Source organism: Paroedura picta, chromosome 5 (genome assembly GCF_049243985.1).
Source record: "Paroedura picta isolate Pp20150507F chromosome 5, Ppicta_v3.0, whole genome shotgun sequence".
NCBI lineage: Eukaryota > Metazoa > Chordata > Lepidosauria > Squamata > Gekkonidae > Paroedura > Paroedura picta.
The window spans coordinates 106,737,942-106,882,120 of NC_135373.1; the positions used below are offsets into that span (position 1 = coordinate 106,737,942).

General features: G+C 43.9%; 2 protein-coding genes across 3 annotated transcripts; one reads left to right on the forward strand and one right to left on the reverse strand.

The window, feature by feature from the left end:
- The first annotated feature begins 2,269 nt into the window (after nucleotides 1-2,269).
- On the forward strand, nucleotides 2,270-39,993 carry NT5DC3 (5'-nucleotidase domain containing 3). Of its 2 annotated transcripts, XM_077339749.1 has the most exons (15): nucleotides 2,270-2,623; nucleotides 15,024-15,208; nucleotides 18,500-18,574; nucleotides 20,030-20,085; nucleotides 22,609-22,699; nucleotides 23,563-23,700; nucleotides 24,739-24,799; nucleotides 26,739-26,841; nucleotides 26,970-27,071; nucleotides 29,348-29,429; nucleotides 30,767-30,853; nucleotides 33,645-33,785; nucleotides 35,112-35,176; nucleotides 36,263-36,477; nucleotides 39,707-39,993. In XM_077339749.1, exons 1-15 carry the CDS (start codon nucleotides 2,407-2,409, stop codon nucleotides 39,739-39,741), a joined length of 1,653 nt encoding a protein of 550 aa, XP_077195864.1. In that variant the 5' UTR covers nucleotides 2,270-2,406; the 3' UTR covers nucleotides 39,742-39,993. The 2 variants fall into 2 exon arrangements, with proteins under 2 accessions (XP_077195864.1, XP_077195863.1); XM_077339748.1 differs by having other exon boundaries at nucleotides 2,271-2,623; nucleotides 36,263-39,993.
- A 1,810-nt stretch (nucleotides 39,994-41,803) lies between these two features.
- On the reverse strand, nucleotides 41,804-104,965 carry STAB2 (stabilin 2). The gene is made up of 44 exons (XM_077339747.1): nucleotides 104,718-104,965; nucleotides 101,417-101,550; nucleotides 100,406-100,524; nucleotides 97,817-97,902; nucleotides 96,545-96,611; nucleotides 93,405-93,601; nucleotides 92,849-92,947; nucleotides 92,424-92,531; nucleotides 88,990-89,121; nucleotides 87,119-87,247; nucleotides 85,567-85,623; nucleotides 84,906-84,995; nucleotides 81,902-82,097; nucleotides 80,411-80,506; nucleotides 79,498-79,543; nucleotides 78,328-78,404; nucleotides 77,116-77,241; nucleotides 76,298-76,371; nucleotides 75,485-75,556; nucleotides 73,644-73,763; nucleotides 72,704-72,751; nucleotides 71,836-71,913; nucleotides 71,590-71,736; nucleotides 70,673-70,813; nucleotides 70,531-70,590; nucleotides 69,937-70,113; nucleotides 66,082-66,174; nucleotides 64,687-64,833; nucleotides 63,754-63,810; nucleotides 62,950-63,076; nucleotides 61,505-61,654; nucleotides 60,525-60,629; nucleotides 59,795-59,902; nucleotides 57,665-57,858; nucleotides 56,112-56,253; nucleotides 55,197-55,330; nucleotides 52,795-52,960; nucleotides 49,216-49,322; nucleotides 48,234-48,353; nucleotides 47,238-47,387; nucleotides 46,321-46,431; nucleotides 45,155-45,283; nucleotides 44,645-44,758; nucleotides 41,804-43,638 (listed from the first exon to the last, which is right to left on the reverse strand). The coding sequence occupies exons 1-44, from the start codon at nucleotides 104,796-104,798 to the stop codon at nucleotides 43,588-43,590; spliced, it is 4,962 nt and encodes a 1,653-aa protein (XP_077195862.1). The 5' UTR covers nucleotides 104,799-104,965; the 3' UTR covers nucleotides 41,804-43,587.
- Between the last annotated feature and the right edge of the window lie 39,214 nt (nucleotides 104,966-144,179).

The following is a 144,179-nucleotide window of genomic DNA, read 5'->3' on the forward strand; positions in this document are numbered from 1 at the left end:
AAAAGCACTGTTCATCATAAGATGCTGAACAAGTGCTTGCAAGAACGGGGGCCCTTATGACACAGGATGTGCTGTATTTAATCCTCGGATCCAAGCAGATATACTCAGCAGCCTGCAAGCTGTTGGCACCTTTCCTGTTTAGAACAGTACATGGCATCAGAGGAGGCCTTTGCAGCAGTGAACGATTGGCTGCATTGTAGGCTAGCGCTTCCCACGGTCTCCAACACTGAATTTCTATAATAGGACAAATACGTGCTGAAGATGGGAATGTCTTGCTCACTCAGGTCAGCGATTTTAATCTTGTCACTAAATCAAGTATGAAAAGGAGGTGAGCCTGAGTAATGGGTAGGTCATGTTACAAAGTATTGTAAGGGAGAGATGCAAGAGGCCGAAGGGAGCGTGTTTCTGAGTGTGTTTCTGGCTGCCACTGAAAGCCCCTCTCTGCCCATGTGAGGTTTGTTGAATGATTTGACAGCAGGACTTTCACACTCCTGCTTATGATTGTTCCAGGCCATGATAGCTTCTGCAAATCTCCACTTCCCAACCCAAGACTGCTGGAGCCTTTGGACGTGGAATCTCCCTTGTGTAGCTTGTCGTCCACGCTGTTCTGCCCTACCACTCACTATTATGTTATACCCTTATCTGCTGTTTAAAAAAGTCCAGTCAATAGAGTGCTGTAGCTTTGGGTCAGATGCCTTGGACTACCTGTGCGTAGTAATTCTAGTTTTCAATTTCTTGTGGAAACATGGTCCATTCCACACACATAGGATAATGCACTTTCAAATGTGTTTTGGCAGTTGGATTTTCTTGTGCAGAACAGGAAAATCTACTTCTAAAGTGCATTGAAAGTGCATTATACTATGGGTGCGGGATTGGTGGCTGATTTTGTTTTGGGGCAAGAGGGAGAACTTTTACAGTAGTTTAAATAGTAACATGGACAGGCTATGTGTTTGAGGTCAACCAGAGTACTGGACTGGTAGGTAGGCTTGCCGGTTCTGGGTTGGGAAATTCTTGAAGATTTTAGGGATGGAGCCTGTAGATTATGGGGTTTCCATGGCTGCCATTTTCTCCAGCAGAACTGATCTCTGTCACTTGGAGACCAGGTACAATACTTGGAGATCTCCAGCCAGCATGTGGAAGCTGGCAAACGTAATCAGTGGTAGAGGGTGTGTCACATACAGGTCCCACATTAAATCCCTGGATCAAGGAGCAGATGAAGCCCTCTGTCCAAGATCCTGGAGAGCACCTGCTTGTCAGAGTGGACAATGCTGACCTTGATGGAACTGTGGTTGTTGGTTCAGTGTAAGGCAGCTTCCTGTGTTCAGTGTGTAGTATGCAGTTTTAACCTAGCATGTTCTGAAATAACACAGGGGGTCTTTAGGAACACTTCAGTGCCTGGGGCAGCAAAGCATTCTGAGCTCCATATGCATGTGTATATATAGTTACTGCAAGCAGGAAACCTTCTGATGGATGGATTCAAATGGGTAGACGTAAGTAATCTGAAGTAGCACAACAAAAATTGAATCCAATAGCACCTTTAAGACCAACAAAGATTTATTCAAGACATGAGCTTTCGAATGCAGGCACTTTGGGGCACCTCAGTGGGAAAGAACCCCTCTTCAAATTGAGGCTCCCCACACACCTGAAAAGTAGCTTTAAGATGTTGGAAGATCCACAATCTTGTGAAGCGTGAAGCCAGGAGGTAGAATCCAGATCTGCTGGAGAAGTACCACGGGGTGTGAGGCATCTGATGCCAGCCTTTGAAGGAGTAGCATGTGTTCAGCCCCCCTACCCCCGCCCCCACCTGACCTACGGAAACATGGGTTTCTTCCAAATGCTTGGCGGAACTAAGGCCTCACGAGCCCCCTCTTTCAAAGGAGACGAGCCCTGCGGTTTTATGCGGCCTGTCTAAATCCACGGGCTCCAGGTGGCCCAGCCCGTCTCGTGAAGGCGACGACAGCGCTCCCACCGGCTGTGGGCTTAGCCGGGCACATCCCGGCCCACCCATTCCAGACGCCTCTCTGCAATTCGACCCAGGATTGCATCAGCCCGACCGCCGCGGGTCTGCGGCTTACCCCAGTTCCACTTTCCCGCCCTTGCACCCATCCATGCATCTCGCCCTCTCCGACCCAGCCCTAGTGCTGCTGCTGCTGCAGTGGACGCGCGACACTGGGCCCTTCGGGGAAGGCGGGGGCGTGGCTCCCGCGCTGGCACGCGCTCGGTCCCGCCCCCTCGGCCCCCCTTCAGAAGGAGCCCGGGCGGGGGCGTGGCTTGAGGAAGTGACTTCAGCCGGTGCAGCAGCGGCAGCAGAAGCAGAGAGCGGGCTCGGCGGCGGCCAAGCGGGCGCTGCTCCTGCTCCGCGGGGATTCCTGGCAGGCGGCTGCGGGAGGCTGCCGGACGCCGGTCATGGCCGTCCCCGCCGCGGGGCGCGTCCTGCTGGAGGCAGCGGGGAAGGCGTGCGCGCGGCGGGCTGCTCCTCCCGCCGCCGGCGGTCTGTGCTCCAGCGGCAGCTTGAGGGCAGGCGCCTATTGCACGCTGGCCCCGCAGCAGCCCTCGGCTCCGCCTCCGGATATGAAGAGCTACCTGTGGACGCGCTACAACGAGGCCAAAAAAGTGACTAAAGGTGAGCGGGTCGAGGCCGGGGGGAGAGGGGTCCCCGCCGCTGGAGCTCCTCGGGCACGGGCGGCAGGGGCGGCAGCCTCCTGGCTTCTTCTCCGTGGCTTTGCACCGGGAGGGAGAAGGCGCCGCTCTTGAGCAAAGTTGGCGCACAAACCCGCTCTTTCATCTGTCATCACCTTGAAGTTGGGGGCCCTTTTACAAGTGCAGGCTGCACCACAGACCGTGCTGATGGGAGTGGGGAATCTGCTCAAATATTCACGTTATAACTTTTAATCAACAGCCTTCAGACATTACCACCTATTGTTTGCCTTGGAAATAGGAGTCTCATTCATTAGAAATTCCTTCCTGCTATTAGTGTGTTTCTTCACATCTAGCATGGCAAAGCTGGTGATGCTATTTGTGATCTTTCGTCAGTCAAAGGCAGTTAGTCCAGGGGCAGACTCCTAGTTCTTGAAAACGCCCTGTAGATGTTTGGGGTGGCCAGCTCTTGGGTGTCAGAATGGAGCACCCGGACCAGGGGTATTAAAACTGCGGTCCTCCAGATGTCCATGGACTATAATTCCCATGAGCCCCTGCCAACATTTGCTGGCAGAGGCTCATGGGAATTGTAGTCCATGGACATCTGGAGGACTGCAGTTTTAATACCCCTGATCCGGACCATTCAAGAGCCTGCTCAGAACCCCAGTGGTGTGCTGGAACAGCATGTCGGACTCATAAGAACATGCATCCCTGTGAGGCTGACTTGTGACCTTGATGAAACCTCTGGAGCCAGATATGTTTGCTATGAGGACATAATGCAGTAATTCCATGCATGCTGCTTGGCACTCTGAAATGGACATGGAGGATGTGCATGTGAAAATACTATTAGATTCTTGTGTTCCGCTGTTCTATGTACCAAGCCCTTTGGCTCCTGTTCTTTAGTGATTCCATGGCAGGATGGAAAATGTGCATCTATGATGGCGTGTCAAAAGCTGAATCTGGCAGTAGACACCAGAATGCTCAGGGCCTCTTATGTCAGTGGTCATGTGAATTTATTTATTTATTATTTGATTTCTATGCCGCCCTTCCATATGGCTCAGGGCAGTTTACATACACCATCCAATGGGTCCAGAAGGTAGTTGGGGGATAAATTAAGTTGTGATGCTTGACAAGCAATATCTTTTCTAGTAGCCAATACTAGATGGTCCAGGCTAGCTCGAGCTCTTCAGATCTTGGAAGTTAGGCGGAAGTGGCCTTGGCCAGTATTTGTGTGGGAGACCTCCAAGGAATACCAATGTCATGACGTGAAGGCAGGCCATGGCAATCTACCTCTGAACGTCTTTTGCCTTGAAAACCATTTGGGGTCACCATTAGTCGACTGTGACTAGCCAGTATTTTCACCTCAGTACCTTAGCAAGTAAAACCAGATTAGAGGAGGAACTGTTTAAAGAAATATAAACTCTGTTTAGAAGTGTGACATAATGTGACAGATGACTTGAGTGGGAGTTAGAAAGTAAAAAATAGTCCTATCAAAGATGGCATATGGAGAATGTTCATCTCATGTGGAAATGGAAGAGGTTGCAAGGCTTTCATGCAACACTTCTTATAAAAAGTTATTGAGAGGACAATGTTGTCAGCAGCCTTAAAGCATATGGCCATATATTATCTTATGCATATAAAAAGGTTACACTTGGAAAGTATGATTATAGCAAAAATGTGAAATATTGGTAAGCTGGGGTGCTGGTACTGATTGTGGGTCTTGCTGTGTACATGTTTGCTGCCAAATGTGTATTCATAGAGTCTGATCCAGTCCTGAAAAGCAGTGTGTTAGAATGTGAACATGATCAATGATTGTCCCGCAGCCCATCACGCCACCACCCCGCCCTCGCCCCCTCCCCACCCCAGTGTTGCTGCTGGCGGCTGGAACGCGCACCAGCCAAACCTAACGCAGTGCGCAGCCCACAGCGGGGTAGGTCCTCCCAGATGGGTCGCCGGTGCGCCAAGTGGCCGGGGGGGGGGCTGCCTCCTGAATGCCTACCCGCCATGCCCACCCGCCTTCTCCACCCCCCAACACGCTGCCGCTTGCCCGCCCACAACCACCCACCCATTGCAACTGCCCCCTGCCCCTACCAAGCCTTCCCCTCGCACCCCTGGCCCCCACCTTTTACTGCACCTCGCCCCCTCCCTTCCTCTCGCCGTTCCCTTGGTCCTCCCTTCCTTCCTATCTCCTTCGTTCCTTCCTTACTCTTCTTCTCTCACTCTTCCTTCATCTCTTTCTCTCTTCCTCCCTTTCTTCCTTTCTATCTTTCTCTCTGGCTCTATTTCTCCCTTCCTTCTACCCCTCCACCCACCCACCTACCTACGCCCGCTGTATTTTGACTACAGCGGGCTTAATATCTAGTTGTAGATATAAAAACGAAAACTGCGCTGCTGAGAACTCATAAACTTGAACACTCTTATATTAGTAGATGCATGAGCAATTATGTATCCCGGATGAATAGTGGCAATTAGTGACTCTGGGTGATCCATGTTGCAAAGGGCTGCAAAAAAGTGGTTGGTTGTATTAGTCATTCCCAAACATTTTTGGGTTGCTGCCCACTTGGCTCCAGGCCAAATCCTTAGTGGCCCCCCATACGAACACAACCCCCCTTTTTCTTGGTATCAGGTCTACTGCAGCCGGAAAAGTCAGACTGCTGTCTCCCTACTGTCCCTCCCCGCGCCAGCCTCCCTCCTTGCAGCTCAACGGACACCGGAAAGGCTCCCCCACCGGCTCCCTCCCCGCGCCAGCCTCCCGCAAAGCCCTGCCGCCAACTCTGCGAGGGGGCCGAACAGCACTGGAAAGGCCTCTCCCTGCGCCAGCTTCCCACTGGGTGGCGTGTCCACGGCAGCCAGAAAGCTGATGTCCTGCAAGATGTAGATGTCCTGCTGCAAGATGTTTTTGTTGGTCAAATCTTAGGAGGAAACTGATTTAAGGTAGCTTAAAATGCAGAAGTCATAAGGACAACATTGCCTGGGTTTGGCCTGGTTTACAACTGGGAGTTGACATAAATTTATTACGGACATAATATTCACCCTGCCATATCAAATCCAAAGTCCATTTAGTAGCCTTTTATGTCGGAACTCCGTACGTGCAAATCTGATGCATTTAACGACATAACAGCAAGATGAGCCAAGTTTAATTGTGGCAAGTTAAGTATGGCAATGTGATGTAATATAAACATACATGGGGGGGGGGGGTGCATATCTGATTTCCATTGAGAAAATTACCAGGAGGAAATCCTGTAGGTAATCCTTGGTTTATTTGGGAAATGAGAATTGGCAAGAATAGTCGTGCATCCAAGCTGGCCTGTGCTGCAGGGAGAAATGGCTACACGATCGCTTGGAGCTTGCTTGTGTTGCTTTCTGATAATGGATACTGTCCGGACTGTGGCTAAGGAAAGCCAGTATGCTTTAAGCTGAGATGTACAGCAAGAAGGGGAAAAGAAAGAAAAGTTACTTCTTGCTAATTTAGAAAGCTGCTTACTGAAGAAAGAAGACAGGAGAAGAATAGATGCTTTCGAATTATGGTGTTGGAGACGAATGCTGCGAATACCATGGACAGCCACAATTACCAACAAGATAGTTTTAGGGAGGAGCAAACCAACTATGTCATTAGAAGGCAAGATATTACAGCTAAAGCTCACTTACTTTGGACACATCATGTGATCCAACGCGCTAGAAAAATCATTAATGCTTGGAATGGTCAGCGGCAAAAGAAAACGTGGTCGCCAAAGGATCCGCTGGCTCGACACGATCAAAGCCGATACAGGGATTGCCATGAACCAACTAAAAGAAGCATTCAGAGACAGGGACACATGGCGAAAACTTTATTTATTTATTCGTATTTTTATACCGCCCTCCCCGAAGGCTCAGAGCGGTTTACATATAACTGAAACTATACATGAAACTTTCCTATAGAATCGCCAAGGGTCGGATATGACTGAATGGATGACATCATCATCATCATCATAAAGGTAAAGGTATCCCCTGTGCAAGCACCGAGTCATGTCTGACCCTTGGGGTGACGCCCTCCAGCGTTTTCATGGCAGACTCAATACAGCGTGGTTTGCCAGTGCCTTCCCCAGTCATTACCGTTTACCCCCCAGCAAGCTGGGTACTCATTTTACCGACCTCGGAAGGATGGAAGGCTGAGTCAACCTTGAGCCGGCTGCTGGGATTGAACTCCCAGCCTCATGGGCAAAGCTTTTAGACGGCTGCCTTACCACTCTGCGCCTCAAGAGGCTCTTTTTATCATCATACTGCTTTCCAATTCACAAGTGGGAAATGATTAGGGCTTCTTTCATACATGCCATTTGCTTCTTAGCTGCTGGTCTACCAGCTGCTTGCAACATCTCCAGACTAACTGAAACAAGAGCTGTTAGGAATTAAAGCATTCATTAATGAGGTGCAAATTAATTCTCTCACTTTGCCTGATTCCAAGGCAACTTCAGAGTATCTGTTTCCTTCTGATTTTCCTTGAATGCACCATACGTGTTGGTTGCTCTGATATAAGGTTTGTGGTTTTTTGTGGGAGGAGGGGTTATTAATCTAGGTCAGCCTTTCTGAATTCTTTTACCATTGAGAAACCCCTAAAACTTTCTACAGGCTTCGAGAAACCCCAGAAGTGGCATGACGTTCAGAATATGGTTGGGAAGCCTAGCTGTATATATGCGCAGCCAGGGCTCCACCCCTTCCCATTTCCTCCAGGCCCATCATTGGCTATTTTGGGAGGGTTTTTTTCTGACATACCATATATAGTCATATAATCTGAAAAGTGTTTGACAAATTTTAAAAATATATAACATTTTAATTAACTCCCACCCATTCAGGAAACCCTTTCAAGAAGCCCCAGGTTTTCATGAAACCCTGGTCGAGGAACCCTGCCTTCCTCTCCCTCCCCCAAAAATCCACCAAGACTCCTGGACCTTTTATGTTATTATTGTTTAATGTTATACAGTTACTTTGTTATTATCAGTCAATAATATTAATGTTATAGGTAAAATGAGTACCCAACTTGCTGGGGGGTAAATGGTAATGACTGGGGAAGGCACTGGCAAACCACCCCGTATTGAGTCTGCCATGAAAACGCTAGAGGGCATCACCCCAAGGGTCAGACATGACTCGGTGCTTGCACAGGGGATACTTTTACCTTTACCTTTAATTAGTTATATGTATTGTTTTATGTATAGTTTCTTCAGGTCCATGTAAACTGCCCTGAACCTTCGGAGAGGGTGGTATATAAATGTGAAAAATAAATCTGTAAACCGCTCCACGGGAGTGGTAAGAATAAAGCTGTAAGGGCTAAGTGGGCGGAGAAAGGGGCGGGGTGAGTTGGGATAAAACCTCGAAAGGGCCAATCAGGGACTGCTCCTTTCCCCACACTGAAGCTGGGGGGAGGCGGGGTGGGGGTGGGGGCTGGCAGGAGGGCTGCAAGGGGGCCAGGAGCAGGAGAGGGCATGCTAGCACCCATTGTATTTTCCTATAGAATGGGCTTTAAATCTAGTAAATAAATAAAATAAAGCCTGATCCAGAGAGCTGAGAGGGAAAGACAGCTTAGTAAAAGGGCCACAATGTGTTCTGTAGCAGGGTGCTGCAGCAGTGGGGGAGGGGGGAAAGCAAACTCTGCACTGCAGATTATTAGGAAAAGGGATTGAAAACAGAGCAGCCAGTATTATAATGCCCATGTGGTATGGAATACTCTGAGCACAGTTCTAGTCACTGTTTCTGCCATTGCTGTTGTACTCTTCTAGGACCCCATACATCCTTGGACAGACTCTGGTGCTATGGGCACTGCAAATCCTTAAACTACTCCTGGATGGCTATATGGAAATGGCCAGGTCAAGTGGAACACAGAAGTTTGGGTCTCAGTCCCCTGAGGAGGGTAGAACATCTGCTTTGCATGCAACAGGTTCAATCTGTAGCATCTCCAGTTAAAAGGATCAGCGGATAACACTAATTTCTCTAAGCACAGAAGGAAGGTTTATTTGGTCAGAAGGGTGAGCTGGGTGGGAAGTCAAATTTTAAGTTGTGATTGTGATGTTTGTGTTTTTTTGTATGTGTTTTATTTTTTTTGTTCAGTGGTGATGTTGTTACTTGTAGATGTTTATAAGCATAATAAAATGTATTAAAAAGGATCAGATGGCAAAATATTGTAATTATCTGAAGCAAGTGGGTAGAATGGACACATGATTAAAAAAAAACCCAATAAAAACCCCTTAGATGCAACTTTTTAAAGGCCTGTGTCATAATGGAAAATTGGTTTAGGGGAGGGATTGCCCAGGCTAGCTTGATCCCATCAGATCGCAGAAGCTGAGCAGTCTTAGTCCTGGTTGATCCTTGGGTGGGAGACTACCAAGGAAGCCCAGAGCCTCTATCAGAAATAGGCAATGGCCAATGACTTCTGTTTGGTCTCGCCTTGAAAACCCTATGAGGTCACTGTAAGCTGGCCATGACTTGACAGCACTTTCCACCACTTTCCAATAAAAAGTGAAAATTGTCACTCTTAAGAGTGGCAGCTTCCATGCTTGAGAGGAATAGGTAATTCTACTTCTAAATGCCTGTGTGCTTGGATGTGCAAAGTATACAACTTGCTTCATTTTCTGAAGAGGGACCCATGCGAGTGAGTCACGCTGTGCGGGTACATCTTACATTGCATTTGGAAAAGAAGTGGCTGTGCTATGTAGGGAAGAATCTATAGCACCTGCAATCGAAAGGCTGCATATTGCCTACCGTTCAGCTTTTTTCCCTTCTTCTGATTCAGTGCTCAAACTGCTGGGTGGGGGAATGCGTTTTAATTTTTTCATACCCGAACATTTTCTTGCCAAAAATGTCACCTAGAGTCACCTTTGCCCCTGTTTGAGGGGAATAAGGGGGAAAGAAAGAAGTCCTTTGAACTTATCCCAGAACTGTAGTTCAGTCCAAAGAGGATAAGCTCAGTGCTGACTAAATTCTCCTGTTTGCAGCAACACACATGCTTAGAGCAAAATGTTTGCGTTTTTCATGGGCATTCTTGGCAGAAACAATAATTCTGAAAGACCCATTTTGCCTGGGACCTGGTAAGCCAATTAAATGTATTAATCCCAGCAAAGGGACAGAGATGCTTGAAGCTTGCAATGCAATCTTAATTTTCACTACTGAAAATAACTGTAGTGACTGACACAAATGAATTCTGGATGGGTAACGGTACTGGTCTAGAATAGCCAAATAAAACCAAATAGCCAAATAAATACAGATACACATATGTATGCACATACATATATGTATGCACATACAGAGTTTATTAACCAATATGTCTTCTTCTCCTTATTAAGATCAACTTTACCTATAAATTGAATATATTTTTGTGAGATAGAAGAATCTTCAAAGCAGACTTTGTACTTGCTACATTTCTTAGCTTGAATATCTTTGCTACAGGATGTTTCTCCAGGCAGCCTTCTGCATTCTGTGTTGATAACCATTTGCTTTGGTCCTAATCTTTCGGGAGCAGTAGAAAATTCCTTCTTGTAAAGCAGTTAGTTGGTTAAGTGCTGACTTAATATTGGAAACTCATTATCCTGGGCTGCAGCTCTTTAATTTGTTTTAAACACTTGTGAATCATTCTAATAATTGCCTTTCCAAGAAGTGCAATAACGTTTTAATTAAACTGTCATTGAAAGGGAAACAGCCTAATGCAGTGCAGCACTGTGAGAAAAACTGCTTCTACCTAGGTTTGGAAATGTGTTTAAGTGGCACTACAATGAGTAGACAAATATATAAATCCTTGTTTTCTCCTGCATAGAGTTTTTCTTGCTGCTTATTCTTGCAGGTGCCATGGAGCAGAACACTTAAGTCAAAAGTAAATTCCAGCTAACTTTTGTTCTGTAACATTAAGGATATCCCAGTGGAGTTTCCTTCTTTGTGGTAGAAAAGCCTGAAGGACTGGAGTAAGGTCAAAACTACAATCCAGGAACATCACTGTCACATAACAACCCGAACAGTAAAGCAATTGTGAAGCTAAACATCGCTGTCATTTAGCATGTTTTGATATGTATTAATTGTATGCAAAAGTGACAACTCTTGGCAGTCATTATCAATCTGCCAGTTATATGGTCTGTTCAAAGCTGTTTTGTAGCCGGAGAAAAAACTGATGCAAATGCTGGAGCTGAAAAAGCTGTGTCAATTAAACCTGTCTTTGTGCCCCTCTCCCTATAAGCTAATTTAGGGAGGCACTCCACCTGGTGGGAAGTGCCATCAGGTCACAGCTGTCCCTGTAGGCTTTGCAAGGCAAGGGACATTCAGCGGTAGTTTGCCATTGCCTGCCTCTATGTCTAATATTCCTTGGAAGTTTCTCAACCAAATACAAGCCAGGGCTCAACCTGCTTTGCTTCTGAAATCTGCCAAGATTAGACTAGCCTGGCCCATCCAGGCCAGGGTGGGACTCCACATAGGTTACATTATACATCGTAAGTTACAAAGTAGTCCAAAGAGATCTCTGCAAACCTGGTGTCCAGCCAGACCTTTTGTCTATAGAGATGTAGAAAGTCGTATAATTTATAGGTAACTTGGGTAGCACAAGTGACTTGTGTTTTGCAGAATGCCTGTGCTGGCAGGGTATGAAGGGGTTAAGAGGTCTAGGCCAGGAGTCTGCACTTGTGTCTAGGAAGGATGCTGAGCTTAATGTATGCTTGAATTCACTGACAAGGTTAGGAACTTGGCTTTTGTAAAAACAATTGGACGTGAAATATGTGGCATAAATATACTTGTGAAAGTCTTTGTGACTGCATAATATCTTTCAAGAGGACTGGCCAAAATGGCATTCTGTTTTATGTTACAAATAATAAGATCATTATATGCAGCCTCTTTTTGCTCCGTAGATGTGATGGATAGATTTCTCCACAGAATCCTAGAGGGTAACATTACTTTAGAAGCTACTTTGAGGTTGGGATAACAAATCATTATATCATTTCCGTGTAGTAATAGATTACTAAGAAGTCTTGTGATAGGAATCCACCCCCAATTCTTCTAGGTTGGCAGCTGGGGAGAGGACATGCTAATGGTGGCTTTGCGGCTGGGACAGGGGTCATATGTGGCTTCAGACCCATTAGTCACTGATTGCTATCATTGGAGGCTAACATCTTGCATTAAAAATGTGTTACTTTTTGCTGTCAATGCACAGCTTATTTATGGTGACTTCATTGCGTTTTCGAGCCAAGAAACATTCAGAAGGTTTTTTCCATTGCCTGCATTTGTATAGGATCAGAGTTGGAAGGGACCTCCAGGGTCATCTAGTCCGACACCCTAGACAGTGCAGGAGCTCCCATCTACCTGTCTACCCACAGTGACCCTGATTTCATGCCCAAGTGATCCCTCCACCAAAAATCTCCAGAATCCAGCCCGGCCTGGAAGAAACTCACCTATCATCCTTAGTGGTCTCCCATCCAAGTAGAAACCAGTCTCTAAGATAGGGATTCCCAACCAGGGGTCTGTGGGAGCTCCAGGGGGAGTCTGTGGCCTTTCCCCTCTTACCTTTATAGACTTGGCCACAAGCTAGGGAACTGGCTGCCTCCACCCAGAGGTGGGGGAGGGAGTTAAAGGAGGGCAAAGGGTGCAAGTGGTGATGCCACTTCTGTCAGTTCCCTCCACCAAAAATCTCCAGAATCCAGCCCGGCCTGGAAGAAACTCACCTACCATCCTTAGTGGTCTCCCATCCAGGTAGAAACCAGTCCCAATCCTGCTTAGATTTTATGAGTTAGGGTTATCCTGGATTATCCAGGTCAGAGTGTAAAAGATTTACAAGCTTTAAAATATAACTTCCAAGAATGCTTGAGCCCCATAGTGGTGGCTGAATTTATTTAGACAGTGGGCTTAAAAAGCTGCCCTAATAGCTCATGCATAGCTTTGATGGTGCTGATAAAGCATATTTCTGAATTGTCTCCTTAAAATGAAAAAAAAAAAACCTGCAATTCTCCCCTTGCTGGAGGTTGAGGCAGCAAAAAAAAAAAAAGGAATGCTTTTACAGCTTAACCTGTCGTAGATACTTAGATTTCCTTCTTATTCCCTGGCTGGCTGCTTGCCATTTGCGTCATTTTGACACAAAGATTTTAAAGAGTGACTAAACTGCTGCTGCCTCAGCTGTCTAAGCAGGATTTTATACATTTTTTTCTGGGTTAACTGTGCTGCTTATAGCTTTAAGATTCCTTGCAGTCTGTTAAGCACTCCATCAAACTCTGTCCTCCATTTGCAGCCACAAGTAGAAACTTTGTTTGTTTCTGGGCCTTTTATCGGCTATTTCAAAACACTCCTTCTTGGTATGTGCTGTTTTTCAGCTGCACGATTCCACTTCGTGTCCCGCTGTTTAAAAAATGCACATCCTCTTTACCCAATGGAATACTAGAGTCCCCCTGCCCCCAATATGTGGCATAAAGAAAAAGAAGAGGGCGCCAGAAATTTTACTAAAAGTTAATCTTATGTCTAGTGGATAATGCTGTCAAATTACAGCTGATTTATGGGTGACCTCGTTAGGTTTTTGAGAGGAGAAATAAACAGGCGACTTTCCCATCCAGGTATATTTCTTCCCTGTGGCTCAATTTCTGACTGGCTTCATCAGCTGAGTTTACTGTAGAACAAAGTTGGAATCCGGTGACACCTTTAAGACCAATAATTTTTATTCAAGATACTAGCTTCAAACCCCTTCCTAAGAATGGGCCTTGAAAGGGTCCACTTAAGGTAGCTTTGGGCTGCAGCTTGCAGCCGGATCAAGTGGGGTGGACGGGGGTTGGCCAGCTCATTAGCAAGGCTGGGACAGAGCTCCTTAGCAGGCAGTCATCAGGCTGGGAGGCCCTTGTTAGCAGAGCCAGCCTAGCAGGTTGGGAGGCCCTCGTTAGTAGGCCCTCCACCATGACCCTTTGCCCAGGGCCCTCTCCTTTTACCTGCTGCTGGCTCCAGGCACTGAAGAGCATCTGAGAGCAAAGAGCCTAGAGTCCAGGGACAGAGGGCGGGAGCTCCAGGGGTAGGGCTGGCTGTACCCTCATTGGCCCTATTCCAACTTGGACAGCTGGACAGGTTCCACCCCCCCAGGCTGTTTCAGAAATATATATAGGATCCATGGATAAGGATAAGCTTTTGTGTGCAAGCCCACTTCTTCATCAGATATAATGAAACAGAAATCCCTCAACCATACATAGGTAGAGAGAGCCCAGAGCATGGCATTAGTCATCAGGAAAGGTGAGCTAGAGTTCAGATGCATAATTAACTGAGAAATTCTAGTTGAGAGGATTGAGACAGTTATCAGAATCATGCAGATGGCCATCAATCAGTATAGAAGTACAAGACTTAACAAAAAGAAGATTGAAAGTATGAGCTGTTCCTACCTTTGAGTAGTTACCTCCCACAGAGCTATTGCAATGTAGTGGACAAAACTGAGGACTTCAAGTGGAGACCAAGGTTGAAATCCCCCTTCTGCTATAGAACTCAGTGGGTATTTGGATCACTCTGTCTCTCTCTGTCTCATGCCAAAAGACTTACCCATTTTATCTTTACAATACCCTGATGAAGGTAGTCCTGGGCTCAGGATTACTATATTTTAAAAGCAAAAAAGAAGACACATTCCCTGACTGACTTCAGACAACTGACCACTATGACAAATCTCATTTTAAGTACCCCTACTACTTTGTTATGTTGTTATGTGCGAAGTCGTGTCCGACCCATCGCGACCCCATGGACAATGATCCTCCAGGCCTTCCTGTCCTCTACCATTCCCTGGAGTCCTACTACTTAAGCTGTGATAATTGCTACTGACTATGAATATTTCTGTCTTTCTAGCCCCAAAGGGTATATCTTGATCTTTTTTTTTGAGAACAGAAAGAGATACAGATCTGGGGAGGATAAATAAACCACCACTAAAACAGCAGATATTTAAAACAAGGGAGACGATGAAAGCTATGCTTGTAGTTCAACACTCATAACCATTATAGCACACGGGCTCACTGTTGTGATGAGAACACAAATGGCAAACAAATTTAAGAGGCAGAAAATAGACTCAATAAATGCTCTGTTAAGGAGCACATCAATTAAGAACTTTATCAATAGGGGGTTCTCTCTTCTGAGGATCTTTCCAGTGATTATTGCGATTGTGCAGCAACCCCCTACTGTTTTACCACCCACCCACTCATTTTTTATATTAAATTAAGTCTAAATGGATGATGCCAATTATATTTCAACCATGCATGCTTAAGTTCCATGGAGGAAGGTAGTATAATCTCTCTGACATTCTCAAACAGGTATCGTTCAGGCGTTAACACAGTAAAATCATCATGTGTCCACAGTTTCTTCTTTCCACGACATCCTATTTTAGAATTAGATAACTCCCATTCTTAGAGCTTGATCTTTTTTTTTTTTTACTTCCACAGAGCTAGTTCCGTCAATAATGAGTAACTTGTTGAATCCGGATGCAATCTTTTCCAACAATGAAATGAGTCTCTCCGACATTGAAATCTACGGTTTTGATTATGACTACACACTGGTCTTCTATTCCAAGCATTTGCACACATTGATCTTCAATGCTGCCCGGGATCTGTTGATCAATGAACATCGGGTAAGACAACGCACAGAAAAGTGCAAATGCCATTCTTAAGTTTTTTAGATCAAATGGTGGACAATATATACCTGCAGCACTCAAATTATTTGACGCCAAGGCAGTGTCACAACTATTATATGGCACACAGTTGGGCCCCCTCTCAAACTTGGCCCCTTTAGAGAGGGTTCAATCTAAATTTTTAAGATCTGCTCTTCAAGTGCCAAAGTGTGTCTCCAATGTTACTCTGAGACTTGAGACAGGTTTCATGAAGATGGAGGCTAGAGTATGGCTGACTGCTTTAAATTACTGGCTTAGATTGTCCTTTTTCCCTTGTGGCCTTGCCCCATTAACAACGGAGGATGGCTATCAATCGTCATGGCACCGAAACATCAGAGCTAAAATCACACTCTTGGGGTTCTCTCCTTAGCTCCTACTAAGTATGGGATATGATCAGGCCAAAGAAGTTGTTAAGCAGAGATTGACCGACATAGAACGCCAACAGGACCTAGCTAATAACCCATCTTTCATTTATTAGTGAACCCAATAGATATTCATATTTCCCTATGGCATATCTTTCCAAGATTGAAATACCTAGTCATAGGAGGGCCTTCAATTTGGCATGTTGTGATGCCTTCCCTTCGGCGGTATTAGAAGGAAGATATAGGAAAATACCCTATACCGAAAGGAAATGCACCTGTGGCTCTGGACATGTAGAAACCATGGAACATGTTCTTTTTCAATGTCGATTCTATAATGAGATTCGAACTAGTCTAATTCTTCCGCTGCTAGGCAGATTCCCAGGGCACTCAGGAGAATTTTACATTTCTCTGCTGCTTGCAGATATAGAAAATAATACAACTTATAGAGTTGCCAAGTTCTGCGCAGCAGCGATCAAAATTCATAATAGAATGGTCTGTTTTAAGTGAACTAGACAGCTGTGTTTATCTACCTTATTCTATTTTCTACTGTTATATTTTAAGATGTTTTAATTCCTGTTTTTAATGGATATTTCTGTATCATCTTATGCTGGTCTATGACCGTAATAAAACATACTACTACTAGGTCTTGCTTGTTTTTTGTGTTCAGAATATGCTTAGAACTGGTTTGCTTTTGTTTATTTTGTGAGAAATGTTAAACAAAATGTATGTATGTACTGCAGAGTGTACTAAAACTACTTTGGAAACATGAGCCTATTCTGCCCTTGAAGCAAGATGTCCTGAATCTAAATAACATGCTACAATTCAGTAATTCCAGGTTAGGGGTCTTGAACTAATAAAACAGCACCAACAATTCAATACCTTTAGGTTGCTAACCTTGATCCACATTAAAACAGGACCAAAAGCGTTACAGCCTCTAAAGCGGTGGTTCCCAACCACCGGTCTGCGGCCCGGAAGGCCCTGGCATCGGGCTGCGGCTCCCTCTCCCCGCCCCTCCCAGTAAGAAACTTCCCAGGCCGCAAGCAAATCGTCCTACTGGATTACCAGTGATGACTTCTTAGTCCCAGTTCCAGTGGAAATGCCACAATAATAAATATAGCATATGTTGAGCCACTTATCAACACTTAACCCCCTGAAGTCAATTGTCTGGTTTAAACATAGAAGCATCTTTTACATAACTTTAATAGATGTGAAATAAAAGCTAGAACTGTGCTGCCCATAGTTCTATGATTACTTCAAGATTGTTTCTCCTTTGTTAAAGTTCGATTCCACTTTTCCAAGTTGCTCAAAGTGGCTTACAATAAAATCAGACCATCTAAAACCAGCCGAGAACCTTTCCAAGTAGAGTAATTAAAACCCGGGTTAGTCCAGATCCCAGTTACAGCTGCTGTTGGTGAAGGAATAGAGCTTTTCACCCCACTTCTTATGTTGTTTTCCTACAACAAAGCCTCGTGGGGGCGGGGGAAAGGATGAAGAGGTAAAACCCCTGTGCTGGCTCCTTTTATCCTAGTTTTCACCTGTGGCCTTGGAGTTTGAAATCGAGGGGGGGGAGACTTTTACAATATTGATGAGACTACATGTAATACCTAGTTTCTTCCAAATCATAGGTTTTTGTATTAGCATTAAATTCAGATTTTCTTTAGGACCAGGTTCTGTTTTAGGAAATTAAATATAGTTTTGGCATTCCCTTAAAAAAAAATTCCTTTCCCCTACTCTGCAGCTTGTCCCATTAATGAAATTGCTACAACGGTATGCAAAATGCAGCTAGTTTGTAGTAGAAAATCTTACTTAGATTGTCATCTGTTCTCAGCCTATAAGGTTTTCTAGCTGAACGAACTGCCATCCAAGTCGCTTTCCTGTACTGCATCTGCTCCAGTGCTGTGCTCCCAAGAGCACCTTTCTGTATCGCTTAAATCTCTCAAATGTGTGTTCTTGTTCTTCTCTGCTGCTTCATGTGAACTTTTTATTCTACCTGGATTGAGTGTAGGATTCAATGCTGTGTGAGAAACAGTTAGCAGTCCAAAGGTCAATGGCTATATATGTGTGTCTATAAATATCCCTGGAGTAAATAGGAAATTAGATCATTGCACATAATCGGGGCTATTAGAGTACTCCAAAATATTGTTGCCAGTGTTTAGTGCCAGGAGTGTTATATTGATAACCAGGGATGGATACAAACTGCCTTACAAGCCAAAATTCAACACTAACTTGGCTTGGTTCAGAGAACAGCAGAACATTTAAGTTTGCTCTACCACCGCAATGCTAGCAATCAAGATGTAATGTCCTTATTAAGAGAATAAAACAAGAGTCAGATTTATATTGGCATCCTTAAAGTCCAATTTCAGTGGAGAATAGCAGGTTGATCTTCAGGTAGATGGGTTTGAACCCTTTACAAAAAGGCATGTTTTTAGAGAAACATTTTCAATTTGCACAGTGGCAAAGCAGACAAAATACCACATGGACCCATTATGCACGGGGGTTTTAGCGCACATTCGGGGTGAAATGGCGGCGACTAAAATCACGGATAACGCACGGAGCCGGCTGCAACCGGCTGCAGCTTCGGTGCATGCCGCCGAAAAAGCCGCGTCAGTGAAACGCGGAAGAAAGCGCAGCTTCCGGGTGAGCGGGGCGCAACCAGACGCGGCGCCCGGATCGGCGCGTGCATAATCGGTTACTCTGGGTTTTGCCGCCGTCGCGCCCCGCCCCGTGTATAACCGGTATGCGTCGCGTCTTCCCCCTCCGCGTTTTCCATTTGACCTGAAATCGCCGTTTCGGCGGCCGTGCATAATGGGCCATGTTGAGGACTAGTGAGCATAGTTATTTGGCATGTATGTCAGTTTTTAAGCTGACTTCTTAATTCTCACCCTGATAGTATCCTGCAGAAATACGGAAATATGATTATGATCCCAACTTCGCAATAAGAGGGCTTCATTATGATGTGCACCGAGTAAGTATAAACAATGTAATGAGGAACTTCTACTGTGAGTAATGCAGTGGCTTTAAAACTTGAGACCTTACTTCTGAACTTAGATCTTTTTCAGGACCCACATTAAGAGGAGCTGTGTCCTACTCACCTCCTCCATAACCTAAAATGAGTTAAGACTGAACAAGTTTATATTTTTCTTGATTTTTAGTATATATAACATTTATGAGCAACGGGCTCAGTATTTCATGGCCATTTTGTACATTATAGATGGCCAAGCCCTGTCAGATCTCAGGAGCTAAGCAGAGTTGGCTGTGGTTAATAATTGGGTGAGAGATCAAGATCACCAAGAAAGTCCAGGGTCACTACATAGTTAGGCAATGGGAGACCACTTCTGTTCATCCTTTGCCTTAAAAACCCCAAGGGGCCGCCATAAATTTGCTTCATGGCACTTTCCACCACCACCACCACCAAGCCCACATGTGCTATAGAGCTACTTCTCCCAGTGTGCCATATCCCTCTTCCTCCTGGGCTCACAATTCTCTTGTGAGATCATTACAAACCACAGTTTGAGAACCACATGTATAATATAGTATCGTTGAGTTTCTCTAATGCTTTATCCTATTATCCTATTATCAGGAGATAGAGTTTTAGTTCTTTGCCCATTATTTGTGAGAAGCTTGGAAAAGATGTAGGACTGTGTTTTTCCAGATTGAAGTGAGATCTACTTTATAATTCCTTTTTGTACTGTTTGATCACTAAAGGTTGAAATACTTCATGGAAATGGGTGTGTGTGTGGGTGAAGTGCCATCAAGTTGGCTCCAATTTATGGTGACCCTATGAATTAATGACCACCGAAACATCCTATTGTTCAGCTCTGCTCAGGTCTTGCGGACTGGGGGCTATGACCTCCTAGAGTTGGCATTAAAAAAGTAGCATTTTCAGAGTCCGAGCATATTGTATCCCCAAAATACTGGTATTCCTGATATCCTCCATCCCAACATCAGTATAATATTGGGATTCGGAAAAATATTCCAGAAGGCTGAATAGGGGCCAAGATACCGTTAAATTTGGCTTCTACTCCAGTCAGCTGTATCAGCAGTCAAAGTAAATGAGAGAATCTGCATTTGACTTAGAAATACTGAAAAAAATAACAATTAGGTGGGGGTTTTGTGTTCAGAAGAACTGAATGTACATGCCTATTCTAGAGTAGCTGCCTTTACTTGATTCCTAAGATCAGATGGAATTTAGTAGTCCTGCTGGTTTTGAAAGACATAATGAATTAGGATTGCTAGTGGCTTTGTAGCATGTACTAGCCAGGATCCTGTAGTTTTCCCACCTGGAAGATGTGCTCCAGTTCTAATGAAAGTAGAGGGGTTTTTTTGAAATACGCCACTAAGTCGTATAATTGATGTAATTTTTCAGAATCTCTTTGAGACCTTAATGTCACCTGAAATGTCTCATTGATCTTTTTTAAAGGCATTATTGATGAAGATCGATGCTTTTCATTATATTCAGCTAGGAACCGTGTACAGGTGAGTCAAGCTATTCCTGCATTTATGCCCAATCTTCCTTGTTGGTGGTAACTCAAAACGTTACCGTGGTTTCAGTGTAGTTACCCTCGGAGGTGCTCTTGTGCTGTACAGTCCTCTGCTGGAGAGAACATCTAAGTGCAGTTAGATGCTTTTATTGGCTGAGCCTCTCAAATCTGTTCTTTGGCTTGTGGACTGAGGAGAGCTGGCTGGCCAAATGGCACTGATTAATATCCTCGCTTCCAGCTGTTAAATTGGACAGGAAGACTGCTAAAAATACTTCACTGTTCAGTTGCTGATCTTCTAAAAAGCTGCATCAGTGCTAGTTTTTACATCTGCTGAGAGTCCCTTTTTTGTGTTACTGTTTGTGTTACTTCTGTAGGAGATAGACATTGTGACTGTATTCAGATTTAGGCAAGGATTTAGCTATATCCCAAAGAAATCATCTGTTCAGTTGTGTCCATCTGTTTTTAAAACTCTTAGTATATAGCTCTTCATTAAATAAGTTGCAACCTATCGGATCCTCTCCTCAAATAAAATGTTCAATACCCAAGACCAGGGGTAGTCAAACTGCGGCCCTCCAGATCTCCATGGACTACAATTCCCATGAGCTCCTGCCAGCAAATGCTGGTAGGGGCTCATGGGAATTGTAGTCCATGGACATCTGGAGGGCCGCAGTTTGACTACCCCTGCCGAAGACCTTCAGATTCCAACTACCCATTATGTCCCTTCTGTCCACACTATGTGCAACATCAAAATCAGGCAAATAACTCGTCTTTCCCTAGGCCAGCCTTTCTTGACCTTTTTACCATTGAGAAACCCCTAACACATTCTTCAGGCTTCGAGAAACCCCAGAAGTGAGATGATCATACAGAATATGGTTGGGAAGTAGAGCTGTGTACATGCCAGTCTGGGGCCACTCCCCTTCCCACCTCCTCCAGGCCCATCACTGGCATTTTGGGAGGGACAGGTGGGTCAAATGTTTAACAGATTTTAAAAATATATTAAAAATTAATGAATTCCCACCCATTTCGGAAACCATTCCAGGGCCATCAAGGAACCCCAGGATGTCATGAAACCCTGCCCTGGGGCCATTCCAGCATAGGAAAGCAGCATGTGTGAAAAGGGAAGCGCACGTCCTCCTCTTCACCTGTGCTGTGATGCCAGCCCAAACTGTGCCCCAGTAGAACCTTGAAAGGCCGTTCCTTGCTGCTGCTCTATAAAAACAAAACTGACATCTTGTCTGGCCTTCTGTCTGTTTTCTTGTCTCTGAAGTCGTGTTTGAAGTAGACTCTTGTGGTGACTCATCCATTCTGGCAAGATGGTTTGTATCAGTGGAAAAATAAAACAGATCTTTAATAGCGCCAATGTGGTACCATAGCTTTGTTGGACTAGGACCTGATAGACCAGAATTGAATTCCTCAGGCAGCCACAAAAGCAACCTGGGTGACACCAGGGGGGCCAGTCATGCACAGCCAGGCTCTTCCCCCCTCACTGTCCTGACAGCATTGTTGTGAAAACGAAGGGTGGTGGTTGGAAGGACTGAGAAGTGTGATATAAATGTAGGTAGGTCTTGCCGCAAAGTGTAATGGCTTCTACTCCTTGTGTCTATCACTTAATTCCAAGAGGAGAAGGGCGAGATGATTTCTGCTGATTAACCCTGCTGTCTTTTTGAATTGCTGGAGTTTGAATTACCTTGTTTTAATGTTCTGTTTTATTTCATTTTGCGGCATAAAAATGTTTTCCATAAATAGATGAACGGCAAAGAGGCAAAGTGGGAGGAATCTGCAGTGGGAAGGGGGGTGGGAATCAGCCCAAATAGTAAATAATACAAAAACAAAAACAAAAGAGAGCAGTTGCGTGGTATAACAGCAACAGGTACATAAGCCCCCAGCTATGCATAAAATATTTCCAAATGTCTTTGAAATTTTTGTAGGGGGAGAGATTCTCCATCTTCATACTGTCACTAACCCTATGAAAAGCCAGGCCGGCAACTTCCTTGCAGCTGAAAGGAAGCAGGAGTGTCAGATTAAATCTTGCCAAGCAGATGCTTGCTAACTTTTCTTCCTCCTCCTGCTAATTGCAGAGCGGCAGCTCTAATCATGACTTTCATTGTGCTTTAGAGTTTATTTTCCTGTACTTGTAAGTCAGACCGCACTCTATTAAGATAGTGAAGGATTGTGGCTTTGCATAGTGTCTCATCTATTTGTTTTCAAAACGGTGATAAAAACAAAGAGGGAAATTGCTCTGTGTTGGGAAACCTTACAGCTGAGGACCTCTAATAATAAAGGATGATTAATTTTCAAGGAAGAAATGCAAATTTAAGAGGTGCAGTCTGTCCTTGGTCGGCAGGGCCTAGTGTTCTTGCACAGTCTCTGACATCAGCTAATGACAGGCATATTCTAAGATGGCCCATTGCTTTATGTACCAGAAGGGCTCTTGTGTAGAATCTCTACATTGTCACGAGAGAGCTACCTAAAATGTTCTGCTTGGCTTTGGCACTGAAGCTGTTATTGGTGTTGCCAGAGGACTGAGTGTCGTCCCAGATGAAGAAGTCATTGCCATGTACGATGGATCCCATGTCCCCTTGGAACAAATGAGTGACTTCTATGGAAAGGTAAAAGTACAAGCTTATATATTTGGATGAAGTAAAGTTTCCATAGGGCAACGTAATTAGGTTTTCTGTGCTTAATTTTCTGCGTCGCTGTGTATTGGGGGCCCCATCTATGTTGAACTTGTGGGAGCTCCTGGAATCCCGAGGAATCATCAGATGCATCCTATGGGGTGGGGGTGGGGAGGTTCTAATGTCTGGAGGTTCTAAACCAGCATCCTCCTGTGTTGGGGGCAGCTGTTTCCAAATGGTACCTGGTCCCAGTGAGGTCTAGGAAAGCCAAAATTAGCTCTCTGCTTTTGGGAATATGCAGCTGGGTACCATGATGTTCAGGGGTGCCAACTCTGAGAAATTTCTGGGGACTTGGGGGTGGAGCTTTGGGGGAGAGTGGAGTTTGGGGGAGAGTGGAGTTTGGGGAAGGAGCTCTGTGATGCTGTTGAATCCTTTCTCCAGATCCGCTCTTTCCTCCAGCCACAGCAGAACTAATCTTTCTTGTATGGTAATGAACTGTAATTCTTGGAGAACTCCAGGCCACTCCTAGAAATTGGCAACCATATGTGGGCATGATATTAGCTATTGCTGTATTCTGACTCCTCTGTCCTGGCTTTGGAAAACCTGTATTCTAGCCATGGTGGCCATCATCATGCAGAGTTTTTAATTCTCCTGGGAGCTGCTCATGCTGCTTGCATACAAGAATCATTCAGATGTGAGTCAGTGCTCAGCATAAAAGGCATTGTTGCCTCAGTTATGAAAACTCAAGTCTTTTTTTTCTTTCGCCTTGTCTACCGACTCAGTGCAAATAGTAAAGCTGTGTTTAAGCCTTCTTGCCTTTTATGGCACATGTCTGAGTTCTGTGTGGTTGTTCACAGAGTTCGCAAGGTAACACCATGAAGCAGTTCATGGATATCTTCTCCTTACCTGAGATGACTCTCCTGTCTTGTGTAAATGAGTATTTCCTGAAGAACAACATAGACTATGAGCCCGTTCATCTCTACAAAGATGTGAAGGTACTGATCCACTTGACCTTCTCTCACTGAATTGTTTTTGCTTGTTTTGGGCTATGTCTCTCAGTTTGCTGACTTAGCGATTTGTTAACCATCCTGTCCCTGCAGTTCTAAATCTATTGCGAAAATAAAGGGGAGGTTTGTGCCTCTATGCATATATAAATGTGATATGTAAAAAAAGCACATGCTAAACATTAAGACCTTACCCTATTTATAGCTGTTCTATAAATTGATATATAGGAGCAATAATTGGAAAGCAAAATAGGTCAGGCATTTTCCTTGCCAGAAAAATCTGGGTGACAAAGTATCTCTGCAGCCTCAAGAACTGGAGATCTGTTTTGCTGAAATGAGCTTGCAAAGTATATGGGAAATGTCTGGTGAAAACAGGCTTATGCTTGTGCACAAATAGTCGACCAGTTTTGACAAGATGCAGTGCAATTGTGACGTCCCCCGGGAAAGTGCTTTTATCTTGCCAGCCTTGTATTTAAACCAAGCCTGAGAAAATTTGCTTCCCAACCTACAGCCATTGACTTTGGTTGGCTGTCATCTTGCCCTGAAGGCGGTGAAGCCATTAGTTAAATTTACTAAGCAGTCCAGAACTCTGATTTTAAAAGGTGATTTCTAATGATTTTATTCATTCAATGTGTTTTATCTTTGTCGTAAGCGGACTTGAGCTCTGTGTGGAAGAAAAGTGGTTATTGATATTTTAAAGAAATAAAGCATGTAGAACTCTTTAACTCAAAGATTGGCTTATAAAAACCCTTGCAGAGAGAACCACAGATTGGAATTAAATCCTATTGGTTGCCCCTCTTTCCCCTTGCTCCTTTCTCTAAACTCTGGAACCATCTTTTCTCACATCTGCCATCTTATGCAGTTTTCGCTGCCTCAGTTCTAGACCACCTAGCAACCAGTCAGAGTACTAGTATAATACGAGCCAAAGGCTGTACCTGGAAGATGTCCCATTCGTTAATGCTGCATGGTGGGCCAGATAGGTTTCAGTATGCCATCCTCACTGACATTTTGCATTCATTTTCCTGCCAGGACTCCATCAGAGATGTCCACATCAAAGGAATAATGTATAGAGCAATTGAAGCAGATATCGGTAAGCCCAACTGGGGGTTTTGTGGAGAGAGGCTTCATTTCCCTCTTGTGCTGAAGGTTTTAGAATTGTGGTTATTGTAAGTGGCATTTTGGGCTTTCTCAAGCATTCATCGCAACAGGGTTGCCAAAACGGTCTCTCCAAATGCACATCGCTTTTAAAGGCCTCCGGATTCTTTCCATGCCAGTTGGAAGTCATGAAGGACACCTTATGGACCAGGATTTTGTGGGGAGGCATGTTCAGTGTGGCAAGAAGTGGTCGCCTTTGGCTAGCATGTGGCAGGAAGTGGTCATCTTTGACTAGGACGTGGCAGGAAGTGGTCATCGTTGACTAGCACGTGGCAGGAAGTGGTCATCTTTGACTAGCATGCGTCCCCAAGGCTTGCAGGTTCATACTTCTGAAGAAATTACACAGTGGGAAGTTGTGCATCCTTCCATGAGGCAGACACGCAGCTGCTGGAAGTGTTTTAGCTATTATTGTATGCCACCTTGAACTACAAGGAAAAGCAGGATATAAATGTCTTAATGAATAAAATAATAATGTAAAGGTCATTGTTTTGGGGCAGGGGTAGTCAAACTGCGGCCCTCCAGATGTCCATGGACTACAATTCCCAGGAGCCCCCTGCCAGCAAACGCTGGCAGGGGGCTCCTGGGAATTGTAGTCCATGGATATCTGGAGGGCCGCAGTTTGACTTACCCCTGTTTTGGGGTGTTGTACTGGCAATGGAGAATGAGAATGCAAAAGCTGCTTGCACATCTTTTTGGTACTGCTTGGATATTTGATGCCAAATCGCACAAATATTTGCCTTGGTTCTTATAGACAGTATGCAATTTTAAGTGATTTGGGGATCATTGTTTGATGTTTTCTCAACAACTGAGACTTCTCCAGTCTTGCTTGAATGTTAGATGCTTTGCCTTATGTTGTGGTTTATATTAGCAAGAAGGAGAGCATAACTGGATACATAACTTCAGTACTTGAGTGGGGATTTAAATTTGGGTCTCCAGAGTCCCAGAAATCAGTACATACCTTTAATTCCCTCATGCTTGTGTAAGCAAGTGTCAGGAGACATTGCTCTTCTTTTTCTTTTAATAACACACATGTGACAAATCTGGAGTTCATCTTGTACACCACATATTAGCACTGTGAGATTCTTGGGGCTTTAGCATTCTGAAGTCTCAGCATGTAAAATGTTCTTTCAAATGTTTAGATGAAAAAGAAATAGTATGCAGTTCAAAATGCTTCAGAAAGTCATGCTATCTCTGGAATCCAGGTTTCCAGTCTGCAATAGTTATAAACTTTTGGCTTCCTTATACAGTTCCTTCTAACATTCTGCAGGCTTTGTTTAGAGTACTGGCCTAGCCCGGAAGCTGATTTCTTAACACCATTTCAAAACTCCAGAAACATTCTTAGGTGCTGAATGCATGCCTCTTCCCTCAAGGCCCTGCATCTAAGAATTAATGCCTAGGAGCAAACCTACCAGAGAATTGTTAAATATGATCCCTTCTGCTTTCAGTAACCTAGGTAACATAAAGTGTGCTGGCTGAAATTCATGCAGCCATTCTGTGCAAGCACAGCTGATATTTGGGCCATGTGTGATTGATTGGCCAGGTGCTGCATTTAGGAAATTTGTCAGTATTCCAACAGGCTTGCGCAGTGCAACCACAGGAGTGCGGCCCTGCATGCAAGAGTCATCTCACCCGATGCGGCCCTTAGTCGTATTTGTAGATGTGCTAAACCCGTGCACGCTCATTGTCCACTTCCGCGTGAATTATTTCTGTGGTAAATCCCCAAGATGGTTTATATTCTGCTGATGCTATTGTAATTCAGATGCTGCAGTCCTAACTGGGAATGTGCTAAGGAAGAGAGCAAAAGATGGTCATCAGATTTGGTCTGTGTAACTTGTTTTTTTCTCCCCACCCCCCCAAACCTTCCTTCCCTCTAGAGAAATACGTTTGTTATGCCGAGCAGACGCGTGCTGTGCTGGCGAAACTGGCAGACCATGGAAAGAAGATGTTCCTCATCACGAACAGTCCTAGCAGCTTTGTGTAGGTGGCTGGCTTTGTACATGAACCAAAAAAGCTTACTCTCAGCGATGACTTATCAAATGTCACTTTTAAAACAAAGGCAGTCTGGTCATATTTGTACTTGTCATATTTTGGACTGATCTTTGCAGGGACAGAGGCATGAAGTTCATAGTCGGGAAAGACTGGCGGGATCTCTTTGATGTGGTCATTGTCCAAGCTGACAAGCCGAACTTCTTCAATGATAAAAGGAGGTGAGTGTCTTCTGCTGTAATGTTGATAAGTTATGGCATCCCCTGCCACCAGAAGGGCCTGTGTGTCTGCCTGTGATGCAGGATCAGGTCTCTCTATCCAGCATGCCGCTGCTGCCTGTCAGTTCAGTAGAATAGGCACAAAACAACATCAAGGCATGGAAGGGACAAGGTCATAGAATCATAGATACCTCCAGGGTCATTTAGTCCATTCCCAGGAACTTGCAACTACCTGCTTACCTACAGCGACCAAATTTCATACCCAGGTGATTCCACCCCCCCCCAAAAAAAAATCTCCAGAATACAGTCTGGCCTGGAGGGAATTCACCTATCATCCCTCAGTGGCATTTAGCAATTCCTTGCGTATGCACGGAAGAGCCACAAGAGAAGGGCCACACTGGCACATCCCTTCCTGCCCACCCACTCACAATCTGCCCTTCATAAAATCAGCATTTCTGTCTATCTTGCCTTTGCTTTAAAACTTCCAAAGGAGAACCCAACACCAGAGGAAGCCTGCTCCACTGAGGAACCACTGTAACTGAAAGGAACTTCTTCAGGATATTTAGCCAAAAATTCTTTTGAATTAATTTCAGCCCATTGGCTTTGGTATTGGGCAACAGCAAACAACTCTGCTCCATCTTTTATACTAGGGGTAGTCAACCGGTGTTCCTCCAGATGTCCATGGACTACAATTCCCATGAGCCCCTGCCAGCATTATAGTCCATGAACATCTGGAGGAACACAGGTTGACTACCCTGTTCTATACGACAGCCCCTTAAGTATGTGAAGATGGTTGTTGTATCACCTCTTAGTTGTCTTCCCTCTAGGCTAAACAAGCCAAGCTCCCTCAACCTTTCCTCATATGACTTATTCTCCAAACCCCTCACTATCTTTGTAGCCCTCCTCTGGACATGCTTCAGTTTTTCTACATATTTCTTCAGTTGTGGTGCCCAAAATTGAACACTGGGCTCCAAGTGAGGTCTAACCAGAGCGGAGTAAAGTGATAACATCACCTCATGATCTGGACACTATACTTCTTTTAATACAGCCCAAAATCCCATTTCCCTTTTTAGTTACTGAGTCACACTGCTGAATTATGTTCAGTGTATGGTCTACTAAGACCCCCAGATCCCTATCACATGTACTCATGCCAAGACAAGTCTCCCCCATCCTATAGTGATTTTTCCTACCTAAATGCAGAACTTTATTTTTTTCACTATTGAAATTCATTTTATTCAATTTAGCCCAGTTTTCTAGCCTGTAAAAACCACCCTGTATCTTGATTCTGTAATTTAGTGTGTTTGCTACCCTCCCAGTTTAGTGTCATCTGCAGATTTAATAAGTACCCCCTCTTGCACCAAGAGCCACTTTGGTGTAGTGATTAGGAGTGCGGACTTGTAATCTGGCCAGCCGGGTTTGATTCCTTGCTCCCCCACATGCGGCCAGCTGGGTGACCTTGGGCTCGCCACAGCACTGATAAAGCTGTTCTGACAGAGCAGTGATATCAGGGCTCTCTCAGTCTCACCCACCTCACAGGGTGTCTGTTGTGGGGAGAGGAATGGGAATATGAATATGTTGAATAACTCAGGGACTAGGACAGATCCTGAGGCATTCCACTCACCACTCCTTTCCAAGATGATGATGATTTACAAGCACCTTTTGTTAAAATATATATATTGTTTCTCCCTGGAGTGTGGTGGAGGTAGGAAATAGCTCGCCCATATGTTGCCTTTTTCTGTTGCAACTCGATTCATTCCTAAAGCTCCATCTGAGGCTGATCAGTTGTCGGATTAAGTTTCTAGCGTACAGTCTGCTGTTTCAAGTGTATCGTCTGCTTTTTCAGCACCTTTAAACAGCTGTCAAAGAGACTTCAAAGAGATTTTAAAATGAGGGTGAATCATTGAACTGGATCATCCCTGCAGAAATGTTTTTTTTAAGCATTGCAGCAAGATTAATTAAAACGATACCAATTAAAATGGTACCTGCTGGTCTGTTCTATCTAGGTATTATATAACTTTTGAAAAAACCACAAAAATCCAGGCAATATATTTCACTGGTCTTAGGAAGCTCTATTTTTTCTTCATGTCACATCTGTTCTGAAACTTTAGCCTATTGTTCATGCATTGCAGAAGTCTGTACCTTTGCAAGCACTATTTTTTTTATTTGGAAGGAGAACTTTGCAGGACTGCTTTCTTGCATGCACCCTTTGATGGCTTCACCTCCTTGGCGATATTGTTGCTGTTGTATGATTGCTGTTCACCTTTTTCTTTCCTTTTAAGACCGTTTCGTAAAGTGAACGAAAGAGGTGTTTTGCTTTGGGATAAAATTAACGAACTGCAAAAAGGACAGATTTACAAACAGGTAGGGTGTGCTCGTGCATATAATCTATGTTGTAGTGACAATCTGAAGCTAGATAAGATATGTTGTTTACTTGCAAAACACTTAGATGCTTGAGGTGGTGCAGACATGTAGTGGCATTTTGGAAGACTTGAATTCCAGTGTTACCATCTATGAAATTACTGCGTAGCCTTGAATCAGACCCTTTCTCTATATGTAGCTCGAGATGTTTGCTGGTGGTGCTAAATTACATGGGAGATGCATTTTACTGCGTGTTTCTTCTCAAAAGGAACCCTTTTCTTAACATGATCAATGGAATGGTTGAATGATTGATAACTCAGTGGCAGAGCATGTATTTGGATAGAAATCCCAGGTTCAGTCCCCGGCACAGCCAGTTAAGGGGCTGGACTAAGAGCAGAGATCTTGGTGAGTTGTCTTTCAGAGCACTGGGCTACATGGGCTAGTGTAGCGATGCTCACTCAATTGGGCTTAGGAGCCACCTCTTCTGCGCATAATTCCCCAATTTGGTGCATTGTTGGCAAGTGGTACCCTCCTTGAAACAGCAGCCACCTAGAGCAGAATTTGCTGGCAGGGGCTCATGGGAATTGTAGTCCATGGACATATGGAGGGCTGCAGTTTGACTACCCCTGACCTAGAGAAACAGGTAAGCTACAAGATTCCCTGAGGTGTGCAGGCCTCATGCTGGGAAATAAATGTGGCTCTTTGGGTTGATAGTAATTGTGAATGTGGCTTTCCCTGAGCCCCACTGGCTTTGTGTACAGCAGTTCATTATGCTTTATACTACCATATTGCAATAATGTACGTTTTATCCTAGAACTGATTTGAGTGATTAATGCAGTACAGCATCCCGACTATTGCTCTAGTTCTGTGGCTAATTCCCCCCCATAATTGTACCCAGATGACTGGTGATTGTGCAGTGGTTTGCCTTTACTGTACCTTTCAGGATTTTTGTTCCAGGGCTTTTTACCTATCTTATTCTCAAGTCTTGAGTCAGAAATCAAAGCCACGTTGCTGAACCACTTTAGGCATTTCAGCAGCAGTGACAACCGGCTCTCTCAAAGCGTAATGAGTTTCAAACTTGAAGAATTATTTCTTGAAAAAGAGAGACGCAAAATGCTTTGAAGAGCTGGCAAACAAATGTTCCATCTGGACATACAGCTGTCGTGAGCGATCAGGGAGTACGTTGCCCAAGTTATAAAACCCTAGTTGGATTTTCTTGGGAGAGAAAAGCAGTTCTTCCCCTCGGGCGTATACACAGCTAGTGTGATAATGGTTCACACTCTGATTATCAGATTTGTCTGTTCATGACTCATACAACATATTTTTTTCTGGTTTTATAGGGGAACTTGTATGAATTTTTGAAACTGACTGGATGGCGAGGTTCCAAGGTCTTGTATTTTGGTGATCACATTTACAGTGATTTAGCAGTAAGTAGCTCATTTGTGCCTGTTGGGTCGTGGGGTGAACTGTAGATTATGAAATCACTTTTAAAAAGCAGCGCAGACAAAAGAACACCCTGTTTCTACCAGAAATATGTGTGGGGGAATCACTAAGGGGATTACTTCTCTGTTCAAAGAAATATAAGCTTCTTTGTCCACCTGCCATGTAGTTTCAAATTTGCTTAGGACATGCACTCCTAGATAAGCTCCTGGCTGAGCATTGTTTAAAGCAGGGATAGTCAAACTGCAGCCCTCCAGATGTCCATGGACTACAAGTCCCATGAGCCCCTGCCAGCGAACTCTGGTAGGGGCTCATGGGAATTGTTGTCCATGGACATCTGGAGAGCCACAGTTTGACTACCCCTGCTTTAAAGGCTAGATTTGGGCAGCCTAAAATCAGGGATGATTGCCGTTCAGGTGGCATTTCCGAGCCTGCTGTCATAAGTATTTATACGGAAGGAGAGCAATCCTCGTCCTAGGACTTCAAATCTCTTGTGCTGTGTGATGGACTTCTGCTGTGAATTGTGTGTTCTCATTACCAGTTACCTGTTTACAGAACTCTTTGGTCTGGGTCTTTTGAGCAAAGCTCCCACTCAATCTTCTAGCAAGGCTCTGATTGTGTTAGCTGCTCCATTAGAGTTCAAGGAAGATCTCCATTGGAATAAATCTCTTGTGTGTACTGCCCCATCCCACCTTAGCTCCTAGACATCCGATCTCCACAGTGGCTGCTGTACCTGCCTTCTCCGCACTCTGGTTCTTTAAATGGGGTTTCACAAGGATGTTTCATTTCACTGCTCAGCCATTCAGCGTGATGAACAGAGCAGCAGCGCTATTATTCAGAAATTGGTGTGGGGTCCTTGTTCTGTATATAAATACCTTGTTTCACCTTTGCTTTTTCACAGCATATTACATCAGCACAGACAAATATTTCAATTTCCAAGCGATATGGCAACCTGCACTGTTGCACAGACTGGATCCATATAATGCAGGTTGCCATACCACATGGAATGGAAGCTAGTATATTTATCTGTGCTGATGTAATATGCTGTGAAAAAGCAAAGTTGAAACAAGGTATTCAGTACCGGAACCTTGTTGCATATTGGAATAAAAGAAGACAACTTTTATAGGCATCCTTAAAAACATTTTGGTTGGTTTTTGCCAGTCATGCCACAGTATCTTTAGTTGCACTGATGTTGCTGTAACCATTTCCTTTGGCTATATATACCTACTTGCTTTCAACTTGGAGATGAGCACTCAAAAACTCTCTGGAACTTAAGAAGCACCTGAAATCTGAATTTGCCCAATGTGGACTTTGTTGTTACCTTACTTAGAAGCCCTGAGAACTTTTCCAGCATGCTGAGTTTTATTTCTGTTTTCTTGTTGCGTTCTGTTTACTGTGGATTACCAAAATTGTTCAGCAAATTGAAGGTAATCCGGACTTGGCCTGCATACAGAGAAAGTGCTAGGAGAATTAAGTGCATTCCAGACTCATTTAAAATAAGAGAACAAAATCTGAGTCCAGTGGCACCTTTAAAACCAAACTCCTCAAAGGTGTCCCTGGACTCCACCTTTGTTTTGTGACTTCAGACCACCACAGCTCCCAGCTCCTTGATATCTAAAGCCACCTTTGGCATTAGGGATTGTTTAGATCTTCCATTTAACTACAACCCCCTTTACTTTCTAATACTGCAGTAAAATAAGTTTATTACAGGAGGCAGAGGGGTTGGATTCCAAGGACCATCTTACACCTTGTGCTAGAGTAACTGCACAAGACCTGTCTGGGTGAAGGCATTCATTCTATAGAGCACAATGCAAGTCCTATGATTTTTTTTTTTTACATTCCAAGGCACTTACTTTCAGGACAGAGAATATTTGGTGGAAAATGTCTAGCTTTGCTGTTTTGTTTTCACATGAAGAAGCAGGAGAACAACTGTTGAATCTATCTGTTCATCAGATGAACTCCTACATTAGCACCCAATACGAACATTTATAAAACTGAGTCTTTTTTCCCTCTGCTTGTGTATCGTATCATTGAGGGTTATAAAATATGATGCTCAGATCTGCAGTACTGATGGTTAATAATGGTAGTTGCTCCCCTTTAAAATGGCTATTCAAGATAGTTCATATGCATCAAACTCCTAGAGAAAATGTTTGTGTAGGGAACCCTGTTCCTACTGGATGTATAGAAAGAGACTTGGTGGATGCAGGTTCTGCAGATATTTTTTACCATTCTTGATCCCCACAATCTTTCCCAATTTATACCCCCTTTTCACTACACAAAGGAGTCTCAAGGCAGTTTACGATCTCCTTCCTTTCCTCTCCCCACAACAGACACCGTATGAGGTAGGTGAGGCTGAGAGAGCCCTGATATTACTGCTCAGTCAGAACAGCACCATCAGGGCTGTGACAAGCTCAAGGTCACCCAGCTGGCTGCATGTGGAGGAGCGGGAAATCGAACTTGGCTCACCAAATTAGAAGCTGCCACCCTTAACCACTACACCATGCATCCCTTTCTAGTCTTTTTTGCTATAAACCTGATTGTCAGTAGGTATTCTGTTCACTCTCTGATCCTTGGGCCTGGTCCTCTGTGGCTCTGGAATCTTTTTTGGAAGTGTATCCCTTCACATAGTTTGCATGCTGGTGTTGGTGAGCCACTTAACTTTAATTGCTTCTAGTAAGTAAATTGCTGAAATGGCCTTTACGGTGAAAGGACAGGAGCAAACACTATCATTTGCCTTAGAAGTAACACTTGTATTTGCAATCCTTGTTGGCCAAATAGGATTTAACGTTAAAGCACGGCTGGCGGACCGGTGCCATCATTCCTGAGTTGCGAACGGAGATCAAGATCATGAACACCCAGCAGTATATCCAGACCATGACCTGGCTGCAAACTCTCACCGGGTTACTGGAACACTTGCAGGTTAGAGTTCTTTTCCCTCTTTGGAAAGATGGTAAGGATCGGCACATTCCACTAGGGCAGGAGTGGGCAAACTGTGGCCCTCCAGATGTCCATAGACTACAATTCCCAATAGCATTCGCTGGCAGGGGCTCATGGGAATTGTAGTCCATGGACACCTGGAAGGCCACAGTTTGCCCACCCCTGCCCTAGGGCTTGAATGGGCTGGTCTCGTGTATGGGTTCAGCATAATGAAAAACAGACAATAGGCAAGGCTAACAAACTATGAGCTAAAACTATGAATCAAGCCTGTCAATGTGGACAATAACATTTTTTTGCACTGAAATAAAACATGTTTGAAATTTCCTGTAGGGTTGTAGCAGTGGAATCAAAAGCACAAAACCATTTTAGCCTATGGTAATCACTAGTAAGGGGCATGAACCAGGGCACAAACCAAATTTCCACACAGAAGTGCTCTAGTTTGTGCCTCCCAACAGGGTTGGAAGCAGTTTCAGCGCACTGAATTGTTTCCCCCCCTCTGAAGGGGTCGGTGTGTGTGTGGGAAAGCAATCCGGCATGCTGAAAAGGTTTGCAACCCTTTCGGCCTGCAACAGGGACTGTGGGCCTGTCAGCTGTCAGGCCAAAAGGGCTGCAAACAATTTCAGCGTGCTGGAGCACTTCATTCCCCCCCCCCTCTCCCGGAGCACCCTGAACTGTGCCAGAATTTTCCACTTCACACCCATCCCTAGTAATCCCCTTTGCTGAGGAGTAAGATTTCAGTTAGTGGCCTGCATTTCTATATCTGGTGATATGTATGTTGTGTGAACCAACACTTGGTCCCATTTTGACATCATGGCAGTCTAGGTTTTCTGCTCATGTGCTGCTTCCCTTTGTGTGAAGTTTCCTTGAAAACTTTCCTGGCTTGGCAAGCCTTTGATTAAACTTACTTGCTGTAGTATTGAAAAGGAGGCGACTTGGGAAAACTAGGGTTCTTCCCTGTTAGCTGGGACTCTAAGTACACAATTAATCCTAGCTTAGAATTTCAGCTAGCAGAGAGGGAACAAGTTCTAGACTGCCCAGGTACCTGCATTTGAACATTGTGGCAAATTGGAGTTTGAAAACTTTTCTGCCTTGGGGAGCGGCCTTCAGTGAGCAGGCCTCTGAGTGGGAAAGAGCATGCATGCATGCGAAGGCTGCAAGCAAATTATGTTTGTGCTCATTGTGAGCAGAGGTATGCTGTGGTGTTGAGTTTGGCCACGGTCACTTTAAGAGAGACTTGAAACAAACAAAAAAAGAACAACCTGTTTTAATTTGAGAGTGGTACTGATGTCTCCGTCGCTTTAATTTCAGGTTCACAGGGATCCTGACTCTCAACTGATCTTGCAAGAGTGGAAAAAGGAAAGGAAGGAAATGAGGTAGGGCTCAAAAATAGGAAACATAGTTTTTTTTGGCAAAGTTGTCTCATAACATAACCCATTGATTATCAGCTTTTTGTAAGTGTGGACTAGAGTTCTACTTGGACCTGTTTCCCACGGCTTCTAATGGCAACTGCCAACATAGAACAGTGGCAGAGGGACTCCCAGATGCGGGTTCCCCCACATTTTCCTGATCCTGGTCCTTTCCTTCCTGAAGGATTTTTTTAAAACCATAGTTATGAGTTCCTGCATTGTGCGGGGGGTTGAACTAGATGACCTTGGAGGTCTCGTCTAACTTTATGATTCTAATTGACATATTAGTATCGTTATATCATTATTTCAGTGTATTTTATTTAAAAAGTTGCTCCTGGTGAAGCCTGGGGTGGCATGGCTGCTGTGGGGAATGGGAGCAGGAGAAATGGGAAAGATGCTGATGAGGGATCTGGGATTTCTTGCGCACACAGCAGCCATCCTGGCTTTGCTGACATCTTTTCCCAAGCATTGCAGAGAAAAGCCACTTGGGAAAGATCCAATAAACCTGGGGGGAACCTGGAAGGTGCTCAGATGCACCAGTTTGGGGGGGAGGGGGTTGGGAACAGCTCCCCTGTAGCTTCATTCTTGGGGCAAATAACCTGGGTGAGGAACTCTAAACCTGGCTTTTTTTGAGAGTGGGACACACTAATTCTCTAGGAGTCACCCACTTTTTTTTTTTTTTTGCAGAAATTAAATCTAAAACATTTTGGTCAAGTTCTGAAATAATGGTTCCAACGGGAAATGGGGTTCTCAGCAAGCTATGTTATTTCAATTGATTTATTTAAAGCATCCACTGATTGCTGTAGGGTTTTTAAAATAAGGGAGGCCAGAAGGTATTTTTCCTGAATAGATTATTCTGAAAAAGCTGTATTCGGGAGTTTAGGCTTTAAAGATCACCTCCAGTTTGACTTTTGGCCCTCCCTCACTGCTTGCAAGTACCTCTTTTGCTTTATAAGTTTAAGCAAACAGGATTGACCATTTCTTAGGGCAGAGGGACAGTTCTTTTTAAACAGCCTTTCTTCCCCCTGTCTTTCTCTCCCTCAACTCCTCCAGAGAATTGACCAGGAACTTCTTCAACTCTCAGTTTGGAAGCTTGTTTAGGACCGACCAGAATCCGACCTACTTCCTAAGACGCTTGTCTCGCTTTGCTGATATTTACATGGCCTCGTTAAGCTGCCTTTTGAACTATGACCAGGATTACACGTTTTTCCCAAGGAGGACTCCTTTGCAGCATGAACTCCCGGCATCGTCAGACAAGCTGTGCACTGGTACATTCAGAATACCTTTTCTGCAAGAGATGGTTCAGCTCAAATAGGGCCAAGTCACTCCTCTCCCCTGTTTTTTAAACCACCCTCTTCCTCATTAGTGGCTCAGTATGTTATATTTATTAGAACACGACTATCTTAAAGCGTCTGTCCCTTCAGTAATAATTGCAACACCTCTGTTCTTGCATATGCTTATGGAGCATACTGTTTCTAGTCGGTCGAGGTGTCCCTTTTTGGGGATGTATGTGAGAGAGGACTTTTTATTGTACTGAGAGGGAAATGGACTCACTTGCTCCTTGGCTGAGTATTGGCTGGATTTGCACACAAATCTGTGTTTAATATCGGCCAGATTTTTGGCTTACAGTGAAGGCACTGCTTTGTGCTTGAGACACGTCTTTCATTCACTACAACTGTAGCTGTTTCCTACCAGCTATGGGAAGAGATGTTAAAATCCCACACGATTTGGAGCCATGAAAAAAACAGAAATCAAAGCATGTCTTATACATACCAAATCTAAATCCCCTCTTTATTTTGTACTTGAAGTGCATGGTAATGTGTTTCCTCTCACAGCAGAGATTTCCACACAGAAGCAGGCTTCTGTGTGCAGTATGTGTTGATGCTTCTCTATATTTAATGCTCACATGTGACCCGGTGTACTGGCCAGGTGTATTTCTTCTGATGTAGACCAGTGGTTCTCAGCCTTCCTAATGCCGCGACCCTTTATGCCAGTGTTCTTTCACAGAAATTAAACTGAAACTGACCAATGGCGTGAAGATCCATTGTTCATGATTGTATATAAATTGGATTTTTTTCCAGGGTTTCTCAGTTCAGTTCTGCCTCTTGTCCCACCATGCTGTGATCTTGCTCTTTTCTGCTGCTCCCAACAGACAAAACGCTCTATCTCGATCTATCCTGTAAGGCTGTTGTGTGGATGGTGCCCCCCGGCCAAGCTGCTTGCCCTGCTGTGACCCCTGTGAAAGGGTCATTTGACCCCCAAAGGGGTCCCGACTCCCAGGTTGAGAACCACTGATGTAGATGGAGAGGTGGCTACTAGTTGTGCAAAAGCCAGATCAAGGCCAACATGTAGGACTTGCATGTAATAAGGATGACTGTTTTGTTTATGAAATGTGACACACTTAGTTTTTATCCTAACGTATGCAAGTATACCCGGTGTTGGAAAATGAATTGCGATCTTCCATAAGCAAAGGTACAGAAACATATTTTTTTAATGCCACTTGGCAGGTTGAAATCCACAGCTCTGAAATATAAATACTCCTTAAATTTGAGAGAAATTATATATGTGCCTTATACATATAACAGAAGAAATGCTTGTTTCGAAGCAGAACAACTCAGCAATACAGTGTACCATTGATAATTAGCTGTACTTTTGCACTGTAGTACTATTAAGAATGTCTGAGAGCCAGTTCGGTGGAATGATTAGTGTCAGTGTAAGCCTAGGGCTGGAGAGATCAGGGTTCAAGTTTTTACTGAGTGATAAAATGCCCAGCCAGTCACATAGGGCAGTTGCAAGGATAAAACGAAGGCAGGGCAAGAAGATGTGCCCTGTTCTGAACTGTTTTATACTGAATCAGGCCCTTGGTCCATCCAGGCAAGTATTGTCTACTCAGGCTGGCAGTAACTCTCCAGGGTCTCAGGCAGAGGTCTCCTGTATCACCTCCAGCCAGATCCTTTTTAACTGGCGATGCTGGGCATTGAACCTGGGACGTTCTGCATGGTTATTATTGTTGGACTTCTTGACCACCTCTGCCCCATTGAGTAGATGAGCTGATGTTCAGCCACTGAACCACAGCACCTCAGTGGTACAGGAGTCCCTGTGTTAAATGTTTTGCTGCTATTGGCCCAGGTCACAGAGAACATGTGAATTGGGTCATAATTCATGATCTTAACTGCTGCAATTATTGAGTTGCACAAGGCTTGCAATTTTATTCTATAGGAAGAAAGACTCACTGAACTGTAAGTTTTGTTGTAGAGGCAATTCCATATGGATCCTTACCACGCACAGAAGTATATTGTGGCCACTGTTATTAAAAGTTACTTAACACCAGGCATGCTGACTTTTCATGCTGACTTTTTAGAAAGAAGTTTCTTTCTTTCTGAAGCAACCAAGTCACAGGACTAGGAACATGGCCTAGTATAGCGATCCCCAACCTGTGGGCCGCGGACCACATGTGTCCTTCGACTAATTGGAGGTGGGCCCCGAAGGACGCCTTCTCCCCCCCCCCCCCCCCCTCGGCCCTTTACAACACATTTCATTGTTGCGGTGTGTCTGTATCTTATTTTGAAGGGATGTTTAAACATTACCATAGTGATCCGAGAGCACTAGGGCAGTGGTTGAGAGTAGAGGAGTAAACTACCCCCCCCACCGGGCCTCAGTAAAAGGCGTTGAGTGGTCCCCGGCGTTGAGTGGTCCCCGGTGATAAAAAGGTTGGGGACCACTGGCCTAGTAGAATGCTACAAGATGCTGCTCTGTTATCACATAACTTAAAACTTCTAAGTACCCTCCAAGCCTGCAACAGGTTCTGTTGGCAACAGAGGATAAGACCTGCAGTAATGTATTTAAACTATGTGTAGAATGATATCAGCTAGATCTCAGGGGAGGGAAAAGTAAGTCAGAGTAGTTCAGCAGTAGAATTGACTACCTAAGGAGGTGGTGAGTTCCCCTCACTGACAGTCTTCAAGCAGTGGCTGGACAGGTGCTTATCCTGTATGCTTTAGGTCTGATCCTGCCCTAACCCGAGGGGGTTGGGTTAGACAGCCTGTATGGCTCCTTTCAATTCTTGTGATTCTACCCCTTTAGATAACCTGCTTCAGAAAAATGGTGGATTTCAACCTTCCACTCTTCCCTTGTTGCACATCTATCCTTCCCTTCCACCAAGAAACATGGGGTGTAGTGTGTATCATTCTTTTCAGAACGACCATAGGTTAGGATAACATTGCTTTTAACAGAGGGATAACTCAAAATCCTAAACCTGTAACATAGGTAACAGTTTCCTTGGATGGGAGAGTGTTTTGGCAGAGATGAATTTAAAACCACTGATTCAAAATCTTTGCAAAAGAGTATCCTTTTCCAAGAAGGGGATCCCAATCCGTATATTTTTTGTGAACTAGCACTATAACATCCCTCACTCTTAGAATTGTTTTGTAACTATTTCATAAGCATTGTTTTCTAAAACCAATCGAAATACAGCAAGAATTCTCACTCTCTTTTTAGGCAACGATTTGATTCCCAAAATGGTGGTCAGGTAAACGTGTTTCTCAAAGTTTGTAAGTATTTTATGTCTATGAGAAATATGAGGTTGCTTGTCTGATATTGCCGAATTAACTCTTTGTGTAATTGAAGAACAGTTGCTGGCATTGACTGTATTGTGTTCGAGATTGTAATTTCTCAAAACGGACTTCTAAGTAGGGCTGATCTGACTTTTCTCACCTTACATAGCTGTAGTCTAGGAGGGAGAGGAACAACAACCCCCTAGAATAAAACCTACCTTTTGTATGGTTTGTAGCTGCTGTGTCCTGTGGTTTGACACCATTTTCTGTGTTGGTTTTATTCCACCATCAATATTCTCACAGTGTTTGCAGTTTTGACTTGATGCTGTGATATCACATCAATGTAACCAATTGAATGGGTCTCTGTTCACACCTAGCTAGGGGCTAATGAAGCACATTTAGACTGAGGGCAAGCACTTTTTGCACTGAGGATAAGAGTTATCACCTAGTAGCCAGCTAGGGATCGTTTTAGCAATTGAGCACTCTGGCTGTGGTTTCCTCCAAAAGGGCACCTTTGCCACTGATAAAAGATTTGTATTAAATTCCTTTTCCCTTCCTCCTCCTCTTCAGTTCAGCCACACTTCTAACGATTTTGATTTGCTGGCCAAGTAGCCTAATGGGGATCATTTAAACAGGCTGTTTGAGCTTGTCTGCCAGTATAGCTGGATGTATTGAGTACTGTATGTACTTGGATATGCATGATTTCCATGGGCTGTTTTTAAATAGTGAGCACTGAAAGTTATTGGCTATGTTCTATCAAAATAGTTATGGTATTTTGTTACCCTTTTTTTAAAAAGTTAGCATTATAAATGTAGGGGTAAAGCTAGACTCAGACCTGAAAGCTAAGATGGGGCTTGATATTGTTTGGAATTCATTTGAATTCCTCCTTATACTAGATCATTTTTTTAGTTCACTTGCCTTTCTCCTCAATGGAGACCCAAAGCGACATGTATCATTCTCCTCCGTTTTTATCCTGACAGTAGTTTTTTCAGGAGACTGTTGGTGTAAGACTTCTTAAAATATCGGATTTGCCAGAAATGTGGGGTCTTGAGCCTGCAAGTACTTTTCAAATTCTGAAACAACATGGTGGGTCCCAGCCACAAAATGGCTACTGCAGGAGGTGGAGCTAGCTACAAAATGGTTGCCCCAGCTTACTTGAATCACACAGTGAGGAGCCTTGTGCTGTGGTGGCAGCTATTGCCAAAGCAATGTTTTTAAGAAAACGCACAGCTGGCGAAAAGTCTTGCTGGCCAAAAGCCCCAACCAACCCCCCCCCCCCAAAAAAAAGCACTTGACAGGGGTTAGAAGAAGTTCTATGGCACTTGTGGGCACAATGTATATTCTGTCCAGTGGTGTTACATGTGTGTTCCTGCTTAGCCACCAGTAATTTTGAACTGCTTTGGAGAAAGGTTCTTCTCCTGCAGAATAAAGCATAACTTTGTCTCCAATTGTATTATTTGGTGCTTATCCTTGCTTTAGTTTTTAGCACACTTTACAGTAAAAATGGGTTTGCATGAGAAGTTGGGTTTGTTTGTTTTTTTGCGCGCGGGGGGGGGGGAGATATCCATGCACAAATAGCAGCAAAAACTAACAAATTTATATTTGTGTTTATGCTCTGATAATGTTTGGACCTTGTAATCAAGTTTTGAACCTGTTAATGTCTGTAATTGCTTTGATATTGTTCTGTAGAGATTCTTGTGTGTATATATATATTTTTGAACACCAAAAATGAGGCAAACAACACACTTCTTGACAAACTAAAGGCTAAAAATACAAATGCATAGGAAGAAGTTTATTGTCAAGCAAAAATAATGCTTTTTTGTATTAAAGTTTTCATGGTATGGAATTAAGTACACAATAAAAATGTCTCATCTATTTAGGCTTAAGTGGTATGGGAGTTATAATACAGGGCGTTCATTGAAACAGGAGAAATACCTGGTCAGTTAAACAAAGTAAGTAGTATTGAGCTCATGACACATGGTTGGCATTCTAAGGGAATTTAATGTATGAGGTTTCTTCTTTTTTGGGGGGGGGGGTTTGCTGTCAAGTCACAACTGACTTATGGTGACCCTCCTGGTGGGGTTTTCAGGATGGTCAGAAGTGGTTTGCCATCACCTGCCTTCACATCATAACTCCTGATTTCTGTGATGGTCTTTCCTCCAAGCACTGACCATGGTTGACCCTGCTTAACTTCTTAACAAGGAAAATGCAGGGTTCAGTACGCTTTCTAAGAGGTGGTGGGGGAATGGGGGTAGCAGCAAAACTACATACTAAGTACTGGTTTGTGCGTTAGTAACACTTTACACCACGTAGCACATAGTGGGAGAGCAGTCTTTGATTGTGACAGAGAACATGTAAGCTGAGTTGGTTCATAGTAAAACCTGGAAACAAAAACCATGTACTATCTTTTGCTATAGTCCATCAATATGGAAGTTGCAGGTTCTCTAAAGTTCTTCATTCGGCCGGATGTTGACAATTTACCCCCCACTCTGTTTTATTTTGCTTTTAAGCCTGCACACTCTGCCCCCTCCCAATATATGTGCTCCAAAGCCTTCCAAGTGGCACAAGAATCATATGACTTCACCCTGGAAAATATAATTTTGAAGAGTTTACTTCCCTGATGTGTTGCCTTTAAGCCAAGTTCAAGCTTTCAAGGAGTCATCTTGGAGGTCCTCATTAATGAGATTATAATATAGAATAAGCTTGCCTTGAAAAACCTTGACAATTGGTCTTCCTCCTGAAGTAGGCAACCATAGCAGTGTGCTGGTACAGGTATATGAGATGAAATGGCAATAACTGGAAGTAAATACCCCAGAATTTACCACTACACAGTTGTGCCAAATGGAGAGTGGTTTCTGTATCTCTGGTGGTAGATGGCAGTAACCAGGAATTACAACTGATCTTCAAGCAATAGCTGCCTAGAAAAAGTGGCGAGTTTGGACTCTATGGCATTATGCCTCATTGGAGTCCCTCTCCCTCCCAAACCCCATCTTCTGACAATTTCCATCCTGGGCCTGGCAACCTTAACTATAAAAATAAGTAATCTGAAATGCCAAAGTCATGAATCTGGGCCTTTTCTGCACACAGTACATAATGCACTTTCAATGCACTTTAGAAGTAGATTTTCCTGTTCTGCACAGGAAAATCCAGCTGCCAAAGCACATTGAAAGTGCATCATCCTATGTGTGTGGAATGGGCCCTGATTTAAGGCAATGGATAAGACCAAAACTCATCCATTAATAGTACAATTTTCCATATTTAATAGTCTGTTTTAAAGTATACTTTTGTAACATATCCAAGATGATACACAAGTGTATATATTTGAATACCTTTCTTGGAAAAGTGTGCAGCAGTTAAAGCAACCTACATATGTCTTAGTGGGGAGAAAAACAAAAATAAAATGAAACAGTCTGGTTCAACTGGCTCTTCCATAGAGACTTCTGTGTATTGCAGCACTTAAACTCAATCCTGCATCCCTATATTGCCCAATCTGTATTGAAGAAGCATTACTATGGATTGTTTAGTTAAAATGCAATTCAAATATAATGGTGATTACTTCTGCACTGTAGAACTCTGTACTCAGTAACCCTTGCCCAACTAATGAGGTAAGAATGAATTGTGGTCCTTAAGAACAGTTTGAACTTGGGGGGAAACAGACACTCTAAAATAAAGTGACAATAAGTTTTTAGGGAAACTAAAACCACCTTGATTCTCCTCAGTTCTGAAATGCTCCTCACTTTGGAGCGGAAATTCCTTTGCACTGCTTTATATTTCACATACAATTCCAGTTCTCACGCACATTATTTTCCATAGTTACTGAAGTCATTAGAACTCTGCAGGGGGTTCATTGGTCACCAACTCACGTACATCAGAATCCTGGAGGGGGGAAAGCCAGAAATAGGAAATAGTCTGTTCATGTTACTGAGATATGAAATGTGAAGCACAAGGTTGAATTGTTTGATAAACAAATGTTAAGTACTCCATCAGAATTCTCTACGTCTTGCTTGTGAGGGGAGTGCTGTCCAGGCTAAGTTAACTTATGGCTTTCAAAGCAAAGAGTCATTTAGAGGTGGTTTGCCATTGCGTACCTTCATGTCACACCCCTGTGATTCCTTGGGGGGGGGGCCTCCCATCCAAATACTAGTTACAACCAACCCTGCTTAGCTCCCAAGAGCACAAGCAAACATAGACAAGTGGGACAGTTTGTAGTGAATGCAATAAGAGAAAGAATAAACCTATCCCAAGGCTACTATTGATGTTACTAAAATTATTAAAGAATAAAATTAAGTACAGGGTTCTTCGTTTAATATCGTGTAGGATCCAACCAGGATCCCATTTTCAAATGGAAATTTTCTTCAGTGGTTGTCCTTTACATGTAAATATCATGAAAATCCAAATTGGGAAAGTCAACCTCGATTTAATAAAGTATATATATCGGCCTTTGGCTCTCCGATATGGGGATGCTAGTAATACCAACTGGGTTATTGAAGAGCCATTAGAGGTTGAATTTCCCAATTTGGATTTTCATGATATTTACATTCTGGTTGGATCCTACACGATATTAAACTTGAACGAAGAGCCCTGTACTTAATTTTATTCTTTAATAATTTTAGTACCATCAATTGGGATAGGTTTATTCTGGCTCCCAAGAGCAGACCAGACTGGGTTAGCCTGAGCTTCCTAGGTCACAACATGCTTTGCCTAGACTTGCTAGATCCTATTAGTAAGAGAATTTAAAAAGAAGTAACTAATTTGTGGTGGCCCCTCTTGTTATCTCCTGAATCTTTGTTTTTTTTGAAAAACAAATCAGTTTAATTATAAAACAGTTCCACTGATAAATTACAGAAGAACTCAAATAAGAACGGGTACAAAAAAACCTTACTGAAAATGGATCATAAGGAAGATCTGGCGGTGAAGTTGCTGAGCCGTCATAGTTGATGTTTGCGATGTTTGAAATCTGGGCTGTGTCCAGCGTAGTTACATCGATCTCATTATGCTGTTTTAAAAACCAACAAACATTCGTACTTCAAGGATGCATTGCAAGAGTTAAAGAGGAACGAAACTATGATGGGTGTAGTCGTAAGAGGTAGAAGAATATAGGGTTGCTGATTCCACTAATACTTTGTGGAATTTAGTGAGTTCTGGTCAGGAATGTGCACTTCAAAAATGTTCATTTCAATTCTATATCGTAATGGTGGTCAAGGCATGGCTATCATAAACATTAAATACTGTGAATCTATTATTTTGAAAAGTCATGTTGGGAAAAATTTACATTATAATTAACGAAAGTCTAGCATTATTTCCTTTGGGGAAGTTAAACTGGTTTTCCAGAACAGCTCTTATTGTATTCTAATCTTTGACACTCAGTTTCACATTTTCATCTGTCCCGTACCTTGAAGCGCTGGAAGCGAATATCCCCTTGCTTAAATCTGAAGTAGGCATACCCAATAAGACTGATGATTCCAATGATGAGCAGAACTGCAAAGAATATTCCTGTGCCAACTCCAAGATGCAAGAATGCCTGAGTGGAGGCAGTGAAGGCAAATGAGTATATTAGGATACAGTCAAAAGTATCGAATCTGTTGTAGTAAGGGCAAGAGGGAATCACAAGGTATTTTAACAATCTTGGTACAAGGCTACCTAGGCCTGCTAATGTCAAATGCATGGATAATAATAAAGTGCCTTCAAGTTGCAACTGACTTAATGACCTCTCATGGGGTTTTCAAGGTAAGAGGGGTTCACCATTGCCTTTCTCTGCTTCACCACGGTGGTCTTCCTTGGTGGTCTCCAAGCCAAGAACTAATCTTGGCCAGTCTTCCAGATTGGTGGGGTTTTGTACAGAGACAGAAAAGTATACAGTGAGGCTCAGGAAATGCAAGAGATGACAGTAAATATGGCCAATGAATTGTTTTGCAGAGTACAAATGATCCATTTCCAGAGGAAATGACTTTCTTTCACAAGTGGCTAAGGACTATAACTAATTAACCACCCAACTTGGAGCTGTGACCCTGATGGCTGGAGACAGAATCTGCCTTATAGCTATCTATGTAAGCTATATGGCCTATATTGCTGTTCTGTCCATTCACTGTAATTTGGAAGAATGCTCAGGGTCTCATGCAACAGTCTCACCCACTGAAAAAGAAAAAAAAGTGACAAATGACCTGGGGGCTTATTTAAATAACTAGCGAGTGTAGTATCAAAGTCAGTTTTCAATCACTAGCCAGAGAAAGACCACATTCAAATTAGTGTAACCCAGCCCAATAGGCTGGTCATTTTTCCTCTGTGAAGCAGGACAGGATTCTACACCTAACCGTGGGATGTTTGATGTTGCTAGGAAACAGGCATAGAAGTTGCTGTACATTGCCCTCCACTGCTGATAACTGAAATGATACCCCTGCCGCGATATCATGATCAACTCTGGATATAACAACGGAATCACAGTATTCGCTTTCAAGTTAGAACTGAAAGAAGCACAAATACATATTTGCAGTTTTCAATTGATCAACAAGTGATGAAAACAAACAGCAAGTTTTGTGCAAAGGAAAAAAAAAGACTTACAGGGGGTAGAGGAGGAGCCTTCAGGGGTGCTGCAATGACGTGGATGACCCCATTGGAAGCAACAACGTCCCACCCAAGGATTGCTCTTCCATCCACATACCTTGTTGCCTTCTAAAAAGGAGGCAAAGGGAGTCATAACCACGAATGCTCATGTAATCTTTTCCAAAGGTTTATTTAAACCTGCTGAAACTGGTGGTTGTGTCTCTCCATATTCATTCATTCATTCATTCAAATTTTATAACTGCTCCTCTTGGCGTAACCATCTTGTGTTGGCTCACTGTAGCTGCCAACATACTAATCAGTCAGATCTACTCCCGACTCAGTCCAGGGTGGGAGTACATTGTGGAGGAGGGCCCTATTAATGGTGCTGTATTGACTCATTGGCCCTAACCAAACATCTGTTGGAAGAGCTCTGTTTTGCAGGCCCTTTGGCACTGACCGTTTCTATGGGGCCCACCAGGTTGGGGCGAGGTCCAAGATTGGAGTCTTTGCAGTGGGGAGACCAGGGGATGTATAGCTCTTTCCACTGCATTGTTTTTGGAGTTCTAAATCTCCCCCCCCCCAACTGCTGATTGGCACACCTGAAAATATACAGATGCCCATGTGGCTCTCCATAGAACACAGCTGGATGATGGTTGCCTGCCAGGACTGACACTTTGGTGGGAGAATTTGGTGGGTGGTGACAAGCTCTTTGGAGTTACTTTGATGTGCTGCTTCACTTCTGGAATGAAACTGGAAGTGATGCCATCACCCCAAAGTGAGATTTGAACCATGTGGCCTGGATATTCCACCCCTCACTGTGCATCAATCCAAGCTATAGTTTGCATAGAACAAGGGAAGAGGTGGGCCATTCCTCTACTCTTTGTAAGGAACATGCAAATCAGGGATTTTTGGTGAACATGAAAACTTGTACTCACCTTCTTAACAACTGAAGCCTGATTTTCACCATGAGTAATTAATAGCTTTTTCCCTATCCGGGTTTGAAGAGTAGTTCCATTGGTCAAGTCTTCATAATACAATATGCTGATGTTGGACAAATGGTACTCAATGTCTCTTCCAGAAAGGGTCTGAGTGCAGCAAGCAACATCAAGCAATGTCAGTTAATAAAACACCCACATATCCACAACTCAGTGGGGTTTTTTCGTTCTTGCATATTGAAATTCAGTTTTAATGAGGAAAAGTAAAGCAGGACAAGGGCATATGAAAACTAAGGAAAAAGGGAGGCATGAGTATATAATTTTTAAAATGCTGAACAATGGAGATAAACATATGAAAACTTGGTTCTCTGTAGCAAGTTGAAGTTAAGTGTGCAGTTTAGGTCTCAAAAGTCTGACAATGACCACTTGAATGGAAGAAATGCAGGGACCAAGGTTTATATTTATTTAACGTAGCAGCCTTTTTATGAAGACATTTTTGGCTTCATTTAGTACAACCTATTTCTGTTATTTCCCCCATATGCTCGACTGCACAAGTGCTGTGTAGTTGGTTGTAAGGTATTTTCTAGCATTTCTACTTTGTCACTTTGTTATTGCTCTAATATCATGCTGGAAGGGTAGATTCTCAATGGGTCAGTCTAGACCAGGGGTAGTCAAACTGTGGCCCTCCAGATGTCCATGGACTACAATTTCCATGAGCCCCTGCCAGCGTTTGCTGGCAGGGGATCATGGGAATTGTAGTCCATGGACATCTGGAGGGCCACAGTTTGACTACCCCTGGTCTAGAATGTTCTCAGGAGGTTTGAGGCTGGGTGTTTTTCAGGGAACTCTTAGGCTAAAGGAGTTTCTCAGCTAGGAAAGATACCATTCACCTTTTTTTCAGGTAACAATTCAGTAACATGTCTTGCATGCCCTATATGAGGATGATTCAGGGCCAGTTTTATGACTTGATTGATGCTCCCATAGTAGGTACTTTACCTCATTTGCCTTTATCCCATCATTGTCTGGCACAAACAATGTAGCCTTAATTGATAAATTGGTGAGGTATTTCAGGAATTCTTGACCTTTCTTTGTGGTATTTGAGTAAGTAAAGATCTCCTGTGAAGAAACATGATACTTTGGAGTGGAATATTTTAGCTGTGATAAAAAAAAATCTCAGGCTTATACAAGTGACCCTGTGAAATTAAACTCGCTTTGCGTATACACAATTATCCGAAAGAAGATGTAGGCTGCTCAGAAGAGTAAAAAGGTCCTAGAAATATGGATGATTCATAATCAGTAGTTATTGTACTAAGAACAGCGCCTTACTTTTTATTCAGATTTGTGTTCTAAAAGATCAACTTTGTTCTTCTATGAAAGAAATTGGTGGACCACAAGGCAGCTTTTGAGAAACCTTCATCCTTGTGATAGTCTTAAGAATATTTCTAGGGCTCATGGAGTTAAATGTCTTGAAGGAGCAGAAAATCAAACATTTTATTCTTCCAACAGATGAGGTGGTTTTGAAAAGGAAGACTGTGATTTTTCAGCAACTTAATTGTGTAACTCTAGGGTAGTTTGGTTATTTCAAACTGATTGGGTAGCTTGACCATAAACAAGTGGGGCAGGACTTTGCCATGTTATGACATCCCTGACTTTCAGAGATGGAAAACAGTAAAAACAATTTTTCCAAAATTTCATAATGCTACATGGGGCTCTGATTCCATTGGTGGTCATACAGAGAGAGCTAAAAGGAAATTGAACTTTCCTCCCCATTTAGGTTTGCCAAATAGTCCCCACTACAGCACTGATTGTTCCCGCCCCCATTGACAGCAAATACCATAGAGGTAGAGTGTCAGTCACTGGCAAAAGGTGGCAGGTCCAAAATCCTAGCTGGGCCAGCACAGTCCGATCCATTCCCCTCTCTATACACATGCCTACAAGACAGCTATTTCCTGTGAAAGTGTCTGTTTCTATTACTTACCGAGACAAATTTTGTAAACGTTGGGACAGACGTGAGGACTTGAAGTAGGTTCCCGGTACACGTAACTCCATCTCCCACATAGCCAATTTTGCAAGTGCAATTAACATCTACAAAATCCAACCATAAGGAGTTTTAATAGCAAGCCGAAGTGGGACATCAGTTATCTGAAGTGCTTTGGAAAAAACATAATCAAAACAGAATAAAACCAATTTATACTAGTGTTTGTTTTGGGTAGGATAGCAATTATTCATTCATTTTTATGAGGAATCCAGATGATGGCCAACCTCGAGAGCCAGCTTGGTGTGGTGGTTAAGAGCAGTGGCCACTAATCTGGAGAAACAAGTTTGATCACCCAGTCCTCCTCCACATGCAGCCAGCTGGGTGATCTTGGGCCAGTCACAGTTCTTTCAGAGCTCTCCTCACCTACCTCAGAGGGTATCCGTTGTGGGGAGAAGAAGGGAAGGCAATTGTAAGTTGCTTTGAGACTCCTTTGGGTAGTAAACAGCGAGGTAAAAAACAACAGCTCTTTGTTTACATTCCTGGGTTTTCCTTGTAATCTGGCATGCCAGGTTCGATTCTGCGCTCCCCCACATGCAACCAGCTGGGTGACCTTGGGCTAGCCACAGCACTGATAAAACTGTTCTGACCGAGCAGTGATATCAGGGCTCTCTCAGCCTCACCCACCCCACAGGGCGTCTGTTGTGGGGAGAGGAAAGGGAAGGCGACTGTAAGCCGCTTTGAGCCTCCTTCGGGTAGGGAAAAGCGGCATATAAGAACCAACTCTTCTTCTTCTTCTTCTTCTTCTGTGTTACCTCCTCACCGTTCCCCAAACAAATTTGGGGTGATTTTCTTTCTAACTTAAAATGTGACTGCAGCATCAGTCTGTTCAGTCTGTCAGGGCAGTGCATTTTGCTTCTCTGTTTATAGGTATTTATGTACTTTGTTAATTGCTTTCTGTTGACTCTTGGGGGCTGCCATATCCCAGAGCCAATTTTTGTATTATTAGTTCAGCTCCCTGGAAGGGGAGATTGATTGTTTTTCTTTTCTTTTTTTCCCAGTCAAGGTGATTGGTCATTGATTTCTCTCTCTCTCTCTCTCTCTCTCTTTACAATGATAATTACAAAATTACAATTATGGGGAGAAATTAATGGCCAATCCCTGCAAAGAGAAGAAAAGCAGTAACCCATTCCATGGCACATAGAGGAGATATAATAATTATAATTAAACACTGTGATAATTAAACCTTGAGTTAGGAATGCTGAAGTAATTGTGAATGAATGGAAATTAAGCGCATAAAAGAAGCATTTGTATAGCAGAAAGCCAATTTAAAGGGATGCATAATTGAACATTGAATGGGCACTACCAATATTTTTTTGGAGACTGTAATGTGGAGCCACGGTTGTAATTTTGTTTGCAATTGACCGTGTAACACAAGAATGTCCTGGCGTGGAGGGGGCCAAGCACTTTCCCTGTAAGCAACAGCTAGCACAGTGGTTCAACATATGCTAAACATACAGAAGATCACTCCCATTTGAAAAGAACTCTGTTAGATGACTGAGAAAGAAAAAGACCTATAAACCCAAAATACCAGAACAAGGTGAGGTTAAAATGAACTGAATGAACATACAATCTGGCTCAGTATAAGGTAGTTTTGTATGTTGATAGGATGTTGCTTTCTTTCCAGCCTAGAAACATTCTGATTAATGCTGCATCATCTCTCTCATGGACGCAGTCCATAAGAGAGCTGCTCTATATCAGTGGTTCCCAACCCCCGGTCCGGGGACCAGTAGTGGTCCGTGGATCAGTCGGTACCGGGCTGCGGCTCCTCCTTGTCCACCTCCCTGGCTGCTGCCTCAGGGGCTGCCCTGCCACTCTGCCACTGGCTCACCTTTGGTGCTGTCCAGCGGCTGCCATGGCTGGGGCTTCCCCTCAGCATGGCACTGCGCAGCTGCTGCTGGCAGTGCTCCCCAATGGGCAGCGGGAAGTCAGGGGCGCCAGCAGGAAAGCAAGTCGAGCAGGGGCTCAGGCAGCGACGTCCCTCGGCAAAAGACTACCCCCCTCCCGGGCCTCAGTAAAATTGTCAAGTGTTGACCGGTCCCTGGTGATAAAAAGGTTGGGGACCACTGCTCTATATATTCTCAGGTTTCCTTGGTAAACTTAAAAATTGACACCATAGCCTGAGGCAATCACAGAAGCAGGGATGCTAGAGCGATCGGTGAAATAACATCAGAAAGAAAAGGAGTGTTTTTTTTTCCTGTGTGGTAGGTGGGACTGAAAGAGCTCTGAGAACTATGGCTAGACCAAGGTCACCTAGCTGACTCTATGTGGAGGAGAGGGGAAACAAACATGGTTCTCCAGATCAGCGGTCTGCAACCTTTCGGCTGTCACGGACCGCTGCTCCGGAGTGGGGCGAGAGGGCGGCCCGGGGGCCCGCGCACGCGTAGCAGCCCCAGCGCAAACGCGCATGTGTGGACTGCCGGCACGTGCGTTTGCGCCGCTGCCATGCCGGTGGCCGCTGCTTCCCCTCCCGGCCCCTCTGGGCCGCCAGCAAATTGGCCGCCAAAGCGGCCAATTAGCTTGTGGCTCGGCAAGCTTCTTCCCCCCCTCCCGAAACAAGAAGCTTGTCGGGCCATGAGCTAATTGACCGCTTTGGCGGCCGATTTACTTGCGGCCTGGTGAGCTTCTCGCTTCGGGGCGGGAGGGAAGAAGGAGCCGCAGCCCGGCGCCAAGGCCTTCGCGGCCCGGCACCGGGCTGCGGCCCGCGGGTTGGGGACCACTGCTCCAGATTAGAGGCTGCCCCTTTTAACTTGAATTAACTGAGGTACGAATCATGTTGTTGGGGTGAGAAACACCCCCTCTTGGGTATAATCAGGGCCTCAACTCAGTCTGAGAAACCATGGGAAGATTCTTCCCTTTGGTGACTCAAAAGAGATGGCCACACCAGTTAACATAAGGTGACCAGATTGTCCCACTTTTGGAGGGGCATCTGGGGGCACATGGCAAATTGTACTTATGTTGAAAGTAAAAAATATATATATTACAATACTATTTTTGTGTTCTATGCATTCTATGAAAAATGTTGTTGCTCCATATAGACCAAATTTTAATCAAGAACTCCCCCCCCCCCCCGGTCAATGTTGTCCCACTTTACCAGTGTCAAAATCTGGTCACCTTAAATTAACATGAAGAGCCATTTCCCACTAGTCAGGACTGTGCTGCCACAGCAACATTGGAAAAATTAAAAGCACAAGCAGCTGGGCAGGGAGAAGGAGAAAGTGCCAGCTCAGGAGCTACTGGTGAGTGTTGCTTTCTTTCTTACAGTGTGTGAGGATATATAGGTTGCAGGAGAGTGGGGGCTGTTTGAGTGTTGTTGTTTTTTGTCTGTTCCTTGCCTGGGTGGTGGGGGACTGCAGCTAATTGCATTAGCTGATTTGCATTAGTTTGCAGTTTTGCCTGGGGCTGACTGCTAGCTCCACCCTCTGCTGGGTGGGCCTTTGTGCTATAAAAGGCTCTTGCTTGCCAGAGGTGTGTACCAAAGATCTGGAACTCTCTCTCTGCTTTGCTCCAAAGCACTTTTACCTTTGACTCTATAGCAGAAGGCATCCCATCTTTCACTCTTGTTGGTTTTGATTCCATAGTCCACGATCCCAACCAAACCTCCCCCACAGTTAGGGGTAGAGAAGGCTGTTGGATAGCCTACTCTCCCATTCTGTAGCCAGCCAGCTGCACATAAGTGGTACTTTGCCTGTAATCAACATGGAAATGAAGTGGTTGTAAAGCACAAGGAAACCTGGAAGCAAAGTTAGCCTACAGATATGAGAGACATTAGAAATATACATAAGGAGGGAAGGGAGAACTCATTCTATATACAGGGCCCACCCTTGTCTTGCTCTGATGGTTTGAAGAGACATGGTCAAAGAAGCACCACAGCCAGCAATAAGCAAGAAAACAGGAAACACCTGTCAAGACCCCTAATTCATGTCCCATCTTTCACCCTGCTTGCTTCCAATTTCTCCTGGGCTGTTGTCACAAAGCCATAAATCGCCTGTCAGTTCCTGGCCTCCTTTGCATACCAAAGCATCGCTCGAGGGAGGGGGGCACCTTATCTTTTCCTGTACTTACTGACCTTGGATGAAACTGTGAAGACTCAACATATGTAACAATTCAGATCAAAGCCTGGCCAGATGGCTCCTCTGGGAATCATTGTATTTTCCCGCCTCACTCTCTTCCCCCCTCCCTTAGTTGTACCTCTCTATAAGTGTCCCTTAGAACTATTGATCCTTTGTCTCTGCCAAAGAGTTTGATCTACGAACTTTGTCTGTAGAGACTTTTGTTTTAGTCTGTTGAATAAAGGCTTTCCTTTGGATTCACACTACAACTGTGATCTCGGGAGTTCCTTTTGCAGTGGACTTTGCTGAGTGACCTCTGCCTGGTTCCTGATAACACCTATGTAAGGAGGCTACCAAGTTAATTCACAACAAACCCTTATAGACTTCACTTGAAGGCTGGATCCTCAGAAGGAGACAGAGAAGGTTTTTCCTGACCTAAGGAGGTTATGAAGGCACTTTAAACAGCTCAAGAAGTTAAATGAGACTGAGGCTTTGGCTTGTCTTATAGAAATTGTAAATGCAGTTCTAGTCACTGGGGAAAGTTCCTTGAAAATGTAATAAAATCCAGAGGTTGTTCTGGATGGACTCCAAAGAAGAGAAAACGTTTCGAGAGCTTTTTGTCAATTAACATGGTAGCGTCCTCGCACAGGCATTCCCTGTTTTCTCGGTTTGAAGCCATGGCCTGGTTAGATGACTTGCCATCCCTCAACCCATGAAGCTCTGCCTGGGTGAGCTTAAAGCAGTTCTATGTTGGAATAAACCCACAATGGGTGTCTATAGCTAGCTCTAGTAGGACCCACATCTGGCATAGTGAGCATTGTTGCACTGCCCTGCTGGCAATTGCATCCTGCACCCAGGGTGGCCTAGCTTGTGTTCTAGAAGGAAACCAGCTGTTTGAGACAGAGTGCCCCTGTGTTCTTCTCTAGCTTCTTATGTCTTTCTAGAATCTCACAGCCTTCTTTTGGTCTTTACTGAAAGGAAGAATCTGCAAGACATGTCTGAGAGAGAGAGAGAGAGGCCAGAAGGGAAAAGGAGCTGGAAAGAATGGTGGGGAAATCAGCCATTACTTGTACCACCACAGCCACCCTGGATCAAAAGAAGGTGAAAGTCTGGCTGTTCCCCCCATATCCTGCTGCAAAATTGCTCTGGAATCTGAAGTCCAAGGAGTTCATTCCCATAAGAGGTCTGTCTAGGTAGGCCAGACCACGGGCTACAGAGGGTAGTACTGGCTCAATCTGCACTGAGGAAAATGCTGTGAGCTTCCATCAGCCTTGCATGAGCAATTAGTATTGAACAGAAAAGTCCTAACTGTCTAAGGAAGTGTGTGTGAACAGTCCTGCTAGTGCTTTCATGTTAGGTTGCAGCATCAGCCAGTGAGATACATACTGCATTTGAGTGCATGACCAGGCTTACCCCCCAATTCAGCCTGAGAAAACTTCACACCTGAGAGAACAGAATAATGTGTGTCTTTTAGCATTTCAGCATTTCAGACTCATTATTCAGCTTCTTCCCAACTCAGTGAGCAGGAGGAGGAGGTGGAGGAAGAGAAGGACAACTGTCTAAGGCAGGGGTAATCAAACTGCGGCCCTCCAGATGTCCACGGACTACAATTCCCATGAGTCCCTGAATTGTAGTCCATGGACATCTGTAGGACTGCAGTTTGAGTACCCCTGGTCTAAGGTAACATCCCACTACTTCGAACCACTCTGTGCAGTTAAATCAGGCACACAAAGAAGGAGATTGGCTGAGTGGGAATTTGGACCCAGAGCTCTCTAGTCCAAGCAGGACACTCTTAGTGGCTTCACCACCCTGTCTCTCTTGCTATCTTAACTGCAGTGCCTTAGGTGCATGGGCAAATTAATGCTACGTTACCTGCTGGGCATACAGGAGCTGATTGTATGTAGCTAGTGCTGCTGCTTCATCTGCACAGGCTTGATTTGCATCATCAAAAGACAGTTTGTACTGTCCCAGGGGAGAACGTAGGTGAAAAACGCCAACTGTTGCATCTGGCAGAAAGAATGGGGCAAAAAAGGGTTAGGATACCTGCCTCTGGCAAAAACAGATCATTTTGAAGTTCACATCGTATGAAGTTCACATGTATCCACTCAAAACAGCCTTATTTGCATATGATTAGCAGACATAATGGATGTCTATTTGCTTTTACACTAACAAGCCTTTTAATTAATGAGACCCCTACTACAATAATGTCCTGCATAATTGGGAGAAAGACATTTTGAGGGGGAAATCCAATTAACTTGTTCATGTTCAAGAATCATTTGCTTGGTCTTCTTTTGATACTCTATTAAGCATCCTTTATAAAAAGGTAAAGGTATCCCCTGTGCAAGCACCGGGTCATGTCTGACCCTTGGGGTGACGCCCTCTAGCGTTTTCATGGCTAACTCAATACGGGGTGGTTTGCCAGTGCCTTCCCCAGTCATTACCGTTTACCCCCCAGCAGCAAGCTGGGTACTCATTTTATCGACCTCGGAAGGATGGAAGGCTGAGTCAACCTTGAACCGGCTGCTGGGATTGAACTCCCAGCCTCATGGGCAGAACTTTCAGACTGCATGTCTGCTGCCTTATCACTCTGCACCACAAGAAGCCCTATTAAGCATCCTACATAATGCTAAACAAGAAGAATGTGGATTACACATACAGATTATAAGACTGCAGTCCTAAGAGTTTCTGGAGTCATGTTTATAGTTTTAACACCGAGGTCCCATTGACATTTTGGCGCTTAACTTTTCCGACCTGCTGAATTTGTATTCATGGTTCTGGGGGACTGACCTTCAAAATGGAGATCGACACAGTCAGCATCGGCGTGGCATTGCCCATTGTCCTGCAAACATCGGTTCACACGGAGCTGTTTCACTTCGCAGTCGATCCCATCCCCAATGTAGTTATCTTTGCATTCGCACTTGCGTTTACCCTAGGAAGGAGATTTTCAGTCCAACTAAATAACTCCTATTAACAGAGATGCAAATACCCAGCGGCTTTTCTAAACCTTCCTTGTTCACTTCTAATTCCTGCAGAGACTGGAAAGCCCTTAAAATGTAATTGCAGTGGGTATATCCCAAGCATTCTCGCCGTTATCAAGGATACCCTGTTGTAAGGCTAGCTGTTGAGGTGCAGACATGCATAGAAATGCTGAAAAGATGGACCTCTATATGGTCCAAGCTGTCAGAAGGAACTGCTCAAAGAAAGAAATCAACAGAAATGGACCTCTCGTATTACAGTAGGTGATGGCGGTGATGGAAGTGGCAGGTAGGTAAGGTACAAAAACGTAGGAAGTGGCAGGTAGGTAAGGTTGCCAGAGTTGGGCTGGGAAATACCTGGAGATTTTGGGGGTAGAGCCTGCTGTTCTGTTAAAAAAAGAGTAACCTGGTTGCCTAAGAAATAAAAAAACCAAAATCAAATTTGACCCTTTCCTTCTCTCCACAAGATGTAATAAGTAACTATGAATGTTACAGAAGGAACACTGAGGAGAGAAAAGGAACAACCAATGAAGAGAGAGAGAAAGGGCTGGAGATAAAAGGCTGGAGAAAAAAGGATGAAATAGGATGGTAAAGGACATTTTAAGAATGCTCGGAAAATCCGCAAGGGACTTACCGGCACTGTAAACTGCGCTGTACTTTTAAAAGAAATTGCTAGCAGTTGGGTCGGCAAAAACACAGTCAATATTGGAATGATCAGACTGATTGTGGATTCATTTGGCTTGTCCATTACGAACGAGTGGGGAAATGGCAATTCCAGATCATATGGCTAGAGTGGAACCAGATGTTGAGGCCAGGGAAGAACATTGCATAGACCAGGGGTAGTCAAACTGCGGCCCTCCAGATGTCCATGGACTACAATTCCCAGAAGCCCCTGCCAGCGAATGCTGGCAGGGGCTTCTGGGAATTGAAGTCCATGGACATCTGGAGGGCCGCAGTTTGACTACCCCTGGCATAGACCATATTAAGTCTTGTCAGCAGATATAACTGAATCTCAGCAATTGGTCTGCCCTGCAACTCTTCTTCAGCCCTCCAGGCTCATAACGTAACACTATGCAACACCAGTGGTCCAGTCTAAGCTCAATGAAATCAGTCAAACTGCACTGTTGCAGTCATATCCGCTGGGTTATTGCTGGGTTGGCAGCATCAGTATTTTCAGTTTCTACAATATGCCATCCCCACACACACTGTGCTGATCAGTACAGGCAGGATAGTGTGTGTACTTGTATAGCACTTTTATCCTTTCCTAGGACACTCCCCGGACTCTCACTTTTGTACCAGAATGCTCAAATGTCAGCAAAGGCTGTAGCCCCTGAAAGTGAAGGGGCTACAGCCAGTGGTACTTACAGGCCCTGTTTTTGTACAAATTGCATGTTCGTGGCAACCACCGTTGAGCCCGTCTGTGCAAGGGTTGATAGCCGTGCAGAGGTGGCCGTCTCCTTTGTATCCTTTCTGACACGTGCAATTGACAGCCACACCAGACTGAGAACATCTTGCGTTCTTATGACAGCCACCGTTGGAGATCTTACAAAGGTTCATGGCTATAGAGGAAAAATACAACAAAAAAAAAAAAAAAAAAAAAAACCAGACATAAATTACCCTACATATAGGCACATGAAAGCTGATACCCAGAGTTGAACTTTGTTGGTCTTAAAGATGCTACTAGACTCAATTTTTTCTCTTGCTTCAGACCAACACAGCTGCCTACCTAATTCTACATAGAATAATGTATTACAAAATGAGACATACAGACCATACTCTAAGGGAACCTGTGACTTGATCAGCATTTGCAATGGTCAGAGCGCATGGTCCCTATTGCAAAGTATTTTGAAAATCAAGGGAGTTTCAAGATCTACTTGTCAAGTAACAGGAGTTCGGAATGCTGCAGCTTCCATGTATGTGCGTGCATGCGCATGTGTGCAAACAGATAGAAGGTATACTGCCTGTGCAAATTCTTGTGTATTTTTAGAGAGAGGATTCTTTGCTGAATCTTACAACAGCCTTTCCTGTCCAATGCTTTCTTGAAAGATATGCTTGAGTTCTGTAGATCTGGGCCTAGTCAGTTTCTTAATGGGAGATCTTCTGGCAACTTTCATGTACTGCCTCAAGTTCTATTGTGGATGGAATGTGGGCTATAATAAATTATAATAAGGTATACTGGAAAGCTCAGAAGCAATGCTGCTTCTAAACACAGAGGTTTTTTCATTAGCTGTTATGGATAAAAGCCACTGACGGGTTCATTGTTAAGGAATTCATTGTTCATGGGTTTGTGCCCAGACTTTCCACACTCACCTTGTGATGGAATGTGCCATCAAGTTGCAGCCAGCTTCTCAAGGCAAGAGATGAACAGGTGATTTCCCACCACCTGCCTCTCTTTAGCAACCCTGAACTTCAGTGGTGGTCCCCTGCCCAACTACTAATCAGGGCTGATGCTGCTTAGCTTCTGACAGGTTCAGGCTAGCCTGAATATAGTCTCTAAATAGTCCTCTAGCAAGATGTAAACACTGCATTTTTGTCCTTAGGATTGTATCGTCTATCAGATCAATTAAAAAAAAAAGAAGGACAGTGAGGATTCCCACTCCCAAGCTTTGGTGATCACAAACTGAAGCTCAAGGCTAGATTGAAAAAGTCAGAACTAAAATGGACAGCTGGATTTGGCTGGATCAGCTAGGTCAACTATCATATAACTGGCTAAAGGTTTGCCAAAGAAAGAACCCACGCACCTCCAAACACCCTGTCAGCCCCAAAGCAGAAACGTATGAGAGAGCAGAAGGCTACAGACCTGGTGATATTCTTGTTGATCCCATGAACAAACAAAAAGGAGAAGCAAAAATACTTAGGCTGATGCTTGGAAACTACAGTTCATTACCATTGGAAGATTTCCTGATTTTTTTTTTAATTGTGTCGTGTACCAGCCTAAGTCTTTGCTTCTCCCTTTTATGGAGGGTAAGGGATAAGTCTTTGCCTCTCCCTATCTTCTGCCTTGAAGATTCTTCTCTTCTCCCACCACTAGATAAATGGTCATGGCTGTCAGATCTGGCAGACAGAAGCTAGATGTTGCCTTGGATGAAACATTCTGTCCTAACAAGTGACCAGAGCTGCAGGTCTGACTGTGGATAGAAAGGTATGGGTTCACCCTCAGCCCCTTCTGTATTCCTAGGAAAGGAAACCCATCAGTAGAACCTTATGTTTTGATACATGCATTACCATTGCAAGATTATTTGAATGTTATCATGTGATCACACGTAATGTAAGCAATATAAATATAAGTCTAAGTGCAAATATGTGGGAGTCTTCTGTACCACATACAACAATTAATTTTAACCACATTGATATTGTATTGCAGCATGCTTTTGTGACATTCACAGGTACTTTCATCCAGGAACCATTCATGAAGGCTGTGGGATTGAGATTCAAAATGTCAATTTTTCATATTTCCTTCCCAGTGAATCTTTGTCAAGTGTCTAAAGGATTTACCTGTACAAGTGATTCCATCTCCAACATAAAATAGTTTACACTGACAGATGTTTTGGGCCTTGCACACAGCATTAATGGAACAGCTGGGTGAACACACTGGAGCCACATCTATAAAAACAACATTAACACAATCTCAAGATTGAGCCAGCTTGGTGTAGTGGTTAGGATTGAGGACTTCTAATCTGACGAGCTGGGTTTGAATCCACGCTCCCCCACATGCAACCAGCTGGGTGACCTTGGGCTCGCCACGGCACTGATAAAGCTGTTTTGACCGAGCAGTGATATCAGGGCTCTCTCAGCCTTACCCACCTCACAGGGTGTCTGTTGTGGGGAGAGGAAAGGGAAGGCAACTGTAAACCGCTTTGAGCCTCTTTAGGGTAGAGAAAAGTGGCATATAAGAACCAACTCTTCTTCTTATATTCTAAATGGAAAGAGGCTAACAGAGGACCACCCCCCCCCCCACACACACACACATTCTCAGGGAGGGCATTCCACAAAGCTGGGGTCACCGCAGAGTGAGAGGGTCCAAACAGTGGATGATTGTGTAACTTGGAGGGAGTGCTTAGCCAATCAACAGCTCTGGGAGAGTCTGAGGTGACCTCATAGACTCCTAATGGGAGACATGCTCCTTCAATATATTTAACTGAGGTAAATTAGTCATAAACTGTTCATGGCAAGGTGGAAGCTACTTTCTGGGCTTTAAGTTATTGTTACGGCTAAAGTGACTGACCTAATTTGGTTTCGCAGAACCTTCCTGTCCATCCAGTTTCACAGACGCACAATCCTGATCCAGAAATGCCTTCATCACACTGTCCATGTTCCGTGCATTGACAGACTGCAAACCGAATGGTTGGATGATTAGGAGGACAGTGTTCATTCACTTAAACATTTACACCCTGCTCCATAGCGTTGCTCTCAAGGCAGCTTCCACAGAAGAACCAAAAGAATAAACGGCGTTATAAATATAAAAATAAGCAGACCTATTTAAAACCAGAAGCCCAATCTGAAAAAGTTGTTGAAAGCAACTATTTTTTTAAAAAACTTTCACCATCTATAAATTACTTACAAGAGAGAACTAATAAAAGGCTTTTCTGAATCAGTGGTTTTCATTGGTGCATATCGCCACGTGCCTCAATTTTTCTTTTCAGTTTTGCATGTGTCTTTCTCAGTTTAGTGGTTGCTTTGATTTCTCCTTCCTTTTTCTTGTATTTTTGGGGAAGTCCTTTGCAGTGATTTTTGTCAAGCTGTTTTGAAGTCATATTGCACTCCAGGTGCTAAATGCTCCATCTACTGTCCCTCCTCAGTTCCTAGAAATATCCATCCTTAACCAAAACCCATGCCCTCTTTATTCTCTCCTTTATTCTCCCTCCCTCCCTTCCAGTAGTCATTACTTTAATGTTTAAAAAATGCTTTTTAAATTGAAGCGCTAGCAATAAATTGCTAAATTAAGCATTAAAATGCTGTGTGGTGGGTACTTTTGCAGATGTGTCTCCACAGGGGTACTTTTGTGGGGGCAGTGGAACAGATACAGTCAGCCGTTTTGGTTTGTCAACCATGTGTTTCCCATGTGTTTCATAAGAGAAAAGTAAAGCAAATTAATTGAAGTGAAAGAAGAAATTAATAAGAGATAGCTACACTATTTCCCATATTCTGGTCATTTGCTTACACAAGCACAATAATGTAAAAGGATGACCATCACAGGAAACTTACATCTGCAATCCGGGCCATATCTTCCAGGTAGACAGAACTCACATGAAGTCCCGTTGAAGCCACCATAACAGGTGCATTGTCCTGTGCCAGAATATCCTTCATCGCAAGACCCACGGCCACCACAGGGAGCTTCTGGCCCTCCTGGGCATGCTGGGAAGCAACAAACAGCAAGCAAGTCAAATGTTTTCAAGCACTGACTCAAAGATGGACATTTTATTCCGTGCAATAAATAGTTGGGCTAGGACTCTAAGACCCATAGAAAAGAGATGGGCTCATGCACTCAGTCTTCCCTAGAAAAAGATCCCTGCGAGTACCAATCCTTGTATAGCAGGGGTAGTCAAACTGTGGCCCTCCAGATGTCCACGGACTACAATTCCCACAAGCCCCTGCCAGCATTCTCTGGCAGGGGCTCGTGGGAATTGTAGTCCGCGGACATCTGGAGGGCCGCAGTTTGACTACCCCTGTTGTATAGTCTTGGAATTTTAAGACTCAATTCTTGATGCTTTCCCCCTCCCTTAATGTCTTTCCAAATTTTAACACTAGACAATCACAGACTTATAATGCATAATTCAATCCCAAACCCAAACCAAGCCTATATGCCAGAAGTAAGAGTGCCATGATTCCTCCATACTACCATCACCACTCTTGGGGAGAAACCACCACAACTATTGTCCGTTTTCTCTAAGCCTAATCCACTCATCTAAACAAAAAAAGAGACTTGTGGCATCTGAAAGTCTGATTTCTTTAGGCAGGAATTTTCATGGACTACAGCCCACTTTGTAAAATGTATTCTCCATGATTTAACTAAGTCTGTAAAGATGCCACAGGATTCCTGGTTAGCTTTACTGCAACAGCCTACCATGATTAACCCTCTGACATTTGTTATTGTGGAAATGAACAGTCAAGTTGAACAGGCCAGATAACATTCACATAATGTGCTCTTAACCTGCCTGGTACATGAGCTGGATAGAGATTTATACAACCACATGTATTTCTGAGAACTGGAGAACTGCTGTATCTTTGGAATTCCTGAGTTCTCAGTGGAAATAAAAGATTCCATGTATAGAAGGGAGTTCCGCCAAGAAAAGTGGAATATAATGATTCCAGCAGGTGGATGCAATTAATAGGAATGTACTGATGTGTTTTTTTTAAAGACAATGAATGTGAAGAGTGGTTTAGAACAAAACTTAGCACTCAGTACATTGGATTCAGTACAAGAGAAAAGGCATAGCTTCATGGCCTGAAATCCTTCTGTCCACAGAAATGCTGCCCTGTTCCCTCATAATGTTTTAAGGCTCTGTTTAACATTTTATTATGTTCGATTGCTCCAACCATTTTTATCTTTGTAAATACCACAGCTCTTCTTTATTGGGGTGGTGGGAGCATTCCATGCAATGCTACATCCATCTTTCCAGAAGCAAAAGTTTAATTTTGGGAAATCTCACCTTGGCAGTCAATCCCAAAGTAGCCCTTGCAGCACTGGGGTACTCTGACATACACAGAGCAGTTCCTCTGACAGCCTTCTCGGAGTCTTCCGTAGCTATTGTAAGTACATGGATACGTCTGCTGTCCCTTGTGATTTTAAATGTGAATACAGAAAGAAAGAGAAGAACAAGGAAACACAAAAAGGGAGCACAGGAGATGAACGTCTGTAATCATACCATAGCTCCAACTGCACAAATATTCCCTGGAGAGTATCTGTGTCACCGTGCAAAAGATAATCAAAATTCTTTAGATAATCAAGTGTCCAGGTATAAAACCTGGCCTAACTCCTTTGTGAAAGGTAGGTTTTGGAGGAGGCGGGTGAAGTTTATTATCTATATACCACCACCAGCATTAGAAGTGTATGGATATGATGGATATGTATATTACTTGGATACCTGCTTATCTCTATATGCTAATTTGTTTACATAATGTTCTCTGAAACATTAGTATAGTTTACTGATTAAAATTATAGAAGAAGGAGTTGGTTCTTATATGCCGCTTTTCTCTACCTGAAGGAGTCTCAAAGCGGCTTACAGTTGCCTTCCCTTTCCTCTCCCCACAACAGACATCCTGTGAGGTGGGTGAGGCTGAGAGAGCCCTGATATCACTGCCCGGTCAGAACAGTTTTATCAGTGTCGTGGCGAGCCCAAGGTCACCCAGCTGGCTGCATGTGGAGTGCAGAATTGAACCCGGCTAGCCAGATTAGAAGTCCGCACTCCTAATCACTACACCAAACTAGTTAGAAGTATGGAACTATTAATTACCTTTACTTTAGCCTCAGCAGGACACTTTGGAGTTCTATAACAACTACCACAATCTCCCTGGGAAAATTAAAGAAAAACGTATTGTAAATCAGAAAACTTTAAAATAAATGTTTCCTAATTATTAAAATACACAGTATAATAAAGTTTAGCAAAAATTGGGTCTAAGCACAGGACCACCTTCCATAAGAATCTGCCCACTTACTGAGTTGACCTCTTTTTTGGTGGTACTGCACACTTAAAAAAAAGTTATCTGATTATTTTGCTAAGAGTATTTTACAAAGTTTTGACCATATACAACTGTGCAAATTATGGCAGTGGGGAGACAGCCAATCTACAAAAAATAGTTGGACTAGTTTTGGTTACAGATAGTTGAAACATGGCTTCCCAGTCTCCATATTGTAAGCCTATATATCTATTGTTGTTGTTGTTGTTAGGTGCGAAGTCATGTCCGACCCATCGCGACCACATGATCCTCCAGGCTTTCCTGTCCTCTACTATTCCCCGGAGTCCATTTAAGCTTGCACCGACTAATAATAATAATAATAATAATAATAATAATAATAATAATAATAATAATAATAATAATAATAATAAATGTTGTTGTTGTTGTTGTTGTTGTTGTTGTTACTACCCACCACTCTCAGCTGGCTTGTGGCGGGTTACATAACAGTGTAATACAATAAAACCCCATTAAAATCTTATATCCTTATTTAAAAAAACAAATACAGTACAGATGATGGTAAAATAACTAAGCCTCTCACGGAATGGCTGCCAGCCGGGGCGGCGAGTGAATGCGACAACTGGTCCTGCCAATGACAGAGCCAGCATAGCATCATATCTTCCTAGGGGGGCCCCGTCGGGGTACCCATATATGTAAGATGAACTAGATTAATCTGAGCTTCAGAAGGGTAACAATAATTCATAAGGACTGACCGAAACATCGCGACTGATGAAACTGTCACAGCGACCTCCAATGTTGGGATCTGTTAATACGCAGTCAATCCCATAAGCAACACCACCATCAAACTCCAGATACCTTTGTACTACCTTGCAGTTCCTATCATTGATATACAATTCGCCCTGAAGGAGAAAGTTACATAAAGTTATCTCTCTTTCACAATCTCTTTCAGGCCACAGAGTAAGAGAAAACAGGAAGCACAGATATAATGGTCTATATCCTACTATTCTGCAAAAGTTTGAAGCTTTCCTCTAGCTTAAGACGATTTCCTCAAGCTTGTGCCTCTTCCTTTGGTTGCATGTAAAAATGTGGGCACCCATTCCTAATGCAAGACAGATGGGAAAGCATGGGCAATGCTGCATCTAGATCCACCTCAGTCTGCACATGCAGCTCTTCACCCACTGAAGAGAACTGATAATGGACACATAGATTAATAATGCTTAAAGTTTCTGCAGCCCTGACAGTGGTTGTTATTACCATTCCTTTACTATATTGGTTGCTCTAGCAACCCAACGGTCCCTCCAATATACCCGACATAAAGATTCAATTTCTTTTGTTCTATACTAAGTCACACTGGCTCTAAACCCTAGGGTTTCTTGATTGCCCTGAAAGAGTTTCCTTTAATGCGTGGGAGTTAATTAAATTTTTACATATTTTTAAAAGTTTGTTAAACATTTATTGGGTAGAAGGCCATATATGATCATGTCAACCTGACCCTCCTCTCAAAATGGCCAATGATGGGCCTGGAGGGGGTGGGAAGGGGAGGGGCCCCAGGTTGGCATGTACACAGCTATGCTTCCCAACCTTATTCTGCACAATCACACCACTTCTGGGGATTCTCAAAGCCTGGAAAATTTCAGGGGGTTTCTCAATGGTTAAAAAGTTGAGAAAGGCTGTTCTAAAGTCATAGGTTGAATCCCCCTCAACCTATGTACAAATCAACAGAATGGGGGAACTATATTACAAAGAAGACTCTCCTTGTTTTCATTTAGAAGAAGAAGAAGAAGAAGAAGAAGAAGAAGAAGAAGAGTTGGTTCTTATATGCCGCTTTTCTCTACCTGAAGGAGTCTCAAAGCAGCTTACATTCGCCTTCCCTTTCCTCTCACCACAACTGACACCCTATGAGGTGGGTGAGGCTGAGAGAGCCCTGATATTATTGCTCGGTCAGAACAGCTTTATCAGTGCCATGGCGAGCCCAAGGTCACCCAGCTGGCTGCATGTGGGGAAGTGCAGAATCGAACCCGGCTTGCCAGATTAGAAGTCCGCACTCCTAACCACTACACCAAACTGGCTCTCTAAACCTTGGCATCTATGTAATTGAATTTAAAAAAATCCAAGGATTAGGTAATCTACTAATATGAGGTACTTACAATTTCATTATTATCATTACTGCATGTCACACTGAGATCAAAACCTTGAACTGTTGTCAGTGAATTGGAAGTAGGGAGAGCATAGGCTGGAATCTATGGAAGAAATGGACAGAAGACAGAAAGTACAGACACTGTAATTTAGAGATATTAGCAAACAGAAACACACTCTACACAGAGTTGCCAACCTGAGGCCTGCAGATCATCCAATATTACAACTAAGCTCTAGGAATGGACATGAATAGAACCACAAAACAAAATTTGTCATGCAGTTTGCCCTGTTTGTGGTCCAGGAACAGAAATTCATTATGCCTTTACCATCACAAACTTCCACAAACTTTTCTAGCAGTTCACGGTGGAGCAGAAAACAGAGAATTAAAGGGACTTTAGATCTCTTTAAATTCCTGTTTTCAGTTTCCTGTAAAAGACACAAGAACAGCTGAGCAAGGAGGAGATGCTCTCTGCCATGCAGCTATTTTGGGCTATCTTGTGTAAACCCTGTAAAGATTAGGTTTAAAGTTTAAAGGGACTAAAGAATACAGCCAAGGTCAGCTGTTTTTTTTGTGCTGCTTTGCAGCCTCTTTACAGTTCAAAGGGACTGCAGAAGGGGGTGTGGCTAAAGATGTCGTCCTGAGAGGGTGGCAGGGCATCTGCTCTGCTATCTCTGAAGCCTGACAGGGGTCAATTGTGCAAGCAATTGGCAGAAAAGAGGAGGGGTACGCAAACCCCACCTCACCTTTCTACCCAGGAAGTTCTTGGGGCCGTCTCCAATCCTTTAGGGAGTATATCTCCCTGGATTATAGGCTGTCAGCGTTCCAGGTCCAGAGGACGACTGCCATTTTCTACCTCGGACTTTCTTTTCTTTCTTTAATCTTAAAGTATCTGCTTCAACCCTACATGATGATTTACCACAAATGAACGCTTTGAACTGAGGGGAGGACATCGGCTGAGTTCCAAAACATCATTTACTGCAAGTATCTCTCGTTTTTTTTTCTTCGTCTTTCTTCCTGCATCAAAGCCCTTTGTTTCCCCCCTCCTCTTACTCTGCTCTGCCTGAAGCCACCTCGTTAAGAGGCAGGCTAATTCTCCTAACTAAGCAGAAGAAGGACTCAAATCAACTCGAATTAATTGGCAAAAGCTCTTATTGTAATTGTTTTGGTTTTCGAAGATAAGAAGATAAGAGCTGTGAATGGGAAAATCTCACGAGAACTCTGTGCCTTAACTGACTTCAATACGTCACATGCCTGTGCCGGAACATTAGAGGATAAAACAGAGGACCTCTACTGGCCACTTGTAAAATTGTTTGAGGCCGGTTTTTTTTAAAGTCAAAATCATGTCTATGTTAAAAAGATTGGCTCATCTAATAGAGATACAAACCCAAGATTACAAAGTATTCTTAGATGGATTGATCAAAAATATCTCCAAGGAGATTCAAGATGGCAAGGAAGAAGTCTTCAATAGGAATGATGGATTAATAACAGTGACTGATGACAGCTTTAAACAAGGTGGAAAACCAACAGCAGAAGAGAAATCTGAAATTCATATCTTCAAGGAGATCCAAGATGCCAAGGAAGACGTCTTTAACAGGAATAATGGATCAATAACAGTGGCTGATGACAGCTCTAAACAAGGTGGAAAACCAACAGTAGAAGAGAAATCTGAAATTCTGGAGACGGAAAATGGGATGCCGGAGTTCTGCAGCCCAGATAAGGACACCCTTTTTAAAAAGACATACAGCCATCTCAAAGCAACAGTGTACAAAAATCAATCAAAAGAAATATGGATCTGCAGTGAAAGTAACCGATTTAAAGGATCTCTCTGGGGAAAAAATTGTATTGATACTGGAGTCCAGGAGGTGCAACAGCCTCAAGATTTATCGATGCATACTCTGCGGGAAAGAGTACAACTGCACTTTCTACGCCAAAGGCCTATGGGACAGAATATAATTTTACGGGAACGACAAGATGTAGCAAGCCTCGAGATGAGACCCCCTTAAGAAGACCGAAAGCTCATATTGTTTTATGTTTAATGTTATACTATATTCTATATTTCCATTTTTATGAAAAAGGGGAAGCAGTGTCTCTTTCTCTCTTGTTTTTTTTTCTCTTTTCTTTTGTAGGCATATAGGTAATATAATCATTAGTGCTGAAAATGTAAAATGGGGTTCTCCCCCCTTATTTTTTCTTTCTTCTATCAGTGTATTGTCCTAGGACTAAAGCCTACACTGACTTGTAGAAAATGTTCAATGTTAAGCTTTCAACTTAAATCTGAAAATATGTTCTGTTAGGATGGTTCTTAGAATGGGTCAAGCATAAATTGTTTTGTAGATGTATCAGAACCAAGGATAAGGAGAAGCTATAGAAGACTGAAAGCTTATATTGTTTTATGTTTAATGTTAAGCATTTAATCTAAACCTGGAAATCTTATTATTCTCTGTATTAACAACATATACTGTATTCTACATTGCTACTTTTATGAAAAAGGGGAAGCAGTGCCTTTTTTCTCTCTTGTTTCTTTTTCTTAGTAGGCATATAGGTAATATAATCGTTAGCGTTGGAAATATAAAATGGGGCTTTCCCCCCTTATTATTTTTTTTTTATTGGTGTATTGTTATAGGGCCAAAGCCCATATTGATCTGTAGAAAATGCAAAGCTCTCAACTTATACCTGTCAGGATGGCTCTTAGAATGGGTCAAGTATAAATGGTTTGTAGATGTATCTGTATTAAGGATAAGGAGAAATTATGAAATCCTTTTGTAATTTTTTTTCTTTGTACATCTTTAAGGCAAAGCCCTACTTTCCTCTCCCTTCATCAGGGTATTGATACAGGGCCAAAACTCATACTGTGCTATAAGAAATGTTTAATGTTAAGCATCTAACTCAAACCTAGAAATATCTGCTAGGATAGCTCTTAGATTGTATCAAGCAGTTAATGTGAGGTCTACGATCTCTCAAGTAAGTTGACTAATAATAACTTTTCTTTTGTATATCTAAACAGGCCTTTTTTTTTTTTTTTTTAAATGTAGTGGAAATGTGGACGGCTCTTAGACTCATGGCTCTTAGAGTTTTGGGCAAAAGTTTATATCACTGTGGAGTCAATGTGGGGTCGTATATTCTCAAATGATGATTATATTTCTATCTTTATGAAAATAAAAAAAAATCATTATAAAAAAAAAAAAAAAAAAAAAAGGGACTGCAGAAGACAGCATGGAACAGCTGTATGGTGGGGAATGCCTCCCCCTCATACCTGCTGTTTTGTGTTGTTTTGCAGTATAGTTAAATTTTAAAAAGACTAAACAAGACAGCTCAAAACAGCTTGTGGCAGGGAATATCTCCCTGTCCACACAGCTGCTTTTCAGGCTTTATGAAAATTCCATTAAAAGGAACTGCAGTCCCTTTCAATGGGGTCTGCATGGCCACTAATCATGAATTGCATGGCCACTAATCATGAATTAACAAATCTTATGGTTCGGCTTGTGGTTCAGCCACAAACCAAACTGAACTGCATTTTCCTGGTTCATGCCCATCTCTACTGATCTTCATACAACAGAGATAAGTTCCCATTGAGAAAATGCTTGCTTTGAAGGGCAGGCTGTATGTCAGGGGTAGTCAAACTGTGGCCCTCCAGATGTTCATGGACTACAATTCCCAGGAGCCCCTGCCAGCATTTGCTGGCAGGGGCTCCTGGGAATTGTAGTCCATGGACATCTGGAGGGCCACAGTTTGACTACCCCTGCTGTATGTCATTGCACCCTGTTGAGATCCCTCCCCAGACTCCACCTCCAAACACTCAGGGATTTCCCAACCCAAATCTGGCAATCCTATATAACCAGGAAATGTTTACCCAGAAAGTGCCTACCTTGACATCTCTAATAATGTGGAATTTCAGATACTGCTGCAGTTTTGTCTTGCTTGAAATTTTAAATAGAAAATCCCGCTGTTCCTCAGGCAGAGCTCTGACCACTTTGTCAGTGGGCCAGAACAAGGTGATTGGTTGGTGAGCTGGATCATTGATGAAACCGAATAGCCCAGCACTCTGAAATAAAAGTCAAACTAGTTTTTCCATCAAGCTAACTACAAGTTAGTCTATTGAAGAAGAAGAAGAGAGTTTGTTCTTATATGCTGCTTTTCTCTACTAGAAGGCATCACAAAGTAGCTTGCATTTGCCTTCCCTTTCCTCTCCCCACAACAGACTCCCTGTGGGGTGGGTGAGGCTGAGAGAGCCCTGATATCACTGCTCGGGCAGAACAGCTTTATCAGTGCTGTGGCGAGCCCAAGGTCACTCAGCTGGTAGCATGTGGAGGAGAAGTGGGGAATCGAACCCGGTTCGCAAGATTAGAAGTCCGTACTCCTAACCACTACACCAAGTGGGCACCAACACACCACAGGCTTAAAATAATTTGGACACTATTATGACAGCATTTTGCCAAATTACAAAATCCTATAGACTTACCTCAAGCAAGTTGGCAAACATGATATACCCATTCTTTGCTGCAACCATTTTGAGACTTTCCTAGAAAGATGAAATGTTGGTTAAGTTCATTTGCTTGAACCATTTTTAATGAACTGGGAATCCAAAACTAAATTTTACATACCCTTTCAGTTGCTGGATGAGATGTTGCAAAATCTTGAATCCTCTGTGGAATTAGCCAATTGTCTATGATATGTATGATTCCATTTACACTTATTATGTCACTGGTCAAAATCTTAGTGTTGCCGTTTAAAAATACTGAACTCTAAAAAGGCAAACAGAGGCAACAATTTTTTCCATGGAATCCAAGTGCTTAGTGTGAATAAATAAGGCAGGCTAGAGTGATCCACACCTTGCAGTATTTGTAGAGGCTGTGGCTCGGTGGTAGAGCATCTGCTTGGCATGCAGAAGGTCCCAGGTTCAATCTTTGGCATCTCCAACTAAAAGGTCCAGGTCATAGGTGATGTGAAAGACCCTGAGACCCTGGAAAGCCACTGCCAGTCTGAGCAAACACTACTGACTTTGATGGGCTAGGGGTCTACTTTTTATTCTACTTTGACAGGTTTACTGTAAATCCTTACCTTGTTAACCACTTCAAGACTTTGTGAGGGGTGGGATATAAATTAAATAATAAATAACACTATCTCATGGTCTTGCTCAGGGGCTGGTCCACCCTTAAAATCTGGCAAAGGCAGCTGCTGTGGTGATTCTTCTTCTCCTTTGGAGAGGAGGGCAAGGCACAGAATGGTATGTTCTTAAGAATCTCTTAATCCAAACTGGCTGCTCGGGCTCCCTTCTTTGGCATGGCAAAGCAGACACAGGTGAACTCAACATGAACGGTATATGCATTCTGCCCTTAGGGGTGTTGCATGTGAACCAGCCTTTGGAGTGCGTGTGTAGAAGTTAATAATTTGGTCTTAATTCATTATTCTGGACATTCAGCAGAACTCCCCAGTTTACTTTCCCCCCAACCATTTACAATTCCGTACGCCATCTCTTTTCCAAACAGAGAACTGGAAGTGAATCTGCACACTTAGGTACCTGTGAGATGGTTATCTTGAGTTGTTCTCCCTTGAGAGTAGTTAGGTTTTTGTCCGCTGTCAGATCGTCGTAGAGTAGTGCACTGCAGGCTACTATATGGTTGCGAAGGATCTGGGGCATCACACCAGTTTTGACCCACTCGTTAGTCTTGGAAGAGAAAAGTGAATGACAAATACAAGAGGGGAAAAAACCTGTGTAGAACATAACCAAAATCATTTAGCATGATTTTACTCTTTGCTTACTTACTTTCGACTGAACTACTTTTCTGTGGGGTACAAAAACAGTGAAAGGCCCAGTCCCTTCCATATCTTGGACACCAGCATCCTGCAACAAAGCAAGACCAGATCTCAATTCCAAGCAGAGTTGTGACATTTGATAAACTACCACCATGATAAACTACCACCATTTTCTTCAGGGGAACCAAGCTCTATAGACTGGAGACCAAATGTAATTCTGGGAGACTCTACGTGAAAAGCTGCTCTCATAAAGCATTTTTCAAGTTTTCTGGCAATCCTTAAAAACATTGTAGAAAACAAAGACCCACCCATCAAAAGCCCATGGCTTGGTTCAAACATCGCATTTTAATTAAATCAATTAAAGAAGCATGAATATCCAAATATGGGCCACTCTACTAACTATGTTTAGTTGGTGCTGGAAAGTGCTGTCAAGTGGCAGCTGATTTTTTTAGGGTACAGTTATAAAGGCTAGCTAAGACCTCCATGGGCATCATTTCAAAATGAAGTGATGTGAAAGCTGCTCTGAGATTATGGTTAGGAATCTTAACTAGATAAGAGGAGCTACAATGGTCATATTTAAAGTGCTTGAACCATGATGCTGATTTAATTTTCAACATCTGCATTCTATCTATCAGGGTACAGAATATCAGAAGACAAATTGAGATTGATGCTGCTGCTATTTGGTTAACATCAGATACCATATTAAAATTTAAGTATATCTATTATAGATTAAAAATTAATGAACTTTTAATTATTGTTGATGTTGTCAATATGATGTCCACTGCCTTTAGCCCGCTCACTGGGTAGGGCAATATATAAGTCAAAAAAACAAATAAATACCAGATACAAAAAAAAAAAGCCTCCAGTAACTGTCTTACCTGAAGATACATTTTAAATCGACTAGTGTTGACATTCCTTTGAAGTTCCTTCAATGACAACAAAGAGAATTATGAGAAGCCATGACATCAAACTATAGAAACAGCTGGCCACGCCTTCCTGCCATGCCCCCCCTACAAGTGAGAGGAGCCTTGAGAGGCAAAGGTTTAAATGACTGGGGCCCATCCTCTTCCCATCCCCTCCAGATTCATCATTGTCCACCTTAGGAAAAGGCAGGTCAACCTGCCCTAAATAACAGTAGATTTAAAAAAATGAAAATCCTTTTTCTTTCCTCTTTGCTAAGAGCCAAAAATGGCAGACACAGGTTGGGAAGGCTTTCTCCACCCACCATTTTGAAAACCCCCACACCGTGGTCCCATTGAGGGGCCTTTGTGACACTGTAGAGTACCTCAGCACTTTGGTTAGGAAACACTGAACTAGGCAATTGCTAAAATGCTTTCCTACTCTTCAAGATCAATTAATTCATTCTACTACTTTATCCTGGCCTCTTTCTCTTCTCCCTAGAGAGATGGTTGGCTACAAGCACATGGTAATGGCAGAAAGAAAGAAAGAAAGAAAGAAAAGAAAGAAAAGAAAGAAAGAAAGAAAGAAAGAAAGAAAGAAAGAACGGAACGGAACGGAACGAACAAAAGGAACGAACAAAAGGAACAAACGAACCAACGGAGGAGGAAGACAGTGATGCAACCCTTCCACTGAAAGTCCCCTGCACTAGTAAAGTTGCATCTACAAAAGGCCCATGCTAGATGACCCATCCACACTGCATCTATTTCCCCTGAATTGGTCTCTGCAGCAACCAGTTCCTCCTCCTACTGTGGTATCATGAGCTATCACAGTGTCCAATAAAGCATGGATCCTGCCTGGCTTTAGTTCAGCTCCTGAACACAGCTTGACTGACAGATTCTTAATAAAACAATGTTTCACCTGGATGATGCTGCCTCTGCAAGTAAATCCATCACCAATGTAACCAGTTCTACACATGCAGGTCCTTTCCGTCTCTTCAGTATCGTTACAGATTGCGTTATCCCCACAACCGCCATTGTTCTGTCAGGAAGGCAACAGTGTGAAACAAAATCTCACCTCCATTTCACTGCTTTAACACCATAAATGAATGTGGATGCAAACGTGCCACATGCAAGTGTCTGCCATCAAAGCATGCCCATCCTGCTTGTTCACTCATCCTCAAGCAGCATGGGGATCCAACTGGCAGCACCTTGCACAACTGCAACATTTCAGATCCTCTTTGGCACTGCAAGGACAGCCCCCTCCTCATGGCACTGGAGGTCCAAGTTATGAATGGGAACCTTGAAAGGGATCTCCTACAGCCAACTGTCAACTCCAGCTATGTGAAAGCCTGATTTGGAACAGTGCCTTTGCACAGGAGAAGGGGGAATTTAACTCCCCCCACATAAATTTCATGACCTGACCCTCCACGACCACTGGCCACAGGGCAAAAAGCAGGAGATGTGGGTGTTTTAAATTGTGCATGTTGTATGAGGGGAAAGATTAAATCCTTCTGACCCATGTGGATCCCAACTGATCCCCAAATTGGTCCCAATTGGCATGCTGTTCACAGATTCTCTCAGTCATTCTGTCTAGCTTGGTTCAAAACAAAGTAGGTCAGTATAATTTCTGACCTCAGCTGTACCCTGCTGTTGATGGACAGGCTGGTGGCAGAAAAATGGGTGTGAGAATCTTCAGCATTGTGCCAATATGTGACATCACTTCCAGCACAAGTGATATCATCGTACTGGGGCACTGCTCTAGGGCTTACCTAAACGGATATTAGAATGTTGTTCCAATGCAAGAATGTAACTTCCACTTTTGTGATGTCAGACTTTGGTGTCCTGTCAAAGAACTCATCCTCGCTCCCAGATTCTCCCACCAGAGTGCCAGCTATGGCTGCAACCGTGCAGCACCCAAGTATACGTTTGTGATTGAAATACCAGCTTATTGTTGTGACTCGGAAGAAAAGATGCCAGGTTCCCCTTGTCACCTGACAATTTGAGGACGAGCCTGGGGAGGACAGAGACCTCAGTGGGATACGGTGCCATCCTCCAGAGAATCCATTTTCTCCAGGGAAACTGATCTCTGTAGTCTAGAGATCATCTGAAATTCCAGGGAATCCCCAAGTCCCACCCGAAGGCTGGCATCCCTACTGGGGAAGTGGACTTTCAGTGATCACTCATCCCAGTGCTGATGAGCACAGGAGAAGGAGAACCTGAACTTAAAAGACACAATATATTTCCAACTAGTACTTGAGATTTATTCATTTATGTAGTACAGCTTTACCCTGCCTTCCATGCAGGAGCTTACAGTGGCCTAGGGAGGGTGGTAGACAAACAAACATTTAATTATTCCCTCCTTCATTTTATTCTTACAATATGAGCTAAGGTAGGGTACTCACTTTGGTGGCATATATACTGTATGAAATGTAGAATGATACGGAAGAAGATTTGTGTGACCCTGGAGTACATTCATGAGGCATTCTGTCTTTATTATGCTTTGGAGCCAAGTCCTCATTTTAAGCCTAGAGGAGATCAGGCAGGGTGGCTCTAGATCTGCCTGCAACTGGTACACAGCTGAATATCCACTAGATATGGAGCTCAGCAGCTGATATCTTCATGCCAGTATGTAGAGATTTATACTGTCTGTCACTGTTAGGCTGCACCCTGAACAAACAGCGGATCTCTACTTCAGAAGTGACAGACGCAAAGCAAAACCATTCCAAAAACCCAAATCTCAAACAATATGAAGGTACTCACAATTGAACATAAACTGATGTAGGTGCATGTATTGCCATTTCCAGAATACCCTTTTAAACAGTTGCATGCTGCCTGCCACGAACAGAAATAAAGCAAGGTATGTAATAAGACCGAAAAAACCTTTTAACATCGCCTCTTTTTAAAATTTGCATAGTGAGTGGGAAAACATAGCAAAGAATACTTCAGTCCGTTCTGTGCTCATATCTTCCTTGTAACCTGCCTTCTCTCACATGCAAAGCATGCAAGGTAGCAGTATCCTCTCTCTGTTAGTACATTTTGCAGCTTTTTTTCCATAATGAAAATGGAATGTTGTGACAAAAATGTAATAACCTCTCCATACAAGCATTCATTCATCATCCCTGTTTATCTCGGACAGCTCAGCTGGAATGCAAATACCTGATTAAATATGCAACTTTTTGTCAGCCTTAATACTATATTTGCGTCCCAGACCCTGGTGTACAGAATACGACAAATACAGTTGACACCACAATAGTGACTGCCTGCCATACTTAGCAGAATCAGGTGGGTAGCCGTGTTGGTCTGAAGCAGCAGAACAAACTTTCAGTTCTGTGGCACCGTTAAGTCCAAGAAAGTTTCATTCGAGGCGTGAGCTTTTGTGTCTGGGAAAATGTGCGTACACAGAAAGATCATACCCTCAATAAAACTTGGTTAATCTTAAAGGTGCCGCTAGATTCAAACGCTGCTCTGCCACTCTTATATCCTGTATAATGCCAATAAAGGTTTTATGTATGTACGTTCTACCATATTTATTAATACAAGATGCATTGCTGAAATGGCTTGGGAATGGCTTACCTGATTGGGTCCAATATGAGTGCATTCGGCATTTTTGTCACATCCGCCATTATTTGTTATGCAGGGGTTAATTTCTTTATGAGATCAAATGAGAAAAGCAGAAAAAGATGAGTACTTTCCCATTTCTCATGAGCCTGCATTTAACGGATCCTAGAAATGCAAGCTACTGATTCCAGTCATTCTCACAATTACCCTCTACGTCTCTTAAGAAAATCTCCTTGGTATCACGGGGGGGAGGGGAGTGGTAATATTTTATTGTCCGCCATCTGATATTATGTTATTGTTCTAACTGTGTTTTAATGGGTGATTTTAGGGGATTTTTTAATTATACTCATTGATTTTGTAAACCGCCGTGAGACATGGGAGCAGCGGTATATAAATATAAATAAATAAATATAAATATCTACTATATATAGTAGCCAGTGCTGGCTGCACTGTGCCCTTTCCTTAAATGATGTCATGGAACTACAACCGTCTTCTCAGATCTTTTCCTTAATGTGCAGAGGTTTTGACACAGACAGCGGAGAACTCTGAAACCATGTTTCAAAATAAGATGGCATGAATCTGTGTCACTTCCACCTTATGCATACCTGAATCACCTCCATCCATGTCACCTTCATCCATGTCAACAACCTGTATCAATATCTCCAGTGGGTCACTTCCCAGGTTAGTTCAGAAATGTTGCCCCTCCAGGCACTCCTCACTGTGTTTACCCCCACATTGTATTCATGTGCACAATTCATCCATGGAATAAACTGGATTGTAAGAAGCAGTCTTTATTGAGGCCAAAGATCTGCTCATGCCCAGGGGATACTTACCAAGGCAGACTATTCCATCTCCAGTGTAACCTGTTTTACAAACACACACTCGATTTCCCGGAGTGGTTCGTCTGCATTCTGCTTCAGCGGAACAACCTCCATTGCTGATTTCACATCCGTCAATGGCTGTAAAAGGACCCACAACGTAAAACGACAAGCTGGTCTTCTTTAAAGAATCAAGAGAGAGGGGGACTAATCCAATCTCACCTCCCCCCAGATCTTCCTCTACAGCAGGGGTAGTCAACCTGTGGTCCTCCAGATGACCATGGACTACAATTCCCATGAGTCCCTGCCAGCAAACGCTGGCAGGAGCTCATGGGAATTGTAGTCCATGGACATCTGGAGGACCACAGGTTGACTACTCCTGCTCTACAGGGCTTCTGGTCTTTCATGGGCTTGAGCAGGATGCGCCACTATTGTCAACAGTCTCTCTCTTCCCCAGCAATTTCCTTCCTCATCAGGATTCTCCCACACTTTTCCCGTGGGTTAATTTACATGGCAGTTTTCCAGAGTAGGAAGGATTCCCTACATTGTCAGTGGGTTGGCCCCATTGTATAGATTTCCTAGCCTCCAGGGGAAGGCTGGTTTACTGCTAGCTATAACCATGGCTGCACTGTACCTTTTCCTTTCCTAGAATGATGCTAAGGAACTATAACATGAAAAAGCCCACCTGGGTTCACTGGATATGTCTGACAGGAAAATGCCACTCAGGCACTCCGGCAAACATGTTTCTGAACTCATACATATGAAGCTGCCTTTTATTAAATCAGGCCATTGGTCCATCAGGGTCCACCAGGTTATTTAGACTGGCAGCAGCTCTCCAGGGCCTCAGGGACTCAGAAAGAGGTCTTTCACATCACGTGCTCCTTTTTGCTGGAGATGCTTGAGATTGAACTGAGACCTTCTGCATGCCAAGCAGATGCTCTACCACTGAGTCACCCCCCCTTGCTCTCCCCAATATGCACACATTTGCAAACACCCAAGTGCAGGCAGTGCCCTAAACTTTCTATAAAACAGAGTACAGACATAATCCAAATCTGGACCCTGCCTCCTTTGCCTGAAAATTTGCATTTTAAAAAACAAACTGTTAATTGTGAATACATTTGGAATGATTCCTTTTCTCAAATTAACACATGTGTGGTAACTCCCTCCCTAAACCGGAAAACATTAAGGACAGCAAACAGGGTTTCAAACAGGAGTAAATCCACTTGCCAGTGCAATGTGTTCCATTCCCTTTAAACCCAGCCGCGCATTTGCAGTATGATGTCCCTTTAGGATTGAGAAGGCAGCTAAAATGGAAGAAAGGGTTACTGAAAACTCAGAAGGGCAGACTTGGTCTGCAGCATCCCCAGTAGACTTTCAGGCTTTGTTGCTCTAAAGCACGGGTAGTCAAACTGCAGCCCTCCAGATGTCCATGGACTACAATTCCCAGGAGCCCCTGGGAGCACCTTTAAGACCAACAAAGATTTATTCAAGGCGTGAGCTTTCGAGTGCAAGCACTCTTCCTCAGACTATGAACTGACCATCATAACAGTAGGAATATATAAGCAAAAGTTAATCTTGTTACATTAGTAAACTGTGTCACAGCATCCAAACACAGCCACGTGATAACTCTCTGCCAAACCAGCGAATCAAACCCCTCGAATCCATTTGTAGTTCACAAAGACATATTAGAAATAAAACTGTCAAAGCCAGTGATCCACAGCTCACACCCTACTATTTACTGCTGGCCCCATCTGTCTCCATACCAGTGTGAAACTTTCTTACTAGTAGCTGGCAGCTATCTTGTCCTGGAATAACTGAGATAACTGCTCATATGTTTGCCAAACATTGGAAGAAAAATTCTCTCCCAATTAAAAAACAGCTATTTTGTATGATCAAAAAGAAAGCCCTTAAACAAATCCTGATGTTGGAGGCAAATAGTTTATATGAAATGCTTTGAGGCTTAAGTCAATTATTCACATTCTGCTTGTCTCACCAAATCGTGAACTATAATAGTGTATCTCACTATTTTCTGTTGGATAAGTTTTCTCTGTGTAAAATAAAATTTAAAAATGAAAAAAGTAAAAAGACTATTAGGCATGCTAGGGTACGTAGCACTCATAAGGTTCTTACTTGGTATTCATGGCTATATTAATTGATAACATTTGCTCTGTTCATATTTCAGCAGATCCAGAGATAGCCAGCTAGATTCCCAAACCAATTGTTCCTAATCCATATGGACTAACAGCAGGGTGGGATACTTCAAGCCTGTGAGGAATACCAAATTCACACGAGAGCTGGTTCTTCTTTTTTGTGACCCCACCCCTCACACTTCACAAATAGTGCTGTAGTCAGCAAGGCAACATTAACATCTATTAACTAGTTTGATGTCATACATACTTAGCACTGGTGTGGCAACTGTTGTTGCAGTTATCACCTTTGGCTTCTGGGGAAGCAAAAAAAAAAAAAAAAGGAAGAAAGAACCTTTGTTAGGGTGCAGTCAGAGAGTGACAACTCCCCCCTTTCCCTTTGACTCTTTTTGCCTAAGACAGCATTTCTCATTTTTGAGAAACCTTTGAGAAACCCCTGAGACATTCTTCAGGCTTCAAGGAACCCCAGAACTGGCACAATCATGTAGAAAATGGTTGGGAAGCATAGCTGTGGACACACCCTCTTAAAGCCCTCTCCCTCCCACCCCCTCCAGGCCCATCATTTGCCATTTTGGGAGGGGTGGGTGGGTTGGCATGACCATATATTGTCATATCACCGCATGAAGGTTTACCAAATTGAAAAAATATATATAAAAATTAATTAACTCTCATCCATTCAGGAAACCCTTCCAGGGCCATCAACCCCCCCCCAAGGTTTCATGAAACCCTGGTAGAGAAAACCTGCCTAAGAACTGATAGATGGACACTGCAGAATCACATGATCCAGGTAGTCATGGCTGGTCCTCCCCTATCTGCCGAATGAGAGAATTCAATCACAAAATTTACCTGCAATTGGAATGGTGTAGCCCAAAGGAAAACTGTGCCATGAAATTATGCTGCACATATAAATTGTCATACAGATGGTAAGAGTTTGCCCTTCAGGTATTGTGCCTACCACTCTGTTGATATCAAGAAACATTACAAAACAGTAGCTATAAAAATAACTTTCAGTTTGGCCTTGCATGAAGGCTCAAGGGAGCACTGTGAAATCGCTATCAGTCCATTTTCTTTGATACTTTCAGCTGGACCAACTGATGCAGGAGCCTGATGTTCAGAGAATGTATCCACATCTTTGGATCTGCATGGAGGACAGCCACACTTACCGGTGTCGCATTTCACACCTCTCCAGCCAGCGTCACATTCACAAGAGCCATCCCCTTTTATATCACTGTTGCACCTCCCATGGACACAGGCACACTCTAAATGCAAAGAGATGGCGGGCTTCTAAATCTCAAAATCTCACTTGATAGTGAATATCACTTGATATTAATGGCTACATTAATTGGTCACATTTGTCTTGTTCAGATTACATGAGTTCCAAAGACAGCCAGCGAACTAAGGAAGGATGAGAAAAAAACCCTGCTATCCCAGTTCCTCTTTCATACAGGCCGAATAATGCACTTTCAATCCACATGCAATGTACTTTGCAACTGGGTTTAATGTCTGTGACTGCAAAACCTACTTGTAAATGGATGCTAAAGTACATTGAAAGTGGATTGAAAATGCCTTGTTCAGTATGTGTGAAAGTGCTCAGTCCAGAAGACCCAATCAGCGCATGGAAGTTGGGAGCAAGGACAGGCACCCCTCTTGATGATTTCCAAAGTTCCCATAATATAAATAGGGCTTCCCTTCGCAAGCACACCACACAATTCTGCATGAGCAGAGACTCTCCCATTTTCTTCCCAAGCAGAGTAATCTGTGGAGAACTGTGAGGTTTTACATTGGTGTCCAAGCACCTTGATCTCATAGAAAGCCTGAAATATGGCCACTGTAGATGCAGACAGATTTTTTGCATGCCTAACGTGCAAAATCCTCCTATGTATGAGTAACAAAGAGATTCCACATGAATGGCACATTGGACCTGCAGATCTGTTTTCATGAATGCACACGGAACAGTTCTTCCATGTGCACAGAAGTATACTGGAGAGAAGGTTGAGCTGTCTAGGCACACGAAGACAGATTCAGTGATCTAATTTCCCTGTGCATAGCTTGTTTCTGAATACAAGAAAAAGAATCAATATGAATGGACAGTGAAGCCTATCCTTGGTATATCAATATATCTAATTGTCAACATGGCTCCATCTGTGGATAGTTACATCTGCAAACTGGAGCCAAGTTGACATAAAACAGATATTTCTTCAAACTTGGAGAACTCCCAGTTTTTTTACAGAAAGATCTTAAAAAATACAAAAAAATGGAGGGAGAGGGGATATGGCAGTTAATTTTAAAAAAATGACTTTAGATCAATTAAATGCACTTCCATACCTTCCAATTGATCTAAAGTCATTTTGTGAGGATATGCCTTTCTAGGATATGCCCCCTAAGCAAATCTCTATATTTTTCACTATGATTAGCAGGAGGAGGTTGAGGAAGGAGGACAAGTATTACATGTCCCTAGCACCCAACCCCCCAATATTTTAATTTTAACCTGTATTTAGAATTGTTATTAGCTACCACGAGCTGGCCGGTCTAAGAGCAGCGGCATACAAATGCAATAAATAAAAACATATTATTCTTCCAGTATCTGTGATTGTGATAGATGGCCAACACTTTGTACAACGTTAACCAGTTATCAATCATTTGGAGTCATTTACCTTGATCACAGTTGGTTCCGTATTTGCCATCAAGGCAACTATCGCAGGCCAGGCCTTTGAAGCCTGCTTCACATTCACAAAAACCAGTACCATTGAAGCCATCCAAGCAAATCCCATTCCCAAAGCAAATGTTTCCAACTGCTTGTGGACAAGGCTCACATTGTGTCCCATAGAAACCTGCGCAACATTCTCTGGTCTGGAATGAATAACCACATAAGATGAATGAGAATTATGTGTGAGAGAATACAACAAGAAAACCTTGAGAAAAGCGTGGATTAAGGTTCAATACAGTTGAATGAGTTTATGCATCAGGTTCCTACCATCTGACTAGTGGTGGAAACTGCCACCAAGCCACCACACCTTATGGTAATCCAATAAGGTTTTCTAAGCAAGAGGCGTTCAGAGGTGGTTTCCCATTGCCTGTCTCTGCATTGTGGCCCTGCACTTCCTTGGTGGTCTCCCATCCAATCACTAACAAGAGACAACCTTGCTTAGCTTCTGAGATCTGATGAGATTGGGTTAGCCTGGGCCATCTAGATCAGGGTGCCAACTGGCTGCATGCATCTGTATATAGATTATTATTATTATTATTATTATTATTATTATTATTATTATTATTATTATTATTATTATTATTATTATTATTATTTCAATTTATTTCCCGCCACTCCCAAATGGCTCGTGGCAGGTTACAGTGTCTTAAAAACCCCATTAAAACTCCCATTAAAAGACTTTAAAATGTCACAACATGGCGGCACAATAATAAGATCCCCTTCCTACCCCCATTTCTAAAAAAGGGGGGGTGGAGGAGAAGGAGGTCAACGATGTTCAAGAAGAAGCCCGGGGGAGAGCAGTCGATGTACCCCAGCAGCCCCAGCCTCAACCATAGACCTGGTGGAAGAGCTCCGTCTTGCAGGCCCTGCGGAACGTTGAAGGGTCCCGCAGGGCCCGCAGCTCTCCCGGGAGCTCATTCCACTAGGTGGGGGCCAGGACCGAAAAGGCCATGGCCCTGGTCGAGGCTAGGCGTGCTTCCCTAGGGCCGGGAACGATGCAATAGCCATTTCCCAGCATTCTCTCTCTTTGCTACATGCTAGATGTCACACTAGGGGAGCAGAGACACACAAGGTAGAGAATGGATTGAGAATTAAAAAAAAGGAAAAACGGAAGAAAAGCATCCTTGCTAATTTCTTCACTTTGGAGAGCTGGATCATTCCTAGTTCAACCCTCAAAAGGCTTGGCCAGCCAGAGTCTGCCTCCACTCCAAGTTAAAAAGTTGGCCAGTGCTGATTTAGGATATAAAATGGAAGAGGAAACAACTAGGAAGGTGGGGGTAGTCTGGGAGACTTGCTGGTAACAGGGGGGAAAAGAGCACTGAATATAGTTGGGTAGAGACCATGTTCCCCGTGCTGGTGCTGGTCTTCTAGTTGTTGTTAGGTTTGAAGTCAGGTCCGACCCATTGCGACCCCATGGACAATGATCCTCCAGGCCTTCCTGTCCTCTACCATTCCCCAGAGTCCATTTAATTTCGCACCTACTGCTTCAGTGACTCCATCCATCCACCTCATTCTCTGTCTTCCCCTTTTTCTTTTGCCCTCGATTGCTCCCAGCATTAGGCTCTTCTCCAGGGAGTCCTTCCTTCTCATGAGGTGGCCAACGTATTTGAGTTTCATCTTCAGGATCTGGCCTTCTAAGGTGCAGGCAGGGCTGATCTCCTCTAAGACTGACCGGTTTGTTCGCCTTGCAGTCCAAGGGACTCGCAAGAGTCTTCTCCAGCACCAGAGTTCAAAAGCCTCAATTCTTTGACGCTCAGCCTTCCTTATGGTCCAACTTTTACAGCCATACATTGCAACTGGGAATACCATAGCCTTCACTAGATGCACTTTTGTTGGCAGGGTGATGTCTCTGCTTTTTAGGATGCTGTCTAGATTTGCCATAGCTTTCCTCCCCAGGAGCAAGCGTCTTTTAATTTCTTTGCTGCAGTCCCCATCTGCAGTGATCTTGGAGCCCAGGATAATAAAATCTGTCGCTACCTCCATTTCTTCCCCATCTATTTGCCAGGAATTGAGAGGGCCGGATGCCATGATCTTTGTTTTCTTGATGTTGAGTTTCAAGCCAACTTTTGCACTCTCCTCCTTCACCCGCATCAAGAGGCTCTTTAGTTCCTCTTCGCTTTCTGCCATTAGAGTGGTATCATCTGCAAATCTGAGGTTGTTGATATTTCTCCCTGCAATCTTGATCACAATTTGTGACTCATCTAACCCCACCTTTCTTATGATGTGCTCCGCATATGTTAAATAGGCAAGGCGACAGTATACAGCCTTGCCGAACTCCTTTCCCAATTTTGAACCAATCAGTGATTCCATGCCTGGTTCTCAATGTTGCTTCTTGACCTCCTCCAGACCCACCTCTTATTTTAGAATGTTTATTAATGTTGATGTATTACTTTATTTATATTTCCCTTCCAAATGGGGAACCTACAGTAGCTCACGACATTCTCTACTCCTTCATTTTATCCACACAGGTGTGACACAGGTGAGGTGAAAAGTGTGGCTGGCCCAGGGTTGCCCAGTGAGCTTCCATGGCAGGGTGGATTTGAACCTGGGTCTCCCAGATCCTAGTCCAACAGTCTAATTATGATGCTATGCCCGGTGGCAGAAGGGCTTAGAGCATCCTCTTTCATCCTTTTGTCTATAGGGGAACCCCTGAAATATTTTTCAGGATCCAGGGAGCCCTGGAATGGGGCCTGAAGTGTGATCCTTTAAGGCAGAATATAGGAGAAAGGTCAGGGAGCTGCTGGGGAACTCTCATAGAACCCCAGGTTGGGAGTCCCCAAGAGACAAATTTCTAGATGACCTTAGGAGGAAAGTATAAGGAAGACACCCACACTTTAACAAAGACCCTACAATTCACTTCTAATTATTCTGAATAATTGACTGCCACAAAAATGTCCTTCCTTGCATGTGACTAATGCAATGACTGTTGGAAATTCAATCAAAATACTCACAATTACAGTCTTAGCACATTGGATCCGGCATCCCCTTTCCATGGATCGCCCATAAGGTTTGTAGAAGAAGCAGATTTGTCTGCTCCCTTCCTGTACAAAAGGGTCACATTTTTTAATGAGTGTTAGACAGGTGGATTGTATACATAACATTATTAAAAATCTACCAGTTATGCCCAAATGATCTTCCCCACCAAAAATCAGAGTCCAGCCTGACCTGGAGGAAATTCACTACCATCCCACAGTGGTGATTGGCAATTCCCTGGATATACAAGGAAGGGCCACAAGAGGCAAACACAGGCACAATCCTTCCTGCCCACCCACTCACAATCTGCCTAGGTCCATGAGTGGCTTTAGCACAGCCACTGATGCAGCTATGAGAGCCATGTAGTGGCCTGGGAGCAGGATGAATGGACTGGACCCTTGATCCACCCCCCCCCCCCAAAAGCAGAAATTCATAAAATATGCGCAGGCAGACTAGCAGAGCCACCTTAAGCCTGAGGAGATAAGGCAGGGTGTAAAGATATTAAATTGGCAAATAAACAAAATAGCAGTAGGATTCTAATGGAGCTCATTGGAATTCACATTGTGGAATTAACATTTTACATATGACTAACTCAGCGAGTTTTGTTTATTTACAGGAATCCAGTGATAAAACACCTACCACCAGCGTAGTTCCAGGAGGACAGCGACGGGGGAATATACAGGGCAAACAGCTTGTCTTCAAAACAAACACAGTACACATGTGAATGAGAAATATGGTACATTCATATCTTTCTGCTGTAATTATATATAGTCATTGCATGCTTAGCCAGTGGCATTTCATCTGAATAAACTCACAGATATATATGCTCACAGTACTCTGGAGCAGTCGGTGACGTGGGTCCTTGCCACAATTAAGTGCTATGGGCACTGCTAAAAGCTTTAGCAGGAACAGTTCAGCACTGATTTTTAATCTTTTGATTTATCCTCCCATCGCCAATCACAGAGGTCCCCAAGTTGATGCCTGAGGGTACCACGGCACCCAACAACACCTTTTATCGAATCATAGAATCAAATGGAATCTCCAGTGTCATCTAGTCCAACACCCTGCAGAATGCAGGAAATTCACCCACCCACATTGACCCCAATTCCATGCCCAGATGATGCCCCCCCCAGTGCCCTCCAAGTGATCTTAGAAAGTGGGTGAGTCCAGGTAGGCCTTTTGCCCACGGGGGCTTCTGATTGGCTGTGCAGCTGTATAAATATTGCTTCAGTGACAGCTGCTGCCACAGCACAGGGGCCTTCACTGTGGTTCTGTGTGTTTGTGCAAGAAGGATTTCAAAACATTACACCCATTTCAAAAGGAATCCTGTCAAACAGGACTTCTGTCTGAATTATTTTAGAGGTACTATTTAGCGGTGTGCATAACTTCACTCCCTGACATTCTGTCATTTGTCTCCTACAGTAGCCATTTTGCTGTTGTGTTCCCCACTGAGTAGGGTTTCCAGCACTGAGCTAGGAAATACATGGGAGATTTTGGACAATGCCATAGAAGCCCGCTCTCCAAAGCAGCTCTTTTTCTCCAAGGAAACTGATCTCTGTAACCTGGAGACCAGTTATAATAGTGGGAGTTCTCTAGCTATCAAATGAAGAGTGGCAACTCTGCCAACATGTCAGAATTCCAAAGGGGCTTGCAGAATTGAAAAGTCTGGGAACCCCTGGCCAATCATTTGTCCTGACTCCTGGTGCATATTTATTGCCCTGTTGTGCAAAACCCAGCAAAAGCTAGGCATGAGACAGGTCACATCTCAGGACAAAATGTGACAGTTCATCCTTTGCTTAGCTGTCAATGAGCGTCATCCAGTAGCCCATCACCTTTCTTAGTCTTACAGGGTTACTGTCAAAATCAAAGGGGGTGGAGGAGAAGCAGGGAGGCCATCCCGGCCTCCTTGGAGGCAGGGTAGGATAAAAAAAAGTACCAACGAACAGGAAGAAGAAAAACCCCTGCATATCTGAGTGCCTATTTGCAAGACAATTTGCTCCAGGTATGTCAGGCTGCCTCCAAGATGTTGTCATTATCTTTTAACATAGTAGTCTACAAGTTGCAAAGAAACCCCTTTTCAAATGCTATATGCTGAAAATGCATAGATCCCACATATGTCTCTGTGTGTGCACATATTTTTTTTAAAAAACAAATAACATCTTTAAAACATACATGAAAGGATACAACTTACTGTTTGTATCAAAGTCGCATTGGTATCACATCGGTTTTTCTTGATTTCCAGTACTTTCCCCAGTCCATGGATTATTCCTTTTTCAGTTGCCACATTTGGGTAATTTATAGGGGCTTCATTTATGTAGACCTGCCAAAAAATTATCATTAGGGGGGACATGCTGAAATAGATATTGATTGTGTGGATTATATACAGCAAATATGTTCTTTGTTATGAAGTGATTTATTTTGGACTAGAGGTCTATATTTCCAGAAGTACTTAAATCATATCTTCTGAAGACTGTTACCTGTTTATCTTCACACATCTGATCAATTCTGGCTTTGTGCATGCATATGTTGGCCATAACAGGACAATAGCATTGTGTTTATCATTAGAACACAAGACCCTCCATAAAGAATAAGTCGATCTTTTTCCAGAATTGCTGGTGTAAGAGCTGAACTTGATGGGATTAGCCACAAAGTCTTACTTGCATGCCATCCCTGTTCATATATTGGATGTGTGTATGCTGGTCAAATCTCTAGGGCATGTGAGTGTGTGAACCCTCCTTTTCCTTATACTCACCCATGCACCCCTGGTCAGATAAGAACATCAGAGCCACCCACCCCATCCCTGCTTTACAGGTGCAGAGATGCAAACGTGAAATGTGGCAATGGGGTAGGGGGATTGAAACAAAAGAAGATGGGCACAGCAAATCCTCCTTATTGTTTGTAACTCCTATCCTGATATTTCGGGCAACTCAAAAACTGGCACATGGTTATGACTCATTGGGTTGATCCTAACAACAGGATTGTGCTCTTGGGTGTTTGGGGTGTTTTCTTTTGGACCAACACTGCTAGAAATATAGAGGTGCCAGCTCTGGGATGGGAAATAACTGAAGACTTTGGGTATAGAATCTGAGGAAGACAAAGTTTAGGGCAGGGGTAGTCAACCTGTGGTCCTCCAGATGTTAATGGACTACAATTCCCCTGAGCCTCTGCCAGCATTTGCATGCATAGGTTGGCCATAACAGGACAATAGCATTGCGTTTATCATTAGAACATAAGACCCTCCATAAAGAATAAGTCGATCCTTTTCCAAAATTGCTGGCGTTTGCTGGCAGTTGCTCATGAGAATTGTAGTCCATGAACATCTGGAGGACCACAGGTTGACTACCCCTGGTTTAGGGGAATGACTTCAATGGAGTATACCGTCATAGTCAACCTTCCAAAGTGGCTGTTTTCTCTGGGCACACTAATCTATCGGCTGGATCAGTTGTAATCCTAGATCTTCAGCCACAAACTAGAGGTTGACAGCCCTAAAAAATTGCCTATAATAAAGGCACTTGCCTCCTTTTCCTCCTTAAAGCAGCCTGATGTCTGAGTGTGTATATATTCATGCATCATTTTCCAGTTGGGGAACAGGCACCAAACCACCCCTTCTCCAGTGCCATGACATTGAACAGTCCTTGTGCCCTCTATGCCTGCTCAGTTATATGTCTGGAGATTCCCAGGAGCACATCTGTTTTATTTGGTTGAGGCCAGAAGGCACTGTTGATTCATTAGCTTTCAGTCCCACTTTCTAAACTCTAATGCGAGTTCTTAGATCAGTACTTAATGCAGGTGTCTAATTTTTACGTACAACAAGTAGCCTCATTAACTGGGAATGTAAATACACTTACACTAATGGTGCCCCTAGGTGAACTCAAGTGATGCCAAACATTAATATTCTGCACACTGAGGCCAATAGAGCCTCTTACCAGATAAAAAGTTAAGCAGATAATAAGCAGTTTCCTGGAATAGTTATTATGATAAGTAGCAAATAGGTATTTATAGTATTAGGATACATAGCGAGTAGCAGTAGTTATTCTAATCATCTGATTCAATATATGTCACCTGAGCATCATGCATGAAGAATCCTACTCTAAATGAAAATCCAAGCATGGTGTCCCTGAACATCCCATTATGCAAGTCATTCTTGAAGAGCTTCTCCTCTAGAACAATATGGAACCGGATTTGGTCTTCATCCTGAGAATGATGGTGTTAAATTGAACCATTAGAAAAGTGGGCAAATGAGAACAAGATGCAATTCAATAAGGATAAGTGCCAAGATTTACATCTGGGTCATAAAAACATGCATACTGGATGGGAGCTATACTTCTGAGATTTACATCCGGGTCATAAAAACATGCATACTGGATGGGAGATATACTTCTGGGCAGCAGTATGTGTGAATGTGACCTTGGGGTATTTGTGGACTGTAAGCTAAATATGAGCAGACAATGTGATGCAGTGGTAAAGAAGGCAAATGCAGTCTTGGGCTGTATCAAGAGAGGCCTTGGATCAAAATCGCAAGATATGATAGTCCCACTGTATACTGCATGGGTCAGACCCCACCTGGAGTACTATCTGCAGTTATTGAGGCTTCACTTCAAAAATGACAGGGACAAAATTGAGAGGGTGCAGAGGAGAGTGAAGAGAATGACCTGGGGACCAAGCCCTGTGAGGAAAGGCTGAGGGACTTGGGAATGTTCAGCCTGGAGAAGAGGAGTTTGAGAGGGGACATGATTACTGTCTTTAAGTATGTGAAAGTGTGTCACTTAGAGGAGGGCAGGGAAAGGTTCCTGCTGACAGCAGAGGATAGGACCTGAAGTAATAGGTTTAAACTACATTTGTTTGTTTGTTTATTTATATACCGCCCTTTTCTGTGACGTCTCACGGCAGTGTACACATAACCAGTTGGGGAGTGGGAAAGGTACATGGAACATTGAACAGTAGGAAAAAGAAAAATATAAACAGTTAACAGCACAGCATATGGGTAATCATGAACAATTCAAGGGATAAAAGGTCAGGGACAATTGGATATCAGATTGCCTGGCAAAGGAACCATTTGTGGGAAAGTCCCTGTCATTGGCCTCATATGAAACCTGGTGGAAGAGCTCTGTATTGCAGGCCCTATAGCAGTGGTCCCCAACCTTTATTAGGCTGGGGACCGGCAGGGCATTGGGCCGCGCCCGCAGGGACCGCGCGGGCCACGCCCACGAGCCGCGCCCGGCCGCGCCCGCGAGCCGCGCCCGCGAATCGGGCCGCGCCCGCGGGCCGCACCCGCGAATCGGGCCGCGCCCGCGAGCCGCGCCCGTGGATCGGGCCGCACCCGCGGGCCGTGCGGGCGCGGCCCGGCCCTGATTCCCTCTCCCCGCCCTCCCGCAGTAAGTAGCTTCCCGGGCCGCAAGCTTGCGGCCCGGGAAGTTTTTTACTGCGGGGGGGGAGGGGCGGGGAGAGGGAGCCGCGGCCCGGCGCCATGGCCTTTGCGGCCCGGCGCCGGGCCGCGGCCCGCAGGTTGGGGACCACTGCCCTATAGAACTATATCAGCTAGATAGCAGGAATTTTTTTTTCATAGTCAGAATCATTCAGAAGTGGAATTGGCTGCCTAAGGATGTGGTAAGCTCCTCCTCACTGACAATCTTCAAGCAGCGATTGGACAGATACTTATCTTTAGGCCAGGGGTAGTCAACCCATGGTCCTCCAGATGTCCATGTTCTAATGATAAACATCTGGAGGACCACAGGTTGACTACCCCTGCTTTAGGCTGATTCTGCATTGAGCAGAGGGTTGGACTAGATGGCCTGCATGGCTCTTTCCATTATTCTATGATTCATTAAGCCATGGTTGCAAGCCTAACAGAACCAAAGCAATGTGCTAGTGCCAGTTTTTGGCTCTTCTCTTCCAACTTAGTTTAAACTGAGCTGTAAGAAAGGATCAGCTGAGGCAACAAGAGCTGGCTCCCCTTGCAGCTCAACTAAGCTGCAAGAGGAGCCAGCTCCAGTTGAGGTGGCATGGTTTTCTCAGCTTCTGCCGCCCCAGCTGATCCTCTCATTGGTCAGTTTAAGCCAACAGGTTTCTATTTAAAAGATCGTGATCTACTTTATATAACTTACAAGGATGGGTATACATAGCTTTTCCCCTGTGGAGGGGGGGAGGGGTTTGAACAGGGAAATGCTAGAGACAAAGGGCTAAGAAGCCCTCCTCAAACTAGTTTTGAACATAAAATGATGGCTGCTTTGCCAGCTATAGGACAAACAAAAACCCTCAATCAAACACATGATCGGAGTGTTGGGAATATGCTTTCAGAAATCACTTTATTCTGGAACCAAAAAGGCAACTGTTGTTAGTGATAGTATAGCTAATCCCAAAAGACATTTCCCCCCTAAAAAACCAGTAATCTTCAGAAAACTTTGTTTTTGCCTGTTGTTCTGCTTTGAGGTTAAGAAATAAGACAACACCTATTTATAGTAATTTTGCCATACAAAGTTCCTGCTGGGCTGTTTGGTTCTACCTTATCTATGTACGCTGGTTCTTTTTTTGTTTTTGAGCTTCGAAAGACAAAGCGAAGGGAGGTGAGGGATTCAGGGACATTTCCCAGTCAGCAGAGTTCTATAGCTGTAGTCCCTGAGCATGAGGACATAGGTTTTCCTGCGCCTAGTATTTTATCTAATCACTTACTGGCTCACAGTCAAGGGCTCATCCATAGCAGGCAAGAGCAGAGGGATAAGGCAGCGGTCCTATCTACAAGCTGTGCTTGTTCATGCTTTGTAGGCAGATAGTTTCACTTCCCTGTTAAATGAGATGCCTATCAGTGGCATTACCCAGTTGTTGCAGATGTTCTGCCCTTCTTCTGCCTTCTGGGAGAGGCCTTCCCCAAGCCCACCTATTCTTACCATGAAAACCAGAATGCTGCCTTGACTATAGAATAGGATCCTAGATGAATTTTGACAGGTAGGATTCTTTGCTGATGGGTGTACTCCCTAAAAATTTCAGTGGAGCCAATTATAGTATCCAGGGCTGGTTTACCCATGTAGCATGTACTATGGGCCCCGCACTTCCAGGGGCCCCCATGGTGCCATCCCCCCCTATGGATCAGGGCCGCAGCCTCTCTCCTCCCTGCTTTCCCCTCTTTAAGGACAATTGGAGTGACAGTCCTTTCCACTGTGAGGGGTTCCTCAACCCCCAGTATGGCTGATTCCATTGCAATTGTACTCTTGTAGGGCCCTGCAAATGCTTAAACTGGCTCTGGTGCTACGGGTCCCGTGAATCCTTAAACCACTCCTGATAATATTAATTGCTCATCTGTCCTTGGATCATTGAGGATGGTACAATCTAACTGGATGAATTCTGTGCATTATGCCTGCATAGTCATACCATGATACTCCCTTTCTGTGAGTGATGTCTGCATGTTCAGTTCTACCCTGGAGCAACAGATGAGCAATAAGGAAAGCTGTGGAACAGTTATACAAGAATAAAAACTTGAGAACGAATAAACCAGTACATACCAGTGAGGTCAACTGTTTACTCTTGAGGTAACTTTTAATGGCATAGTCATCGGGGGCAAAAATGGTATAAGCACCAGCTGCTTCTATTTCGCTTGCCAGGTTATATTGCTATTACATAAAGAAAGACAAACATACTTTTATTTCCTCTCTATAATTTTAAATGCGATTTTTCCTCTGTGCATGGCTGGCTCTTTACAGAGTACTAGATGGTGGATCTTTGCCCCAAGGAGTTTACAATCTCAAATTTTACATTTCAGACGCAACAGGAGGGGAGGGAAGTGGAAATGGAAATCAACCGGAATAATTTTCATGCATTCTTATTATATGTGGCTAAGGGACAATAAGGAGGGAGGTTAGATTGTGCCAAGAGCTTCACTTAAAAGGTGGACAAATTTGAAGGAAGTGAAATAACATAAAATACTTGCAATAATATAACCCCTAAAAATGGTGTAGTCTGGCATCTGTTCTAAACGGACAAGAAGTTTTGCTGGTGTGGACCTCACTCTTCTGTGAGGGGTAAGGACCTGAATACAAAAGCACAGTTTAAATAAGCGAATGTCGCCATGATTGCAGAATGCTGTTTCAACATGTAGAATAAGAGATAATTTTTCCCTGACAGCTGCTCAAGAAAAAGGTATGAATATATTTGCATCAATTCACAAAGGTGTAACTGCTACGTACATAAACTATCGTTACGTGTGAACATATTACTAGGACAGCTTAATCAGTAAAGGGAAAGAATGGAGGGAAAATCTTGCTTCTGGGGGAGGGAGGTCATAAGGAATGAAAAGCACAAGGGGTAGACATCAGAATAGGGATCAGTGTAACTCAGTATTAGCTACAGAAAGCTGCCACCTGGGCCACTTCTGCATGGTTTAAAAGCTAGTGAAAACTCACCCAGGAGGAGTAAGGAAGAAGGGTCTGCTGAATCCTTTCCCCTTTGATCATTTAACCAGACACGAGTCAGCAGTTGACACTTACCTTTCCAGGGCCATGATATTGAAGGACAGTGGATTCTGTAGGATAATGCACAGATTTTGTTGGGCAAGGATCTGTCGGAGTGCAAATCTGACCATCTCCTTCGTAGCCCTTCTGGCATGCACAGGTATGACGACTGGGCCCAAGGTAGATGCAGTCAGCATGGGGATCACAGGCCTGTTCTAAGCATGGGTTGATGGCTTGGGGAAACAAACAAACATCAGAAGGGAAAAGAAAGAAACGAGCATTGACGGCATTCAGTTTTCCCTCCAACATTAACTACATAGCTGTCTTTTACTAAAGAGAATCTCCTGTCCCTGAACATTAATCCTGGGCAGCAAGAAAAAGGAGGGTTCCTTTAACACCTACTTAGCTGTAACTGACAAGGATCTTACCAAGCACTTACACGGCAGCGCTGCAAATGACCACTGGCAAATGGTCATTCCATCCAATATTCATTTCCTCATGTTTATTTATTCATTCGTTTACAACATATATATCTTGCCTTTCTAGGGCTATTGTATTATGAAAGAAGCAGCTGATTTGCCAGACATGGGAAACATCTGTAGGAAATGTCCTCAATACATTCTTAGCAAGTCAGCACCTGATAACCAATATCCTGATTACTGCAGTTCCCCTCTATACATAGCACAGGAGATATCTGCAGGAAACATCCCTATATCCCTATATCCCAGGGATCTGAGAAATGGTTATTGCACTGACCTGCACTGGCTTAATTCCTGGAAAACGGTCCTGTGTCATTGATAGTCGACCACATAGTCATGAGGACCTTGTGAATCCGAAGGCTGTTTACAGACAGCCTTTTACTCCCAGCTGCCTGTCCTGGGCTGGATACCTGTCTGTTCCCGGCTCAGTAAATTTGAGGCAAAGCCACACAAGGCTCAGGTGTGGAGCATACAGACACCTACAGTAATGCAGCCTAGAGCATGGCTGTCTGAAGCTGACTTGTCAAAAAAGTTGGTTATCATTGGTTTGTGCAGTTGGTGATCTGGGATGAAACCCTTTTATAGGTCTCTAACCCAGCCTTTCTCAACTTTTTAACCATTGAGGAACCCCTGAAACATTCTTTAGGCTTCAACAAACCCCAGCAGTGGCACGATCATACAGAATAGGTGTGGGAAACATAGCTGTATACACACCCACCCAGGGCCCCTCCCCTTTCCACACCCTCCAGGCCTGTTATTGACCTTTTTCGGGGGGGGGGGTGATGTCCAACATGACCGTATATGGTCACATGACCCAATAATGTTTAACAAATTATAAGAAATATATTTAAAAAAATAATTACCTCCCACCCATTTGGGAAACCCTTCCAGGGCTGTCAAGAAACTCCAGGGTTTCCAGAAACCCTGGTTGAGAAAGCTCTCTCTAACCTCTGGACATGAATAGCCTGAAAAGATCTTAATGCCCATGATTAAAAAGGTAAAGGTATCCCCTGTGCAAGCACTGAGTCATGTCTGACCCTTGGGGTGACGCCCTCCAGCATTTTCATGGCAGACTCAATACGGGGTGGTTTGCCAGTGCCTTCCCCAGTCATTACCGTTTACCCCCCAGCAAGCTGGGTACTCATTTTACCGACCTCGGAACATGCTAGCATATGACCATGTAAGAACAGAGGGGTTGCTATCTTTCATGAGCAGAAGACATTTGCACCTGGACCAGCTGCTGATTCCAAGGATTAATATTGGCATCAGGCACGATACTCATATATTTCCTACTTTCCTTTTTACCGATTCTGCTTTCCCACTTAGTAAAAAGTTTCTATAGCATGAGTTGATTTTGTATTTACTTCTTTAGGTTATTATTCAAGGTGCATAGCAAAATGCTTGCTCTTCTGGAGCCTGGTCTTTGCCAAAGTTGTCCCAAACTATTTCCCCCCCCTATGGTCACTGTGTGATAAACAGTAAGCAAAGAGTGTAGAATTCCTTGTTTAAGCATATAAGCTGTGGTACAAATGAGATTGTTGTGACATGAACACAACAATCAATTTGAATCACCAGTTGAATCACCACCTGAAAGTCTGCCAGTTGCTCCTGGTGATTGGATATGAAGGTATAGGAATAGGAAAATCCAAGAACAATCTGCAGGTAATGTTTATATATTACCATAGGTGCAATTGGACAACTATAGCCTTATAATTTGGAGAAGAGTTACTTTCAGAGATGTATCTCTTCTAAGTATTCCTGTGGCTAGGAGCCACGGAAAGAAAGAGCACAAGAGCACTTTATGGCCCAACTTTTGAGTCATAACATGACCACAATCCCTTAACCTTTTGGTCATCATACAGAATTTGCCAAATAATGAGGCTGGATCCAGTGATGTGTGAACTGTGGATGGAATCATGAACACGCTTAGTGATAGATATACTGCTATATAATGCAAAACCAAAACCAAAAAAGGAACCCAACCCAACCTTAACAGGTAGGAACTCAGAAGTTGAGCTGTACAATAAAATAATGTAAAAATGTTGATTATTTATTATAGTGCACAATTAAAAACAGAATAAAAACTACATAAAAACTATACAGAAATAATGGCACATAAGACCACACACGTTTCGGCCCTGCTGGGTCTTCCTCAGTGGTCAGAATTGTGACAATACACTCTATATAAAATATTTGTACTAAACTCATTATAAAGTGTAGCTGAGTGGTTGAATGGGATCTGTAAATTATGGCTCCAACCAATATATGTAAATTTAAGACTTTTTGGAGGCCACCTCCTATGACATATGCCTAGGGTCACCAATCTTCGCTATTATATAATTATGTGCTGAGAGTGGATCTCATGTGCATCAGGAAAAAAAGCTATATAAACCAGGAATAGCCAGCTAATGATTACTTGCACAATATGTTGTGCAACTAGGATGTTAATCAGGATACAGCATGGACTTTTTAGTATACTTCTGCTGGCTCAAGGGCTGTGGCATGTGGGGAATTATCCACCGGATCCAACCCAATGGCTGTTCCTTGTACAAAACATGTGGGAGTTTTGTCTGCATAAGACCAACAGGCTTGCTTTAGATGGTTGCAAAATGACTTTTACACAATGTTATACTTGATTATGCATTCTCCTGGATGGTAATACAGCATTTGTTTATATCACTGCATTATTATTTTTACCTGACATACAGAGAGGTCCAAAAAGGTCTTTATCACACATTTCACATGCAACTCCAGCAAATCCTTTCTGCCAAAGAAAAATACCATAAGGGTGATAATGGAGATAACTGAAATCAAGGACAACTACCAGCTTCAAGAAATGACATTGTTGCAACCAAGGACTCATTAGCCACAAAATAGATCTAGGCAACTTTTTAAATTCCCCGGTCCCCAATTATAAAATAGTTAAATGAGACATTGGTTTCCTTTGTGGAAAATGAAAGAAACAGAACACCTGATTCATGCTAACTAACCCCAATGCACTCTGGAAATGTTCATTTCTCACAAATAGGTTTTAATACATACAGAGGCAGAAGGAAAACATTTAGAAGCAGAAAGTGTGAGAAAAGGAGACTGTGGTGGTCAGCATTTTTTACAACATGGACATTAGGTGATTGATACGTAGTGCTGGACAAGAGTGCCATTCAAAAAGACACTGCTTGTAGCGGAATGGATTTTCAGACCTGGCTCTGAGAATCCTCAAGATGGCTTAGCTCAACATCACACAAAACTATGATTTAGCTCAAATATGGCTAGTGTGATCATCCCAATGTAGGCTATCTTCAGATGGCCCTGAGGTTTAGAATGAAGGGCTCCGAATTACATGATCATCCATCAGTGTCAAGAACAGAAGGACCAGAGTTATGTTAGCAGGCAGAAAGTTGGCCTTTTGATTCTGGGAATTCTTTTCCTTGAAGACATTTACTAAAGATTTAACTGGATATAGTGAGCTATTCAGACTTCTTACTTCCTTAATTAGAGCACATTAAGCTCAGTGTTACCTCCTCTGACTGGCAGTAGTTCTCCTCAAAGAGGAGGAGATCTTCTCCAACATCTACTAACTGAGATTTCTTTCAAGAGTTATGAAGGATTTAATTAGAGGAGATGTAGGAGGCCGTTGAATGACTATTCAGACATCTCAAATAACTAATTAGAACAAAATAAGCTGTTTGATCAGTGCTCCAACTAGCTCAGTTGTCTACTTTGATTGGCAACAGCTCTCATCAAAAAGGTATTCCCCAACATGTATTAACTGAGACCCTTTAAGTATAGGCACCAAGGGGTTGAACTTGGAACCTTCTGCATACAAAGCAGATGCTCCACCAGTGGGCCAAGCTCCATTGTCCCTTTAAGTTAAAAATTAAGAAATTCCATTCTAAATGTTGCTTGATTCCTGTGTCCCTTTCAGCTTGTGATAATATAACATTACTTTGAAGAATGAGAAACACATACCTGGCAGGTACAGACTCCATTCCCAGTCATCCCCTGAGAGCAATGTCCTCTATTATTGCAGGGAGATGCTGCTCCACCTGGACATTCTGCAAAGGAGCAATCAGCAGAGCTAAGGTTTATGTGAGCTTGGATGTGTCTTCTCAAACAAGCAGCTTAAAAGGTGGATACATAAGGAAACCATGGCTTCTAGCTAACCAGAAGACTACTGGTATTTCACTTTTCTTTTCTTAGACCAATAGCCTGAGAAGCATAGTGTAAGACCTTACCTTTTCCTAAGGCATTTTTTTTAAAAAGCTTTGAAGCTAGGGCTTCAGATTTGTCCTATTATGCCCCCTTGTTGCAAAAGCACTCCCATAAAACAGTTAGCAATGCTACCACTCAAGAACTAGCGTTGAACCCATAGGTTTTCCTTGCTGCTGTTGGCTGGGGTGAAGGAATTCCTACTGGCTGAGCTCATGTCCTTGAATACAGGTACCTGCCTACATTTTTCTAAGGGCATTTCCACACCCATTAAATGTAGTGAAGTGCTTACCTAATGTAGTTGTTATATTCTGGCCCCTCCATATGACATCACCAACATCCAGCGTCTGGGCAGTAACCGACTCGCTACATTCTCTATTTTAAAGCGCAAGTTGGGGAATCGCATAAACTGGATTCATCAACCTATTTAGCGCGAGCTTCTGGAGAGCAACCAGCGGGCAACCAGCAGAGGGGAGGTATGGAGGCTCAAACGTGCTAAAGTTGCCTGCCTTATTTATTTATCACATGGCATTGATTGTCTGGAAGACAGTCAAGAGGCATTTGGAGGTGGTTTGCCATTGCCTGCCCCTGTGACAGATTTCCTTGAGGGTCACCTTTCCAAGTGCTAGCCAGGGCCGACCATGCTTAACTTCCAAGATCTGATGGGATTGGGCTTACATGGGCTATCAAGGTCCAGTTGACTTTATACCATAAATACAAAAAAAAAAAATGAAATAGTTGTAGGATACCATTTGCAGAAGTTGCTTTAGGTCATACATTTTAAAAGTCTATTTTTGACAAATCACTGGGTAGTGCAGTGAGTCCTCTTGGCACCAGTCTTATTAAAACAATACTTTCAGGCTGCTTGCTGTATGAACCCCCTTGCCCCTGAAAAGCAGCCATTTGCAAACTGCTGACAACTTCATTCCATTTCCTGGTTGCTTCTTGTTTTCTCTGCCTGTCCTTTGAGTATGTGTTATCATATTGTTCTACAATTGTATCTTGGCAGACAAAACGTTTCCTCTTGATCTTCATGTGCCAGAATATTATTGCTTGCTCTGACACCCAAAAATGGCATGCTAGTGGTATGCCAGAGGAAAGGCTAGTTCATGAAGGCTAGTTCATGCAATTTCTTTGGTGCATATTGGTGCATATTGTCCACTGATGGTACTTTTTTGTCCATCTGGCTGAATTGAACACAACCGTCCTTCAGTGGCTTGTCCCTCTAGACATGTCTTCATACAATTTAGATTCTCAAATATATCTGAATAATAACAAATCCTAGTATACTCCGGCCATAGGCTCTTGCATAGTAATGGGGTTCCAAGATATTACAAACAAGGGACGTTGTATGACCAGTAATCACTGAAATATGAAGACATATCTAGAGGGACAAGCTACTGAAGGATGGTTGGTGTTTGAAAATGGGAACACTATCTGGATACCAGTTTGGCTTTATTATAATTCACCACTTTTGGTGAATTATAATAAAAGACTACACAAGAGTCATTATAAAAACAGATATTTATTTTATTTGGAATGCTGTTGGAGTTGGTTTTTTCTTCTTCTTCCTTGACTTTATGGACCAACTTGCCTTCTTTTGCCCATGCTGGAAGGGAACAATAAGCAACTGAAACATCAGATTGTGCTTCAGGCATGGGGTATCACAACCTGTGAGCATCCACATGCTAAGCTGCTGTGGTTGACATTTTTAATTGAATTACAGTGCAATTGCATTATTGCATATTTGCTGACCAAAAATAAATGGGAGAGGCATGATGGGACTTCCCACTCTCCAAGGCAGGGGTAGTCAAACTGCGGCCCTCCAGATGTCCATGGACTACAATTCCCAGAAGCCCCTGCCAGCATTTGCTGGCAGGGGCTTCTGGGAATTGTAGTCTATGGACATCTGGAGGGCCGCAGTTTGACTACCCCTGCTCCAAGGAAAATGCAAATCATATGCCATGATTGGAGACCTGATCAGTGATGGGAGAAAACCACAGATGCAGAATGCCAGGTGCAAATTTGGAATCTAAATTTAGAATCTGATGCACTGAAAACAAACCGCAAATCATAACTGCAGACCATCAAGCCTCTCCCATTTATTTTTTGGTCAGCAAATATGCAATAATGCACCTCCATCGGGCCAGGGACCTCCAACAAATTAGCACCCGCAGAGTGGAATGCCCTGTGGGGGGCATAAGGAGACAGGCAGTGCCACAGATACGATGGGTCCAGACCGCGGTGCTGATGTAGATTCTACTGGGAAACTTCAGAAAACAAAAAAAGGACGTACACGGTTCCTTTTATGGAAAAAATGCACAAATAATACTATGAGAACTTTCTTACCTAGACACTCAGGTCCCCAGTAACCTGGGCAACACTGAGGCTGCTGATACTCCTTCACACATGTGTGCTGACATCCCAGGAATGAGAGAATGGAGTCCCCCCTGATTTGACCGTCAAACCTGGAAGACAAATATTTAAGCCTCCATTAAAGTTCTTATGATCTTACTGGAAGTGATAAAGGGTAATTTTAGAATCATCAGGAACTCTATGACTATCAGTCCAAGCTGTGTCCATCAACAGTTGGGGGGCCTGATGCCTGCTGAAAATGAGAGAACTAACTGGGCTGCAATGTAAGCAATGCTGAAGGGTTTGACAGGAAGAAGCCACTTAAGGGGCTGAGGCACAGTTAGAACAAATTCTGACCCACACAGGGAGTTGCTACTGGGGTGGGAAATACTTGGAGGCCTGGGGGGCTGGAGCCAGGAGTGGGAGAGATTTGGGAGGGGAGAGAGCTCAAAGTAGTATTGGAGTGCACCTTCCAAAGCAGCCCATTTCTGCATGGGAAGTGAATGCTGTTGCCTGGAATCTCCAGGTCCCACCTAGGGACTGGCATCCCTACACACACAACTGGGTCACCAGCCCTCCCCGGGTGAAGTTTGGCAAAACAGTCATGTGACATGGTTCCCCGTTGCTCCTTTGAACTGCATTGGCAGGGGACAGGAAAGATTGGTAGAGGTGGCAACCCTAGTTTCAAGGGGGCACGAGACCTCAAGCATACCTTCTTTTCTGTGTTGAATGTCCCTGAGTCCTCCCACTGCATTTACTTGGTTTCTACCTCATATTTCTCCCCAATAACCAGGGATGGGGGAGAACAGTTCTTATCCAAGCCATTTCATTTTGTTTGGTGAACCACCCAGGCAAGGTCTTACAGAAACTCAGCTCGTATTCCTGGGGAGCTGGAAACTATAAAAGAAGCAGTTTCTTGATGAAAGTGATGTTCAAAATTAACTGTGATTGAGCAGTCCCGTCTCAATGCGGAAAAGCTCGGCAAGTAATTCACAATATTAATACCTGCAGCCTTGCGTCCCAGAACCGTTGGTAATTCTGGCAAAACCTTCAGGACACTGAATATCATGATTCAGAGAACAAGGGTGGCACTGAGTTTTGGTAGTATTGAAGGTCTTCACATGACATTTGTTCTTCCCCTGGGAGGAAAAAGCCAGTTGTGATGTATCTACATTTTTCAACAAGCTGCTATATCTATGCCTGGAACAGAAGCTGGATAGAAGCACATACGATGAACATTTTAGTTCATGGGAAAACTCTAAAATGAACAGTTCTCTGGTACCATTTATTATTGGGCTGCTAATTCCAGGTTGGGGAATTTCTGGGGATTTAGGGCTAGAGGCTGGGGAAAGGGAGGTCTTAGGAGGAGAGAGCTCAGTAGGACCTAATGTAATGAAGTCTGCCCTCCCAAAGGAGCCATCTTCTCTTTACCTGAAGTTGGCAACCCTGAGAGAATGCTTTTTGTGGTGAGGTAACATTACCACTACTTCCTGCAGGTCTGATGGTGGTTAAAGACCCAGAATGCATAGGTCTTTTCAAAAAAGTGGCAGCCATATTTGAAAAAGGGATGTCCTTTCTGGCTTGGGAAATTCCTGGAGATTTAGGGGTGGAGCCTGAGGAGGGTGGAGCCTGGGGAGGGTAGGATGTTCTGTGAGGATGTGATGCCATAGAGTCCACCCTCCAAAGCTGCCGTTTCCTGCAGGGAACTGATCTCTGTAGTTTGGCAATACATTTTCATTTCTGGAGAATGCCAGGCCCCAACTAAAGGTTGGAAGCTGTACATTCCCAAAGGGAATTTTGAAAAGGAGTCTTATAGTGCCACAAAGCTTTCTTTCTTTGCTGTAACAGATTTCTCTTTCACGTGTATAGTTGGAGTCTCCCTAAGGAAAAGGCTGAGCATCTAAGGGCAACTCGACTCTGTCTGCGGCTAGCAGGATGTTACTTTTTTAGGAACACCTGCGGATCTTTGGTGTCACCAATGACAATTCTAGTAACTGTTCACCTCCAAAGCCATACAAAACAATGGTTAAATATTTTGGTACCTTCAAAACACTTATACCCTGCTGTAATCCCAACACAAACAGCCTCCAGGTGGTGGCTGAAGGTCTCCCACTATTATATCTGATATCCAGGCAACAGAGATCATTTCACCCAGGGAAAGGTGGCTTTTGTGGCATTAGACCCCATTAAAGACCCTCGAGCGTCAAAGAATTCGAGCGTCAAAGAATTGAGGCTTTTGAACTCTGGTGCTGGAGAAGACTCTTGCGAGTCCCTTGGACTGCAAGGCGAACAAACCGGTCCTCTAGGAGATCAACCCTGACTGCTCCTTAGAAGGCTAGATCCTGAAGATGAAACTCAAATACTTTGGCCACCTCATGAGAAGGAAGGACTCCCTGGAGAAGAGCCTAATGCTGGGAGCGATCGAGGGCAAAAGAAGAAGGGGACGACAGAGAATGAGGTGGCTGGATGGAGTCACTGAAGCAGTAGGTACAAACTTAAATGGACTCTGGGGAATGGTAGAGGACAGGAAGGCCTGGAGGATCATTGTCCATGGGGTCGCGATGGGTCGGACACGACTTCGCACATAACAACAACAAAGACCCTCCCCTCCCCTTCAAACCCAACCCTCCTCAGGCCTCACTCCTCAAATCTCCAAGTATTTCCTAATCTGGAACAGGCAACCCTAACAAACAACAACATACAGTTTATAATTTGAATTGTCTTTAGCCCTTCTGCCTGTGTGTACAATTGTGACACATGGGTGCTGGGATAAAACCAGGACCTCTTTCTTCCTCTCTCTGGAATATGTGATTATTATTACAGTTATATCTAATGAGGGAGGAGAGTGAAGAATGCTCACATTCAACATGCATTTGCAGGTGCCTGTTGTATTTAAATAACTCTTGATATAGACCAGAAACTTTGAACTTGGAATAATCTTTATGGCTTTTCCAAGTGTCAGGAATCACACCCACCTGTTAACACAGGTACTCTGTCCAGGCCCGGAGAGTAAGCCTGCAAAGAAAGCTGGGCAGAAGCAGCATGGACATTCCCAGTGGAAGCATTTTCTAGGATCTGAACAACCTGATGTAGCTTTTTAAAATTAGCACTGATTATCTGGGTACTCCTGTAGTGCAAGAGATCCAGTGCTTTTTCTCTCTGAGAGAAAACGGATATTGTGAAGTTTCCCTGGACTGGCAAAGAGGATCCTCCAGCTTAATTTGGGCTGTGATCCTATAAATGCTTACTTGGAAGGAAGCCTCTTTGAGTATAGTAGGTGTGGGCCTGCAGATGAATCCCTCAGATTCTACTTCAGCGCTACATTGGCCATACAATGATAAGGCTGAGTTCTAGAGTCCCTCAAAGAAACTGTTCCTTGAAATACAGAGCAGAGGCCAAGCCTACAGGTACGTTGTATTAATTCAGAGGTTGGATTAAAATGTGCTGGTAGGTTTTACTCATTCCAGAGGTTGGAATGTAGAGTGCATTTTTTCTTACCACTTAGTAGCTACTGTTACAACAGGATTTTGTAATTGTTATGATGAATGAGCAAGAAACTGGGCTATAGAGGTAGTAATTCCAGGGTCCATTCCGCACAAACTTAAAAGTGGTCATATGTTTGCCATTTCAGGTGTGCATGGCTGCTGCTACCTAGAATCACAGCCTGAAAATGTCTACAGTAAACAACACAGTTTTAAGCCCATAAGAAATATGTATATTACGAACATCAGAAATTAACTGTATTTTATTAGAATGTACCATTCTTATACTTATTTGTTCTTATCAGTTTAATATCTACATTGAGAGTCAGGTTGATATAGTGGTCAGCAGACTGTAATATGGAGAACTGGGTTTGTTTCCCCACTCCTCCTCCACAGACAGCCAGCTGGGTGACCTTGGGCCAGTCACAGTTCTCTCAGGACTCTCTCACACCCATCTGCCTCACAAAGTGCTGTTGTGAGGAGAAAAAGGGAAGGTGATTGCAAACTGCTTTGAGACTCCTAACAGACAAAAGCGGGGTATAAAACCCAACTCTGCTTCCTCTTGTTATGATGTAACTCTTGTTACAATGTATTCACAGGCATTTTTTTGTCAGAATTAACCAAGAAATTGTTCCTTGAAATACAGAGCAGGCAGGGGTCAAGCCTCCAGGAACCTTTGACTCATCCTGAGGTTGGTAGATTCCATATGCTCTTGTAACCCTTCCCTCTGCTTGCACATGTTCACATTATGTACCCTTCCTCCATCCCACTGCAAGGCTTTACCCTCAACATGCACTGACCGTAAAAGGCATCATCCTACTTACCAGCTCAGAGACTTGTGGGACACTGTAGGCATTTGCAATCAAAGAAGGCACAAGGAATAAAACTGCCACGTTTTTCTTCATGATGAGAAAGGGTCAGGCCTAGTTTCCTTTTCTTTGAAGTGGGTCAGTCCGGAATTTTAAAACATCGCCACACGTCTGTGAAGTTGTGCTCAGCTAAACTCATCCATAGTAGGATGTATGACAGGACTCATTCAAAATGTACCCTGGGTTTTTCTCCCCTCCCCTCCACCCCTCCTCTCCTTTCCCCCAAACAACTGAAGAACGGAGAGCATGTGAAACTTGCTCTTAGGTGGGAAAACGGCCCAAATGCACAGAGTTGTCAAAAATGCTTACGGCCAACTCAGTTTACACTTCCCGGTTGGCATCCTGCCAGACTCTGCTGTGTGAACTCTTTTCTCTCTTCTCCACCCTCCCCAGACCTTTGGGGAACACAGCACAGTTCCAAGGACACAGAGCACTGGTGGCAAAGGAAGATAACCGTTGTTGGTTTGGAGTGAATACCAGCAATCGGAGGAAGTGGTCGTTAAAGGACATGCCGCATACAAACCTTCCTTTAAATGAAACCAGCTGGAGGCCAATCTTCACCGATCTGTATTTGCGAACTTTGCAAGGATGTGGAGCTAACAGTGGACGGCAGTGGTGAGAGCTTGATGAGAGGGTCCTCAGAAGTGGTCAAAGCGGCATCCCTAGCTCTTGGTTAGGTGGGTAGAAAGGGTGCATTCATTTGTTGGTTTGCACAACAAATTCTGCATGGTAGTAGAAAATGCCATCAAGCCAACTGGTAGCAAACTTGAAAGGGTTTCAAGGCAAGAGATGAATGGAGGTAGGTTTGCCATTATCTACCTCTGTGTAGCCTCTAAGAGCCTCTTGTGGCGCAGAGTGGTAAGGCAGCATACGTGCAGCCTGAAGCTCTGCCCATGGGGCTGGGAGTTCAATCCCAGCAGCCGGCTCAAGGTTGACTCAGCCTTCCATCCTTCCGAGGTCGGTAAAATGAGTACCCAACTTGCTGGGGGGTAAAACGGTAATGACTGGGGAAGGCACTGGCAAACAACCCCGTATTGAGTCTGCCATGAAAACGCTAGAGGGCATCACCTCAAGGGTCAGACATGACTCGGTGCTTGCACAGGGGATACCTTTACCTCTGTGTAGCATCATTGGATTTCCTTCCCATCCAAGTTTTAACTAGGGCCAGCCCTACTTAGTTTCCAGGATCTGAAATCAGACAAGTCTGGGCAATCCAGGTGAGGGTGTAGCTTATTCGCCATATGTAATTAACAGAGCCAGGGACATACATAAACCCTGGTTTCTCTGCTTCTTTCCCTTTTCTCTTGCCTACCAGTGGAAAGGACACATTTGATATGCTGTCCTTGTTTAGGTAGCCTTGAGAACAGCTAGTGCCACTCCACAAAGAGCGGTTCATGAATTCAGACATCACAACAAACAAGCTAGCTATAAATCTAAGCATTATTTGCATTCAGACGTCCCAGCTGAATGAATATGATGATGATGATGTCATCTGTTCACTCGTGTCGGACCCTCGGTGAATCTATAGGAAAGTCTTCGCCATGCGTCCCTGTCTCTGACTGCTTCCTTTAATTGATTCATGGTCATCCCTGTATCGGCTGTGATCGTGTTGAGCCAGCGGATCCTTTGGCGACCACGTTTCCTTTTGCCACTGACCATGCCGAGCATTAATGATTTTTCTAGCGAGTTTGATTGCATGATGTGTCCAAAGTAAGTGAGCTTTAGCCGTAATCCCAGCCAAATGGGGTTTGATCAAACCCGGTCTGGTCATGGTTTGACCAAGGTTTGTGAAGGTGTGTGAATGCAATTGCTTAAACTTCTTTACCCATCTTTTTCCTGCTTCTGCCTCCTAGGCCGTACTGTCTCATTATAGCTATACATTAGGCCAGGGGTAGTCTAACTGTGGCCTTCCAGATGTCCATGGACTACAATTACCATGAGCCAGGGGCTCATGGGAATCATAGTCCATGGACATCTGGAGATCTGCAGTTTGATTACCCCTGCATTAGGCAATAAAAAATAGAGCTCAAGGCTCTCACATTAGTCCAATTAGAATATATTCTCTCACACGGATCCCTAATTTTATGTATTTCTTTTGCAAAAATGCTGGAGGATTTTGTCTCAACTGTGGTGGATCTGTGCTTTACCTATTAAAATCATCCCAAAGCCCCAGGTCTATGTTAGCTCAGTAATATTGATCAATTGGATTTTTTTTTTGTCACTGGAAAACATTAAATGTTATCAAACGTATACATTTCCAACTGTAACCCATTGCCATGTCCCTGTATTGTTCTTTTGGGAAGCGTTGAACTTTTTTTTTAAAGGTGAAAAATTATAACATAGGAAACAACAAGGCAAAAGGATTTCCTGCAAGCTCATCAGAGGAATTATATGACCAGAAAAGTAAACCATCTCTCCGGGCTTCACAATGTATACACTGCAGTAAATTGTATACGTTGACAGCCTGTACAGCCACGTCGTTCTGCAGACCCTTATTTTGGTATTGTTCCAGCATGCCTTTCCATATGTTCTATCCTGTCTTTGATTCATAGTCTGCTCGATCCACTCAGAAGGGCGGAGTTCACTGCTTGCCAATACAACTCTGTTGGAATTCTCGGATGTAACCTGGTGCTCCATTCCAATGCAGAACCAATATTCTTCTGTCCCTTTTATGCAGTGATGCATTTATGCCTCAGGAGGAAGTGGATGAGAAAACTGGCAGAGCTTACAAAGGAGGAGAGGAATGCTCTACCTCTCATTTCACCAACAACTAGCTAAATGTTAGAGTCAGGCTGGGTGGAAAGAAAGGGAGCTTAAGAAGAAGAAGAAGAAGAGTTGGTTCTTATATGCCGCTTTTCCCTACCCGAAGGAGGCTCAAAGCAGCTTACAGTCGCCTTCCCATTCCTCTCCCCACAACAGACACCCTGTGAGGTGGGTGAGGCTGAGAGAGCCCTGATATCACTGCCCGGTCAGGACAGTTTTTATCAGTGCCGTGGCGAGCCCAAGGTCACCCAGCTGGCTGCATGTGGGGGAGCGCAGAATCGAACCTGTCATGCCAGATTAGAAGTCCGCACTCCTAACCACTACACCAAAGTGGCTCTCTCTTAAGGAAAAGAGAGCAGTTGCAGGCAGCATGTGACTGAAGCCATATAAATGCAAGCGTGAAAACAACGCAAGAAGAGCCCTGCTAGATCAGACCAGTGGTCCCTCTAGTCCAGCCTTCTGTCTTATATGGAAGGATCAACCACAGGCCACAGAGGCCAATGCCTTCCTGAGGTTGTTTCATGGCACTGGGATTCAGAGGTTTATGGCCTCTGTGTGTGGAGTCTGGCTTTAGTCACCAGGGCTAGTAGCCTGTCCTCTGTGAATCTGTCTAATCCCCTTGGAAAGCTTTCTGAGCCTGTAGCCATCACTACATCCTCTGGCAGCAAAGTCCACATTTCAATCAATCATTGTATAAAGAAGTATTTCCTTTTGGCCGTCCTGAATCTACTTCTCATCTGCTTTATTGATGTCCAGAGTTCTAGTATTAGGGGAGAGTGAGAAAAAGTTCTCTTGGTCCACTTTCTTTATCCCATTCATGATTTTATAAACCTCTAACACATTTTTCCTCAGTCAGTTCTTTTCTAACCTGAAAAGCCCCAGGTTATTTGGTCTTTCTCCTTTACTAAGGTGCTCCTACCCCCTAATAATCTTGGTTACCCTCCTCTGTGCTTTCTCCAGCTCTGCAATGTCCTTTTTTAGGTGAATAGGACTGCACAATGAGGCTACTCCATTGCTCTCTATAGGGGCATTATAATATTATTGGCCAATTCCTTTGGACACCTGTTTTTTTAAAATATTTCTTAACATACTTTATGGTAAGGAAGAGGCTAGTCTAGTAACTCAGGTTCAGCCCAGTTTGCTGAGGATTCTTAGGGTTGTTTCTATGTTTCTCTTGTATGAACTTGTAGTGATGTGGAGTAATTGTGTGCCTCTTTTCCTGTTATCTTGTTTCAGCCAGTGCAGCTTTCACAAGGGCTAGAAATGAGGCACTTCCCTTTCCTGTGCTATGGATTGACTCCAAAGCAGCGTACGCTATTCTCTGTCAAATACCAGCATGGAGAAAATGGTGACTTTTCTCTCCTCCATCACCAACCTCAGTAAAGAACTGTCAGGCGAACAAACCGGTCAGTCCTAGAAGAGATCAGCCCTGATTGCTCCTTAGAAGGCCAGGTCCTGAAGATGAAACTCAAATACTTTGGCCACCTCATGAGAAGGAAGGACTCCCTGGAGAAGAGCCTAATGCTGGGAATCATTGAGGGCAAAAGAAGAAGGGGACGACAGAGAATGAGGTGGCTGGATGGAGTCACTGAAGGTGCGAACTTAAATGGACTCTGGGGAATGGTAGAGGTCAGGAAGGCCTGGAGGATCATTGTCCATGGGGTCGGACACGACTTCGCACTTAACAACAACAACAATGAACTACCAGGAAGAACTGAAGCATAAGTCTTCACATGACAAATTAAGCTGTACAGCATGGTGTAGTGGTTAAGAGTAGCAGCTTCTACTCTGGAAAGCCAGGTTTGATTCCCTGCTTCTCCACAATGCAGACAGCTGGGTGACCTTGGGCCCATCACAGCCCTGATAGTGCTGTTCTCACAGAGCAGTAAAGTCAGAGCTCTCTCAGCCCCACATACCTCACAAGGTGTCTGCTGTGGGGGGAACTGCAATGGAAATATTCAGGCTTTACATACACACTCACCATCACTTATCATGGTGGTAACCAATAGGAGCTCGATGTGGGGAATTCCCCGCCCTGACCAGGTGTTTGGTAGACCCTCCCCCCAGCATCATGAGAGTAATGATTTTTTTAAAAGAACAAGACAGGTAAAAGAGATACAGGAAAGAGATGTTGTGTTCCCTCCCATGCCCACTCTGCGGAGCTAGGAGGATGAGGAGGAGGATCATGGCCTGGGTGTGGGCCTTGCTGAGCTCAGCTAGAGCTCCCTTCCTTCTCCCACAATGTTTATGGGGCTGGAAGGCAGCTTTCCCCCCAGACCAACCTCGACCTGTTCAATAGATGAAGAGCTCCATGAGAAGGAAGCACAGATGTCTGGTTCACCTCAGCGGCAGCTGCCCCACCCTGCTGCTGGCCTGGGCTTGCATGAAGCTGGCCCATTGTCCTGGGCCCAGTAGAGATCACTGCATCATGCCTGCATCGGGCTCTAGCCTCCTTGCCACTTCTGGGAGACCTCCAAGGAGACCATGGGCATGGCAGAGATGACCACAGTGAAGATGACCCATCTGAACCAGGCCCCCCCATGTGTAGCATGGCTCAGATGCGGCCATCGTCACCGTGGTCATCTCTGAGGTGAACTGGATGGCTGGGCTTCCTACTCTCCTCTTCCTCCTCCTTGTGGGGCTGGGCATATGCGTACTGGGTTGAGGTCAGTCTGGGCTGACAGCTGTCTTCGAGCCCCATAACCAATGGCCCCATGGCCTGCAGCCATTAACAGGGGTGGAGGAGGAAAGAAGAAGTGGCTGGAAGAAGGGGGGGGGGAAGAGGATGGAGAAGAAAAAATGGACAGGAGAAAGAGGGGGGGGGAGAGAAGCAAGGAGAGATGAAGGATAAGAGGGAGGTGGGGGAGATAGGAGCGAGGATGGAAGAAGAAAGAGGAGGAGGAGGAGGAGGAGGGAGTGACCAGGAAGGAAAGAAGATGGATGAAGAGATGACAAGGGACTGACAGGGAAGAGAAAGAAGATAGACGGAGGAGGGTGGCGGAGAAAGGGGAGAAGACTGACAGTGTCTTTGTTAATATGGTAGATATTTCCACATAATCGTTCATGACAAACCCATCCTAGTTAATTTTTTTTGTATTCTTGAGGAGTCACTAAGTATGTTGAGACCTCACCTTATTTGGAGAGCCCAACTTGTAATTAACATGAGTACCAGCTGCTTTACTACTGGAGACAGTGTTTAAAACGACTGTTACCGAGGATGCCTGTTCGTTGTGAAGCACCTTTCTCTGCGTTTGAAAACAAATGCTATGTCCTGCCAAGATATTTCATTTGATCCTAACAGATGCAAAATAAAGCGTACTATTGCACTACTGTGTTTTTGTTGTTGTATTTTTTTTTTTTAGTAAACTCTGTGAAAGAAAGTTGCCGCCAGGATCAAATTCGGTAAAAAATAAGTTCCAAGTGTTGATATTCCGAGTATAAATTAATCACTCTGCCACCAGGTGGCAGCAGAATAAAAGCAATTGTGCTAGACGGCAACCTTGAACTGGAGAACAAGAGGCTTGTGGAAGGGAAGGAGGTGGCAGAGTACAGCTCGAGCTTCTCAGGTTTCTGGAGATAAACGGGGTCAGTTCTTGGCAGGGAGACCTCCAAGAAAGACAGCAAAGAAACACAGTGACAAGCCTTGTATATGGGAGACCTCATTTACGGGCTAAACTTCACGTGGAGTACTGTGTTTTGTTTTGAAGAAGGATGTTAGACCATCTGTGGACTTCAAGATATCCATGGACTCCAATTCCCATGAGCCCCTGCCAGCGAATGCTGGCAGGGGCTCATGGGAATTGTAGTCCATGGACATCTGGAGGGCCGCAGTTTGACTACCCCTGATGTAGACAAACTGGAACGTGTCCAAAGGAGGGCAACAGAGATGATGAGGGGTTTGGAGACACAGTCATATGAGAAAAGGCTGAGGGAGCTTGGTTTGTTTAGCCTGGAGAGAAGATGACAAAGAGGTGATATGATAACCATCTGACCCTTCTTTCCACTCCGATAGCTTTTGTGTAAACATGAAACAGCAGGTGTATTCAGATGGTATCCATGCTCCGCTGGAAGGTCTTTCTTTTATTTATGGCAGTACAATTAATGATCTGTAAATAGGCTGCTTCTTTTTCAATAGTGGGAAATTTGCTCTTGTTATGGCAGAATTCCATTACAATGTTTTGAAGGCTTGCTATAATTCAGCTTGGCTCCATCAGCTTTCTGGGGCCCTGTAAGCCTCACAGTATATCTCTCTTGTACGGATATGCTGTGATTTCATCCAGCCATTTGCATACAAAAACAGTGAGGCTGTTAACCCTTTCTCCATTTACTTTGTAGAACTTGTACCACACCTGGCCATCTTGGGGCAAAAGACGGCTGTGGCAGGAATTTTACCCACCATTTCCCTTAACGTTCAAGATGACTCAGGATGAATAGCTGAGAGATGGTTTCTATGGAGAATGTCTTTGGTTCAGTCTCTGGAGAGTTGAAAGCATCTCAGGCAGCAAATGTTGGGGAAACCCTTTCTTTGGCTGAGCAGGTAAGATGGAACTAGATGGACTCACAGTCACCTTTCCCTAGGAGAATTCTTTCCCTTGAGCATTCTTCAGACTGCATTAGTGAAATGTGTGGTCTGTACTAAGACCAGGGCCCATTCTGCACACATTGGATAATGCACTTTCAATGCACTTTAGAAGTAGATTATCCAGTTCTGCACAGGAAAGTCCAGCTGCAAAAGCACTTTGAAAGTGCATTATCCTATGTGTGCAGAATAGGCCCAGGGAACACGGAACACGAGTTCTCCATTCCATTCTAGCTGTTGATAACTCCCCGTGGTGTCTTTCTGCTGGGCACAATCGCTTGAAAGTGAGACTATCAAATGATATAACATGTGGGAAAATATGGATAAAGTCCAATTAACAAAATCATGCGGCAAACCTCCCACAAGATGCATTTCCTCTGCCTTTTTGTGTGGTTCCCCTGGTCTATGTGCCCATGTAATGACAGCTGCTTCCCCTTCATTTTGGGGAGCATCACTGTTTGCTTGTGTTGAAAGGTGTGACTGCAACTGCTCATGTGAAGCCAGGCTTCAGTAGACTCCTACCACACGCAGGGAATTAACCCTTTGCAATGCTGACAGACCACTCCAGTTCAGACTTTGCTGCTGGATTGTGCTTGTGTGTGAGAGCAAGTATAAGCAACTTCTCCCCCTCCCAGGAGAATTAATTAAACAGCAGGCTTGCATGGGAAGAGAACACTTTCTGTAGTCTCTCAGAGTCACATCCCAATTTGAAAAGGCTTATTGTAAGCACACACAAGGAGATAAAAGTGCGTGTGAGAGGGAACTGGGGGAAAGAAATGCCGAAACTAGAAAAAAAGAACTCAAAAGTACAATTTCTGGCTGACCACAGACTGTATGTTCTTGGGGAGTCCAGCCCCCAAGCTCAACTGAGAGCTGAGAGATGGAACTGATCAGAGAGGAGTCCCTTCTTGCTAAATGTATGTTTCAGGGGTTCCCTAGGATGGAGGGTTGGCTTAATCTTTTACCAGAAAGTGTGAGGCAGGTGAGTGTATCGATGTTCTTTACAAAATGAGAGTAAGTGTGGTCTCGTGTTTAAGAGTGGCAGTCTCTAATCTGGAGAACTGGGTTTGATTCCCCACTCTTCCACATGCAGCAAGCTGGGTGACCTTGGGCCAGTCCCAGTTCTCTCAGGGTTCTCTCAGCCCTACCTACCTCACAGGGTGTCTGTTTTGTGGACAGGAATGGAAGGTAATTGTAAGCCTTTCTGAGTCTCCTTAAAGGTAAAGGTAAAGGTATCCCCTGTGCAAGCACCGAGTCATGTCTGACCCTTGGGGTGACGCCCTCTAGCGTTTTCATGGCAGACTCAATACGGGGTGGTTTACCAGTGCCTTCCCCTTCTCCTTACAGGTAGTGAAATGCGGGGTATAAAAACCAACTCTTCTTCTTCAAAATGGTCCTGACCAGTGAATTGTTGCCCCAAGTTCACTTTTGGGATTGTGTGCAGAGGCATCTGAGCAGGGTGTCCCCCAAGTGCCTGTCTGGTGGAAGAAACTTCCCCTTGTCTTCTGCTGGGCAAAAACTGGCAGGCTGGTGGGGCAGCCCTCTAAGTCTGAAATCCTTTCTTACAGCAAAAAGAGGGGTTCATTCATCATGGTGATATGTATTTTCTTTCTCCATGTGGGTACTTTTCCACGTATTAAGAAGAAATTTGCACAGTGTGGAAAATGACCAAAGTGTAGCCCTTGGGGTGCCCTTCCTATGTAAAGAATGAATATGAAAGTCCAGATTTATTGATCAATTGCACCAGATTGAGAAAAGGGTGATCCACTGAAGTATTTTAAGGAGGAAGATAAAAATGTCTCAGTGGGTTTCTGGGTTGTTCTCAAAGGGAACCCTTGGTTGTTCTCAAAGGAAAGGTTTCACTTTTTAAAATGGCCACCCATGTGGAGGAGTGATTAATGTCTAAGACTAGACTTTTGGAGTAAATTGCTTTTCCTTTACACCTCTGCTGAGTTATATGCAAGTGGATATTTGATTCAAGAAACAGAATTTTCAGCCTTATGAAGACATATCACACTTTATTATGTTTATGTGGACCCAAAACAATATGTTTCCATGATCAGAAATCTGAGAAATACTACTGTAGAAATTTCTCCTACAGGCATTTGTCGGGAAGTAAGTAATCCACTCTCAGATCTGATTTTCCATATACTGCAGTATCAAAAAACACTCGGTAGTCCAAGTAACTATTACACATTCAGTCCCCAAATAATATTGCTGCACTGCCTATGGAACATCATTTATAGAATGCAACCTGAGTCTGCTGAGGAAGAGTTCGTGATTTGATAAAAAGGATGGAGAGGAACTATTCTCTGTCAAGCTAAATGATTGAACTGTGCCATGAACTCTTGTTTGACTGGCATTAGTTCCAGTCATGCCAGCTGAAACACAATTCCCCTTTGTATGTATGATCTTGTCTTCACCTTGCCTGTGGGGCGAAAGAGGTTTGATGTGACCTCTTTGAAGGCTGAAGTATGTGTCTCTAACCCAGAGATCTACACCCTGTCAGCACAGGAAGTTGGCAAAAACGGACAGCTTGGATGACTGCTGCTGTTAGCCTTGTTCTCTCTCGGTTTCTGTCTTGTAGCTAGCAGGTCAGATATTCCAAGAGCAATTTAATTAATGTATCTATTTCAGTGGCAGACGATGCTGCCAGAATGTGATGCGTTTCAAGCTGAAGGCCACACAGTGGCGATAGATATAGACTGAAAACAGTCAACATCCTCAAAATCTCAGAAGAAGAAGAAGAACTGGTTCTTATATCCTGTTTTTCACTACCCAAAGGAGTCTCAAAGTGGCTTGCCTTCCCATCCTCTCCCCACAAGAGACACCCTGTGAGGTAGGTGGGGCTGAGAGAGTTCTAAGAGAACCATGACTGACCCAAAGTCATCCAGCTAGCTTCATATGGAGGAGTGGGGGAATCAAACCCGGCTCTCCAGATTAGAGTCCACCACTCTTAACCACTATAAGAGTTAGTCTAGTCACACTTTTTATCATGTTCGTTGAGGAGATTCCCTGTTTCCTTCCTGCCTTTGCTCTTTCTGACCTCCTCCTATGTTTATTTGTTTGTAATATATCCCACAGTTTCCTCTCATGAGGGTCACCAGAAGGCTTATAAATTGTACCCCAAATTTTAAAAAACACATCATATATGGGGGCCATCTCTGGGAGATTGACAGAGACCTTGTGAAGTATCTGAGCCACCACATCTGTTCCTTTACCTCATCATCAGCCTCTTGAGACCCCCTTCATGCCTGAATGACCAGGTCCTGAAAGAGTTCCGGCAGTCAGTGGGAGTAAGACCTGGGCCCATTTTGCACACATAGGATAATGCACTTGCAATGTGCTTTGGCAGCTGTATTTTCCTGTGCAGAACAGGAAAATCTACTTCTAAAGTGCACTGAAAGTGTATTATCTATTGTGTGCAGAATAGGCCCAGCTCCACCCCAGTCTTCTGTGCCCTGCTCCTCTAGGCATCCTCCTCACAGGCATTCTTCATAGTAATCTGTTATTTTATAAAGGAAACTGGACTGGTCAAGGGTAATTTTGCTAACTTCCCAGGCCTGCTCCCCACATACTTGGGAGCTGCGCATCATTTTGGGGGGGGGGGACTTCACAATAAACATAAGTAAAGCAGGTAGTGCATACATAAAAGGTGGAGTTTAAAGAAAACCTCTGAATGGTGCCAGCAAAAAAGGAAAAGCTTATGAGACTGTGATGCACCCTCCCCAGCTTTACAATACAGGCACAGGTAGTATAAAGGTGAGGTGCTGAAGGCCTATTTGAGAATGTTTTGAGGCTCTGTGGTAGGATAAGTCCATTTTACCATGGGACTTAATTGAAACCAGAGTCTTCCTGCTAGTACCTCTGTTACTAGGTAGATCTGGGGGCAAGGGAAGGGAAAAAGAAGGAGCTGACTTTGAGGGAGTTCGGCTAGGAAGGCCTCCAGTCCAGACCCTTGTTGAATTCTCAATGACAAGACCTGGATGTAACTGAGGCTGGATCTGAATTGGATCCTAATTAGCTCCTTTTAGTTGAGCCATTCTGAATGGAACATAGGGAAGCTTGTTCAGTTGTGTATATGCCATCGCAGCTTGGCAATTATTGGTCCACAGAAGTATTTATTGGCCCATATACCTGCACCTATCTGTGTTAATCTTTTGTAAAATTTCAAAGTCTGAAAGGAAACCGGATCTTTCCTAATTTATAAAGAACCACCCAGGAGGGACTGATATTCAACACAATTAACCAAGCGTATTTAAAAGCCTGCATTATCAGATTTCACCCGTTTCTCCTTAGCTTTGGTGCATATGTCTGTGGTTTACAACTAGGGACAAGACTAGATTTCACCAATGCATTCGTTCTATTTGAATATCCCAATTGCAGTTTTGCTTCTCCCCTATGAGAAAAGAACCTTTTACAGTTTGTGCTATTTTCTGTTGTTCCCTATCACACATGTTTCATGCAAAAACACCCTCCCCCCACCCATTTGCATACAAATGGCATAAAATGGTGTCTACCTATAAATAGTGCTGAAGTATTCAAAGAATTCTTAATGACAGGAATGAAAACGAAGCAAACCCAAATGGATGAGGACAACAATTTAAATGAAATGAATGCCACCATAAAGGCTTGCCCCTTCTTAGCCCTCAGTCCTAATGGCCAGTGGGCCAGTTCTGAGAAATCTCTGGTTCCCCTCACTCTATTCCATTGATCCCTCAGCTCATGGCTTGTGAAAGGGAGCAGGCAGAAGGTCTCGGCATGCAGTGAACATTCTGCAGGAAGCAACACTTTCTCAGAAAACTGTATATCGTAGAAAATATGCTGAGATGCCATTCAAGGAAAAGCCCAAACTTTCCTGAGGGGAACAAGAGAGAGAAGGCAGATGTTGTTTATGATAGCACATTTCCAACAGCATCAATTAACAGATCTCCAGTGATCTGTCTTTTTACTCTTTCCCTTTCCTTTGTTTGTCGGTCTTTTCTTTGTTGGCCTTAAAGATGCTACTAGACTCTGATTTTATTGTGCTATTTCAGACCAGCATGGCTACTAATTTGAACCTTTCTTCTGCTTACTACACAAATGCTTTCATCCCACTCCATCTTTAATAAAAATTAGCCTTCAACAGTGCCGAATGCTCATTATCCAAACTGGTTTCCAGTATAGTGAATGGGATGAATTTGTTGCACGTTCAGATGCTGATGGTGTACTAATTAGCTGCTTTCCTGTCAAACTCTCTAGGTTAATGGTGATAGAGTAGACATATCATGTTTTCAGTCCAGCTGAAGTTAACAACTGCATGCCCAAATAAAACAAACGACACTAGGATTGACAGCTCCTGATCAGGAAATACCTGGACATTTGAGGGGTGCAGCCTGAGAAAGGCAAGATTTGGGGTAGGGAGGACTTCGGTCTGGTATAATGCCATAGAGTTCACCTTCTAAAGTGGCCATTTTTGCCAGGCGAACTGATCTATCTCTGTTGCCTGGAGATGAGTTGTAATAGTGGGAGATCTCCAGTCACCACATAGCTTCAGAGGGGGTCCACAGCCTTTTACCTCTTGCCTTAATGGACTCGGCCACAAGCTAGGGGACTGGACATTTCCATTTGCTCTCCCTCCTGAGCATGAGTGAGTTCTCTCATGGCGTCTGTGCCTGGGAGGGGGTGGAGCCTGCATGTCTACTCCCACATTAAACCACCTTCCATCTCCCTCTGTTCAGTCTTCCTTGAGCCTGCCTATTAACATGAGTGGTGATGTCACTTCCAGTGACATGGCACTTCTGGTGTGTGCGTGGTTGGAAGGTGTGGCCAGATGACATCACTTCCGGGGCTCCTTGAAAAATTATTTCAGGGGCTCCTCCATGGTCAATAGGTTGAAAAAAAGCTGACATAGAGACTGGCAACCCTAAATGAAACTGGCTAGTCACAATGTCATTGAGATCCAGCTTGAGGTTAGAGCATTCGACAAGGATCTGGGAGATCCAAGTTTGAATCTTCACCTCTGCCAGGGAAGCATGCTGAGTGACCTTGGGTCAGTTGCACACATTCAGCCTAGCCTACCTCACAGGGTTGCTGTGAGATTAAACTGTAGAAGGGGAGAATGATGTAGGCTGCTTTGGATCTCCATTGGCATATAAAGTAAATGAAGTATCATTACTTGTTGTGATGCACATAACACACTTCTATACATGTTTACTCTGAAGCAACTCACACGGATCATGCAAGCCTTAATGGGCATAGGCCTGCAGCTTTACGTATTGGTCATATGCCTGTTTAATTGAGTTTAAGAACCTTACTTTTGGATAAACAGGCATAGCTATACGTGCAGAAAGTCCCAGAGGGAGTCTGGGGGAGGGGGAGCTCCACTGTGATCAATGGGGCTTATTTTCCAGCAAGTGTGTTTCAGATTATAATGTGAACCAAGCCCAATTTTACCTGGATTAGGGCCTGTGCATATTGTGTATAAAATCTGAAAACATTTTGGCCTACGAAGCCATCAGGTCCCTCTTCCTTTCTTGTCACTTACAGGTGTAGATGACAACTAGATTTCTTTCTCTGTCGGAGACCTTCCTTGTGCTGCCAGATTCCTCAACATGAGCTACGCTGGGCCCTTGCCCTGTGCCAGAGCAGAGACAAAAAAACTCCAGTCTGTTGAAAAGGAACGGGGCGGGGGGAAGCAGCACATGGCGCTTTCCCACTCCTCACAAACGAAGGCTGCTGTGCTTGTTAACCTTTCCTGGGACTCACGCAGCGTGTGCTGTGGAGCAGGGGAACGATTTCAAGGGAATGAAAGGGCTTGGAACTCCCAAGCACAGACAAGCTGCTTCGCTCTTCAAGGAAACGGAGTGTTCTGTCCTGCTGCTGATGAATGTTTTATACATCTGTCCGTCATGGGTCGGCCGTGGGGGGGGGGTGGCAGTTCAGGTTCTAGAATGTTAACAGGTGGGAATGCGTTGTTAACTGAGAAGGGCTGGTCCCAACCATCCTTACACTGGGGTGAGACATAATATTAAAAAAGGGGATCTGCTGTTCAGCCATGCTGCAGCTTGCCTTTGCAGGAGATGGAAAAGACCTCCTTTCCCTACATGTGTGTCTTGAGCTAGATGCCTCGGGCTGGCCAGATTTAATCAGCTCTCGGAAGCTAAGTAGGGTTGGCCCTGGTTCGTATTTGGATGAGAGGCCACCAAGGGAGCCCAGGTCCATTGTGCAGAGGCAGGCAGTGGCAAAACACCTCTCAGAATCAGAATCACACCAAGCTGGAAGAGAACCCAAAAGGCCATCCAGACCAGCCCCCAAATTAAATCCACGGGGTCAGGAAACATGGACACTGCAAGTGCATTTCAGCTCTTCATTGACCCCAGCTCCAAGGTACAAGCGAACTTAGACTGGACTGAGAACACCCCCTCCCCCGAAACACCCACAATTATATAATACTGAAAAATAGAAGGTTCCTGCCGGTTCACACTATTGGTTGCTTTCGGTTTGAACTGACTGGATCCGGCATTTGGGTCCCAGCTGTGAGTTGGCCAGTCATGATCGCAGGATTATGACCCTGCCTCAGACCTTCAAGCTCAGGGCCTTGACAACTCCGCATACACAACACCCCACCTTCTCAGAGACTTAATCACACACTCCTGAGAGGTGCTCACCCAATCTTCTCCCAAAAACCTCCAACAAAAGAGACTCCATCACCCTCTGGGGCAGCATACTCCATCTACAAACAGTTCTCACCATCAGTAAATGCTTTCAAATATTTAAGTGGAAAATCCTTTCCCATGATTAGAATCCATGGCCCCCCAGTCCTGGTCTCTAAAGATGCAGTAAACCTCTCTGTACATCTCTTGCTATGAAAATTATAAGGGGTTGCCAACAGCCTTCTATAAAATTGTCCCCCCCCCAGCTTGGTGTAGTGACTAAAGAGTGGTCAAATTAATCTGGAGAGCCAGGTCTGATTCCCCATCCCTCCTCCACATGCAGCCAGCTGGGTGACCTTGGGACAGTCACAGTTTTCTCAGAGCTCTCTCAGCCTCACCTACCTCACAGGGTATCTGTTGTGGGAGAGGAAGGGGGAGGTGATTGTAAGCTGCTTTGAGGCTAAAAAGCAGGGTACAAAAATCAGCTCCTCTTCTTCACCTGGGTTCCAGGAGTAAAGCCTAGTCATTGGTCAAACTGGGTGTGAAATTAGCTGTTGTCCCACTGGACCAAGGACTTGTAGTTGAGGTCAGCCTCACTCACCTTTCAGGCTGTCTGTTGTGGGGAGAGGAAAGGGAAGGCGATTGTAAGCTGCTTTGAGACTCCTTTAGGTAGAGAAAAGTGGCATATAAGAACCAACTCTCCTTCTCCTTCTTCTTCTTGTACAGGGATCAGGATCCAGGTTGCAAGTGGCTAACTGGGCTGTCCTATGAGGGAATGGGTACTTGAATATTAATGAGATGAAAACCTCACACAGCAGTTAACATACAGCTGAATGGCATCCAAGAGATGAGCAAAGGGTCCTGTTGGGCAGATAACTGCTTCATCCAGAACTGCATTTGCAAGTGAAGGGGTTTGATTATGTTATCTTGCAAACCCAGGTCATTGTATACAAGCCAAAAGGTGTGAGGAGCTCAGGGAGCTGGCAAAGGAGCAGATGTCTTCCTGCTCCTTTTGAGACATCAGATGGCCTTTCCTGCCAAGGATTCTGTTTGTCTCTTGGCACTGGTGATATAGAACACAAGAGAGCCCCTGTCTGCACATCAGGCATCCCTCTATGGGAGGTTTTCAGAATCAGCATCCTGCCTTTCTGCTTTCCTGCTTTCTGTTCAGGTGAGAAGTTCCTGAGCTGAAGATGTTGCCAGACTCTGAAGAGAACCAGCCCCCAGATTTTCTCTACTGTTCTTATTTTGGGGTTGACATTGATTAAAGGTAGTTGTTGAAATGAATATTAATATTTTTATTTCATTTCATACTTTACACGTAAAGCATCATGCTAAAATATTAAATTTATTTCAATTTGTAGAGTCACTGAAGAAGACTATTTTGATGAAAATGAGCATTATATACACCAGGGGCTTGTTTTGGCTCTGGCTTGTGATTTCAATAAACATTGAATGGATTTGTCATTGTCAGCTTGGCTATTTCCTTCCCTGAATCTTTGACTGAAAGGTCTCACGTTCTTGGTGCTTCCTCCCCATCGCCAGCTGACTTACAGGTAATCAATCGATCATTTTATCGATCAATCAATAGTATTTTGCCCTGACAGGGGAAATTGGGCCTGTGGCACTGTGAACGCTCAGGGTGTTTCCGCACAAGGACCAATGTTGCCAATTGGTTCCACAAAGCGGAAACGCTATTTTTAAAAATGCAATCTCGGCGTTACGCATACCTGCCTTTGTAGTGGAATCCAGTAGCATTTCATTCGTTTCCCACAGGTTTCCGGTCTCGCAAAAATTGCTAGAAAGGAAGCGATTTTTTCTGTGCTTGGTCCCGCCCCTGGCCGTCAATCAAACGAACAGCCAATGGGCGGTTGTTATCATGCTCCGGAAAACGTAGAGACCCATCTAGCTGGCGTGTGAGCTGGCGAGTCATCGTTACCATGCTCCCCCCGAGTGAAAAAAAATTCCCCCCCCCCGCACGGGCACGATTTTCAGCTGAAAATAAAGGGAACTTGCAAACGGGGCTGTGTTGTGCTTGGGGACTTAGGGGAGCTTTAAAGCACTTCTGTGGAGGGACTGTAGCCGAAGAAGCCTCGCTGTGTGAATGAAGGCTTGCTGGTTCGTTGCTTTCCGCTCGCTCCGAGAAAAAAAAATGGTGATCGCTTCGCCAGAAATTTGGAGGAGAGAGCCAGGGGGAGGGACTTTGTTGGAGCTGCAACGATGGGAACGCACAGGTCTTTTTTGCTAGTGTTGCAGATTGTTCGCAAGAGTGTAGCGCTTTTCAGAGGGTGAATCCACTTTTCCTGATTTCCCTTGAAGCACTACAACGAATTGCTTTTCGTGGAACTGTTGCAGGAGTGTTGCAGATTGTGTGCAACGCCTTGCGGAACTGCAAATTAGTAGCGTTTACAATTTGCAAGCCTTCTGCTACATTAAAGTCGTGCGAATGGACCTCAGTTTATATACCATCTGAATTCAGCCTTCCAGTGTCAGCTTGGTCTTGGGCTCATTGGAGATACATGTCAACCCATCTCCTTTTCACTCTTCAGTGTTATTCAGTGGCCTGCTGTGGAGGGTGGCAATATATATGGAATAGTTCTATGAAGCACTTTGCATACTAGAAATACTATGGAAGTGGCAATAAGCTGAAAAAGGTGCACTCCCATGCCAGGATTCACTTACATATCTCCACACATTGATTTTAGCCCTGTGGAAGCTTCCGCTGTGTCACTTTGCTGCTTGGCTAGGCCGGCAAGGCTCGGTCAAGGGTTGCACCCCAGCATCATGTATCTCCTGCAGTCCTACACCCTCCTACACCTACACCCAGCGGCATCCTGGACTTAGTCTGCACACAATAGATAATGCACTTTCGAAGTAGATTTTCCTGTTCTGCACAGGAAAATCCAGCTGGCAATGCACATTGAAAGTGCATTATCCTATGCGTGCGGAATGGGCCCAAGGTGAAGCTGCTTTACTATTTTAAAAAGCCATCAAGGAGCTATAGGGAATACCAGCTGAAGACAGGCTGGATAAGCTGCATGTTTGGTAGCACCCCATGGATTCAGCTCTTGCTACAAAACAGGAAGTGGGCTGGAGAAAGGACCAATATGCTTGCTCTGGAAGGGGGCAGAGTGCCTATGCAAATGCCGATGCATTCATTGCACACGTGGGGGGGGGGGGTCGTGGAACCTGTGCTGAACTGTGCTTTGGTAATAGATGAAATTGTGATGTGAAGTTGGCTCTGATGTTAAAATGATATCTCCTCCTGGCGGTTCACATGTTTTGACAGACAGCCTCTTGGGCAATAGCGGTGAATAACTGGAAGCTCCGCTTTTCATTCAGTGATGCATGTCAGGCACCATGAAAAGTTCTTCTGAGCTTTGCATCTTGCCTAACCTGAGCTCCAGTGTGCTGGAAATGAATGCAACGTCCATCCAGCATTATCACTTAATTATTCTTCTGAGGGAGTCTGGAAGGCCTCTTTCTCCCTCATTAGGTTTGTGTCAAATAGTTACGTTTACCTGTGCTGACAGATTCTCCTGTCTGAAACAAATTTCATTTGTAAAGTCCTTGCAGGATTCTGTGAAGTTGACTGAGGATATAAGATGGGGGGAGGGGAGGGGGCAAGAGACAAGTGATGCTATTTGCTCCCATGGATTTAAATATGGTACAATTCATGTTTCTTGCAGGCCATTATTTCTGTAGCTCTGTGAGCAGATGAAGCATTTATGGGGGAATATAATCAAAGCAGAATAGGTATGTGTCGTAGGAACTTAGAATCAACGTTTCAATTGGGTAGTCATGACATTTCCGTGAGGTAGCAGCTGCAGTGGAAAATCATTATCAAATACTTTTGTAGAATGGAATCACATCCAGTCTACAGAGTTGGAAGAGGCTCAGTGCAGTTGCTTGTAATTTCCAAAGAAAGCTTTGGAGATTGAGAGTCCTTCGTCTGAACCCTAAAGCTGCTTTCTTTCCCTGAATTTCCCTGAGTTCCATGAACAAGCATCACAATGGAGCGGAATTCTGAATAAACTTGGCTATAGGCTGAAGGCATAGGTTGCCGTGGGAGCCAGTGTGGTGTAGTGGATAAGAGCAGTGGACTCCAGTTTGGAGAACTGGATTTGAGTTCACGCTCCTCCACATGCAGGCAGCTGGGTGACCTTGGCCTAGCTATAGTTCTCTTAGAGCAGTTCTCACAGAGCAGATCTATCTGAGCTCTCTCAGCCCCACCAACCTCACAGGGTGCTCACTGTGGGGAGAGGAAGGGAGTTTGCAAGCCATCTCAGGACTCCTTTTGTTATAAAAAGCAGGGTGTTAAAACTCCGCTGTTATCAGTATCACTGTTAATAGTAATTTATTATTAATAGTAATTCATTATTATTATTATTTGCCTTCAAGAATTAAACAGTTTGCATGTCGAAATCTTTCCTTCCAAAATTCTGTTAGCTCAGGTAATCCCTCTTAAATTAGAAAAACCACGACTGGGGGAAAAAACCCCCCAATACATTTCAACAGAATGCCTGGCCATCTGAAGGCCAACCACAGCTCCTCCCTCGCTCAAGGCCGGCTCCAGAGTCGTATAGCAACAAAATGTTGACTATCCGTTTCTTGTGGCTGTGCAATAAGTAGGCCTTTTCTTTTCCTGGGGAGGGGAAACCGTTTAGCATTTCAGCAGAAGCTCTGCAGGGGGGTGTGGCTGACCCCTGGCAGCCTCTCTGAGAAAATGGGAGCGAGAGGCAGCATTCCTCACACCCTTCCCTGCCCCTGCGGCCCACAGGCCTTTATTAGAAGACATGAGTCAGAGTCAATCTAGCTTTGCCTCCAGCCGGGTCCGGCCCTCTCGTCAGCCTTCCGCCCTCCCGCTCCCGGCATTTCCAGCGCCCAGGGAGGGAACAAAACAGGCTCCTCTGCCACACAAGCTCTCTCGCTTTCCTCCAGCCCTCCTCCTGCTGGTTGCCTGGCCAACAAGCCAGACAAGCAGGTGATCCATTGACAGGGAGCAGATGGTCTCCCGCCGAGGTAAGCGAGGCCCGACAAAGAAACCATATTGATCATATTGCTCCTTTTCTATTCTTTGGAGGCAGCGTCCACCTCGGAGCCTTCTCGCCTGAGTTTTCTCCTCCCTCCTGAGTTGCCTGTCCGGCTTGCACACCGTAGTCTGTGCTTCTCTCTCACTTACCTCAGTAGGGAGGTATAGTCAAGAAAAGGGAGGAATAACCTCGGAGGCATCTCTCCTTGCCCCCACGGACAGAAGCACTGGGCCAAGGGGCAGAAGAAAACTCCACCCAGCCTTTGCTTTTGTAACCATCAGATGCCTTTGCAGGAATAACCATCCAGCGTGGCTGACATCAATTCAAGCACAGTAACATCAACACAGTGAATCCATCTATCCTAACAAGGGTGCTTATTTCTGCAGTGCTTCATTTTCAGTTCTTTTTTTCTCAAGAGGTCAGTGTGAATCAGGGTGATGTAATGGTTAGAGCAGCCCTTCTCAACTTTTTCACCGTTGAGAAACTCCTGAAACATTTTTCAGGCTTCGAGAAACCCCAGAAGTGGCTTGATCATTCAGAATATGGTTGGGAAGCAGAGCTGTGCACACACCTACCTGGGGCCCCTCCTCTTCCCACTCCCTCCAGGCCCAACATTGGCTATTTGGGGAGGAGTGGGGTCAACATGACCATATATGGTCGCAAATCTCTCTCTTTCAGGCCGTGGAGGGGATCAGTCTCAGCCAAATGCATCAGTGGCTTGAAGTAGATTTTGTGCAGTAAAAGTAGATTTGCGATTACAGACGTGATGCAGAATGCACGTAGGAGTCCTTGTGAGGTCTGTAAAGGGGCTGGGATAGGCAGGGTTATAAAAGGGGAATAGCCAAGACATAGACTGGATGTAATCAGCACAGGTGAGGCAGACAGGGTTTTCAGCCATTTCACGGAGGCCCTGATGCTGCCTCAACAAGGATCTGAGATGGTGTGCCCTGAAGCAACAGTGCACGCTGGACGACAGCCTTCTGCTGTCACCTGTAAAAGGGCAAAAATCCTTAAATAGCTTTTGTTAGGAAATTGGAGTCTTACTCTCACATGGAGTCTTACTCTCTCTGGATAGCTCGACAAATATAGATTAAGAGAATAAAAATAAAAATAAAGCTCAGCAGCACCATGAAGTCTTAAATTCCACAAAGCTCAACCACTGCTCCAGCACCAGAATGGTTGATAAAGGAAATGTAGAATCTTAACGGCATTCGCTGGCAGAGGCTCATGGGAATTGTAGTCCATGGACATCTGGAGGGCCGCAGTTTTACCACCCCTGCTTTAAGCAGAGGCTGGATAGAGAATTTTCATGGCTGCTTTAAGCTGATCTTGCATACAGCAAGATGGACTAGATGGCCTCTATGGGCCCTTCCAACTCGGTGATTCTATGGCTCTCACAAGAAGTGGATCAGGATGGCAGCTTTCTTATGAACTGCCTGCTGACAGTGGTGACCAAGGCTCATAAGAAACGACTGCTTGTTTTGATGCAGTTGTGTTCAACCAAGCCCTGAGCGATCCCTTGTAACATATGTTCAGGAAGGAATAGTTTTATGGGACAAAAAGTGGAACGGGAATGTTTCCCCCCTTGAAACTCCTGTTTTCACTCTGTTGAGGTTACATCATCATGGTTAATAATCCACATATACACAGACCCTGCGGATCATTGATGGTTGGGAATAGATTTTTTGTCTCTTTACTCCATCGATTGCATTGTTCTTTCCCTCCTATTCTCCAGTCAATCACACAGAATAGAATAGAATCATAGAGTTGGAAGGGGCCATACAGGCCATCCAGTCCAACCCCCTGCTCAACGCAGGATCAGCCCAGAGCATCCTAAAGCATCCAAGAAAAGTGTGTATCCAACCTTTGCTTGAAGACTGCCAGTGAGGGGGAGCTCACCACCTCCTTAGGCAGGAGGATTCCAGTTCTTTCCCCACCTTTCGCTTACAATTTAATACATGCCTTGATTCATATGCTCTACCTTCCTCCCCCTCTTCTGTTTAAGGGGGTCTATACTGGCCTTGTGGAAGAGAACAGAGGGAATTCCGGTTTTTAACAGATGCCACGGTAGCTGAGGAATGCACAAACATGAACTGCACATGGACCTAGTCCTTGCCATACCTCTCAGCCCAAAAAAGAAACCCCAATATGCCCAAGATAACCCGAGATGTGAGGATATTTCAACCACAACTTTAAGAACTGCTATAGGAAAGCATTTATACCAACACCGTTACTGCCTGAAAATGAGCACATGAACAGATTAAAGTAAATATGTAAAGTAGTTTCCATTAGCAAAGAGAGGCAGAGAACAATCGAAACAGGGCAAGCGGGAAGACCTTCCACTGAGATTGTGTGACTGGCCCAAGGTCATCCACCCCACAGGTTTCTATTTGAACCTGGTCTCCCAGAACCTTGTCTGACACTCTAACCACTGCACCATATTGGCTGTTGTGAAGAGATTGTCAGAGGCTGTGAGTCACTGAAGTGTAAACTCTTCTACTAGCCTCAAATACTCAGGAGATGCAGTCCCCAAAGCAAAACAGGGAACTGAGGGGTGTGTGTGTGTGTTCATTGAATGGGGAAACTCAAGCCTTCTGGTTTATTTTTTAAATTCCCCCTGTCCCTTTTCCTTTATAGGCCATTGATTTTTCTTCGTGCGTTGCAGATTTTGTCATTAGCAGTACTGGTACAGGCAAACTTAAACTATGCCGCAACGGAGATAACATCTTGCTAAACTACATGAAATGAACTTGAGAGGGTCAGCATAGCCAACCAGATATCAAGATGCAAAGAGGATGTCATTATGTTTTGATACTGGCTTTCATGACATGACCAGGCAGGAGGAAAATGCTATGCCATTGAAACAATATTAATTCAATATTTCCCACATTTTTCTACTTGTTGTTTCACTTTGCTTGTTGTTTCACTTCATTATTGTTAATCCAATTCTGTTTTATGTGAATTGCCCTGAGCCTTCGGGGAGGGTGGTATATAAATATAACAAACAAACAAACAAACAGAAATATTGAAACAGCCAAATAAGGAGGGAATTGTGTTGTGAGGAAAACTGAATGTAAAATTTTGGAACTGGCCCTCCATTCAGCCCTTAAATGGAGGAAAGTTGTTGGTTCTCAGGCTATATGTGCTGCCCCCCCTCTCCCACCGTTCACCAGGCCTGGTTTGGGTATTCTCCACTGTATGGCAAATTGTGATGATACCAACAGAGAGGGGCACAAAAACGGTTTGCTTCTATTCACACTATCCATAGCTGTCACATAAATTCATTGCTGGTCTTGAGCTGGGAAGAGAGAAAAGGGGTTTAAAAAGAAGCAGCCTTTACAACAGTGCCACAAAACCCGAGGGCACAGTTTGCTACGGTATGGGCCCTTGGTTGCAGGTGGCGCTGGAAGCCAGAACCACCGTGGCCGCTTTCTAGTGTCATCTCAAGTAGGCGCCGCACAGCTTTTAAGATAAATTTGCCCTTCCCGCTCCCAGTCCATTTTACAGTAGATAAAAATGCCACAAAGGCTGCCTATTCTTTGAAAAGGGTAGAATGAGCATACACACGCATATACGTAATGAAAAGAAACAGGTCTGTGAATAAAGGCCAGACAATACAGGGTTGCAAAGCTGTCTCAACTAATGTCATAGTGGAACTGCCGGGCCCGTTTACAGAGGACTGCTTGTTCCTCGATTTTTATGGGGGTCGGTAGGATGCATGTAACTCTTTGCGAAGGAGTTTCTGAACAAGAGGGGAAGAAAAACCTCTTCACGCTGAACTCATCTCCAATGCACTCGGAGTATTTTGTCTCCCTAAACACCTGTGGTTGTCAAAGAAGGAGCTGGCAAAGGCAAACATAAATAAATAGAAGGAGCTGAGCGATTGTTGAGGTTTACACGGCCTCTCTTGGCTAAGCACAACAGGCAGCCATTCAATTCAAAGCGCTCTGTTAGCATTTCATGAACTTCAGAAATGAGGCGGCAGAGTGGGAGGAAGAGGACCACTTAAAGTTATGGTGAAAGCGTCTTTCTCCAAAGGTCTTTCAAAGGACTGCATTTTTAATGACACGTAAGAACATTTTGTCTGCCTGTTTTATTCTATGATTTATAACTCTTTGCAGCCAAATCCCTATAAATTACACCCACAGGATCATTACATAGGAAATCGATTTGTAAAACAACTATAGCATCATTCCTGAGCTGTCTTATCTGGATGCATGATCAACTGAAATAAGACTTAATTCCAAGTTAGTTTGGTTATGTCTGGAATATCTCATCATGTATGTTCAGGTGTTAGTGGGAAGCAGCAGAACAAAGTTTGAGTCCAGGGTCACCTTTAAGATCAATGTTTTATTCAAGGTATGAGCTTTTATGCGCATGCACACTTCCATAGAAATATGTGTTAGAAATGTGTGTGTGTATATGCACACATGCAAATTTTCCAAAAACAAGCACTTCTGGAAATGCGCAACTAAGGATCAAGATTTTTTTTGCCCCTTTCATATAGGTTATGCATTTTGTGCAAATCCACGCTCATTTTCTGGGGACAAGACTCATTCCTTACAACTGCTTTCATATTTGCAACTTGGATGTAATTATCTACATCAGCATTTCTCAACTTTTTTACCATTGAGAAACTCCTGAAACATTCTTTAGGCTTCCAGAAACCCTAGAAGTGATGCAATCATGCATAGGTGTGTACATGCCTCCTCAGGGCCTATCACTGGCCATTTGGGAGGGGGAGGCAATATGGCCATTTATGTTTATATCACCTGATAAATGTTTAACAAATGTAAAAACTATAAAAAAATAATTAACACCTACCATTTGGGAAATCCTTCCAGGGCCGTCAAGAAACCCCAGGGTTTCATGAAACCCTGGTTGAGAAAGCCTGGTCTAGACCAAAACAGAACTAATGTTCAAAGTCAGAGCAATACAGGAGGGGCTAAAATTTGTAGTTGCCTAATAAACATGCAAAGACACCCTGACACTGACTCCATGGCACTCTATTCCGGGTTAGATCAATTATGGGGACATCAGTAATGCACTAAAGCAGGGGTAGTCAACATGTGGTTCTCCAGATGTTCATGGAATACAATTCACATGAGCCCCTGCCAGCAAATGCTTGCAGGGGCTCATGTGAATTGTAGTCCATGAACATCTGGAGGACCACAGGTTGACTACCTCTGCACTAAAGCTCTAACTCACTCCACCTAGAAATGTATAAAGCTTTCTTCTCACCTAAGGAGCTTTCCTCAGGTTGCAGGTGCTCAAAGATTTATGAAATTGAGGAGATTGTAGCTGAGAGGCAGAGAATAAGCTCCATGCCCAACAGCCAAGGTTCGGTTTCCATATATCCCGATAAAGGAATGAAGATTGTAGGATTAGGAAAGATTGCCCAGAGTGAGACCTTGGAGCTCTGTCTCCTGTCACAATAGATACAACTGGCCTACATGGTCCAATGATCAGACTTAGAGTATTTAGTTATCATGTATTGATATGGAGTTACAGTATATGCTTCAATCCGAAAAGACCCATCCAGACCCCCAAAAGCTCATTTGTCAGATGTGTGGAAAGCCTCAGATTGAGACCATAGAGAGGTATTTGGATCTTCCAATGATATGAGGGCAGTTCTGTATGTGTTTATATGCAGTGTGAATGTAGGCATGAACAGAATTTGTAGAAAAAGAAACAGCAGCCTCCTACATTTCTCACAAAATGGATGATTAGATTACAGGAAACTGCTATATAATTCTAATAAAGGAATATGATTTAATGCTGCTTCATATGTTAACACTTAACCTTCTCTATAATTTGCACAGCTAGAATGATTTCCCCTGAGATTACTTGTTTCCCTACTTGCAGGACAGGTTGGGGTTTCATTTTTGTCCATACCGTAACATCGAGGTTGAAAGCACCAGAGTTGCAGTGGAAATAGAGGGGAATTTAATATGGAAACTGATATTGTAATTTAGCTTGGCATGGGGTCCAGCTTGGACTGTTATAGGGAATTCAAAGGTTTTGGTTCAAGACACGGCTTGTCACAGAAAAATCCGGCTGTTGTAAGGTGGTCTTGAAGGACAAACAAACAAACAAGCAATCTGCCGAGGTGTATTTATGGACCCAAGAAGATTACTTGTTGGGTAAAGTCAGTCCTTTGTATGAATGCTGAAGCCACATAAAAAAAAGCCTGAACAACAATTCTGACTTCAAATTCTGACTTCTCAGAGGATCACATTTTGGAGTGTTTCCTGGTGACAAAAAATAAGCAGGGGCAAGATCAGTTCCTGCAGTTCTAGTTTTCTATTTGCATGGAACCTTTAAAGCGAAAGAACATGCAATGGTGAGATCTCCTACGTGTTGTGCAAAGTAGTGCAATTAGCACTGCCAACTCTGGGGTAGGAAATTCCTGGAGACTTGACCATGGAGGTATTGATGGCAAGTTTTAGGGAAGTGTGGGCAGTGGTGTACTAGAATATTTGGTGCCCAGGGCAGGTGGGTGGGGCTTGGTGAGATGGACGGGTGGGCAGGGGAGCTTGGTGACACAGGGTGCAGGGCCAAGTGGGGTGGGGCTTGGTGACGTGGGGCATGCCCAGGCGGGCTCTGCTGGCAACCAGCTCCCTACCACAATATTTTACCACCTCATTTCCCTGCAGGCTTTAATCTGAGCAAAGGTTTGCCCAGCCTAGTTGTGAATGCCGAGTCTATATTCTGGCACATGAAGAAGAGAGTGCTTCTGAACATTCAGTTTGATCTCGTAGCCACACAATTATATTAGCCTCTATGCTTCTGACACAATGGGCAGGCCAGAGGGTATGGCTCCAAGCAGGTGTCAGCCCCAGCCTTAAAGGAAACGACAGGCAGCCACTACACTGTAGTCAACTACGCTGCATTCCTGTCTTTTTACAGAAGCTGCAGTTGACATTTCAGAAGGCTGGTTCCCCACGAGGGGAGTAACCTCACCAGTGGCCTGTCCCTCAAATCTGACAAGTGGGTGAACAAACATTTCATCCCTCAGAATGCTGTGCTGTAAAATGTGGGATGGTTTTCGACTTCTTCCTGTTTCCCCTCAGTTACTTAGCAATGGCTAATCAAGATATGCGCACACCATATTGTTTTACGTGTTTGACTAGGACCCTGACAGATTAATAGGAAGGGTAAATAGCAGGCCTCTCTGGGGTGGCTCAGTGTGGGCTGGCAGGATTGACTGCTGCCAGACTTTGTTGTCCCTGCACAGAGGAAGCCACAGCAAAAGCCTGCTGGGGCAAAGTGACCTGGGTCAGGAGTATTTGTTTCTCATCTCTATAGAAAACAATCATCCCCTCAATGGAATACGGCTTTTGGAAATGATGTGGTTCCACAGGAGAGGAACCAAGTTTGCTTCTACGGGAGTACAAAGACAGACACCCACCCACAGCCTTCTAAACTCTCTGAATTGCATGGAAAACGTTTAGGGCTTAGGGACGGAAGAGTTGGAGCTTAACTTTTGACAAATTCTTCCATCAAAGTAGTGGTTCAGTAGGATTTTCCCTGTGCCTTCTCTGTATATAGCATTATTCCCTTTTCTGTATATTTAGTTTAGTTCTTTGTCTCAGCCATATTTATTCCATTTTTAATCTATGCTTGGGCATAGAGTGCTCAGACCCCCTTGCCCTTCCCTGCCCTGCAGTCCTTCCACTTTTTTCCTCCTTATCCACCCACTCATGTGCCCCCCCGCATACACTGTGCATTCTTCCTGCATCACCTTGCAAGCCATCCCACTTTCCATCCTCACACACCTTGCATGGCCTTTCTCAAACAATGCTGGGCCATCTGTGCAGCTGGGAGTGCCACAATAGTCAATGCAGGGCTGTATGTACATCCAGAAAGGACTCCCAGAGGAGTGAGTTGGTAAAGGGAGGCTAGTGAAGTCAATGACAGAGGGCCCCACCTGGGGACTGAGTCACAGCAGGTGCCCCACCTAAGGGGATGCTGATGCTGGCCTTGATTCCAAACACCTCTCTGATGAAAGCCAACATCACATTCTGTCAAAGGATCTGGGTATGGGTTCTACTGTAGCAGACTATAGTTCCTTAGCGAAATTAAGCATTTATCATAAAAAGCACACTTCAAAAATAAAGCAAAAAACCCAGACAGGAAACAGGTAAAGTTGGATCGACGTGTCTGGAAAAAAACAAACAAAAATGAGCGTAAGCAATGTAAGAGCTAGGGTCTCTTCAGTCTTTAGAATAACTGATTTGTACAGGGTAATATCAAAACCAAGCTGAAACACAGTAAACTGCACAACTAGCTCTGCATGCCTGGGGGAAGGGGCTGCCCAAGCAGTGGCTGAATAGGGTCACCCGATGCCATTGAGCAAGCTGCTCTGAAAACAGAAGGACCTCAAAAGTACCATGTCATAAGCTGGAGTCTTCTTCTGGAACAAAAGGAGTATCAAGATTCCCAATGAACAAGCTAGAGCCTTGGGAACCCTTAAAGAACATCATTGGTCCCTGATTTATCAAAGAGTGAATAGAGTGATAATGGGCAGAAGGAGTGGAAATGGACAAGGAATGAACTAGAATAAGTCCTTTATGTGATGTCAGTTTTGCCCAAAGGAATGACCATTGGTTACTCATCGAGAATGGTCCTTCTCCTACGAGCTCAGGAGGGCATGAAACACTGTGAGTTTGAACAATATGTGAAGAGGAGAACATTACGCTACCTGCCCAGTGCAAAGTAGTGGATACACATATTAGAATTGAGTAGTGGATAGACATATTAGCAGTGGATAGACATATTAGGATTGAGGAGACCTTGGCATGAGTCTGCACCCTGCCATGGAAGCTGGCTGTATGAACTTGGGTCAGTAACTCTCTCTCAGCCTAACCTACAAAAAATGGAGAAGGGGAGTAATATTGTTTTAGGCTCCCTTTAGGAAGAACACTAGAGCATAAAAATCTAAATATAATTCAAAATGTCGATGTGCAGAACCTTCAGGACACATTGCCAACACCTTCTCAGAATTTTCTCCTTCAACGATATGGGTTCAGTTTGTTCCTTATTCTGTACATACTTTATGCAAGTTGTGATTCCACACACCATAGGAATATATGACTTATCAGCAATTGACTGGTATGGAAAGCCTTGATGGTTCAGGAGTCAAAGAGCTGATTCACCCATGTATGTGTAACAATGACTTGGATACGTGAATGAGCTATTTCAGCAATAATCCTACAGATAGCACTTGTGTATTGTCCAATGACATAGGTTTAATGACACCAAAGTGGGGAAATGGATTGGGAAATACCTGGAGACTTTGGGGGTGGAGCTGGGATTGGGTGGGATTTGAGGTGGAGAGGAATCTCATCTCAGCAGGACCATAGAGTCCATCCTCCAAAATAGTCATTTTCTCCAGAAGACCTGATCTTGGCCATCTGGAGATCAGCTCTCCAGGTACTACCTGGACGTTGGTAGCCCTACACCAAAACCTAACCCCCAATCATCCTTGCAGCCTATTGTGGTTGACAGAGGGTTTGGCCTCTTTTCCCAGCTCTGAGTCCTGCTGCAGTTCATATGCCAAACATTCCTGGGATTCAGTAGTAGTGGACCTTATCCAAATACTCTGTGTGGTCTTCTGGAAAGGTGTTTCCTTCCTTGGACAGCCTCACTGGTTGACTACTTTCCTTGATTTGTGCAAATTCATTTGTTGGTAGTAGATGCCACAGGAGTGGAGCAAAAGAATGTCATCTGTGGCTCCCTTGAATGGTATGCATTCTGACTTATTTCAAGCTTGCTGCAGTTATCCATAGCTTGATTATTATTAAAGCCCTTCATATCCTTGTTTCTGTGGCTCCTTGGCTCTTAACCCTGGCGAGGACTTGAACCAAATTGCTGGATTTGATTTATGATTTCACTCACTAGCTTTACTTGGTGCTCCCAACTGGAACCTGTATGGTAATTCATAATTCCAGCCACCGTGAGCAAATGTCACTTCTGGGTTCTTTTTCTATGACATCAGCTTCTGACTGGCATTATGGGATGGACAGCAAGGTTCCCAGTGCAGTTATTTTCATAGATGACCTTCAGCTGTTAGCTAATGGCAATGTTGGCGGTACGCAAAAGAGAAGTAGAAATTTTTAAGCTGTCTCTCTAATGCTGACTTCAAAAAAAAAAATCTCATCCCACTATGCCAAGCAAGAGCCAGTCAAAGACTTATTTTAAAGATTCATGATTGGAGCGCCCGATAGAATCTGCCGTCTCCATAGAGCCGAGCCCTAGATTCCCCTTTAATGTAATTAAGCCTCAAGATTTATGAATACAGCAGGCTAGAACTTGATCCATGTTCATTTTCAATTACTGCACTGAAAGGCCTCCATCCAGATGTCTCTATTTACTGCATTCAAACAGAAGGGACCAGGGGCCTTTGGGGGAGGGACTGCAAATTGTCACACTTGTTAATTCTTCACTGAGGATCCTCAGCAGAGGTCTTGGCTTTGACCCAGTTACAAAAGGCAGGGGACCGCAGGAGCAAGTGCATCAATGAGGAGAGACCTGACCCCGTGCCCTGAGAAGGTTCCTCCCTCTGCTTTGTAGGTATTTGGGTAATAATGTGGGGATGGGGGGGGGAGAGAGGTTATTTCTTATTTTTTTTATTACAGTCCTCGGGTAGAGAAAGAAAGAGACTAGCTCTGATGTGAAAGACAAACATACATAATGAGAAGATCAACCCTTCCCTGGCAACAGTAACTACTATGAAATGCTACAGGGGAAATACACAGCACTTAGTGACCCAGATAATCAGGCCTATTTTAGTCACATTGTTTTATTTTTCTTTGGAAGGGACTCCCCACCCACCCTCCCCCCACTCCATTTTCCCAGAATCTGTAATTTCATTTTACAATCCTGGAACACACAGCATCTCTCCTCTGTTACCAGATCCAGCTCAAGTTTTTAGATTTAAGTTTAATCACCCAAACATGATTTTATGGTTGAATAAATATTATAACTGTGCTTTTCATTTCTGCTCCTGTTTTCCCCCCTCCTTCGCATCGGTTGATTTACAATAAAGCGTAACATTTGTTTACGGAAAAACAGAACCCCCCTCCCCAGTGATTAGGAGCGCCCGTGACTGTATTTCCTAAAAATAATACCATCTACCAGCTTCTCCCAGATCAGAGGACTTGCATGTCATAAAGTACAAATACGTTCTGCTAAATGCTCTTTTAAAGATTCTTTCTTAGGTTTGAATTCCACCCGGCAAACCCTTTAATAAGTGTGGAAAATAGGCTTTGCAACCCAGCTCTCGTGACCAAAGTGCTGTGCTGAGATACATGATGATTGGTCCTGGGGCAGAATTTATTTGGGAATAGTCACATGACCACTTCACTATGCACCCATTACACAGCCTGTATTTGCTGCAACTGAAGCCTGTAGTCTGAACGAAGAGCTGCAGATTAAGGAGGCAAACCATTTCTGTGCCGTGGAGGCTGATGGGATGGAATGTTTCTCAGCCTAGAATTCTACTCAACTGCTTGCCCTAATGTGGTGGTTTTCCATCCGCATAGAATTGTTTTACGTTGTTGTATATTACACCTGCAATCAGATGTGGTACAAGTCAAATTATTAATTAATTTTTATTTATTTATTTAATCGATCTATAGGCCACTGCTCCCAGCAAGCTGGCTCGCGGAGGTTAACAATAAAAACATCATAGTTTAAAACACCCCATAAAACAATAATAAAATCCCTGTAAATTACAATTACAATTATCCTTAAGATGCCAATAATCCTTACCATTTGTTCTCTCTAATTTTTGGGAAAGGCCCCTGTGGGCGGAGTGCTGTCTGGAACACATCCAGTGTCCAGACTGCGCTTCCGCGCTCATGGGCCAATCCGGCTGTGCCCACCGAAGCTGGGGATGATCGGATTGGGCCAGCCCCTGGAGCGCTCACCTCCAGAGGCCAGCTGCGAGCCATGCAGCCAGTCTTGCAGCCAGACACTGCCTGGCCACCGAGGATGCTGCTTCTCCACTGACCTGCCTTGGCCACCAGCCTGCCAACTACTGTCCCATCTTGCATGTAGCATTTTGAAGGAAGGTGATCAAACAGGCCACTGCAGACCAACTTCTGGTGTATCTAGAAGAAGCTTTGATCCTGGACTTTTTTCTGTCAAGCTTTTGGCTTGGCCATGGGGTGGATACAGTGCTGATCACACTCATAGATGACCGTCAGAGGCAATTGGACTGTGGCAGATTGATGCTGCTCATGATGTTAGATCTCATGGCACCAGTTGATCTCATAGTTTATGAGCTACTAGTTCACCACCTCATCCATGCTGGAATATGGGGGATAGTGCTAAAGTGGCTAGTATCTTTTATCCAGGGTCGAGGACAGAGGGTTGCAGTCAGGGATGACCAGTCCTGTTGCTGGATGCTCCAACGTGGTGTCCCACAGGGGGCAGTCCTTTCTCCAATGTTATTTAACATCTTTATGTGCCCTTTTGCCCAGCTGGTCCAAAGGTTTGGGCTTGGGTGTCAATATGCAGATGACACCCAGCTCTACCTCCTGATGGGCAGCCAGCTGAACTTCCCTCCAGGTGTCTGGAGGCTTGCCAGGTGTCTGGAGGCTGTGGACGACTGGTTAAAACAGAGACATCATTAAATCATCAGTAGAGGGCAATAGATGAATCTCCCTGAGGTAGGCATACTAAAGTTATGATGTCATGTTGGAGAAGGCCTTTTCTTGGGTTGCCACCTTTTTAGGCTTAGAAGGCAGGGATGATTGAAGTAAGTGGATAGGTTCATATGGGAGAAGGTAATCCTTAAGACATGTTGGTTCTAGGCTATACAGAGCCTTAAAGGTACTTTGTACCAGTATCTTGAATTGATCCTGGAAGCAAATTTGAAGCCAGTGTAGGTGGAACAAGAACAAAAGGGATATTGTCCCTATGACCCACTCCAGTCAATGCTCTGGCCACAGCAGTCTGAGCTAACTGTAGCTTCCAGACAGTCTTCAAGGGCAGACCAATGTAGAATGTATTGCAGCAATCCAATCTAGATGTTACAGCTTAGTGTAGTGGTTAGGAGTGCAGACTTCTAATCTGGTGAGCCAGGGTTGAATCCGCGCTCCCCCACATGCTACCAGCTGGGTGACCTTGGGCTCGCCACAGCACTGATAAAGCTGTTCTGACTGAGCAGTGATATCAGGGCTCTCTCAGCCTCACCCACCTCACAAGGTGTCTGTTGTGGGGAGAGGAAAGGGAAGGCGACGGTAAGCCACTTTGAGCTTCCTTTGAGATGAGAAAAGCGGCATATAAGTACCAACTCTTCTTCTTCTTCTTCTTACAGGAGTATGCACAGCAGTAGCAAGAACAGCAGGTAGATCGCAACCAAAGCTGTTGAAACGTACCCCTAGTCACTGCTTCCATCTGTTTATCCAACAGGAGGCCTGGGTCCAGGAGCACCCCCAGGCTATGAACCAGCTCCTTTAGGTTGAATATAACCCCTCCAGAAGAGTGGATAACCTGTTTCCTGGGTCAGATCTTCTTCCACCAGTAGCACTAATAGCATTCCAAAACTGTTTCCATGTACCTGTTCATGGTTTCCATAGCCTCCCTAGGATCTGCAGGTAGCATGAGATAGAACTGAATGTTATCTGCATCTTATTTTAATTCATTTTAATCTATACTGGGGTTTTTTTGAGATAAAAGATTCTTGAAATATTGCTTTGTATAACAAGTCTTGTAGTACCTTCAAGATTTGCATGTTTATTCTGGTAGAAGCTTCTGTAGGGGCAGTCACAGCCCATTTCATCAGGTGCCTGAAGTAGAAAGTAAAGATACTTCTGACATAATAAATAAATGAAATAGCTGTAAAAGGAGATGCCACAACAGCTGTGTTAACAGGGCTCTTCTTATGCTGCTGCTGCTACGTCCTTACTCGTTTAGAATTGATCTTGGGTGTGACTGCTGAACTATCCCTGTGGCAATCAATTCTCAAAACTTCACTGCACTCTTAACAATCTTCTAAAATGTGATTTTAAGTCGAAATACTTGCACTACTTTTCCCTTGCTTTCCAGATATCTGTGGTTTTATGCTTGATTCTAGTCCTTTGGGATACAGTTATTACTTAGCTTCTTTTAACCCTTCTTTTATTTTCTAGATAAATAAATTCAAGTATAACGATAGGACCGTATAAGGCACACTCTGTGCTAGGTTGATGTAGGAATTGGTACTTTTTGAAATATTGAAATGATGCTTTTTAGGAGTCTTGCATTGACTACAACCCGGGAGGGAACTCCTAAATTTTAAATGGTGCACATCTGTCAGCTTTTGACAACAATGAATCTTAAGTAGATTTGGGAGTTATTTATGGGTATCAAAGTGATGTCCCCATTGTAGTTTGAAAGTCGTGGGGAGCCTCTCTTGTTTTCTGACTTCCCTCTTGCCGTGCTGTAAATCTAACTTCTGCCCATCCCATTGTTAAAAGAAAAGCCGCCATATTGTGCTGATTGCTATTAGATTAAAGCAGAAAAAGGGAGAAACAAACGGGGAAGCCCATCTCACCAGCAGGGATGCAGCTATCTTTTATTTGCCCTTTGGGAGGTCACAAAGTCATTGGAAGAATCTGACCTCCGATAACCTCCTTTGCTGGAACAGCGTGCAGTTTCTCTCTGGAAGAACTTAATTAAACACAATTGAATTTCCTTGCTAACATTTGTAGCTGAAAAGCTTGGCCTTTGATGGCTCAGTGTTTGCTGGTAAGGGAAAAACAAAGATTCTGCTTTTGTTTTCCAAAGAAAAGTTACCATCCGTTAGCTCAGGATTCTCAGTTTCCTTTTGCTACATTGTGATTCCTTGAACATTTCTCACCAGCTTCTCTAACAAGAAAAAAAATGCAGAGTGGGAAATGACATGCAAATAAAGAAACGTTTTATAGGTGGAAAAAGGAAACGGCCTTCGGATCTTCAGAAACCCTGTGCAACTCAGGTTTTGTTGAACTGAAACAATGCTCCCAAAATGAGTGGGATCATGAGCTGGTATTGTGCAGTACATATGGTATCCATCACCAGTTTGAAAGACCTTACGAAAGCCACAACAAATATCACTGTTGGAAAAATAAAGCAGATAGCCCTCCCCTTGCTAAAGGTAGCTTTTAATGTCTAGTTTCGCATAAAGAACTAGAACACATTACAGCAGTTAATCATGTGAGTTTTGGTGACAGCAGACATGCTGTTTCTAGCTCCAAAGCTCTTAAATAGGGGTGGGGGCACCCTTTTAGAGCCAGCACATGCGTGGGATTCCAACCCAATGCATAATGTACTCTGATGGTGGGCAATGCCTTTCTTCAGTTCCATTTTCACCACTGCGAAGAACGGAAGCTTTTCTAGCATGCTCCATTGTTTGTTCATCTTAAAAAGAAAAGAAGGTCTTACTCCTGTTTCAAAGTTCAGAATGGCTTCACTTTCTTCTGTGAGTGAGTTCCTTGCCCCAGGGGGTGTGGTTCACCTTAATTTAAAAGATGTTTATTTTCACATGTCAATGCACCAATCTCACAAAATGTTTTTACATTTCAGACAGGGTTCTCAAGTTTTTCAGTATACTTCTTTCCAGTTCAGCTTGGTTACAGCATTTTGGTTACAGTCCCCAACCTCAGGGACTACTTGTTCATTGTGATACAAACTAGGCACCAGCAACTTCAGCATCTGCATATACTAGACTGAGAAGGCAGCAGGTATATATGGAAATGTATGCTGAGAAAAAAATGGAAGGCAATGTCCAGTTAAAAAGTTCTTAATTCTCATCTTGTTTACTTGGTTGAAGTTCCAGTAATGTACCTGAAGACACACACACACAGAATGATTAGACCTGCCCTGTTTTAATCCATAGGTTTCTCTCTGTTTCTATGAATTTGCCCCACAAATATCTTGTCAATTGTTGAGAAACTTAGACCTCACTTTCCCCCTCCACCAGCCATGCTTGTTAGCTACCAAAGAGTCTTAGTGAACACTTGGGTGTACTTTGTAATTGCAGTATCTAAGATATGTGTATTCATGCACTGAAGTTTTGTTTTCTGACATCTGTAGTATCTGTAGAAAATTATGGGGGTGGTGGTGGGGAGATGGATAAGAAAATGCACATTGGGATAAGAGTGCTCAGCAAAAGTCCCATAGAATAAATCACATTTTGATCCAATGAAAAGCTGAAGATAAGGGGATTTGATTGAGTAGGTTTTCATGATTATCTCTATATATTAGCTATCATCTCAATTCCACTTCACACCCCTGACCCAGTATCTGAAGTGAGTTGTCTTATGACTCGTCTGTATGAATCAGACGTCAGAGCTCTTTCAGCCTCACCTATCTCACAGGGTGTCTGTTGTGGGGAAAGGGAAAGGGAAGGTGATTTTAAGCCGCTTTGAGACTCCTTTGGGTAGAGAATAGTGGCATATAAGAATGAACTCCTCCTCCTCCTCCTCCTCCTCCTTCGAATCATAGAATCATAGAGTTGGAAGGGACCTCCTGGGTCATCTAGTCCAACCCCCTGCACTATGCAGGACACTCACAACCCTATCGCTCATCCATTGTAACCTGCCATCCCCTTGAATCTTCACAGAATCACTCTTCTTCTTCTTCTTCTTCTTCTTCTTCTTCTTCTTCTTCTTCTTCTTCTTCTTCTTCTTCTTCTTCTTCTTCTTCTTCGTCTTCGTCTTCTTCGTCTTCTTCTTCTTCTTCGTATCCAAATTTGTATCCAAGATGCAGAAACAGAGAAATTTATCTCCTCCAGGTAGGATTGCTCTGTGAGAACAGCATTATAGAGGCTTCATGCGTACTTCCACATGCTGTGGAAAGCTACAGCTGCCCATTCCATACATGGAACCTCTATAAAAGGAATGGAACACTTTTCCTCCAGGCTTATCTGCGTATGTCTTCTTAAGACATATCCCTGTTCATTTTCCCATTCATAGAACTATTCAGATTCTGCATGTGAGGTGTGAGATAGGGGGGGGGGGGAGAGACAAAGAGAGAGAGAGAGAGAGAGAGAGAGGTAACATGCTAATGTGTGCATTATATCACCTTCGGGCCAGAAGATGGGTTCAGCGGCCTTGTGCCCTTTCCGACTTTGTGATCCTAAACAGAAGTCCTTCTTGTGTAATCAAATTTACTGGAAGAAGGCCTGTGTACCTTGTAGACTCTTACAAGTGCAGATTTATGCTGCATTCTGTAGGATTAATGCCGTGTGTATCTGTGGAGGGAGCAGTATGTTAAAAAAGAAAGAAACAAGAGGAAAACTAGCCCCAGAGAGATCATGTTACTAGCTCATTAAGGAAAATGCATCCTGATAACTGTAAAATGAGCCTCACCCATCCCCCCCCATGCCATTTTGCACATCTAATTTGCTAGGTGGTTTCATTTATTAGTGTACATTCAAGCAAGCCAGCCCTTGCTCTGGGCCTTCTTTGGGAAACAAAAACATTAACCCTCTAGTACACCACCTGTTTGCACTCCATTGTTAACCTGAAGGATTTTTCTTTTTGAGGGGCAAAGTTGTTCCTCTGTTTTTTTCCATTAACTTCATTCTTTATTAACACACAGCCTGGAACCTTTTTTTTTTTTTTAAATTAAGAAAAAAAACCCAGAAACGTACTCTTTGCTATTAATACTAGCATCAGCTTTTTTCAGTATTCACCCAGGACATAAAGCTCTTTGTATTCTTTTTAGGGCTAGGTACCTTTCGTTTTCTGTCTCACTCCTTGTGCTGTTCCCAAACGTACTTGATTAGGCGACAATATGTAATTACTGGCCAACTAGTTAAATTGCTTTATAAGTGTCCAAAATTCCCTCGTTTCATTGCTTTCATTTATCAGCCCCCATTGTACAGCCACAGTCCCATAAAAACACAAATGATTGTTAATGAATGCCTAATGCCATATTCATTAGAAAATTGGGTTAATGGCTAGCAATGAATATCCAAAGTCCTCCATAGCTTCAAGTATGTTTTTCCCCCTTCTTGCTGATTACAATACCTTTTTTCACCCCTTATGATGATTTACCTGCCTCTTAGCCTCCGCCAGCCTAACTTAAAAAATTGGGAAATTAAACCTTTGTTCCAACTCTGCAATCGCTTCATGGTTGCAGGTGCTTGAGGAGAAGCAGTGAAGAGGTGTAATTTAAGAATACTGGATATTTTGCAGAATGCTAGATTGTTTTATATTTAGAGCCCTTTATAAATATTTTTTTGGCAGAAACAGCACTACAAGAACTGAACCATGTGCTTGAGAAGTAGGGTTAATAACTAAAATTTGTTCAGAGAATATTTGTCTATCCTGTTTTTCCGTCCTACTAATTCTAGAGAATGCTCTCTGGTGTCATCTATTGGTGATGGAAGAGAATGAAGGCATTTTTTGTGATGCTTCACAATTTTGTACATTGTGTAGAGCAGGGGTAGTCAAACTGCAGCCCTCCAGATGTCCATGGACTACAATTCCCATGAGCCCCTGCCAGCAGGGGCTCATGGGAATTGTAGTCCATGGACATCTGGAGGGCCGCAGTTTGACTACCTCTGGTGTAGAGGAAGCACACATACATTCAAGTGACAGATTAGGCACATTTCTATACCATGAAGGGCAGACTCAGTAGGAAGCTGTAGAGACTCTTGGCTCTTTGGTGGGACATCTGTATGATACATAATTTTGCTTTTAACATTAAAACTTTATATTTTGAGTTTGCACTTGAAAATGTAATTTGAGAATTTGCCAGGTAGATTCTTTTTTTGGGAAAATATTTTGTGCATTATTTTTTTCCTCTCTATAACAGGGATGAACATCTTTGATGGATAGTGTCATGATGAAAGCACCTCTTAGTACCCTTAATGCATGCCAGTATTATGTGGGATCAGTTACATTGGGGTAATCTAAGACAGAACTGCTGGACTGGATTGGAATGGATGATGGGTCCACTAGCCTCAGTATTTAAGCCTATATAAGGACTTTACATTGGCCTTAGCCAGGGCCTTTTTGGCTATGGCCCTGGCCTGGTGAAACACTACCAAACCTGATCAGGGCTCTGCAGGACATGAAATAGTTCTGCAGGGCTTGCAACATGGAGCTGTTCCACCAGGACTATGGTTGAGGCCTAGGCCTATTCTGCACACAATAGATAATGCACTTTCAATGCACAGGAAAATCCAGCTGCCAAAGCAAATTGTAAGTGCATTATCCCATGTGTGTGGAATGGGCCCTAGAAACAATGTTATAGTTTGCTGCCCTCCCCCCCCCCCTGTTTACAGCCCATTCAACTAAGTGGTTTTTTCATGAATTCATTATTCCTCCTCCTTTTTTCTGATTTGTGGAAGGAGGCAGTCAGAAATGGGTTTAACTATTTTGTAATGAATTATTCATTTTAAAACTTTAAAACCAAATATTTAATG

What these genes read in the sequence shown, in the direction of transcription:
- NT5DC3 (XM_077339748.1), top strand. Translation starts at nt 2,407, where the DNA reads ATGGCCGTCCCCGCCGCGGGGCGCGTCCTGCTGGAGGCAGCGGGGAAG. An exon ending in ATCTCTACAAAGATGTGAAG is followed by an intron (nt 23,701 to 24,738) that starts GTACTGATCCAC and finishes TTTTCCTGCCAG; the next exon opens with GACTCCATCAGAGATGTCCA. An exon ending in AGCAATTGAAGCAGATATCG is followed by an intron (nt 24,800 to 26,738) that starts GTAAGCCCAACT and finishes CCTTCCCTCTAG; the next exon opens with AGAAATACGTTTGTTATGCC.
- STAB2 (XM_077339747.1), bottom strand. Translation starts at nt 104,798, where the DNA reads ATGAAGAAAAACGTGGCAGTTTTATTCCTTGTGCCTTCTTTGATTGCA. An exon ending in TCATCAGTCGCGATGTTTCG is followed by an intron (nt 63,811 to 64,686) that starts GTCAGTCCTTAT and finishes TAATTTTCCCAG; the next exon opens with GGAGATTGTGGTAGTTGTTA. An exon ending in AGATGGAATCACTTGTACAG is followed by an intron (nt 57,859 to 59,794) that starts GTAAATCCTTTA and finishes TTTCCTCTATAG; the next exon opens with CCATGAACCTTTGTAAGATC.